This window comes from Bos indicus x Bos taurus, chromosome X (genome assembly GCF_003369695.1).
Source record: "Bos indicus x Bos taurus breed Angus x Brahman F1 hybrid chromosome X, Bos_hybrid_MaternalHap_v2.0, whole genome shotgun sequence".
Taxonomy (NCBI): domain Eukaryota; kingdom Metazoa; phylum Chordata; class Mammalia; order Artiodactyla; family Bovidae; genus Bos; species Bos indicus x Bos taurus.
In genome coordinates this window covers 109,990,295-110,126,104 of record NC_040105.1, presented here as the reverse complement: position 1 = coordinate 110,126,104, position 135,810 = coordinate 109,990,295, and the positions used below count along the sequence as shown (strand labels likewise).

The 135,810-nt window shown below is 43.7% G+C and overlaps 2 protein-coding genes, 2 long non-coding RNA genes and 1 pseudogene across 4 annotated transcripts; 3 read left to right on the top strand and 2 right to left on the bottom strand.

Annotated features, from left to right (window-relative positions):
- Window positions 1-4,258: 4,258 nt before the first annotated feature.
- On the top strand, window positions 4,259-5,244 carry LOC113887724. The gene is made up of 2 exons (XR_003509806.1): window positions 4,259-4,466; window positions 5,186-5,244. It is a non-coding gene; the product is annotated as an uncharacterized LOC113887724 (long non-coding RNA).
- Window positions 5,245-31,231: 25,987 nt separating this feature from the next.
- LOC113887299 lies at window positions 31,232-48,865 on the bottom strand. Its single transcript, XR_003509697.1, has 2 exons — window positions 48,823-48,865; window positions 31,232-32,741 (listed from the first exon to the last, which is right to left on the bottom strand). It is a non-coding gene; the product is annotated as an uncharacterized LOC113887299 (long non-coding RNA).
- A 12,426-nt stretch (window positions 48,866-61,291) lies between these two features.
- Window positions 61,292-66,156, top strand: LOC113888155 (annotated as a pseudogene).
- A 16,588-nt stretch (window positions 66,157-82,744) lies between these two features.
- On the top strand, window positions 82,745-132,381 carry LOC113888154. Its single transcript, XM_027535451.1, has 3 exons — window positions 82,745-83,101; window positions 128,337-128,460; window positions 131,684-132,381. The coding sequence occupies exons 1-3, from the start codon at window positions 82,745-82,747 to the stop codon at window positions 132,121-132,123; spliced, it is 921 nt and encodes a 306-aa protein (XP_027391252.1). The 3' UTR covers window positions 132,124-132,381.
- A 683-nt stretch (window positions 132,382-133,064) lies between these two features.
- Window positions 133,065-134,538, bottom strand: LOC113888152 (heat shock transcription factor, X-linked member 3-like). The gene is made up of 2 exons (XM_027535449.1): window positions 134,056-134,538; window positions 133,065-133,661 (listed from the first exon to the last, which is right to left on the bottom strand). The coding sequence occupies exons 1-2, from the start codon at window positions 134,536-134,538 to the stop codon at window positions 133,065-133,067; spliced, it is 1,080 nt and encodes a 359-aa protein (XP_027391250.1).
- Between the last annotated feature and the right edge of the window lie 1,272 nt (window positions 134,539-135,810).

Below are 135,810 nucleotides of genomic sequence, written 5' to 3'. Positions count from 1 at the left end.
AAAAGGATCCCAATTTTTTTTTTTTTTCCAATTTGTGTCATATCAGAAATTGAGAAAGGCACATAGAACCCAGGTAGGGCCCTCTGGTCTGCTACCTCTCTGAGAGGAAATGTGTTTGCTTCAGGTCCTGGCCGATGGAGGTGGGGTAGAAATCTTTTGTGGGGTTTTGGAGTCATCGCTTTCTGATTTGGAGGAGGAAGGGCTAGATGATGGGGTCTCATCTCCAGAATGGGGCAGTAGGGAGGAGGCTCATCTGTCTGGTCAAATTGGGGGCTAAGTTTTTTAAAATTGGATTCTTTTTTGTAATGGAGGGGGAGAGAGAGCCGAGGAGAATTTCATAGGTAGAACAGTCTTTGTAGAGAGAAGGACAGCTTTTAAGGTCTCAGAAGGCTCGAATTAGGGACCTTTGACCATTTGCCATTCTGTTTGAGGAGTTAGTGAGATCTGATAAAGTACTGAAATCAAAAGTCCCGAGCTCAGACCAGCAGTTTTTGGTTGTCTAATTGGTATTGAGGCCAGATCTGTATACAGAGTTGTTTGAAGTGGTAAACTTTGAGTTCAGTGAGGAAGAGTGGTCTGAGATTTTTGAGAATACTGTCAGAGAGGAATCCTTTGGGACAGACTGGCCAGACCCCCATAATTGAAAGGCAAGCAGAGGCTCCTTTTGGGAGCTCAGGTGATCAGCCATAGTCGCAATAGGAGTTATGAGAAGAGACCTCTGTGTTGAGGTGAAGCATCCCCCCACCATTGCCTACAGAGTGGCCCTAGGATGGGGGTCCCCAGGACCCAGAGAGGACTGGGTTCTAGAGCACCTCTAGAACACCATCTGGATCTTACCTTAATCTAGGGGCCAGCTCGAAGTGGAATGTTGCATGTAGGGTAGCTGAATGGCAAAGGTTCTCTGTATCACAGTAATCCAAGTCTATGCCCCCAACCAGTAATGCTGAAGAAGCTGAAGTTGAACAATTCCATGAAGACCGCTACAGAAAGACCTTTTTTAGAACAACACCCCAAAAGATGTCCTTTTCATTATAGGGGACTGGAATGCAAAAGTAGGAAGTCAAGAAACACCTGGATCCCACCACAAGTATACCCGCGTTCCCCATACCTGTGGTGGATTCATTTCGATATTTGGCAAAACTAATACAATATTGTAAAGTTTTAAAATAAAATAAACATTTAGAATTAAACAACAGGGAAAAAAAAGAACACCTGGAGTAACAGGCAAATTTGGCCTTGGAATACGGAATGAAGCAGGGCAAAGACTCATAGAGTTTTGCCAAGAAATGCACTGGTCATAGCAAACACCCCTCTTCCAACAACACAAGAGAAGACTCTACACATGGACATCACTAGATGGTCAACCACCAAATAATCAGATTGATTATATTCTTTGCAGCCAAAGGATGGAGAAGCTCTATACAGTCAACAAAAACAAGACCAGGAGCTGACTGTGGCTCAGATCATGAACTCCTTATCAAATTCAGACATTAAATTGAAGAAACTAGGGAAAACCACTAGACCATTCAGGTATGACCCTAAATCCAATCCCTTATGATTATACAGTGGAAGTGAGAAATGGATTTAAGGGCCTAGATCTGATAGATAGAGTGCCTGATGAATTATGGAATGAGGTTCATGACATTCTACAGGAGACAGGCATCAAGACCATTCCATGGAAAAGAAATGCAAAAAGCAAAATGACTGTCTGGGGAGGCCTTACAAATCGCTGTGAAAAGAAGGGAAGTGAAAAGCAAAGGAGAAAAGGAAAGATATATGCATCTGAATGCAGAGTTCCAAAGAATAGCAAGAAGAGATAAGAAAGCCTTCCTCAGCGATCAAATGCAAAGAAATAGAGGAAAACAACAGAATGGGAAAGACTAAAGATCTCTTCAAGAAAATTAGAGATACCAAGGGAACATTTCATTCAAAGATGGGCTCGATAAGGACAGAAATGGTATGGACCTAACAGAAGCAGAAGATATTAAGAAGAAGTGGCAAGAAAACACAGAAGAACTGTACAAAAAAGATCTTCATGACCCAGATAATCACAATGGTGTGATCACTCATCTAGAGCCAGACATCCTGGAATGTGAAGTCCAGTGGGCTTTAGAAAGCATCACTAGGAACAAAGCTAGTGGAGGTGATGGAATTCCAGTTGCACTATTTCAAATCCTGAAAGATGATGCTGTGAAAGCGCTGCACTCAATATGCCAGCAAATTTGGAAAACTCAGCAGTGGCCACAGGACTGGAATGGTCAGTTTTCATTCCAATCCCAAAGAAAGGCAATGCCAAAGAATGCTCAAACTACCACACAATTGCACTCATCTCACATGCTAGTAAAGTAATGCTCAAAATTCTCCAAGCCAGGCTTCAGCAATACGTGAACTGTGAACTTCCTGATGTTCAAGCTGGTTTTAGAAAAGGCAGAGGAACCAGAGATCAAATTGCCAACATCCACTGGATCATGAAAAAAGCAAGAGAGTTCCAGAAAAACATCTATTTCTGCTTTATTGACATGCCAAAGCCTTTGACTGTGTGTATCATAATAAACTGGAAAATTCTGAAAGAGATGGGAATACCAGACCACCTGACCTGACTCTTGAGAAATCTGTATGCAGGTCAGGAACAACAGTTAGAACTGGACATGGAACAACAGACTGGTTCCAAATAGGAAAAGGAGTACGTCAAGGCTGTATATTGTCACCCTGCTTATTTAACTTATATGCAGAGTACATCATGAGAAATGCAGGACTGGAAGAAACACAAGCTGGAATCAAGATTGCCGGGAGAAATATCAATCACCTCAGATATGCAGATGACACCACCCTTATGGCAGAAAGTGAAGAGGAACTAAAAAGCCTCTTGATGAAAGTGAAAGTGGAGAGTGAAAAAGTTGGCTTAAAACTCAACATTCAGGAAACGAAGATCATGGCATCTGGTCCCATCACTTCATGGGAAATAGATGGGAAACAGTGGAAACAGTGTCAGACTTTATTTTGGGGGGCTCCAAAATCACTGAAGATGGTGACTGCAGCCATGAAATTAAAAGATGCTTACTCCTTGGAAGGAAAGTTATGACCAACCTAGATAGCATCTTCAAAAGCAGAGACATTACTTTGTCAACAAAGGTCCGCCTAGTCAAGGGTATGGTTTTTTCCTGTGGTCATGTATGGATGTGAGAGTTGGACTGTGAAGAAGGCTGAGTGCCGAAGAATTGTCGCTTTTGAAGTGTGGTGTTGGAGAAGACTCTTGAGAATCCCTTGGACTGCAAGGAGATCCAACCAGTCCATTCTGAAGGAGATCAGCCCTGGGATCTCTTTGGAAGGAATGATGCTAAAGCTGAAACTCCAGTACTTTGGCCACCTCATGGGAAGAGTTGACTCATTGGAAAAGACTCTGATGCTGGGAGGGATTGGGGGCAGGAGGAGAAGGGGACAACAGAGAATGAGATGGCTGGATGGCATCACTGACTCGATGGACGTGAGTCTGAGTGAACTCTGGGAGTTGGTGATGTACAGGGAGGCCTGGCTTGCTGTGATTCATGGGGTCGCAAAGAGTCGGACACGAATGAGCAACTGAACTGAACTGAACGGAACTGAGAGAAAAGAGGAAGAGAGAGAGAAAGGCCAATATTTTTCGGGTTACATGGAAAACCCATAAAGCCCTTACACAGGACTTTTACCACTCACAAAGGCACAGGACTTCCTCTTGAGGAGGTCTTGAAAGCCTGGGCTGGAAAGTGAGCTTGGCAGGCTTCCACACCCTGAAGAGCTGGCTGTGGAGAAGAGAAGGAACCTCAACCTCCCAGGTTTCAGCACCAAAAATGTAACGTAAGGGAGTTAGAGAAGGCGAGGTTCAGAAAAAGAATGAGACTGGCACTTTACAGGAACAGATCACCTTTAATGAGGCAAGAAGGGGCAGCAGTCACATTAGCGAGCTGCTGCGCTTATCCAAGAAAAGAGTAAGTATATATAGGCATGTATGTGGAAAGTTACTGTCTTAAGGGGGCTTGTTCTTCTCCAAGGTTGTTCGGAGTAGTTATCTCTTAAATGGCTGGGGCAAGGAATTTTGGAGATAGACCAGAGGCTGGACCAGCTGGGAGCTGGGCGTAATAAACCTTAATGTCCATTTTTTCCTTCGGGTGAGAGAGTTCTTTGTTTTGCATAGAATGGTGGGGAGGACCTGGAGGAGAGTTTTAACTCCAGGCTATTTTGAGCCATGTAACTTTCCTTCAAAGGGAAAAAGGAAGTTTGCCCCATCCACTCATGCTATGGGCTTCCAAGTTACCTAATTTTCCTGCAACTGTCTTAGGCTGTCGATCTGTAAGCAAGTCTCCTTGTAGATCTGTATAACCACTGTTTCCTCCAGGACCTGTGGTGGAAAAATCTAGTACTGGCCAGCCTATGGGACTGTAATGAGAAGAGAGGGGACCCGGAATTAGCTGTCCAGACCTGCCAGATGAGTAAGTGCAACCTTATGTTATGTGGGGCCACAAATGCTGGGAGGAGGGTAGCACCCATTCCATCAGCTGTAAGATTATTTAACATGGTGTTTAAATGTCTTCCCTGAGTCTCTAAAGTAGGAACTTCCAACAATGTCAGGATCACTCCCTGAGCGCTGCTCAGACACTATGTTTATAATGGACGTCTTTAATTAGTCAGTGGCATCTTTTTCCAGTCCACCGTGAGTGCCATTATTACAGACACTGAATTTATTAGAAGGTCACATTTCCAAAAAGCCTGATATTGCCATTTTCACATCAGAGTTCTGATCTGTCTTTTTATCCTTTGGAAATCACTTGTAATACCAGACAGAAGCAAGCTGGACTGGATGGGACTGTGAAAAACAAACTTCAGGAATCCAGAGACTGTGGAGTGCTGTTTTTTTTGGTTTCGTTTTTTTTTTTTTTTTTTTTCAGGTAGGGGAACAAGGATTTGAATGTAATTTAAAGCCAGCTCTATTTAGGAAAGCAGAGCAAGATGAGGCCTGTACACCAAGTTAGTGGCAGAGAATGATAGTCTGCCAGTCTGTCCCCTCTATAAGTGGGTGGGCATTTACTTTGCAGGGGTCCTGGAGGTGTAGGCTCCATATTATTCAAATAATATGCTGGTCAATACTTCATTAAATATTTACCCTTCCACAGTTCGTCTTTTTTTTTTTTTTTTTTTTTTTGCTTTGCAGATGTTGCTGAGACAATACATCGTGTTTCATTAAAAATAAATTTTAGTATCTGAGTATGACTCTTTCTTACTGTCATCTTTGAGCCTCAATTTCCACATTTGCAAAATGGGAATCACACCTTGCTCTCAGGTGCCGGGAGCCAGAACGGGAGTTCCCACCCATGACAAAGGTCATGCGGAGAGGCCTGATATGCAAAGGCCAGTCAGGACTCGAGGGCCCACTCCCCCAGACCTGCCTGAGCATCTACCCCAAAACCAGAATCTGTTCGTTTTACTATTTCACGACTTTCACCAACTCTTCTGACATTAACGGGGGGCTATCCCCGACCACCTTTCTCTGAAGAAAATCAACTTAGAGCTCTAGTTAATAAGTCTCCTGGGCATAATAGGAGTGTTTCCATTCAAACCCCTCTGATGACTTTCTAGCTTGCCTGACAGGTTTGTTCGGACTTCTGCAGCTATGCATGTGATTGTTCACAGCCTCCCAACCAGAGAGGCACAGGAAGCTTATGATATTCTAATGCAGAGCTCCTCAGAGAGTTAAAATTGTTAGAATAGAACTAGTAGAGGATTTCTTTGTTGAGCTAATGCTTGCTGCCAAGTTTCCATATCCCTTACCTACTGTGTCCCTGGGAGTGTATTGATTAATATAGTTGGTGTATAGAAATGTAAGTAGTAGCTTTAAGGTTTGTAACCTTGGACCCCTTGAGTTAATTCTTTTCTTGTTATAAGCCCACCATACTTTTTCCCTATAGGAATGCAACTTTATCTAATGCTTTCGGAGGGTGGTGCCTGACTTTAGAATAGTCACCTTTAGAGAAAAATAAGTTTTCTGAAGAAAGGGTCATAAAATGTTAACAGGCCTCCTGGCCAGAAGATGATGTAAATCACCTAAAGCTTTTGTATATGATAAGTTTGCAGAAAGAAAGCCTGGCTTCGATAAGGATCAAGGACTGCTGACCTTGCATGACTCTACCTCCGCCCCCCACCATTATCCTCTATGCACAACTTAAGGTATAAAAACTACTTTGGAAAATAAAGTATGGGCCTTGCTCATCAGGCTTGGTCTCCCCGTGTCGTTCTTTCTTGTTTCCTTTTCTCTACTTTTCTTCTCTGTTCTTCCTTCAGGGTGACTGATCGGAGCGTGGGGGCTCTCTGAGACCACTTACCTGCCTGGGCTTCTAAGACCCAGAGAAGGTGCCTAAGGTGGGGCACCTTCAGCTATTCAAGAGGGCGCCTGCGGCCTCTGTGGTCAGAGCAAGTTCGGTGTCATGAACCTTATTAGTTTCCCATGTAAACCAGTCAGGTCAAGCCTCTGTCTCTTTCTCCTTTTATCTATCCTTTCGCCAATGCCGTCCTCCTGAGAGAATCCCTGGATCCAACCGGGGCTGGACCCCAGCACTCAGGGATATCTATTCTATGGTTTTTCTTGAGTGCTTACCACACAAGAGGTACTGAAGGAATTAGTACACCATTTCCAGAACCCATATATGGGAACAGAACATTGTGGCTTCATTTAGCTCATCTCCCTACCTGTCCAGACCCCATTTCAACCAAACGTTTGTTTCCTTTCACAGGGCCAGCAAATTTCCTCAGATATCACTGGACTTCTCTTTGAAAACCAGCCTCTTTAATCCTGCTATGATGCCAAGAGGCAGCCCAGCAACTCACACCTTGCCTTGCTCTGAGCCACTTTCTTTTCTGGCCATCTATGATGCCTTATGCCAAAGCTGATATGGCTCAGCACCAAGTTCAGGCACCAAGAGGGTGCTTGTTAACTGGCAGTGCAGAAAAGGTCCCCTCCCTTTCATTGTCTGTATCAAGTTACTTCTTTTCTGGGCAGTGGTTAATTTGTTGAAAATCTGTGGAAGAGTTTTCACAATTGGGGTGGGGGGAAAGCACTAAATAGAAATATGAACTCTTATAAGATGCATTCAAAGACACTTCTAACCTCTAGGTTCATAGAAACCTCGGGCTCCTCTGTTGCTTTATTAGCACAGGTTTTATCCATAAGGTGGCATCATAGAACCTGAATTTCATTCACCAAAGGTTAAATAAAATCCACATTTCTTTGTGATTGGAAACTAAAGTGTGAGTATAGTCTTTAGAGGGCATGTTGACATTTTAAAGACTTTTTGTTTATCCCTGTAATTGGTGAAATTACTTTAAAGCTGTGAAAGAGGGGGTCATGATAATTTCCTACCCAGTGAAAACCTGAGGCCTGAGATACTTAGAAAAACCTATCCTGAGCCCATATTCTTTCACCAAGTGACATGATGATGATCAAAGCTGGCTTATTTCCTAGTCAAAACAATTGTGAAACTTAAGAATAACCGTGATGCCTTCTTCCCCTTCCATACACACTTATTCCCACTGCCCATCATAGTCATCTTGGCTGACTTCTTTAGAGGCAGGGGTCAAGAAAACCTAAATGAATGGTTTAATAGGTAAATCTGCTATGTATTGGCACTTAAAAATAAGTCACAAGGTTGAGGATTCCAAAAAGATGACTCTCCAATTGGTGACAGTTTCACACATCAGGGCTCTCATGGAAAGCGAAGGTAATCCTCCACTGAATTTGAGATGGAATCTGGCTTGCTGGTTCTTTCCCAGAAATTCATTCCTAGGCCAGCCATGTCACTTAGGCTCATGAGACTATACTTCAATGAATGTCTACTCATTTGTGGGAATGTTAATGTTCTATAAATTCTTGGTGCAAAGTATTCCGTTGGATACATACCACAAGTGGGATTGCTGGACTAGATGATAGTTCTGTTTTTAATTTTTTGAGGCACTTTCATACTGTTTTCCATAGTAGCTGTACCAATTTAATCTTGAACTAAATGAGTTTCATGAGTGGTTCTCAGGCCACTTTTGATTGTCGGTTCTTTTCAGGAGAAGTACTGTAGAGATTAAAGGGTCAAAGCGGGAAGGACTTCCCTGATCAGGAAAGATGGAATGACTAACTATGTGTGGACCTTCGTTGGGGTGCCTAAAGCCTAGAGGTGGGGAAGGGGCTGGGAAGAGTGAGCCTCTATAGAGCTGTTCTCAGAGCACAAGGAGAAAGCTGGACAGGAGGACATAGGCCCTCAATGTGAAAGGTGTATTGGACTTTCTGTGGTCAAAAGTGTCTCCTACCTATTTCTCAATCCCTGGTATTGTCTGGGATCATTGTAGCAAGGGTACTGAAAATATAGTGCACATCACTGAGTATGACATGAGAGTGGATTACTTTCTGACAAAGGTGAGACTTTCATGATGAAGGCTTTACCCTATGCTACAGCATTCCCCAGAATTTTGGACTTCACTATTAGAGATGTTCTTGTGTTCCTGCTTCAGTCTGTGTACTGCCTTAGGCTGTGAAAAGCGACTCAAGAAATGTGGCCTTTCCCCTTCCTATACTGTGGCCTAGAACAGTAATCTGAGGGAGTCTCCTGGGAGGTGCCCACTGATGTTGACTACACTTGGTTGAGTGGTCTCACTCAACTCTTCTATTGAGACTGCCTGTGGCTGTAAAGAGGCAAATGAAACTGAGTTGCTGTTGCTGGTGCTTCACTCTTCCTTCAACACTCACACATCCCAGGTGCCTTAGTAAAGTCCTAAAGAAGGCGTATATTGGCCAATGAGCCTGGATGTGCAGGAACCTCCTGAGTCAGGTACTCCAGCTGGAGGATCAAACCCTTGTATTCCTCTTGCTGAAGAGGGCTACACACCCAGGCTGTAGCTGTCTCCCCCCTCTCCTCCCACCCCGTGTATCTGCTAGAAATCCTTTCTGCTTGATGGTGGCTCCTCTTCCATTTGGTCCTTCCTGTTTGTGGGGGTGACACTGCCTCAAGGGGACCTTCTATGCGCTCTCAAAGAATAAGGTGTTGTTGTTACAACAGTGGAGGGACAGTTATGCATTGTTTGTGATGGTGTGCTACTGGAGTGGTGGAGATGAAAGGGGAGCTCAATTTGGGGAGGGAAAACGTCCAATGGTTTCCCTATTTCAGGCTTTTGCTTGCTCTTGATTAGGGAAATTTGGGCCCAGCAGGGCTTTGAGGAGGAGGCTCTGAGAGTATAAGGAAAGACTGACAGTGGGGAGGACAAATGTCTTTGGTGTGATGATTGTGGTGGACATTGTGGGTTCATGGCTCTTTCTCCTGTCTCCTTCCTCCATTCTTGTGCCCTTCCTTTAGGCTAGCATAGCTGAGAGACAGAAGATAACAATGCACCCTGATGGATATAAGAAAATATGGCTTTCTTATAAACTAGGACATTTATTATGGGATCAGGACTGGTTTCCATTTTCCCAAGAGAATTGTGATTTTGTCTGCAAGTGAAGGCTTTGCTGTCTCTTCCTTGTTCTGTTGTCTAGACCTGTGAAAAATGGCTGTTGTGGAAGGGGAGCTCTTTTCCCTGCTGTACTGTTACACAGTATATAATCTAAGGGAGTTCTGAGAAGGAACTGCTATTGCTTACAGTTCTTTTTTTTTTTCTCCAGAGATATTTTTCATCTTTTTCCTGTAGCTTTATGGGCTCTTGGTCACTACTTTTGCTGCCAGATCCCTGAAGGAAAACACTTGGTTTATCAAATTACCAAGAGGCTTATTTAACTTATAGAAAAGATTTGCATACATTGCAGAGAGTCAGAAATGGCAACCCACTCCAGTATTCCTGCCTGGAGAATCCCAGGGACAAAGGAGCCTGGTGGGCTGCCATCTATGGGGTTGCAAGGAGTCAGACATGACTGAGGTGACTTACGAGCAGCAGAGTCAGACAAAGAACTGACACATATTCCAAAGTTTTTTAGGAAAGGCAAGAAAGAAGGCCTTATCCCTTTTCAATATGAGCAATTTAATTGTCCTTATTTTAGTTTCCCTTACAATATGCTCTGGTGAGATACCAGGTCCCCTGAGTATCTGCATCCTTCCTCCAAGTGCTAATTGTAAAGTCCTGGCCATAATCAGACCTGTGCAGAGAACTTCCTCATGAGGAACTTGTGAAAACAGCACCTGAAGGATAAGTACAAAGTGTGAGTGACTTCTTATCGTCTAGCTGCTTTTTAACCCATACATATGTCCTCAGTGGGGATTCTCTGTGATCAATAGGATCAATGGGGATGAGAATTAAAACTACAAACCTTTTTTGGAGATGGTTTAAATCACTCTGCTGATGTCAGCAGTCGGTTGGCAAGTGGAGCTGAACTTCATCTCTCACCGTCCCTTTCTCAAGTACTCTGAAGGAGCAGAGATTTGATCTCTGATTGGTGGAGGTCTGATTTCTGTGTCTTGTGGTGCACAGGACCTGCTAGAATACTTGGTAGGAGGCAAGGACTCAGATCCTGCAGAGTTTTAGTTATGGAATTTTAGTGTGCAGTTCTTTCAGAAAGAGTGGACAGAATGAGCAAAATATGTGCATTCCTATACAATTTGAATGGTCTCTTCATCCCTCTGGACTTGAATTTGCCCTCCCAGTCTACTATGCTGACTCCAGCACACACACAAAATGGGTTACTGAGCGTTGCCTGCCAGGCCACCTCACAGTTTAGATTTGGGTTGGCTTTCTGAGCTTCCTTCACCTCTCCTTATTCATGTGCAAGCCTACTGTACTACTTCTTATCAGTTTTGGAAAAGAACAGCAGTGAGCTCACTTCAGTGAATCCTAAGAAGATTCACTGGTTTACTCAGCTTCTCCCCATCAGTCAGACAGAGTACCTTCCAGAATGCTGAAAGGCCTGTTGTAGATTTTCCTCTAGTAGATTGTCAGAGTATTGAGCTACAGGATATAGGATATAGTCAAAGTCAGGAACCAAGCACCTGTGCATCTCCTCCAGACCCCAGGACTGACGTGTACTGAAAATGCTGAAGGTTGATCTTATTCCATCATGGGTTTTTTTTTTTTTTTTTTACCAAGTAATAATAATAAATTATGAAGGTGGAATTTAACTTCAGAGTGTATAGGTGTATTTATGGTATAGATTATGGAGATGCTTTATGGATGTATAATCTCCAGACTCATTAGATTGTATACATTAAATGTGTACATTTTTTTTGTATGTCAGTCATTCCTCATACCTCAATAAAGGGGTTTAAAAATAAAAAAAAAGACCCTTCCATGATCACAAATGAGTGCCCCCCCTCAAGTGTTTTTAGATTTTAGAACTGAGAGGGAAGAATGTTTCTCCTTGGGGAAATGGGTGGTGCCATTTACGGCTTCTGTATTATGGTTTTGCCTTGGTTTTTCTATGTAAACTTGGTGTTTGTATTGGTGGAATGTAAGGTTAACCTTTAGTCTGCAGGATTTTGAATTTCATAGAAAACAGCAGTTCTACAGAATTCGTTAACTTCACGCGGAGGACTTTGCCTCAAAGAGTGACCCTGTGACATCAGTGAGTTGTCATTTGACCAGAAATTGACTTTTGGGTATCGTGCCTTTGGGAATGGCTTGGACTTTGGGTTGTTTTCATTTTTTATAATATTTGCTTTTGTGCTTACTCAAGAAATATTTAAAAATATTGTACCCATGGGGACATGTCAAAGTGCATGTGTGCTGTATTTGTATTCCACAGGGTGGAATGCCCTGTCTCAGGCTCGTTGGTCTCTCTAGCAGGCCTCTTTTCTCTGAGACCTTCCCACAGCCTTCTATTTTCTGTGTCACTGAGTTTCCTGGCCATAGCTACTTCGTTTGGTACACTTTTCATCTTATCCTAGTGGAGCCAATAATATTTTTGTTATAGTTTGGGACTAGACCCACAAGAATGAGTGAGAGCCTATAAAGGTTCACTAGTAACTTTTTACTGCACAGAATATAAAAAGACATACTGTTTGGACTTCCCCAGCAGTCCAGTGGTTAAGACTCCGTGCTTCCAATATGGGGGGCGGGGGGGCGATTTCAATCCCTGGCAGGGGAACTAAGATCCCGCATGCTGCATGGCATGGCCAAAAAAAAAAAAAAAGACATACTGGTGAGTTTCCCTGAGCTAGCCTCATTTCTGTGTCTTTAAAAAGTATTTGTTGCCTAAGTTTCTTGTACTTTGTTAAATATTTGTGTTCTTCCAATAAAATTCATTTGCTTCAGAAGGCCTCACTTTCATGTTTTTCTTACTCTCAATGAGCACCAGCATGATCAAGAAAGCTGCAGCTCTGTTATGTGAATTGTCACCTGAACCGGGGCAGAGCTTTAAGCTCTGGAGTCTGATGGCTTAAGAACAGGAGCTGGTGGCAAGAGGATGGGGTCTCCAGGCCATGCTAAAAGTTCCCTCTTTGTTAAGCTCTCCCCTTTGTTTAGGGAAGTATTCCCCTTAATGTTACTCAGTCATGTCCAACTCTGTGTGACCCCATGGACTGTAGCCCGCCAGGCTCCTCTGTCCATGGAATTCTCCAGGCAAGAATACAGGAGTGGGTTGTCATTCCCTTCTCCAGGGGATCTTCCTAACCCAGGGATCGAACCCTGGTCTCCTGCATTGCAGGCAGATTCTTTACCATGCGAGCCACCTGGGAAGCTTGATCCCCTAAAGGTAGCAAGTAATCTAGTGCCTCCCTATGAGAAGCAATACTTTTAGCCACTTCATAAAGGCCATGAATGCATATTTGAAGATCGGGGAGAAATCTTCTGATACTCCCAAGCGCAAGTAAAGGTAGAGTGAACAGCATGACTTTATAGAAGATTAGTTCAGAAGTCAGTAGGACCAAACTAGAAGCAGCAAGTACACAATTAATTCCTGCTGAAGCCTGCATTAGAATCTCAGTCCGTTGAGCCTGAGACCTCTTTTATTACACCACACCACTAGGTCTTATAAAGACTTTGTAATAGTGGAATTAAATTAGCTAAGTGGGTAGAATTTTTTGGCATTTTTTATTCTTTAAACATATCAATACACTTTTCAGTTCTCACTGGAATTAGACATGCAATTAACTGAAATTGCATGTCCTACGCATAACTTCAGTTCAGTTTAGTCGCTCAGTCATGTCCAACTCTTTGTGATCCCATGAATCCCAGCATGCCAGGCCTCCCTGTCCATCACCAGCTCCAGGAGTTTACCCAAACCCATGTCCATCGAGTAGGTGATGCCATCTAACCATCTCATCCTCTGCTGCCCCCTTCTCCTACTGCCCTCAATCTTTCCCAGCATCAGGCTCTTCTCATGAGGTGGCCAAAGTATTGGAGTTCCATCTTCAACATCAGTCCCTCCAATGAACATCCAGGATTGATCTTTTTAGGATGGACTGGTTGGATCTCCTTGCAGTCCAAGGGACTCTCAAGAGTATTCTCCAACACCACAGTTCAAAAGCGACAATTCTTCGGCGCTCAGATTTCTTCACAGTCCAACTCTCACGTCCATACATGACCTCTGGAAAAGCCATAGCCTTGACTAGATGGACCTTTGTTGGCAAAGTAATGTCTCTGCCTTTGAATATGCTATCTAGGTTGGTCATAACTTTCCTTCCACGGAGTAAGCGTCTTTCAATTTCATGGCTGCAATCACTATCTGCAGTGATTTGGGAACCCCCAAAAATAAAGTCTGACATTGTTTCCACTGTTTTCCCATCTGTTTCCCATGAAGTGATGGGACAAGATGCCATGATCTTAGTTTTCTGAATGTTGAGATTCAAGCCAACTTTTTCACTCTCCTCTTTCACTTTCATCAAGAGGCTTTTTAGTTCCTCTTCACTTTATGCCTTATAACTTACCATGGTTTAAACATTTCAGCAGGGACTTCCCCGGTGGTTCAGTGGCTGAGACTCCATGCTTCCAAAGCAGGTACCCAAGTTCGATCTCTGCTTGGGAAACTAGATTCCACATGCTACAAGTAAGACCCAGCACAGCCAAATAAATAAATATTTTAAAAATTTTCCAAACAAATAGCCTTATTGGTCAGTAATCCCCTCTTCACCCCCACAGGAAAGGAGAGTGAGACTGGCAGTCTGTTCTGCCTGTAGATCTTCAGGGTGGCTGGGTGCCTTTCTCTTCCTGGGATTTCAAAAAGATCATGGGCTGAAGGAGGCAGCAATTCTGTTCTTGCCATTCAGTCTAGAGGGCCCCAAGCTTCAATCTCTCATTTCCTACCCAAGAGGTTCATCAAGATGCAGAGATCAGATCACTTCTCTTTTTCTCCAATTGCAGCTGGAATTTTATATCCTTTTTATTATCCTCTCATGCTACAGAATGAGTCTCACATAAGACTGCAAGCCATCTCCCATTGGCCCTATTTCAGGTCAGTGGGTATGATTTTACCTGAAGCATTTGTATTTAGACTGCCAAACACCATGAAACCCCACTACCATTCTGATCTTAATTTACACTCCCAAGCCTCACCAGAAGCGCTTTCCATGGAGGCGGGCCCAGGGCAGGGGTGGGCAGGCCCTGCCCTCAAGAGTAGATGGTTGCTAGTGTGCATATTCAAAAGCAGAGACATTACTTTGCCAATAAAGGTTCGTCTAGTCAAGGCTATGGTTTTTCCTGTGGTCATGTATGGATGTGAGAGTTGGACTGTGAAGAAGGCTGAGTGCCAAAGAATTGTCGCTTTTGAAGTGTGGTGTTGGAGAAGACTCTTGAGAGTCCCTTGGACTGCAAGGAGATCCAACCAGTCCATTCTGAAGGAGATCAGCCCTGGGATTTCTTTGGAAGGAATGATGCTAAAGCTGAAACTCCAGTACTTTGGCCACCTCATGGGAAGAGTTGACTCATTGGAAAAGACTCTGATGCTGGGAGGGATTGGGGGCAGGAGGAGAAGGGGACAACAGAGAATGAGATGGCTGGATGGCATCACTGACTCGATGGACGTGAGTCTGAGTGAACTCTGGGAGTTGGTGATGTACAGGGAGGCCTGGCTTGCTGTGATTCATGGGGTCTCAAAGAGTCGGACACGACTGAGCGACTGATCTGATCTGAGTGTGCAGGTGCAATATGGAGGCAGAGCTAGGGCTGGAGGGGGTGGGGGAAGAGGGTTGGGGAGGGGTGGAGCTAATGGCCATAAGGAGGTGGGGTCAGAAATGAGGGGCACAGCCTAGGTTGCCCCAGGTGGGTGGTGGGTGAGGGGAAGGGGCCAGGAGCCAGGTGAGGAACCCAGGACTCTGCATCTTACAGAATGGGGATAAGGCCCGCTAAACTTGGAGCAGAAGAGTCAGCCAGGTGCCCACCCTCCCTGCCCAGCCCACTACTCACTTGTCCTTCTGAGTTCCTTGGCTTGCATGAGGTTCTGTGAACACATTTTCCTGCTTATTCATGCATCTCTCAGACAGATTATTGGCCCCTATGCTGCAGATATTGCCTGCAATATTAATCATAAAGCCCCAAATACTAATCCAGAGCAGCATGTTCAAAGAGTGCACCATTACCAGGGAATGTAAGGAAGGTTGAATGCTAAGAAATCGCTCAATTTTCTATATTAAAAGACTGAAAGAAAATAATCATCTGGTCATCTGCATCAGCTTTGAAAAGATAAAAATCAAGGGTTATCTGATATTAGCAGAGGCATTTGCTTTTAGTCTATTACCAATACCAGAAAATCAAATTACCACTCAGATCATTAAGTTACTTTCTCTGATATCATCATCACATGTACGTACATAATTCACTGTTTACTTAGGGCAATGACACTCCAATTTCTTTCACAAATCATGTGTTTTTAAGAGACAGTGCTACAGGTCAACCTCTCTGGATAGCCACAACAGCTCAACCCAAAGAGGATGTGACTCTTGTTCCAGATGAAAATATGTAATTAACTAACCTGTTTGGAGTTGGGATTTTAGTTGAACTCTTACTTAATATATTGCATATATATCAGAACATTTAAGGGAATCTTAGTTTTATGGATTTTATAAGTTTACTTTTTAAAATAAATAGATTTAGTATCCATGAAGGTTTTACTCACTGACTGCTTTTTTCCCCCTCCCAAATCTGTTCTTCCTCTGCCTTCTTCCCCTTGATAGATGAAAGTTCTTTTCTTCCTATTGCTTAGGCCAAGTACCTTGGCATTCTCCTTGATGCCTCTGTTTCTTCCATGTCCCACACTAACTCCATCAGCAAATCCTCAGCTCTGCCTTCAACATATAACCAAAGGGCTGCACATCCAGGGACAGGAGGAATTGCTGTGGCTTTTTTTTCAGTCAATCTACCACAGTCTGTATGTGGAAATATGAGCCAATACCTAGAAGCAGAGTCCCATAAACAGAATATGGACTCATAAAAAGACATGAGCTAATATATAGATGCAAAGTCAGTATGTAAGGAATGTGCTTACTCAAGGTGTATGAATCCCTTCTAATCCCCTAGGGTGAGCACAGAATCAAAAATGGGTGTAAAGGAAACATCTGTGGATTTGCAAGGGGTTAGAAGTTCAGCTCAGTGTTCTCTCTCCATATCCTAAGAGGAGTAGAAAATAAAAGGAATCTCCTTTCTACCTCCAGGAGAGTGGGGGAGAAAATAAGCATATAGCCCACAACTTGAATGTTGTGCAAAATTCAGATGCAAGATTACAGTTTTAGACTACTGTTTGGGATCAATAAAACTTTGTGATTGATGCAAGAAATTTTCACAACTGAGCTATGGGGAAGTCATTCTGACTTACATGTGACTTAGCTTGAACTTTATATTAACCAGAACAACCTGTCTTATGACCTGTTTATCATGCAGTGTTCATCTGCTTTAGCCATTAAGAAAAGAATTCATTATCCAGAAGTAAAGTATGTCCACTTTGAAGGTAGGGATAAGTGCTATCCTCTCTTATGATGCTTGTGCTAGTATTCCTTTAAAGATAAATTTTCCTTCCCAGATACCAAGGTCCTGCTAATTCACTCTGTACATGCTAATCCCTTTTGAAATCTTGAAGGAATGTACCCCTGCATGTTTCTGTTTGATGGTTCTTTGTTCTGAAAAGATATAAAACTGTGATGAAAACCATGCTTCTCCAGCACAGCTTCTGAGCGTTACTGATAAGTTGTTCCCTAGGCTATAGCCCTCAGTTTGGTTCAAATAAAACTCTTTTCTATTTTTATTCCTGTTACAGATCATTTATTGGTTATTTGTATTGACATGATGATAAATAAGGCGTGGCTTTTCACCATCTGAGTTAGAAGTGGTAAGGTGATATAGACTAGTGTTCTGAGCAGGTTCAGAATATTGGTTCTTATTTTGGTTCCAGTATTAATAGAAAGGACAATCTCCCCTCCCCCACCCCCAAAGGATTTGTCATCATGGTAATACTTTGTTCTTTGGCAATATCTTTCATTGGAGGCACTAAGAACACTTATAAAATACACCTCTGTGAGGTTATCTATACTATTTTCCCACCAGAAATTCCTTCATATTGTGAACAATGATTCATCAAAACAAAATGGTTCACTGAGAATCTTAGGATATAGACTTGGAGTGGCCTTGGATATCTTCTAGTGCTGTTGCCTGACTTGTGTAACCACTCTTCGCCCCAAATTAGTCTTTTCAAGACTTAACTCTAATTTTATTATATTTGAAGATAGGAAGTTTTTAAGATAAATTTAAAAGAGGTCATGGGTGGGGAGTCTTAATCCAACAGGGCTTATAAGAAGAGGGAGAGAGAGAAAGATCTCTTTCTGCCCACACACACTGAGGAAAGGCCATGTGAGGACATAGGGAGAAGGCAATGGTATGCTGGCGCCTTAATCTTGGAGTTAACAGCCTCCAAATTTGTGAGAAATAGATTTCTGTAGTTTAAGCTACCTACTCTATGATACTTTGTTTTGACAATCTGAGCTAAGACACCTACTCTAGGATTTTCTTAACTGTGATCTGGAAAATGCTGTTGTGCCTGGACTGTTAGTAGGTGTTGGTTCTATGGTCAAATGCTTTTGAGAATGTTGCATAATGTTAACATCTATTGATAGTTCACAACTTACATTAGACTGTTAAAGGCTTTCAGAGCCCTAGAGTGAGGAAACCTGGTTACCATTGTAGGACGAGCACCTTTTAACATCTACATCCCAGATTTCCTACATGGGGCCTATGGAAGCCCTGATGGATTGTTTTTATTCTTGTTTCACACCTGTCCGGGCATTGACTTTGCTAACTCCACACCTACTGAACCAGAATACCTGAGGGAAGAGTTCCCCAAATTATGAATGACTAAAAGCATACAGATTTTTGTGGAGCTGAGTTTGAGAACTACTATTTAAGGACAACACTCTCATGTTATAGGCAAGGAAATTAAGATTCTTGTAGGGAAATTGCTTGCCCAAGTGTGAGCACAGAGCAAATATTTGGACCATCTTCTCCTCCACTATAAATAACCCCTGAGGTTTTTGATATTTCTCCCAGCAATCATGATGCCAGCTTGTGCTTCATCCAGCCCGGCATTTTGCATGATGTACTCTGCCTATAAGTTGAATAAGCAGAGTGATAATATACAGCCTTGACATACTCCATTCCCAATTTTGAACCAGTCTGTGTTCCATGTCTGTTGCTTCTTGATCTGCTGGGGACCAGCCCCAGCTGATCCAGGGTATTCGAAGGAGAGACGGCCTAGGCGACTATTTATATGCTAATTAGAGATATAGAGAACAATAGAATGAGGATAGCTCAGTAGGAAAATTCAGTGGAGAAAAGAAGCTGAGTAGCTTGGTTTACGCGGGAGACCAATAAAACTTCAAGACAAGAAGTTTGCACCACTGACGTAGGCCGCAGGCGCCCTCTCGAATAGCGGAAGGTGTCTCACCCTAGACACCTTCTCGAGTGGGTCTTAGAAGCCCAGGCATGATTAGTCAGCGTGGTGGGTTCCGCGCTCCAGATGGAGACTCAGCTGGAAGTTAAAGGAAAGAATGACATGGGGAGACCAAGCGTTGGTGAGCAAGGCCCGTAGCTTTATTTTTAACAGGGGCTTTTATACCCTAAGTTACACATAGAGGATAATAGGGGATGCAAAGTCAGCAGTCTTTGGTTCTTATCAAAAAACCAAGGTTTCTTTCCTGCAAATGTATCGTATACAAATGGTTTAGGTGATTTACATCATCTTCTGGCCAGAAGGCCTACTAACATTTTATGACTCTTGACAAGGACTTATCAACAAAGACTTACTTTCTCTAAGAGTAATTATTTCAAGGTTTGGCACCATCTTCCAAAGATAAAATTGCATTCCTATAGGGCGGATGTGTAATGGGTTTACAACAAAGAAAGAATTTATTACCTTAAGGGTCTAAAGTTACTAACACCAAGGCCACTACTTATTTTTTCTACATACCCACTATTAATTGATACATATTCAAGGATACAATTCAGGGGATGTGAAAACTTGGCAACAAGCATTGACTCATCAATGAAATCCTTTACTAGTTTATTCTGACAGTTTTTAACTCTCTGAGAGGCTCTAAGCTATTTGAATATCTTAAGCTTCCCATGCCTCTCGAGGCTAGGAGACTGTAAACAATCGTATGCATAGCTGCAGGAGTCCGGGTAAACTTGTCAGGCGAGTTAGAGAGCCATCAGAGGGGTTTGGATTTAAACACTCCTAATTGCCCAGGAACTTTATTAATTGGAGCTGTAAGTTAACTCTTTGACACAGAGAGAGAGAGATGGTGGTAGGGGACAGCCCCCAGTAAAGTCAGAGGTGAGAGCACAAAGCAATAAAGTAGGCAGACTCTGGTTTTTTGGGGGAAAATGCTCGAGAATATCCGGGGGGACTCCTGAGGCTCGATCCCGCCTTTGCGTATGCCGAGCCTCCTTCCTCATGACCTTTGTCACGAGTGGAATGCCTCACCGGCTCCCCGCATCTCCCCCTTTTTTATTTCTTAAAACAGCCAGATGTAGCTCAGTCGCGAGCCTCTGAATGCTCTGCCGAAGAATCCTGACAATACAAGGAAGAATGATTATTAGAAATAAAATTAAAACAGCCAAGGTAGCGTAGCCGAGGAAGGTAGACAGAATATTTTTTCCTGAAATGTAGTTAGAGAAAGTATGGAAGAAATCATTTGCTGTTCCAGCGGCAGTAAAATCTAATCGGGAGTGTTCCAGGGTTGCTATTTGATTGTGAAGTTTCCCTAAGTCTAAGCTAATGTCAGAGCTGTTCCAAATACCTGAAATATGGTTTTTAATCTTTTCCCATTCAAAATCTGTCTCATTTACTTTCAGGGGTGTTACACATATCCACCGGTAGTCAGCATGACAGGACAATGCCATTTTCACCTTTAAAGCCTGCAATTCAGTCCCAATATGTATTACTGCTTCCTCTAGGGCATCTACCCTCATTTCTAATTTCCTGTCTATAGCTTCCTGTGTTGCCAATGCTAAAGAAACATTTTTGGACATAGAATCAACATATTGAGCAGTATGTACTTGTTGAGTCAATGATATTGCTGCCACAGTAACAGAAGTAATTGCACTTATCAATGCTGCTATTCCCAAGATAAGTAAGCCCACAAACCGTCGTGTTCGCATTAAATCCTGCAGTTGTTGTAATACAGCAAGAGCATAATTCAATAAGTGGTTACATCATAAGATAAGGTGGACGTTGTAACATTACAAAGGAGCAAACATTATATTGAGGATTTAAACAAGATGAGAGCATACATTTGTTCACAACAACACCACAAAGGAGCAAACATTATATTGAGGATTTAAACAAGATGAAACAAGGAGCAGCTGTAGGCATCGGCTCGGCGGAGCAGTGCCCGCAGCATCAGGAGGCAGAACGCGAACGGCAGGCTGTGGGCCGCGGCGTCTACGGCGGGCGGAGGGGCGGGGTTCGCGGACTCGGGCTAGCCTCCGCCGCTTGGGCTCCGGGCGTTTTCCTGTCGCCGGCGGGAGCGCGCTGGTCTGGACTGCATTCCGCGGGCGCGCTTTCCTCTCTGGCCCTCACTCGCGCACAGACTTCCTTGCTCTAGGTCGCGGGGTGCAGCAAGGAGGGTGCGGGGCGCCGATGGCGGCGCGGAGGAGAGAGCTGGCTGGGGGAGGGGGAGCGAGCGAGTGCGCGCGCCGCGAACCTGGTCTTTGGGGAATGTGACATGACGAATTTTTCTGAGATCCAAATCGGAGAATCTGCATTCTGTAGAAATATATAAGCATACCCTCTCCCACAAGTTAGCAACACATCTGGCCTTTTACACTCTCCAGTAAGGAGGTCTTTTTACTTGACCAGGGGCCGAGTCGTAGCCTGTAATTCAGGCATCTAGTGTCTCATCATTGTAGTCTGCTCCTGTGTGTTTACCTTTAAGTGATTAATTACAATTTGGACATAACTTTACTATTTGTCCAGCTGTTTTCCTAGGGACATGTTAATTTAGGTCTAATGTTTAGTTTAGGTCTCTGTATAAATTTAAGTAATAAATGTATAACCTCCTTATCTCATTTTGGTATACAGACATACCTAAATGTAAAATGTATTTATATATGTATTTATATATGGCAACAAGTATAAACTTATTGACATATAATATATATAAATCAATATATTTGAATTAATCTTTATAATTAATATATTAATTAATATATATTACAGCAATACAACACGTACACAGCTAATACCAACCAACACAAACCAGTGTACTGTAATAATACATGTCACACACATACAATTATACAGTATATAGAACATATATCATCACAGCACATCAATCCATACCAATTAATATCAGCCACACACATTATATTACTGCAATATACATTTAATTATACAGTATATATATATGTATATATAGTATACATATTAATTTATATACAAATTAAGTATAGATCTATAAGTAGAATTAGGTATACCTTTATTATATTTTATTTATACCCATACCTAATTAGGCAAATTGTAATTAGGCAAATATATTTATATTATGTATTTATAACAATATATAAAGTATTGTTAAATGTACCACCTGTATAGCATCCCCACCTCACATACCACTTTCTCTAATCCCACCAACTCATTTTCAGTAGTATGTGTTGGCCAGGAGCTGGGCCAGTCTTTCCCAGCAATGCTAAGAGACGTCTGTTCCTGTGTCCAATAGCCCTGGCATTTTATTCTCTGGAATTAAAAGATCTTTTAAAGGCCTTGGAGCTGTAATTTCCTGCACCCAAAAGGCTAGATCACTAGATCCAAATGTTTTGTGGCTCTTAACTTGAGAAGTCAAGTTTTTTCTTGTCTGATAATAAGGTAAAAGCAAAGGCTGTGTTACTCTTTGACCTTTATTAATTTGTACAGTTTTGGTAGGCGGTGATATCAAGACTTTAATTTCTCAATATAATCAGAATCTACTACACCATGCACCACCGAATTTTTTTTTTTTTTTTGAAAAGAAAGCGAGCTATGCCCCAGGACAGATCTTACAATGTCCAAAGGTAGGGGGCCAGCCACTCCCGTTGGAATTGGAGTAAGCGGCACATCAGGGGTTAATATTGTTGCTAAATCCCCTTGCCCTTTCGCTTTTCTCCTAGCCTGGGTGAGACCCCCCGAGGGGGTTTTCTCTAAAAAGCATGCTCTGCATATTGTGCACGCAGTCTGTTTTAAAAGCTCCACTGTTCAAAAAACTTTTTATCTTCCTCAGGCTTAGGCAACGCTTTGAGAGGCTTTGGGGGCAAAGTGGGGAACTCCTGGGTCCTGGGAGGCACAAACGGAGGCGGTGGCGATCACCTTAAATCAGAAAGTGGTGGATAAGTTTTTTAAAGGTTTGCGCAGAGGGGGAGGGAGCTCGCCAGGGCGCTCGGCCGCAGCGTCCTGTAAGCCCTCTCCTTCCTCGGGAGGTAAAGCACTTTCTCCCTCCTTTTTTTTTTTTTCCAATAGCAGAAATTATGATCTATGCAGAAAGTGGAGACTCACCACTATCTACCGCTATAGCCTCCCTCAAAGGCTATTTAACAGCCTCATGACAGGGGTCCAGGACATTTTTAATCATATTTCACAGAGCCAATAAACATTTGTCTATTTTTAGATGTAGAGAAACCCATTTTTTTAATTTTTTTTTTTGAGAATATTATTATTTATTTTGTACCTTCTTTACCCTATCTAAACTGCAGAGGGGACTAGAAAAGAAGCCTCAAGGTGAGGATCAAATTTATCCTTGGGACTAGAGCAAACCCTTCTCGGGGAAACTCCTAGTGGAGGCCCTTTACCCCCACACGGAGGAGGAGGCATGGGGGGAAGGGAGCATCCCGTATTTCTCTTCTCCTGCTCCGGAGATCCTTTAACTGTTTGGTGACTAAATCTTACAAACTGTCTAATCGGGGATGTTTCCCTCAAGCTCCTAGGAGCGGATGGTCTGACAGGGGAAGTTTCTCTTAGGCCTTTTGGGGCATCTTTGTTTAAGAGATGCCAATCTCCATCAGAGTGATATTTAGCTGTTATCTCGCCTAAATTCTCTTTTTCTTTTGGGGAAGGCTGATTTTGTTTTTCATCCCTATCTTTAAGTTGTTCCTGAGTAGTCATGGCTGCTAACATTTTTCTAAGTTGCCGATAGTCAGGCGGGTCTTCATTTTTCTCATTTTCCTCAGGTTTAACTACAGTTTCGACCTCATTTTCCTCTTTAAAAGTTACTCTTTTAGATTCAGGGGCAGGTTTAGCTACAGCATTTTCTTCACTGTCACTTTTAAGATGTACTTTTTGTGAATCAGGGGCAGGGTCTAAGACATCTCTAATGATATTCCATAAGGAAAAGGCGTCATTAGGCACCTTTTCTGAGCCATGTTCGGCATGGTAAGTTTTTAGCTGTTTTCCTACTTTTTCCCAGACATCTAAGTTAACAGAGCCTTCGTCTGGAAACCAGGGACAGTGCTCTTGTACAAATGAAAGAAATGATTGAATGGCAGATTTTTTAACTTTGATTCCTCTTTTACCTAATAACTGTAAAATTACTCCTATAAAGAGCTGTCTTTCATTTGATTCAGTATTACCCATGTCAGAAAATTAAGTATAGTAAAAGATTTTGCTTTAAGCTATCAAAAGATCAGGCTTTTCTTTGGCCTTTTAACTTCAGAAACTGTTTTCTCTCTCTAAGTCTAACTCTTTAACACTTTCAACACTTCCCACTCCTCTCGCCCTGTCTATCCTACAGGGGGGTCCGCGGCACCCTTGAGTGGGGTCCTAGCCGTCCCGAACACTGGAAGAACAATAGGGCTGGTGACCCAGATTGTCCCGGGGGGAGGAACAGTAGGCTGATGGCTCAAACTGTTCCAAGGGAGGAGCAGTAGGGCTGGTCACCCAAACTGCTCCGTGGGGGAACAAGAGGGCTGATAACCCAGTTGTTCCGAGAACGGGGGGCAATAGGGCTGGTAACCCCAATTGCTGGGAGCTTACCTTCGAAAGTCCCTGTTCGGGCGCCACCTGCTGGGGACCAGCCCCAGCTGATCCAGGGTATTCGAAGGAGAGACGGCCTAGGCGACTATTTATATGCTAATTAGAGATATAGAGAACAATAGAATGAGGATAGCTCAGTAGGAAAATTCAGTGGAGAAAAGAAGCTGAGTAGCTTGGTTTACGCGGGAGACCAATAAAACTTCAAGACAAGAAGTTTGCACCACTGACGTAGGCCGCAGGCGCCCTCTCGAATAGCGGAAGGTGTCTCACCCTAGACACCTTCTCGAGTGGGTCTTAGAAGCCCAGGCATGATTAGTCAGCGTGGTGGGTTCCGCGCTCCAGATGGAGACTCAGCTGGAAGTTAAAGGAAAGAATGACATGGGGAGACCAAGCGTTGGTGAGCAAGGCCCGTAGCTTTATTTTTAACAGGGGCTTTTATACCCTAAGTTACACATAGAGGATAATAGGGGATGCAAAGTCAGCAGTCTTTGGTTCTTATCAAAAAACCAAGGTTTCTTTCCTGCAAATGTATCGTATACAAATGGTTTAGGTGATTTACATCATCTTCTGGCCAGAAGGCCTACTAACATTTTATGACTCTTGACAAGGACTTATCAACAAAGACTTACTTTCTCTAAGAGTAATTATTTCAAGGTTTGGCACCATCTTCCAAAGATAAAATTGCATTCCTATAGGGCGGATGTGTAATGGGTTTACAACAAAGAAAGAATTTATTACCTTAAGGGTCTAAAGTTACTAACACCAAGGCCACTACTTATTTTTTCTACATACCCACTATTAATTGATACATATTCAAGGATACAATTCAGGGGATGTGAAAACTTGGCAACAAGCATTGACTCATCAATGAAATCCTTTACTAGTTTATTCTGACAGTTTTTAACTCTCTGAGAGGCTCTAAGCTATTTGAATATCTTAAGCTTCCCATGCCTCTCGAGGCTAGGAGACTGTAAACAATCGTATGCATAGCTGCAGGAGTCCGGGTAAACTTGTCAGGCGAGTTAGAGAGCCATCAGAGGGGTTTGGATTTAAACACTCCTAATTGCCCAGGAACTTTATTAATTGGAGCTGTAAGTTAACTCTTTGACACAGAGAGAGAGAGATGGTGGTAGGGGACAGCCCCCAGTAAAGTCAGAGGTGAGAGCACAAAGCAATAAAGTAGGCAGACTCTGGTTTTTTGGGGGAAAATGCTCGAGAATATCCGGGGGGACTCCTGAGGCTCGATCCCGCCTTTGCGTATGCCGAGCCTCCTTCCTCATGACCTTTGTCACGAGTGGAATGCCTCACCGGCTCCCCGCATCGATCTGCATACAGATTTCTGTCTAACTGTTGCTTCTTGACCTGCATACAGATTTCTCAGGAGGCAGGTAAGGTGGTCTGGTATTCCCATCTCTTGAAGAATTTTCCACATTTTGTTGTGATCCACGCAGTGAAAGTCATTGGCATAGTCAATAAAGCAGAAGTAGATGTTTTTCTGGAACTCTCTTGCTTTTTTGATGATCTGACAGATGTTAGCAATTTAATCTCTAGTTCCTCTGCCTTTTCTAAATCCATCTTGAACTTCTGGAAGTTCATGGTTCATGTACTGTTCAAGCCTGTCTTGGAGAATCTTGAGCATTACTCTGCTAGTATGTGAGATGAGTACAATTGTGCAATAGTTTGAACATTCTTTGGCATTACCTTTCTTTGGGATGGGAATCAAACTGACCTTTTCCAGTCCTGTAGCCACTGCTGAGTTTTCCAAATTTGCTGGCATACTGAGTGCAGCACTTTCACACCATCATCTTTTAGGATTTGAAATAGCTCAGCTGGAATTCTATCACCTCCACTAGCTTTGTTCATAGTGATGCTTCCTAAGGTCCACTTGACTTCGCATTCCACCATGTCTGGCTCTAAATGAGTGATCACACAATCATAGTTATATGGGTCATTAAGCTCTCTTTGTATAGTTTTTCTGTGTATTCTTGCCACCTCTTTTTAATATCTTCTGCTTCTGTTAGGCCCCTACCATTTCTGTCCTTTATTGTGCCCATCTTTGCATGAAATGTTCCCTTGGTATCTCTAATTTTCTTGAATAGATCTCTAGTCTTTCCCGTTCAATTGTTATCTATTGTAACTGTGTGCCAATTCCTTATAATCAATCTCTTTCTGAATCTTTTTCAGTCTCTGTCTCTCTCTCTCTTTACACACACACACACACACACACACACACACACACCACATAGTACATCTTATTAGTTCTGTTGCTATGGAGGACTCTGACTAATACAAATGTTGTATTTTATATTTCTTTTAAAATAGATAAGTGCCTTTTATTTTTGTCTTCAATATTTAGCTGAATGTAATGCTGTATCAATTATCTGATTAAGTTCATTCCTAGTCTTCATTTATAAGATATTTAAGAATCTTTCTTCATGATATTTTTATTGTTCCTCATCCCCTCATGAATGATGTGCAAGTGACTGTTTTCCTGCATTCTGAATGTTAGATTTTTCAACCTTCAATCAGAAACCTTATCATGAAAAATAGTGTTTTAATTTATTTAATATGTTCTGCTTCTGTTAGGTCCATATCGTTTCTGTCCTTTATTGTGCCCACCTTTGGGTGAAATATTCCCTGGGTATCTCTAGGTTTCCTGAAAAGATCTCTAGTCTTTCCTATTCTATTCTTCTCCTCTGTTTCTTCACATTGATCACTTAAGAAGACTTTCTTATCTGTCCTTGCTATTCTTTGGAGCTCTGCATTCAAGTGGGTATATTTTTCCTTTTCTTCTTTGCCCTTAGTTTCTCTTCTTTGCTCAGCTATTTTTAAGGACTGCTCAGACAACTATTTTGCCTTTTTGTATTTCTTTTTCTTGGTGATGGTCTTGATCACTGCCTCCCATACAATGGCACAAACCTCCATCCCTAGTTCTTCAGGCACTCTATCAGATCTAATCCCTTGAAAATATTTGTCCCTTCCACTGTATAATCATAAGGGATTTTATTTCAGTTCAGTTCAGTTCAGTCGCTCAGTCATGTCTGACTATTTGGGACCCCATGAACTGCAGCACACCAGGCCTCCCTGTATAGCCCCAGCTCCCGGAGTTTACCCAAACTCATGTCCATTGATTCTGTGATGCCATCAAACCATCTCATCCTCTGTCATCCCCTTCTCCTCTTGCTCTCAATCTTCCCCAGCATCAGGGTCTTTTCAAATGAGTCAGCTCTTTGCATCAGGTGGCCAAAGTATTGGGGTTTCATCTTCCACATCAGTCCTTCCAATGAACACCCAGGTCTGATTGGCTTTAGGTTGGACTGGTTGGATCTCCTTGCAGTCCAAGGGATGCAAAAGAGTCTTCTCCAACACCATAGTTCAAAAGCATCAATTCTTCTGTGCTCAGCTTTCTTTATAGTCCAACTCTCACACCCATACGACTACTGGAAAAACCATAGCCTTGACTAGATGGACCATTGCTGGCAAAGTAATGTCTCTGCTTTCTAATACACTTTCTAGGTTGGTCAAAACTTTCCTTCCAAGGAGTAAGCGTCTTTTAATTTCATGGCTGCAATCACCATCTGCAGTGGTTTTGGAGCCAATAAATAAATAAATAAATAAATAAAATCAGCCACTGTTTCCCATCTATTTTCCATGAAGTGATTTAGGTCATAGCTGAATGGTCTAGTTGTTTTCCCTACTTTCTTCAATTTAAGTCTGAATTTGGCAATAAGGAGTTCATGATCTGAGCCACAGTCAGTTTCCATTCTTGTTTTTGCTGATGGTATAGAGCTTCTCCTGGAGAAGGCAATGGCACCCCACTCCAGTACTCTTGCCCAGAAAATCCCATGGATGAAGGAGCCTGGTAGGCTGCAGTCCATGGGGTCGCGAAGAGTCAGACACGACTGAACGACTTCACTTCCACTTTTCACTTTCATGCATTGGAGGAGGAAATGGCAACCCACTCCAGTATTCTTGCTTGGAGAATCCCAGGGATGGGGGATCCTGGTGGGCTGCCATCTTTGGGGTCACACAGAGTTGGACATTACTGAAGCGACTTAGCAGCAACAGCAGCAGCATAAAGCTTCTCCATCTTCAGCTGCAAAGAATATAATCAACCTGATTTCAGTATTGACCATCTGGTGATGTCCATGTGTAGAGTCGTCTCTTGTGTTGTTGGAAGAGTATGTTTGCTATGAGCAGTGCATTCTCTCAGCAAAGATTGCTGGGAGAAATATCGATAACCTCAGATATGAAAATGTCACCACCGTTATGGCAGAAAGCAAAAAGGAACTAAAGAGCCTCTTGATGAATGTGAAAGAGGAAAGTGAAAAAGCTGACCTAAAACACAACATTCAGAAAACTAAGATCATGGCATCCAGTGCCATCACTTCATGGAAAATACATGGGGAAACAATGGACACAGTGACAGACTTTATTTTCTTGGGCTCCAAAATCACTGCAGATGGTGACTGCAGCCATGAAATTAAAAGACATTTGCTCCTTAGAAGAAAAGCTATGACCAACCTAGACAGCATATTAAAAAGCAGAGACATTTTGCTGACAAAGGTACATCTATCAAAGCTATGGCTTTTCCCTGGTCATGTATGCACGTGAGAGTTGGCCCATAAAGAAAGCTGAGCAAAGAATTGATGTGTTTGAACTGTGGTGTTGGAGAAGACTGTTGAGAGTCCCTCGGACTGCAAGGAGATCCAACCAGTCAATCCAAAAGGTAATCAGTCCTGAATATTCATTGGAAGGACTGATGCTGAAGCTGAAACTCCAATCTTTTGGCCACCTGATGCGAAGAACAGAGTCATTGGAAAAGACCCTGATGCTGGGAAAGATTGAACCCAGGAGAAGAAGGGGATGACAGAGGATGAGGTGGTTGGATGGCATTACTGACTCAATGGACATGATTTGGATATGTCCCAGGAGTTGGTGATGGACAGGGAAGCCTGGTGTGCTGCAGTGCATGGGCTTTCACAGCATCAGACACTATTGAGAGACTGAACTGAACTGAACTAAACTGATAAATAACCCCTATGTGGCAGTCTATGTCTTCATTTTAGTCTGTGCCTGCACAGGTGGAGAAGTTGAATGACTTTGAATCTTGACATACAACAGTTCTGTCAAGTGAGTGTCATGAATTAGTGCCACGGATGAAGCATCTGCTGGGCTGCTTATGTGTCTTCCTCACAGGCCAGGTCTACGACCTGGGAAGAGGAGAACTTAAGCAAAGGGAAGTCTAGATTAGGAAAAGAGAGGTGAGGGGCACCTTTCCTGTAGAGCTCACTCTGCCCACAGTGCCATATCCTAAATCTTGAGATGGGCAGAGATATATGTCAGGCTGAGACAGCTAGTTTTCCCAAGCCATCCCTCTGTTGATATATTATTTTAAAATGCATATTTAAAAAATATATCTGATGACAGGTCATTTAGAGAGATGCCTCTTGAAAGTCTGTCATTTTGATATCTCTTTTTCTTGTCCCTGCTACTCTTCATTAGCATCCTAGAATATTTGGAGAGTTGCAGCCTCTCCAAGGCCAATACTAGGATTCTAGTCTTATATCTGCTACTAACTTTCAGAGTGACCTTAGGCAAATCTCCTCCCCTTCTTCAGCCTCCGTTTATTCATCTAATTTATTTGCATCAAACTCCTTCCATAAATCAGTACCAATTTGGATGATGGCTAATACTTGACTTCAGTGACTTTAATAATTTAGTTTTTAAATGACTTTTTTTTTTTTTTTTGGTTGTGCTGGGGCTTCATTGCTTCATGTGGGCTTTGTCTGGTTGTGGAGAGTGAGGACTACTCTTTGTTGTGGTGCATGGGCTTCTCACTGCAGTGGCTTCTTGTTGTGGAACACAGGTTCTAGGTGCACAGGCTTCAGTAGTTGCTGCATGTGGGCTTGGTAGTTGCGGCACATGGGCTTAGTTGTTCCACGCATGTGGTATCTTCCAAGACCAGGGATCAAACCTGTGTCCCCTACATTGGTAGGCAGATTCTTATCCACTGTACCACCAAGGAAGTCCTGCTACTGCTAAATCGCTTCAGTCGTGTCTGACTCTGTGCGACCCCAGAGACGGCAGCCCACCAGGCTCCTCTGTCCCTGGGATTCTCCAGGCAAGAACACTGGAGTGCGTTGTCATTTCCTTCTCCAATGCATGAAAGTGAAAAGTGAAAGTGAAGTCGCTCAGTCGCGTCTGACTCTTCATGACCCCATGGACTGCAGCCTACCAGGCTCCTCCATCCATTGGATTTTCCAGGCAAGAGTACTAGAGTGGGGTGCCATTGCCTTCTCCAAGGAAGTCCAGTGACTCTAATAATTTACATTGAGCAAGATACACACACAGAGGAAACCATATACATGTGTTTCCAATACCTGTTACATACTTAATAAGAGCTCCCCCCCCCCCACTTTTTTTTAGTGTCATCAGTGGAGAGGTCCAGAGGTATAGCAGGCTCTAGACACAGAGCTCCAGTTTCACTTTTTTGTGATTCCCTTGTATCTGTCATCCTCCATGATTTGGCTTCATTATCAGGCTCTTGGCAAGATGGCTACAGCAGTTCCCAGGAGTCACATCCAGATCTAACAATTTCCACAGGGAAAACAAAAGGACCACCCCTCTGTGCATTTAGTTCTTAGGAGAGGGGAAACATTCCTTAGAAGCACCCTAGTGCACTTTTCACCTCTCACTGGTCCTGACTGAATCATATTTCCATTTCTTTTTAATTCACTGACAAAGGGAATGATAGAATCCTGAATAGCTTGCACTAATCTTTTCCGGGGAAAAGGAGTACTGAAATCAACTGCTTATTAACCCTCCTTTGTCCCCAAGTTGGAAAGATAAAATGCTTATAGTGCAAAGATGAAGTCATTCCTACTGAGAAGGATTAAACTGTCATTTTCATGATATGATTCAATAATTGCTGTCCGTTTATTCCATCCCATGGGCCCTATGTATTTATGTGCAGAGGAAAAGGGGCCACTTCATGACAGAAGTGTCTAGCATTTTAGTCACCACACTAGCCTAACAAAGGAATAGCTCATGTTCAATTCCCAGGCATGATTTTTTCACACCCAGAGTCCTTAGAATAGAGGATGGTCAGATGAATCCATTGTAACACTTGTGAAACTTCCTCTAGGCCTCGCCCCAAAGTACCTGTACCAGTTGATGCTGGAAACTTACAGAGGGAATCAGGACAGATACACACCTTCCAGAGACTAACTGGAAACTGCCTTTAAGGCAAAACAACTGCCAAGGGATCAAGGACACCCCTGCAGTAATACCTAGCACAGAGTGGAGGGAGTGCTTATGGAGGTTAGGAAAAAAGGGTTCTTCTCAGAGGCTGAAACTCAGAAGGCTCAGGGAGATCCTGACCCCCTCCTCTGGGATTATTCTACCAGTTCCCAGGAACACTTACCATCAGGTAACATCTGCACACTGCTTAGCATATGCATTTTTGTAATTGTGGTTGATGTCAAGCCTGAAGGTATTCGAACTCCCCTGATAAAGCCAAGGACCCTCTCAAAAGGGACATTTAGGCCTCCATTTAGAATCCACCAAACCAAGCCTAACCCCTTCTTTTGTATGAGATTTGCACATATTATATAAACTTGAGAATATTAAGGACCTTTTATGTGTGTGTATGTGAGTGTGCACACACTGTTGGAGACTAGTTCAATGTGAACACTCAAGGCCTGGGCAGAGTGAGAGCATCCAGGAGTTGGGCAGTCAGGCAAGTTGGGTGGGTCACAGGCCCACACCTGCCAGGAGGTGGGGGTATGCCAGGGACACAAAGAGAAGTACCAGAAGGATGGTCCAGGCAGGAAGATCCCCTAGGACATCTGCAGGCCGCCCTAAGCCAGGTGGTGAGGGCTCAGGCTAGAGCCTGGCTCAGGCAGGCAGGGTTTAGGCCTGGCTCCTGAGCCCTTAGGGCTCCACTAGGGGCTGCCAATCGCTTGGGGCCTCTGAGCATGGCTGCTGGAACTCAAAATGTGTCTGCCAGTTAGATTCAAGCACTCCTGGAAGTGGCCAGGGAGGTGGACATTCCTCTCCTTCAGGTGGTCCAGGCAGGTGTTGACCTGGTTCAACATGGGGTTGATCGCTGCCTATTCTGCTTCTCGGGTGAAGCTGTCATCCTTTCCTTCTGTGCCAACATCCACAGTCACGCCCAGTTCCACATGGCCGTGAGACCTGGTGGGGGCTCATGCAGGCACAAGGCTCACGTGGCCTTGGAGGGAGGCAGCACAAGCTGGGCGCATGGAAGGCCGAGGCAAGGAGGTCGGAGGGCAGTCATTAAAAGCTTGTGCTCACTGAAATCGTCCTCCTAGGGAAAAGAAGCAAGACTGTCACAGTCTGTCCTGATTGAAGATGTGCCCGCTGAGTGGGTGGGCTCGGGTGTCTCCCCAGTTATTCATAAATATCTTATAGGCTGTGGGTGTCTGCAGCTCACATCTTGCCATCCCGGTCTAGGGGTCCCCAAAGCTGCAAAGTGTTACCTCCTGCTCGAGGGGTTCCTCAGGATGCAGATGTCAAAGAAAGTCCTCTGTTCTCTCACCAGAGCTGGGGTTTACCTGTTTATCTCAGTATTATGACCTACTCGTGTTAAAGAATGACTTATCCATTAAGATGTGAGCTACCAGACTTAGCTATGCAAGTCCAAGTCAGCAGCCAGGAGAGAAACAGGCTGAAATTTGGATGTGGGGGAGTGGGTCTTCTTCTCATCTGTACTCCTACTATAGTATCGGCAGGTATTAATTAAATAATTAATCAATTGACACATTTTGCATTTTATATGATAGCAAGGGATTTTGGACCTGGGTAGACTTGAGAGGACTGTGCATAATTTTTTTTCATTTATTGAGGGCTTTTTATGGGCCAGGCTATACATGCCTCCCTCACAATCATTGCTGTGAGGATAAATATGGTGATGAATGGTCATCTATTTCTATGTGTCTGGTAAGTGTCAGGGCTATCCTAACGTTCTGTTGCTTCCTATAATCTCTGTGCTCCAACTGGTTGTACCTCTGAAAACACTGAAATCATCTTCTGCCGCTTCTGAGGGATGCAGAGTTAAGACTGGGTGTGGAAGTTTGTCCCCATCCTTTTCTTCCATAATCCACCACATAATGGTCTCTGCTCACCCTGCTGGAATAGACTGCTCCAGGAAGCCTCCTGACTTCATAAATTTCTGGGCAGAGACAGACTCTCATCTCCTGTCTACTGCCCCATACTCCCTGGCCACTGGAGAAAGAGCTATGAGGTTCAGAAGGAGCAAATCACCTTTCTTATAAATAGAGGAAGTAAAATGGGGTAGCTTATCCTTATGGTAATTGCAGAGATTTTGGCCACCATCCAAGAATTCAAAAAGCACTTGTTATTCCTACCACACCCAGGCTAATGTGGATCCACAGCTAAAACAGACTCTCCATGCTAGTAGGTCAGCCTCTTGACTCTTATCATGTAGCAGATCCTGTGGTGCCCAAAACGTTTAGGGTGAATTGGTATGCTTTCTGTATGGAGCATGTGGCAAGGAGAATCACAGCTCAGGCTGCTAGGAGGTAATATCCACTATGAACCTGGAACCCATTTATGGTGCTGTTTCTCCCATTGCCAAGATTTGCAAGTTTCAGAAACATACTAGCTAGGATATACTCAAAATCCTTAAAGCTAGACCTTAGCAGTACATGAACTTTCAGATGTAAAAGTTGAGTTTAGAAAAGGCAAAGGAACCAGAGATCAAATTGCCAACATTTGTTCGATCATGGAGAAAGCACAGGAATTCCAGAAAAACATCTACTTCTGCTTCACTGACTACACTAAGGCCTTTAATTGTGTCAGTCAGTTCAGTTCAGTTCAGTCACTCAGTCGTGTCTGACTCTTTGCGACCCCATGAATCACAGCACGCCAGGCCTCCCTGTCCATCACCAACTCCCGGAGTTCACCCAAACTCATGTCCATTGAGTCGGTGATGCCATCCAGCCATCTCATCCTCTGTCGTCCCCTCTCCTCCTGCCCCTAATCTCTCCCAGCATCAGAGTCTTTTCCAATGAGTCAACTCTTCGCATGAGGTGGCCAAAATATTGGAGTTTCAGCTTCAGCATCAGTCCCTCCAATGAACACCTAGGACTGATCTCCTTTAGGATGGACTGGTTGGACCTCCTTGCAGTCCAAGGGACTCTCAAGAGTCTTCCCCAACACCACAGTTCAAAAGCATCAATTCTTCAGCGTTCAGCCTTCTTCACAGTCCAACTCTCACATCCATACATGACCACTGGAAAAAACATAGCCTTGAGTAGATGGACCTTTGTTGGCTAAGTAATATCTCTGGTTTTCAATATGCTATCTAGGGGTGGACCACAACAAACTGTTGAAGATTCTTAAAGAGATGGGAGTACTAGATCACCTTATCTATTCCTGAGAAACCTGTATGCAGGTCAAGAAGCAACAGTTAGAATGAAACAACTGACTGGTTCCAAATTGGGAAAGGAGTATGACAAGACTGTATATTGTCACCCTGCTTATTTAACTTATATGCAGAGTACATCATGTGAAATGCTGGGCTGGATGAAGCACAGGCTGGAATCAAGATTCCTGGGAGAAATATCAGTAACCTCAGATATGTAGATGATACCACTCCAATGGCAGAAAGTGAAAAGGAACAAAAAAGCCTCTTGATCAGAGTGAAAGAGGAGAGTGAAGAAGCTGACTTGAAACTCAACACTCAAAAAACTAAGATCATGGCATCCAGTCCTATAACTTCGTGGCAGATAGGAGGGGGTGGGGAAGTGGGAGTAGGGACATATTTTATTTTCTTGTGTTCGTTACTCTGTTGTGTCCAACTCTTTGTGACCCCATGGATTGTAGCCCACCAGGCTCCTCTGTCCATGAAATTTTCTAGGCAAGAATACTGGAGTGGGTCACCATTGCCTTCTCCAGGTGACTTTTCTGACCCAAGGATCGAACCTGGGTCTTCTGCATTGCAGGCAGCTTCCTTACCATCTGAGCCACCTTTATTTTCTTAGGCTCCAAAATCACTGTGGACAGTGACTGCAGCCATGTAATTAAAAGACGCTTGCTCCCTGGAAGGAAAGCTATGACAAACCTAGACAGTGCATTAAAAAGCAGAGATATCACTTTGCAGACAAAGGTCCATATAGTCAAAGCTATGGTACTTTTTCCAGTAGTCATGTACAAGTGTGAGACCATAAAGAAGGCTGAGCAGCAAAGGATTGATGCCTTCAAATTGTGGTGTAGGAGAAGACTCTTGAGAGTCCCTTGGACTGCAAGGAGATCAAACCAGTCAGTCATAAAGGAAATAAACCCTGAATATTCATTGAAAAGACTGTTGCTGAAACTGAAACCAAAGGCCACCTGATGCAAAGAGCCAGCTCATTGGAAAACACCCCGATGCTCGGAAAGATTGAAGGCAAAAGGAGAAGGGTGAAGCAGAAGATTAGATGGTTGGATAGCATCACTGACTCAGTGGACATGAATTTGAGCAAACTCTGGAGACAGTAGAGAACAAAAGAGCCTGGCATGCTGCAGTCCATTGGGTCGCAAAGACACAGATATGACTTAGGGACTGAAAAACAACAACAACATGATCTATAGCAGTTTCCCTCTTTCATTCCTGATATTGATGATTGGTGTACTTTCTCTTCTTTCTTCATTAATTTTGGTGATCATTATAAATTCCATGGTTTTTTAAAATGGATTCTTTTGCTAATTTTCTCCATGGTTTGTCTTCTATTTCATTGACTTAAGCTCTTAGTTCTATTATTTCATTGTTTCTACTTATTTTGGATTTACTTTGCTTTTCCTTTTCTAGCTTCTTTACATGGGAACTTAGGGCATTGCTTTCATACCTTTCTTTTATAATATATTCATTTAAAGCAATAAATTTTCTTCTTATCCCTCTTTTGTTGCCTCCCAGTAATTTTGATGTTTTATTTTCATTATTATACCATTTGAAAAATTTTCTAAATTCCTTTGTGTTTTCTTCTTTGATCCATGGGTTTTCCAAAAGTGTGATGTTGAACTTCTAAATATTTGGAGATATATTATTGTTATTAATTTGCAATGGGATGCAACTGTGGACTCAGATAACTTACTATACAAAATTTCTCTTTCTATTGAGACTTGTTTCATGGCCTGGCATTTGATCTACCCAGATGAACGTACAGTGTGCTCTTGCAAATAATCTATATTCTGCAATTGTTAGATATACTATTCTATAAGTGTCGGTGAAGTAAAGGTGATTGATAATGTCATACAGATCTTCCATCTATTTACTGATTTCTTGCCTAGTTGTTGTATCAATCACTGAAGCAGTGGTGTTAAAATTTCCAACTAAAATTGTGGAAATATCTCCTCCCTTTAGTCTATCAAATTTTCTTTCAGATATTTTAAGTTCTCTTATTGGGTGCAAATACACTTATGAATTGTATATACTCCTGATTAATTGATCCTTATATCATTATTACCATTTATTTCAGGTAATACTTACTGTATTTAACTCTACTTTGTTTAGTATTAATATCACCTTTCCCACTTTTCTATGCTAACCCTTTGCATGGTTGTATTGTTTTGAATCCTCTTACTATCAACCATCTATGTCTTTATATTATATATATATAAAAAATGGAAGTATACTTCACTTATAATATTGAGGTGCACAGCAATTTGATTCAGTTAAACATATGCACATATATTATTTTTAATTTGCTTTATTGCAAGATATTGATTATAGTTCCCTGTGCTATACAGTAAAACTTTGTTGCTTGTTGCAGTTCTATCTTGTAAATTAGAAATCTAGCATTCTACTCATACTGTCAAACATGTATAATCAAAATATCATAAAATTTTTAGTTAGCCAAAAACATGTTTTCTAAAATATATATATATTTATGCATACTATTTATATATATGTATACAAAAGCTTTTGTAGTATGCTTGATAAAGGCTTGGGAAAGAATATCAGGGAAAAAAAGAGATGGAGAAGTTGGAAAACAGAAACTAAGTAAAATGGGAGGACTTAATATAAAATAGAAAAAGTGAAACAGTAAAAGTAAAAGAGCTTTATATAGTCCAGGTTTCTTTAATTTAATTTTTTAGTTGAAGGATAATTGCTTTACATAACAGGTTTTTTAAAACATGACTGCTCATTAGAAACATATCTGAACCTTTGGAGAAAAAGAGCAATACTTGGGCATTTGCATTTTGCAAAAAAATTCCAACATAATTCTTATATGTACCTGGATTTTAAAAAGTGATTACAGGTTTTTCCAGTAAATGATAGTTTTGGTTATATAGAATTTTATTATCTTTCTGTTGACCAATCGTCCTACAGTGGTATGGAGTATTATTAGTTACATAATCACAATAGTAAAAGACGCTAATCAGTTTTCACAATCAAGAGCCAGAAAAAAAAAATAAAAGATAATTACAATTTCAAGCTCCAATGGGAACAATATTGCATAGGAACCTGGAATCTCAGGTCCATGAATCAAGGCAAATTGGAATTTGTCAAACAGGAGATGGCAAGAGTGAACGTCAATATTCTAAGAATCAGCAAACCAAAATGGACTGGAATGGGTTAATTAACTCAGATGCCCATTAGTATCTACTACTGTCGGCAGGAATCCCTTAGAAGAAATGGAGTAGCCATCATAGTCAACAAAAGAGTACAGAATGCAGTACTTGGATGCAATCTCAAAAACGACAGAATAATCTCTGTTCGTTTCCAAGGCAAACCATTCAATATCATGGTAATCCAAGTTCATGTCCAGACCAGTAACACTGAAGAAGCTGAAGCTGAATGGTTCTATGAAGACCTAAAAGACCTTTTAGAACTAACACCCCTCCCCCAAAAGATGTCCTTTTCATTACAGGGGACTGGAATGCCAAAGTAGGAAGTCAAGAAACACCTGGAATAACAGGCAAATTTGGACTTGGAGTACAGAATGAAGCAGCACAAAGGCTAATAGAGTTTGGCCAAGAGAACACACTTGTCATAGCAAACAACCTCTTCCAAAAGACAAGAGAAGACACTACACATGGACATCACCAGATGGCCAACACCAAAATCAGATTGATTATATTCTTTGCAGCCAAAGATGGAGAAGCTCTATACAGTAAACAAAAACAAGACTCAGAGTTGACTGTGGCTCAGATCATGAACTCCTTATTGCCAAATTCAGACTTAAATTGAAGAAAGTGAGGGAAACACTAGGCCATTCAGGTATGAACTAAATGAAATCCCTTATGATTAAAAAGTGGAAGTGACAAATAGATTTAAGGGGCTATATCTGATAGACAGAGTGCCTAAAGAACTATGGACAGAGATTCATGACATTGTACAGGAGACAAGGATCAAGACCATCCCCAAGAAAAAGAAATGTCAAAAAACAAAATGGCTGTCTGAGGAGGCCTTACAAATAGCTATGAAAAGCAGAAAAGTGAAAAGCAAAAGAGAAAAGGAAAGATATACCCATTTGATTGCAGAGTTCCAAAGACAAGCAAGGAGAGATAAGAAAGCCTTCCTCAGTGATCAGTGCAAAGAAATAGAGCGAAATAATAGAATGGGAAAGACTAGAGATCTCTTCAAGAAAATTAGAGATACAAAGGTAATATTTCATGCAAATAAAGGACAGAAATGGTATGCATCTAACGGAAGTAGAAGATATTAAGAAGAGGTGGCAAAAATATACAGAAGAACTGTACAGAAAAGATCTACATGACCCAGATAACCACGATGGTGTGATCACTCACCTAGAAAAAGACATCCTGGAATGTGAAGTCGAGTGAGCCTTAGGCAGCATCACTATGAACAAAGCTAGTGGATGTGATGGAATTCCAGTTGAGATATTTTAAATCTGAAAGATGATGCTGTGAAAGTGCTGCACTCAATAGGCCAGCAAATTTGGAAAACTCAGCAGTGGCCACAGGACTGGAAAAGGTCAGTTTTCATTCCAATCCCAAAGAAAGGCAATGCCAAAGAATGTTCTAGCTAATGCACAATTGCACTCATCTCACATGCTACTAAAGTAATGCTCAAAATTCTCCAAGCCAGGCTTCAGAAATATGTGAACCGTGAACTTCCTGATGTTCAAGCTGGTTTTAGAAAAGGCAGAAGAGTTCAGTTCAGCTTAGTCACTCAGTCGTGTCCGACTCTTTGCAACCCCATGAACTGCAGCACACCAGGCCTCCCTGTCCATCACCAATACCTGGAGTCCACCCAAACCCATGTTCATCGAGTCAGTGATGCCATCCAACCATCTCATCCTCTGCCGTCCCCTTCTCCTACTGCCCTCAATCTTTCCCACCATCAGGGTCTTTTCCAATGAGTTAGCTCATCACATCAGGTGGCCAAAGTATTGGAGTTTCAGCTTCAACATCAGTCCTTCCAATGAACACCCATGACTGATCTGCCTTAGGATGGATTGGTTGGATCTCCTTGCAGTCCAAGGGACTCTCAAGAGTCTTCTCCAACCCAACAGTTCAAAAGCATCAACTCTTCAGTGCTCAGCTTTCTTTATAGTCCAATTCTCACATCCACACATGACCTCTGGAAAAACCATAGCCTTGACTAGATGGACCTTTGTTGGCAAAGTAATATCTCTGCTTTTTAATATGCTATCTAGGTTGGTCATAACTTTCCTTCCAAGGGGTAACTTTTTTAATTTCATGGCTGCAATCACCATCTGCAGTGATTCTGGAGCCCCGAAAATAAAGTCTGACACTGTTTCCACTGTTTACCCATCTATTTCCCATGAAGTGATGGGACCGGGTGCCATGATCTTCGTTTTCTGAATGTTGAGCTTTAAACCAACTTTTTCACCCTCTTCTTTTACTTTCATCAAGAGGCTCTTTAGCTCTTCTTCACTTTCTGCCATAAGGATGGAGTCATCTGCATATCTGAGGTTACTGATATTTCTCCTGGCAAACTTGATTCCACCTTGTGCTTCCTCCAGCCCAGCATTTCTCATGATGTACTCTTCATATAAGTTAAATAAGCAGGGTGACCATATACAGCCTTGATGTACTCCTTTTCCTATTTGGAACCAGTCTGTTGTTCCATGTCCAGTTCTAATTGTTGCCTCCTGACCTGCATACAGATTTCTCAAGAGGCAGGTCAGGTGGTCTGATATTCCCATCTCTTTCAGAATTTCCCACAGTTTATTGTGATCCACACAGTCAAAGGCTTTGGCATAGAAAATAAAGCAGAAATAGATGTTTTTCTGGAACTCTCTTGCTTTTTCAATGATCCAGCCGAGGTTGGCAATTTGATCTGTGGTTCCTTGGCCTTTTCTAAAACCAGCTGGAACATCAGGAAGTTCACAGATCACGTATTGCTAAAGCCTAGTTTGGAGAATTTTAAGCATTACTTACTAGTGTGTGAGATGAGTGCAATTGTGCAGCACTTTGAGCATTCTTTGGCATTACCTTTCTTGGGATTGGAATGAAAACTGACCTTTTCAAGTCCTGTGGCCACTGCTGAGTTTTCCAAATCTGCTGGCATATTTAGTGCAACATTTTCAAAGCATCATCTTTCAGGATTTGAAATAGCTCAACTGGAATTCCATCACCTCCACTAGCTTTGTTCATAGTGATGCTGCCTAAGGCTCACTTGACTTCACATTCCAGGATGTCTGGCATTAAGTGAGTGATCACACCATCGAGATTATCTGGGTCATGAAGATATTTTTGTACAGTTCTTCTGTGTATTTTTGCCACCTGTTCTTAATATATTCTCGTTCTGTTAGGTCCGTACCATTTCTGTCCTTGATTGAGCCCTTCTTTGTATAAGTTCCCTTGGTATCTCTAATTTTCTTGAAGAGATCTCTAGTCTTTCCCATTCTGTTGTTTTCCTCTATGTATTTGCATTGATCCTGAGGAAGGCTTTCTTATCTCGCCTTGCTATTCTTTGGAACTCTGCATTCAAATGGGTATATCTTTCCTTTTCTCCTTTGCTTTTTGCCTCCCTTCTTTTCACAACTATTTGTAAGTCTCCTCAGACAGCCATTTTGATTTTTTTTTCATTTTCTTTTTTTATTATTATTATTTTTTTTTACTTTACAATATTATATTGGTTTTGCCATACATCAACATGCATCTGCCACAGGTGTACATGTGTTCCCAATCCTGAACCCCCCTCCCACCTCCCTCCCCATACCATCCCTCTGGGTCATCCCAGTGCACCAGCCCCAAGCTTCCTGTATCCTGCATTGAACCTGGACTAGCGATTCATTTCTTATATGATATTATATACATTTGAATCAGTTCTAATGAGGTGGATGAAACTGGAGCCTATTATACAGAGTGAAGTAAGCCAGAAATAAAAACGCCATTTTGATATTTTGCATTTCTTTTTCTTGGGGATGGTGTTGACTCCTGTCTCCTGTATAATGTCACAAATCTCCATCCATAGTTTATCAGGCACTCTATCAGATCTAGTCCCTTAAATCTATTTCTCACTTCCACTGTATAGTCATAAAGGATTTGATATAGGTCATACCTGAATCATCTAGTGGTTTCCTCCACTTTCTTCAATTTCAGTCTGATTTTGGCAATAAGGAGTTCATGATCTGAGCCACAGTCAGCTCCCAGTCTTGTTTTTGCTGACTGCATAGAGCTTCTCCATCTTTGGCTTCAAAGAATATAATCAATCTGATTTTGGTGTCGACCATCTGGTGATATCTACGTGTAGAGTCTTCTCTTTTGTTGTTGGAAGAGTGTGTTTGCTATGACCAGTCCATTCTTCTGGCAGAACTCTATTAGCCTTTGCCCTGCTTCATTCTGTACTCCAAGGCCAAATTTGCCTGTTACTCCAGGTGTTTCTTGAATTCCTACTTTTGCATTCCAACCCCCTATAATGAAAAGAACATCTTTTGGGGGTGTTAGTTCTAAAAAGGTCTTATAGATCATAGAACTGATCAACTTCAGCTTCTTCAGCGTTACTGGTTGGGGCATAGACTTGGATGACCGAGATATTGAATGGTTTGCCTTGGAAATGAACAGAGATCATTCTGTCATTTTTGAGATTGCATCCAAGTACTGCATTTTGGACTCTTTTGTTGACTATGATGGCTACTCCATTTCTTCTACGGGATTCCTGCCCACAGTAATGGTCATCTGAGTTAAATTCACCCATTCCAGTCCATCTTAGTTCGCTGATTCCTAGAATGTCGATGTTCACTCTTGCCATCTCCTATTTGACCATTTCTAGTTTGCCTTGACTCATGGACCTAACATTCCAAGTTCTTATGCAATATTGCTCTTTACAGCATCGAATCTTGCTTCTATCACCAGTCCCATCCACAACTTGGTGGTGTTGTTATTTTGGCTCCATCCATTCATTCTTTCTGGAGTTATTTCTCCAGAGCTATCAGTAGCTCTATTTCTCCTTTATTGACTATGCCAAAGCCTTTGGTCTATGTGGATCACAATAAACTGTGGAAAATTCTGAAAGAGATGGGAATACCAGACCACCTGACCTGCCTCTTGAGAAATCTGTATGCAGGTCAGGAAGCAACAGTTAGAAATGAACATGGAACAACAGACTGGTTCCCAGTTGGAAAAGGAGTATGTCAAGGCTGCATATTGTCTCCCTGCTTATTTAACTTATATGCAGAGTACATCATGAGAAACACTGGGCTGGATGAAGCACAAGCTGAAATCGAGATTTCTGAGAGAAATATAAAAAACCTCAGATATGCAGATTACACCACTCTTATGGCAGAAAGTGAAGAATAATTAAACAGACTCTTGATGAAAGTGAAAGAGGAGAGTGGAAAAGTTGGTTTAAAGCTCAACATTCAAAAAACTAAGACCATGGCTTCCAGTCCCATCACTTCATGGCAAATAGATGGGTAAACAGTGGAAACTGGCTGATTTTATTTTTGGGGGTCTAAAATCACTGCAGATGGTGACTGCAGCCATGAAATGAAAAGACACATACAATTGGAATGACAGTTATCATCAACCTGGACAGCATATTAAAAAGCAGAGACATTACTTTGCCAACAAAGGTCCATCTAGTCAAGGCTATGGTTTTTCCAGTGGTCATGTATGGATGTGAGAGTTGGACTATAAAGAAAGCTAAGTGCCGAAGAATTGATGCTTTTGAACTTTGATGTTGGAGAAGACACTTGAGAGTTCCTTGGACTGCAAGGAGGTCCAACCAGTCCATCCTAGAGGAGATCAGTCCTGAGTGTCCATTGGAAGGACTGATGCTGAAGCAGAAACTCCAACACTTTGGCCACCTGATGTGAAAAGCTGACTCATTTGAAAAGACACTGATGCTGGGAAAGATTGAGGGAAGGAAGAGAAGGGGACGACAAAGGATGAGATGGTTAGATGGCATCACCAACTCGATGAACATGAGTTTGGGTAAACTCTGGGAGTTGGTGATAGACAGTGAGGCCTGGCATGCTGTTGTCCATGGGGTTACAAAGAGTTGGACACAACTCAACGACTGAACTGAACTAAATGGGAACATGATTAACTTAACAACATAAAATTATTACATACAATTTGGGAGGTCAAGCAGAGTGATGTGGTACGTGGAAGTGCATATATGCACATATTTTCATCTGCTCAGCCAGTTTATGCCTTTTGATTAGTGCATTTAGTTCATTTAAATTTAAGGTAATCATTGAAGATGCCATCAGGCTCTTGGACTCTGTGCCTCCCACCATGATCGGTCACTTCAAGCAATCAGCTGAGAAGCTGATTGTGGAGAAGGGAGCTCTGGAAGCCCTGGCAGCAGCCCTGGCCCACATTTCCAGTGCCACATCAGTAGACTAGCGCTCCTTGATCAACTCTGAAGTGAGCTTTGTGACCATGATCTTGCAGTGCTCAATTAAAATGCCAAATATTATTTATGCTTGGGTAGAACTTAAAGAGCAGCTGGGTGAGGATATTGATTCCAAAGTGAAGGGAATTGTCTTTCTCAAAGGAAAGCAGGGTATTTGTTTTGATATCCCTAATGCATCAGTAACAGAAGTACAGGAAAAGTGGCATGATTTATGGCACTCGCAGCTTTATGTGGCCACGGAGCAACCAGAGCTAGAAGGTCCATGGGAAGGATATTACAACTTCTGAGGACAGCGGGAAGGCTTCAGGGGACAGCGCGAGGGCAACTGAGGTGTCAGGGGACAGCAGGAAAGAAGTAGAAGCTTCAGAGAACAGTGATTAGGAGGTGGCAACAAAAGTAACAGATTCCCAAACAAAGGCCAGAAGTGGAGATTTAATAAAGCATTTGGACAATAACTTGAAGTAGAGGATTTATTTGGCAAAAACAGAACTATGTTCAGCAATGTGGAACTGAACATCATTTTTCATACAAAGTTATAAGCACATTATATTTCCTTCCTGACCACTTGCCGAGTCCCCATCTCTTCGAGAGAGAAAAGCTTCATCTAAATTATTTCATCTGATTAATGACTGTCATTTATAACTTTATTGCTACTTCTGTCTTGGGTATTCCTTTGGAAAAGGTGTATGGATTCATTACATATTCTAATGTATTGTTTATAGATTATAAGCTAAAGTCAAGCATGTATCTGCTGATACTTTTTAAGTTGACCTATCTTTATACTTAGAAACGTCTTTTAATAGTAGGCTTCCCTGGTGGCTCAGATGTTAAAGACTCTCCTGCAATGCAGGATCCCTGGGTTGGGAAGATCCCCTGGAGAAGGAAATGGCAACCCACTCCAGTAATCTTGCCTGGAGAATTCCGTGAACAGAGGGGCCTGGCAACCTACAGTCCCTGGGGTTGCAAAGAGTCAGGCATAACTGAGCAACTATCACTCAACTATCACTCATGATCCTATTATTATTTTCTTAATTGTTTTTGGTTTATTTTCCCTAGATCTCTTCCTTCTCTTGTATTTCCTGCCTAAAGAAGTTCCTTTAGCATTTTTTGGAGACCTGGTTTGGTGGTGTTAAATTTTCTTAAATTTTGCTTGTCTGGAAGCAATATGACAGAATTGTTCTTTCAGAATTTTGATTTCTCCATCAAATCTGAATAAGAATCTTCCTGGGTAGAATATTCTTGGTTGTAGGTTCTTCCCTTTCATCATTTTTAACATATTGTTCCATTCCCTTCTGGCTTGTAGAGTTCCTATTGAGAAATCAGCTGATAACCTGGTGGGAGTTCCCTTGTATATTGTCATTTTTCCCTGTTGTTTTTAATAGTTTATCTCTCTCTTTAATTTTTGTCAGTCTGATTACTATGTGTCTTGGTGTGTTCCTCCTTGGTTTTATCCTGCCTGGGACTCTCTGGAACTTCTTCTCCTTCTGGAACCCCCAAAATGCAAATGTTGGCACATTTAATGTTGTTCCAGAGGTCTCTTATGTTGTCTTCTTTCTTTTTCATGCTTTTTTCCCTATATTCTGTTCTGTGGCAGTGATTTCCACCATTCTGTCCTCCAGGTCATTTATCCGTTCTTCTGCCTCAGTTATTCTGCTATTGATTCTTTCTAGTGTATTATTCATCTCTGTTTTCTCTTTAGTTCTTCTAGGTCTTTGGTAAGCATCTTGCATCTTCTCCATTGATTTCCTGAGATCCTGGATCATCTTCACTATCGTTATTCTGAATTCTTTTTCTGGAAGGTTGCCTATCCCCACTTCATTTAGTTGTTTTTCTGGGATTTTATCTTGTCCCTTTGTCTGGGAGATAATTTTCTGCTTTTTCATCCTGATTAACTTTCTGTAATATGGTTTTTGTTCTAGCTACTGTGGGATCATGGTTACTGTTGCTTCTTCTGTCTTCCCTCTGATGGAGGAGGCTAAAAGGCTTGTGTAAGATTCCTGATGGGAGGGACTGGCAGTGGGAAAATCTGGGTCTTTCTCTGGTGGGCAGGGCCTTGCTTAATAAAGCTTTAATTCAGGTATCTGGTGATAGGTGGGGTTGTGCTCCCTCCTTGTTAGTTTTTTGGCCTGGTATGACTCAGCCTTGGGGTCTATAGGCTCTATGGGAGGGTTTAAGAGGGCTTATTCCAAGGGGGACCTTCCAAGACTGCTGCTGCCAGTTGTCCCATCCTTATACTGAGCCGCTGCTGAGCCCACGCCTCCAGAGGAGGCCCTCCAACCCTAGCAGGTAGTTTTGGTTCAGTCTCCTGTGGGGTCACTGCTCCTTTCCTCTGGGTCTTGGTGTGCACAAGATTTTGTTTGTGCCTTCCAAGCCTGGAGTCTCTGTTCCCCCCAGTCTTGTGTAAGGCCTTCAAGGTCAGATTCCCTGGGGATTCTCAGGCCCTTTTGTCAGATCCCCATGCTGGGAAGCCTGATGTGGGGTTCAGAACTTTCACAACAGTGGGAGAACTTCTTCAGTATCATTGTTCTCCAGTTTCCGGGTCACCAACCTAACAGGTATGGGATTTGATTTTATTGTGATTACACACCTCCTACCCTCTCACTTCAGCTTCTTCTTTGTCTTTGGATGTGGAGTATCCTTTTTTGGTGGGTTCTAGCACTCTCCTGTCGATGGTTGTTCAACAGCTAGTAGTGATCTTGGTGCTCTTGCAGGAGGAGATGAGCACATGTCCTTCCACTCCACCATCTTCTATGTTTTTATTTTATTTATTTATTTTATTTTTTAATGTATTTTATTTTCTTGTTTACAGAAAAAGTCTTGCTTATTTTATTATATTGTTATAATCTCTGCCTTTCATTTAGAGTGTTTAATCCATTTACATTGAATGCAGTTTTTCAAATGGTTAGGACCTAGAACTATCCTTCTACCACCTATCCCATGTATTTTTGATGCTGTATTCTCTTTCTTATCTTGGGAAATCAAATTTTTTTTCATTTATCTGTTTTATTTTTGGCTATACCTCTTTGCATTGTTTTTTAGTGGTTGCTCTAGAGATTATGATATATATCCTTAACTTTTCACTGTCTACTTGGAATTAATACTGTACATAAATGTAAGAACTCTTCTACTACATCAACTCATTCCTCCTCAACCTCATCCTTTATGTTGTAGTTACCATATATATTTCTACTGCATATTTTATAAACCCTATAATATTATCAAATTTTTACTTTAAAAAGTCACAGGTTATTAAAAATTAAGAGAAAATATTAATATTTATCCATATATTTACCATTTCTAGTATTCTTCAAATCAAGGTTTCTTTCTACTACCATATTTTTTTTCAGATTGAAAGGCCTCTTTTAGCATTCTTTTAGTGCAGATCTGTTGATGAATTCTCTGAGCTTTCATCTATCTCAAAATATACTTATTTCACCTTCATTCTTGAAGGACATGTTCCCTGTGTATAGAATTCTGGGTTGAATTTTTTTTTTTCCCTTTCAGCATTTTAAAGATGCTGTCTCATGGATTCCACTGTTTCTAAAGAGAATTCAATGAAAATTCTTGTTAAAGTACTCCTGTGTGTAACCCTGACTGAATTCTTTTTCTTTGCTAAGATTTATTATTTTATAAATGTATTGTTCCCTTGGATCATGTTTTTCTATTTTTACATTTTACATGTTTACATCTTAACACTTTACATTTATACCTTTACATTAGACCATTGATTGTGTATTTAGGTCATAATAAACACAGCAACCAAAGTGTTTATTATAACACTCACAAATGTTTATTATAACAGCCATAGTGTTGCTGCATAACATTCATTCATGTATTCATCCATTCTACAAGCATCTACTATGTACGTACTGTATCAGACATTGTCCTATTTCCTAAGAACTCAGAAACAAACTAGAAATGGTCTCCAAAGTGATAAGGATGAGCAAGTATGTAATTAATGGAATGCTGTGATATGACTGAGGTGGTGATAGAGTGTATGCAGAGTATAGCAGGAACACCAGGTGAGCAGATCTCTTAGGAAGGGTCAGAAAAATCCTCACAGAGAAGATGACCACTGAATTGGTGTAGGGGAGGTTGAAGAATATCAGAGGAAGTTGTCCAGTCAGTAAATGGGCTTTGGGATTTGGAGAACAGAAGAGAATTCGATCCTGGATATCCAAGTTGTCTTTAGATCTGAGTTGGTTTGTGAACTTGAGGGAATGGCTCAAGTTCATCCCCCAGATGGTATTGCAGGTAGCCTAAGAAGATGAGGGTGAAAGAGAACTGATCTGAGCCTTAGTCACCAAAGGCGACCTGTGCAGGATGTGTTAGAACTGAGGGCCAATCTCCAAGCCTGAGACACCCAGAATAAGTTCTTAATACTTTAACAACACAGACTCTAGATCAAAAAAATCTGCTTTATAATGTCAGCTGTGTAGCCTTAAAGAGATTGCTAAAAATCTATTTGGCTCATTTTCTGTAACAACAGAATGGGAGTAATAATAGTACCTGCCTCAGGTCATTATAAGAATAAGATGAGACACTATTTATACTTCCCTGGTGGGTCAGTGATAAAGAAATCGCCTACCAAGCAGGAGAAGCAGGTTCCATCTCTGGGTCAGGAAGATCCCCTGGAGAGGGAATGGCAATCCACTCCAGTATTCTTGCCTGGGAAATCGCATGGACAGAGGAGCCTGGCAGGCTAGAGTCCATGGGCTCACAAGAGTCTGAGATAGTGAATAAACAACAAAAACAGAGAACATTATTTACACAGTAGTACCTGGCACATATCAAACTATCATCAAATAGTAACTTTTGTTATCAATTCATTATTAAGATTGGTGTGAGAGACTGGGGAAGAAATTTTAATCCCTTAACCAGTAGATTGGAGCACAGGTGTATTCATTTACTTAAGAAATATTTTGGAGCACCTACTATATGCTAGATACGATTTTTTTGTTTTACTGGAGAAAAACAGTATCTGTTTTCAGCTTTAAGACCTAAACTTGACATGAAGAACTCAAAGAATCTGTAAACTTGAATGGGGGAAATTCATATTTATTTTTACTTAACTAACTAAAATTTAGCATTTCCTTCAATTACAAATATAGACAGTAAACCACAATGCTATTAGCAGTACATGTTTCTTCATCAGCAACAGAAATTAGTATTTCTATAGCTCATAGTTATTATAGATATCTATACATATTTACTAAAAAAAGCATTATATAAAAATTAGAGAGCTGGTAGACATGCTTTAGACATTGCATTTTATGTGTTAATTAAGAAGCACATATATCACTGTAAAATATAATTATGACTATGCTTTATGTCCTTAAGCATACACATGATGGGTTGTATTCCTTCTTAAGATAAGCCCTGACTTTTCCCTGCCATGCTTATCCATTTGGAAAAAAAAGCCCTGAGAGATGAAGCCAGTTATGGAGATGTTTCTTGTATACTACCACTACCTCCCAATCGTTCTTGGAAAAGCAGTCTGAAATCCAAAGTTAATGGGTCATCTGCATGTGGTAATGTGAGGCTGAACGAAACCTTGGCGTGCAGTAAATGTTTTGTCAACCCCTGCAAGACTGTTCACCCTTTGCTTCCCTGAGATTTCATTTGTGGGAGTAGCTCTTCTTCAATGACTGAATGGTTTCCCCAAATAGACAGACTTCTAGCTGTCTTCCTATATGACAGTGACTGGATCCCCTACATGTTATCGTCTGTCTCCTTGTGGAACACGACTAGAGCCATCATAGACTCAGGCCGGCTTCTCTAGACCTGGGATTACAGGCTGACTGTTAGGCGCCCATCCAGTTGGCATAGATTGTAGCAAAGCAGGTGCGTTACCCTCATCGACCCATGTCCTCCCCAAAAAGGCAGTGATTTGTCCCAAACAAAGCAAGCATGATCCTTTGACTTCTACATCGACAAGCTCCGACAGGTTCCAGGAGTGTAAGTGCAGATGAGTAAGTCATTCCAGGCTGCCTGAGCAGTAGGTGGACCAGGGGGTTCTGGGAAATGGGTAACAGAAAAGTCTCCATTCAGCTAAACATGGCTGCTCTCAGAATACAGTGAAAGGTAGTGTAACAGGTAAATTCTGAAGCTCATGCATTGTTATGATAACTCAAAACAACATTTCCTTATAAATATTATTTTTTTGGAAAGGAAGAAAAGTGTTAGAAAAGCCAGTTTATTTTTTAAAACTCAATGTAAAAATAAACATTAAATATTTAGCATGAACCTGAGTGTGTTTTTCTTTGTAGGAAGAATCAACTGTTACAACCCCAGTTTATGTAGCTAAAATCACACGGCTACGTGATTTTTTTTTTTTTTTAATTTGCAAAAGTGAGCTGTTTTGATTCACAATAAAATCATTATATCTTTCACCTCAAACATTTCAGATTCTACAATGACATAGTTGGAGTGTCTAATAATACACTTACACACATATGTATGTATATACGTATATGTACATATCATTTTAGGATTTTGATGGATCAATTGTCATCTTTTAAATTTCACCATGAATTTTCTTCTCATCCTAAATAAATACTAACTCGATTCCATAACTTTAGAAGAGGGCCTTCCAAATCATTTACACATCAGGCCCAGCTGAACCTGTTTGGACTCTTCCTGACAGAGACCAAGACTCCTGGGGCATTTCTGCTTCCTGGGGCATTTCTTTAAAAAGCAGAGACATTACTTTGCCAACAAAGGTCCGTCTAGTCAAAACTATGGTTTTTCCAGTAGTCATGTATGGATGTGAGTGTTGGGCTATAAAGAAAGCTGAGTGCCAAAGAATTGATGCTTTTGAACTGTGGTGTTGGAGAAGACACTTGAGAGTCCCTTGGACTGCAAGGAGATCCAACCAGTCCATCCTAAAGGAAATCAGTCCTGAATATTCATTGGAAGGACTGATGTTGAAGCAGAAACTCCAATACTTTGGCCACCTGATGGGAAGAACTGACTCACTGGAAAAGACTCTGATGCTGGGAAAGATTGAAGGCAGGAGGAGAAGGAGACGACAGGATGAGATGGTTGGATGGCATCACCGACTCAATGGACATGAGTTTGAGTAAACTCTGGGAGTTGGTGATGGACAGGGAGGCCTGGTGTGCTACAATCCATGGGGTCACAAATAGTCGGACATGACTGAGCTACTGAACTAAACTGATTGGGGCATTTCTGCCTGGACCAATGCACATAACATACTAATGGTTCTGGAAAGTGCTTGGAAACACACCAAGTTCATGCTCTATGTGGACTTTACACACTGAAACTATACCCGTCACTTCTTTAACACTGTGTCTCTCTGAGTCAAATATATCTCCCAACTTTGGCTTTGTCAGGGAGACAGCTCTATCTCTATGTTCTAATATTTTCCTTATGACCTCATTCATTCACTCTTTCATTCATAGTGTTGTGAGTTGGTGGAACTTGTCAGGTGTTTAAGACTCTGCTCTGAGGATAAGTTCCAGGTGCCACAGGAAGGAGATCACCATTGTGTGACCTAGGTGACAGTCTAATTTCCAAGGTGTCTGGGATGCTCTACTTCACCTTCTCAGTGAGACATTTTTATTGGCATCATGGACTGATGTCTTGTGTTTGACACTGGAAACCCAGGGTTCCCCACAGCTGATGAGTTCGGGGATGCCTGTTGTTTTGGGCTGAAGAGAGAGTCCCTGATGCTATGGAGATGGCTTGCACAGCATTTACAGTTCTCCATATCCTGTATGGATCTGACAAAGGTAAAGTGGAACCCTGAAACATGGTAAGGTGTCAAACAGGACAATCTTGGATACTCAGGATCCCCTGGGCCCTCTCCTGGGCATTAACAAACCCCTACCCTGGCGGGCTACAATCCATGGGGTTGCAAAAGAGTCGGACATGACTTAGCGACTAAACAACAACAAGCCAAATTTCCATCAAATGAAGAATGGATAAGCAAATATGGTATATCCATACAATTGAATATTATTCAATCAGTTAAAATCAATGATGTCCTGCTAGATGCCACAACATTCACAAACCTTAAAAACATTATGCTGAGTCACAGACAAATGTCACAGACAGAAGATCCACATGTTTGATTCCATGAATATGAAATATCCAGAACAGGCAACTTCAAAAAGACACAAAACAGATTAGTGTTTGCCAGGACCTGGGGCGTACGGAGGTAGGAATGACTGCTTAATGGGTAATGACTGCTTTTGGTTTCCTTTTGTTTCAGTCATGTCTGACTCTTTGCAATCCCATGAACTATAGCCCTCCAGGCTCCTCTGTCTAGGCATTTCTCCAGGCAAGAATACTGGAGTGGGTAGCCATTTTCTTCTCCAGGGGATCTTCCTAACTCAGGGATCAAACCTGGGTCTCCCACACTGCAGGCAGATTCTTTACTATCTGAGCCACCAGGGAAGCCATGTAACATGGCTAGAAATGTGGAATTCTGACATCAAGTGAAACACGAGCAGAAGTATATGAAAAACTTTTAAATATGCAGTTTGTTGTGAAGATAAGTTTGCATCACGTTACTACCTAAGTTCTAATGTGCCCTAATGAAAAGTTCAGTTTTGCACCACATTTTGCCAAGGAGGTAGGAACTCCCTCTTCCTACATAAAAGTCTGAGGGCCACAGCTCCCAGTATTTACTGTCTATGCTGCTCCACTGTGACAACATTCAATTATGACAAGGCAATCACTAAAAGGCCTATGTGTGAAGTAAATCAAATGAGTAGCAGCTGTGATAACAGGTGCATCCAGTGATGGGGATGGGACCAACGAGCATTTGGAAGAGGCCCAGAAGTAGCTACAGTTGCAGGGAATATAGTATGATGTGACAGGGTGTGTGTGTGTGTGCGTGTGCGTGTGCATGTGCGTGTGCGTGTGTGTGTGTGTGTGTGTGTGTGTGTGTGTTTTAATCTGCACTGTCCAACGTCGCAAAGAGGCACAGGAGAACAAAGACAGGAGCCAGCCAACAAGGACCTACTTCAGAAACAGAGGTCACTTGCTGAGTACACATTGAAGGAATTTCTCAAATCCAGGAGACATACTTTATGTTAGAAGAAACAGAAGTGAGGCATAGTATACATGACTTCAGGAGAAAGAGATGAAGTTGACAGAAGGAGAGAAGACAATAATTATGGGAGCAAGAATGTGAGGAAGAATTAAGGATGGGCTCCAGAGTTCAAGTGGAAGGGTGTGCTTCAAAGAGGAAACCAGAAGGAGTGGGAAAGTCTTAATGTTCACGTTAAGGATCTATGGTCCTCCAGGGCCTCTGTCATTAAAAGGGGACCCCCATGTGGAGGGAATAAAACAAGGAATGGCAAAAAAAACACTTGGCAAAATTTCAAAATTACAACTATTTTCCCTTTTTCTAACTGGCAAGTATTTTAAAAAATAATAGTACATGCTGTTAGGGTATGGTGAAATGTTTTCTCATACATTGCTGCTAGAATGTAAACTTGATAGATTTTTGGTAAGAAATTCATACCATGGATCAAGCGCCTTGAGAATTCCTGTTCAAGTTACTCTAGAGGCAAAAAAAAAAAAAAAAAAAAAAACCCAAAAAACAAAAACCAAAAAAACACCTGTACAGAGAGATTTAAATGAAGGATCACAGTATTATGAGTAAACACTGTGAAAAGGGACACTGAAGATCATGATTTTGAAGTGTTTTCAATGATTTGTGTAATAGTTATGATACAAAATTTAATAAAAATCAGTATACAAAGTGATATCCAAGTACATGACCATAATCTGTTTATAGTTATATAACTATATAGACATATATAGGTGTGCAAGAAAAAGTAGTGGAAGAAAATACACCAAAATGTTAATAGTACTTTTCTCTAACAAGTGATTTTATTTCCTGTTTACACTTTTCTGCCTTTTACATTTTTTCTACAACCAACCTGTGATACTTTTATGATTAAAACAAACCCCTCCAACAAGAGGCATTATTTACAAATTAGGAGGGGCTTCCCTGGTGGCACAGATGGTAAAGAATCTGTCTGCAATACAGGAGACCTGGGTTTGATCCCTGAATTGGGAAGATACCCTGGAGAAGGAAATGGCAACCCACTCTAGTAATCTTGTTTGGAGATTTCCATGGACTGTATAGTCCATGGGGTCGCAAAGAGTCAGACACGACTCAAGCAAATTAGCCTGGAGCTGGTCAGTGAACTGTGAAAGGGACCTCCCTTATTATTACCTGCCAGGTGTTTGCTCTCAGACTACAGGAGGGGGAAATCCCAGTTTTCTCCAGTCCTGAAGCTTAGGACTACATGAAAGAATCCAGTTCCTATGCAAAAATTCCCACTCTTTGAATAAGAAATCAGAGGAGACCTTTGTTTCTAGAAAGAGTGAGGTTAACTCAACCTAGAACAGTGAGGAGAAGAAAGAAATGTGGAAACAGGAATCCTGTTACAGCCTTGGGATGGTTCATTCAGGCACTAGAGGAATATATCCTACCAAATGAATATAAGTAACTCCCACATCTTAATTCAGCTGAGAGGTAAGGGAGTAGGGCTGCTCACAGAAGCTAACTAGAACATGAAGCATCTGTGTCTATCACCTGTGTGAACTGGCAAAGGAAGATACATTGGCCTGGATGTACCTGTGAGCCTCTGAAGCCAGACTGTATGGGTTTGATTTCCGGCTTGTCCACATACTTGTTGTGTCAACTTGGACAAATTACTTGTTCTCTCGGGGCTTCATTTGTGGCAACTCACTCCAATCACCAGTTCTCAGCATGGGGACCATCGCAAGCCAGACACAAGGCAAAGAGAGGTCAACCACCTATCAGGCCATGGCCTGAGTCCCACATCTGTACTGAGCCCACTGCCACCCACCTCCTCCAGAGAGATGGCCATGACCACATTATGGAACATGCTATATAGGCAATCATGTCTGTGAAGGACAACTCAGAGACGTGCTGACACTTACCCAGAGCAGCAGGACCCTCGAGTCAGGGAAGCATGAGTGCCATGTTGGGGTGATGTTCAGAAGGACCATGCCAGCCTGAAAGGAGCCACTGGCACTTGTGAGGTTTCCATGGGCAGGTGGATGCAGAGGCTGCTGGAAGCCAGGAAGAAGTTATCCCCCAGGTAGTAGTGGCCAGTGAGGGAATGGCAAGTTCACAAAGGGGAGAAAGGAGCCTGCTTGGCTGCCCAAGAATCTGTGGAGAGTTTGAGGCAGGGCTGGGAGCGCCCAGGGGCTGGGAGCTGGAGCAGAGCGGGTGGTAGAGGAAGAGGTCTGTTGAGCAATCAAAGCAGGCTGCAGCTGGCAGGGAGCTGGTGAGCACTGCCTGGTAAGAAGTAAGAGAGAGCTCCAGGCTCTCCCTAGAGGAGGCAGGAGGGGCTCGTTGGGCTGCACGGAGCTTGGGCCCTCAGCAATTGTGGTACAGAGAATCCCTTCCCGGGTTGTGAGCCAATGACTCTCCCACTCAACCCTTAGAGCCTGAGGGCCACCTCTCAGGTCACACAGCTGAGAGTCAGCTGGTTGGTGGTGGTGGTTTAGTTGCTAAGTCATGTCTGACTCTTGTGACCCCATGGACTGTAGCCTGCCAGACTCCTCTGTCCATGGGATTTTCCAGGCAAGAATACTGGAGTAGGTTGCCATTTCCTTCTTCAGAAGATCTTCCTGATCCAGGAATCGAATCTCCTACATTGCAGGCAGATTCTTTACCTACTGAGCTATGAGGGAAGCCTGGGAGTCAGCTAAGTGGAGAGAAATGCTGAGACGCCCTCTGCTGGCAGTCTTGCTGGGCTTCTAGGCATTTAACTAGGCTGGCCGTCCTCTGGACTTTATTCCCAACAGCGAAGTGTGCTGTAGAGGGGTATATTATGGAAGCCTCCTGTCACTTAGAGGCCAAGAGTCTCTGAATCTGGACTGAGGTCTCTCCACAGCACATCAAACAAAGTGATTTTGTGTCTATTCCTCCCCTGGTCAACATCTGCTGGCTGCTGGCTCTGGGCAGGGACCAGTGCTAACACTCAGGGGAACCAAGCCAAAAGACAGAAGACCTTAGAGGATGAACTAAGCCAGCAGCACAATGACAATTTCTTTACCTGCACCAGGGATCCCAGTCACCTGCCCTCAGAGTCCTGAGTCGGGGGGTGAGGTGGTGGAGGGAAGAAGAGGAAGGAAGAGGGTAGAGTGTGTATTCACCTGGATGTCACAGGGGACTCTCAGATGCGAGTGTGGCCACAAAACCTCATCCCCAACCCTTTCATGGTGATGCCCATAGCAAAGACCCCAACCAACATCAATTACATGTGACACATAAGGCAATGCTGCTAATGTGAGTAGCAGTGGTACTCCAAGAGTTGGAGGAGGCAGTTCATCTGAGACTTGAATGAGGAGGAGGGGGCCACCATGGAAAGTTCTCCTCTATGTGGCGCAGCTTGTCCCACACAGAGGAGGAAGGAAAGCAAAGGCCACAGTTGGGAACAAGCTGGATGTGCTCTGGAGCCAGCCAAGAAGGCCATTGCAGCCAGAGGCTGGTGAGGAGACTGGGGGTGAAAGTGGTGTGGGAAGAAGAGCCTAAGAGGAGGCCAGCAGAGGTGCAGAGGAACTGCTGACCAGAGAGGGGACTTTGGAGTTTATTCCAAAGAGATGGGGCGACACTGGGAGAACCTGTCACCAGAGAGAAGTGGGGTCTTGTGGTATTGCAAAGACTCTGTCCCAGCTGCTGTGTGGATAGGAGTGAAGTAAACAAAGGGGCCAGAGCAGAAGCAGGGAGATGAGTAGACAGGGCCAGGGACCGTGGAGATGTGGGCAGAGGGAGCAGTCACCAACTAGAATCACCAAAATCTGATGAGAGGTTAGGTTGGAGAGGAAGAACAAAGGAGAGGGGAGGGCAAGGAGAATTCTGGCATCTTTACTTAAGCAACTGGATAGAAGGCAGAGCCCTTGGGGTAAGTGGTGGTGAGGGGGTGGAGAAACGAGTGTGTTGAGGGGGATGAAGCACTGCAGTCTGGACATCTTCATTCGGACGTGCCCTTTGGGCATCCAAGTAGGCAGTTACTTTGATGAACAAATGCAGAGTTCAAGGAAGAAGGCCTTCCCAGATACAGAAACTTTGGAGCCATCTGCAGGCAGATGATCCCTCTGATGAGAGTGGAGTCCAAAGTACCAAACTCTATTTCCAGCCCAGGCAGCATTGCTCTGGTACACCGTCTAGCCTGGGTGGCAAAGGAAAAAGGGAGGACCTAGGAAAGAAGGCTGACTCAGGACCAGAGAGCTGGTCATCTCTGGTGAGGTACAAAACCCACACTGCCCTCAGGGGCAAAGGGAGCAATGTCCCAGAGCCCACGAGGTTGGTGAGGGCACAGGAGGCAGGGAACAAACTAACAACACTGCTCCCAGCACTCCAACTCTCCTGTACACATCCTCTGCAAAGACCCCAGTTTCTCCTTCCATCTCGGTGGGAAATGGGGCAAGGACTTCCCCAAGGACACAGAGAAAGTTACAGGCCCTAGGAGTTGACTGTAACTAGCAGAAGCACACTCATTTTCTCCACCAACATTTCTTAGCTTCCCAATTTTTCTACTGTTTTTTGGTTTCCAAAATATTTTTTTAATATTTATTTATTTATTCTTGCCTCTGCTGGGTCTTTGTTGCTCTGCAGGGCCTTGACTGTTCTGCCATCTAACTAACTGTGAGATGGAACTGGTGGTGGTAAAATGCGAGGGAAGAGCAGAGCTGTGACGAGGGCAGGAGTCTTTAGCAACAGTGTCAAGAAACTGAGCCCTGAGCGAGAAGCAGGGCAGGCAGGGATGTTCAGCAAGTTCTATCTGAGGGGGAAAAGCAGGGGTGACTCCAGGAACAAAAGCAGAGATCCTGAAATTGGGAAGATATTCAATCTACAAGTTGGTATCTAGGACTTCAGTAGGAGGTCCCAGCAGGCTCCACAGCCACACTGACATTGTGATAGTCCTTGCTGTCCCTGTGATATTCCAGGCAGGACCCAGTGGTCCCAGGCATGAAGAGAAGGGCCATCAAGACAGGGAGCCGGAGCCAGATAGGGCATACAAGGACATGTCTCCTGTAGGAGAAGACATGGGTGTTCCCGTTCTAGAGCGGAACAGCCCACCATGCAGATATGTTTGGCAGGGGGACAGGGAGAAGCAAGCTGCCTGGAATAAGAATCACATTGCAGTGTCCACACGTATGATAGAGTAGGGTGAAGATATGTGACTGGTTTCTGGAAACAGTGTGAGGGTCTACAATGGGCTGAGGTCCAGCGTGGCCCAAGGCTATATATGGCCAGTTGCATACCACAGGTAAAGATGTCAGGCTGCCTGCATCAAAGCACAGAGTCTGGCTGACCATGGATTCTTGTCTTACTGCAACCTGGAGATCCAAGACTGTCCAAACATTACCCAAAAACATTTCGGCATTTGCTGCCATGACTATTGCTTTAAGGTAAGGAAGAGGGGTGGTGTTGCTGAGAACACCATCCAGAGCTGGGGATTCCTTTTGGATTCAGAGAGCATGGAGAAGGCTTGATTTCTGTATGCTCATGCTCCATCTCAGGGGCTTTGCAGAAGTGGGAGCTGAGTGAGCTCTCAAGTCTAAGGGAGTTAATGAGTACTGACAAGTCTATGTGCTTAATACTGTGAGGGAAACAAAAGCAGTCTTATGGGGAAAGACTATTCCCAACAGAAGGCCAACAAGTGCAAAAGCCTTCAGGCAGGAGCATGGAATATTTTAGCTCATGTGGCTGGAATAGCGTGAGTGAAAGATTAGTGGTAGGAGATAAAGTCACAAGGATGCCTAAGACCTGGATCATGTAGATGTTGGAGGACCCAGAGAGATTTTAGATTTCATTATAAATGAAGCTGGAACCTACTAGATGGTTTGACTGGAGAAAGACAAGGGCTGACTCAAGCTAAAGAAAACAGTCACTTGATTCAGGAATTGGCATGGCAGATGTCAAGATGGTGGCTGGATTGGGGATATTGTTTGAAAATAGTACTAGTAGTCTGTGGGTTGTGGAAAAATGAGAGGAGTCAAAGGACACTTCAAAGTTTGGGGCCCAACCATTACCTGAAGGGATGATGGTGCCGTTTACTGAGAAAGGAAATACTGGAGGGGAGCAGGTTTGAGTGAAGGGAAGGTGTTCAGCTCAGTTCAGTTCAGTCGCTCAGTCGTGTCCGAGTCTGTGACCCCATGAATCGCAGCATGCCAGGCCTCCCTGTCCATCACCAACTCCTGGAGTTCACTCAAATTCACGTCCATCGAGTCGGTGATGCCATCCAGCCATCTCATCCTCTGTTGTCCCCTTCTCCTCCTGCCCCCAATCCCTCCCAGCATCAGAGTCTTTTCCAATGAGTCAACTCTTCACATGAGGTGGCCAAAGTACTGGAGTTTCAGCTTTAGCATCATTCCTTCCAAAGAACACCTAGGACCGATCTCCTTTATAATGGACTTGTTGGATCTCCTTGCAGTCCAAGGGACTCTCAAGAATCTTCTCCAACACCACAGTTCAAAAGCATCAGTTCTTCAGTGCTCAGCTTTCTTCACAGTCAAACTCTCACATCCATACATGACCACTGGAAAAACCATAGCCTTGACTAGATGGACCTTTGTTGGCAAAGTAATGTCTCTGGTTTTTAATATGCTGTCTAGGTTGGTCATAACTTTCTTTCCAAGGAGTAAGCATCTTTTAATTTCATGGCTGCAATCACCATTGGCAGTGATTGTGGAGCCCAAAAAAATAAAGTCTGAAACTGTTTCCACTGTTTCCCCGTCTATTTCCCATGAAGTGATGGGACCAGATGCCATGATCTTAGTTTTCTGAATGTTGAGCTTTAAGCCAACTTTTTCACTCTCCTCTTTCATTTTCATCAAGAGGCTTTTTAGTTCCTCTTCACTTTCTGCCACCAAGGATGGTGTCATCTGCATATCTGAGGTTATTGATATTTCTCTTTGCAATCTTGATTCCAGCTTGTGCTTCTTCCAGCCCAGCGTTTCTCATGATGTACTCTGCATATAACTAAATAAGCAGGGTGACAATATACAGCCTTGATGTACTCCTTTTCCTATTTGGAACCAGTCTGTTGTTCCATGTCCAGTTCTAACTGTTGCTTCCTGACCTGCATATAGGTTTGTAGATGACTGAAATTCCAAGGAGAGCTACATGGGGAGCTTCTGTGATCGTATGGATATGTGCATTTGTGTTCCCGGGAAAGGCCAGGGCTGGTGAAATCATGTAGGGTGTGAGTAGGTGGGGATGGGGGCTGACACTGAGCCCTTGTGTCTTTCTAGCATTTACAGATTGGGAAGAGCAGGGAGTCTACAGAGAAGGATGAGAAGTCACACAGAATATAATGCCCCAAGTGACACAGTTTCTCCAGAGAGTCCAGTGGTCACAGTGTCAGTGGCACTGAAAGATTGAATGGGATGAAGCCTGAGGACTGCCCTTGAATTTTGCAGCATGGTGATCATTGATGACCTCAGTTGAAACAGTTTTGGTGGAGTTATGGGGATAGAAGCCTGACTGGAGTGGGTTCATGTGGGAATGGACAGAGTCACTCTGAAACACTCTCCTGATGGGTTGGCATTATAAGACAGCAGTGCAAGTGGATAGTGGGGCAGAGGTGCCAGGCATGGGTTTATGCTGATGGGAGTGGTAAGAGTCACAAGCAGAAACTGATGATGCAGGAGACATGGATGCTGATGGTGATCCTGATGTACATCTGGAGGAGAGAAAAATGGGTCCCAGTTAACACATGGCAGGGACAGAAAAGGCTGAATCTGTGGGTCATTATTATGGAGAGGTTCCCAGGTTGGTGGGTGGGAGAATGAGGAACTTCTTCACTAGTTGCCTCTGTTTTTCTCAGTGAATGATGAAAGGATCACCTTTGAGGGGTGGGGAGGAGTGCTGGACACTTGAGAAGAAAGGGGAGGATTTGAAAATTGTCTCGGAGACAAGGAGGGTGGATGGGCTCTGCAGAGCCTGCTTGAGGGGAGGACTTGTGCAATCCTTTAAGACCAGTTAGCACGTAGTGTGTTGTTCCCTAACCAGGTTCAGCCACAGACGTGAAATGGGGACACTGACATTTACTGGGGCAGAGGCTGTGCCAGGTGAGTCGGCACAGTTTATACTGTGCTCAAGGGAACAGTAATAGAGAGGTGATGGCAGAGACTATCCAACTGAGTTGGAGGTCATGGAAGTCAAGGAGAGGGGCAAATTGGTTGTGATGAGTTCTAGAGCAGCAGTTCTCATACTGGAGCATGTGACTCACACTTCACTATCCCCTGAAGGGCTCCTTAAGACAGAGTGCTGGGCCCCAGCAAGGTTTCTAACTTGGTACATCTGGGTGGGACCTGAGAATTGGCTTGTCTAAGAAGTCCAGACAATGCTGAGGCTGCTGGTCCACAGAGAGTCTGGCCAGAGCAGTGGCTGAGGTAGAGAGGGGCCCAGAACATTGAGGAAAGGAACAAAATGCTAGGTAGTTGGAAGCCCTTCCATCTGCACAGATGCAGAATTGACTCAGGAGTAGAGGTGCAGAGACTGTGACATGCGGTTTGGCAAAGAACAGTCTATTTTCCTGATTCCTGGGCTTACGTGAAAAGTTATTAGAAACCACTATCAACAATTAAATACCATTAAATTGGATAAGTGGGAAGAAATGGATGCATTCCTAGAAACATACAACATACTAATACAGAACCAAGAAGAAATTGAAAGCTTGGAAAGACCAATAATAAATAGATTAAATCAGTAACCAAACACCACTTAATAAAGAAAACCTCAGGGCCAGGTCTTCACAGGCAATTCTAACAAATATTTAAAGAAAAATTAATAACAATCCTCCTTAAACTCTTCCAAAAATAGAAGAAAGAACACTGCCAAACTTATTTTATGAAGCCAGCATTAATTACCCTGACAACAAAGTCAAGCATAATATTAGAAATAGGGCTATGCTATGATCCATCAATCCAACTTCTATGTATATACACAAAGGAATTGAAATCAGGCTCTCAAAGCAGTCTCTGCATTGCCTGTTCACTGCAGCATTGTCGACAATAGTCAAAACATGGAAACAATCTAAATGTGCAGTGATTGATGGATAAGAAAATGTAGTACATACATTAAAATTGGGTATTATCCAGCCTTTAAAGACAGAAGGAAATCCTGTCATTTGCAGCAACATGGATGAAACTGTAGGACATTATGCTAAGTGAGGTAAGCCAGGCAGAGAAAGGCAAACACTTCTTAGTACCACTTACACAAGGAATCTAAAATAGCAAAATCCTTAGAAGAGAGTAGAACGGTGGTTGCCAGGAGCTTGGGGAGGAGGTGAAATGGGGAGGTGATGGTCAAAGGATAGCCTTTATATTCAGGGGACCTGAGTCCTTGAATCCCTATTCCCTGTAACACTTTGAAGTCTTAGGTGGTACAGATGACGAACTTCCCCATGGACATTTGCAAGCTGCAGAAGCCACTGTCTCTTCCTCTCAAGAAGCACCTTCCATGTAGCACCTCACCTAAGCCCCCCTAGCTTCCCTGCTAGGTCATTGGCCCATTTGGGGACAAGGAAGTAAAGACCTAAAAAGGAAAAAGACATGGGGAAGCACCTAGCTTGTAGATGGCACAACCAGGACCTCAACCCAGGACTTCAGATTCAGGTTCTCTGCCATAGTCCCCCAAGCTGCCTCCACCATTGCTCAGATAGCATCAGATCAGGACTCAACAGCCAGATATTCAGTAAAACAAGATATATAGCTCGGGACCAGCAGCAGGTAAAGGCCAGGATAAGTGGGCATGTGTGGGAAGTGATGGTGCTATCCTGGTGCTTGGGAAGCCTCTGGGCCACATGGTCAACTCTGCTTGAACACAGGTTTGCATGCTAAAAACCAGTGGAATTGACCCCAGTGTCTGAGCTTCATGGGGCCTGGTGATCCTGGCAGCCCCTTAGCCTTAGCACCTGTTCAACTAGAAGCGCAGAACAGAGTATCTCCCTTGAAGGCAATGGGAATGGGTAGCAACCAGGCCCTCCACCACCGATGAGCCTGTTCTGCCTTTTCCCCAGAAGACACATTGATCTGGACTATTACTTCCCATGCCTGGAGCATTCGTCCTCCCCAAGAGCCTCTGACTGCTAACTGGATTGAGTGTGTGTTTCCAATCTCATGGATACTTTCTTTTACTTCCTTCAGGCTGAGAAGAAAATGATGACTCCAGGACAAGTTTGACTATCCCCAGTTACCCCAAGTTGCTGGCTCTTCTTCCCGCACTTCCTCCCTCATGCTTTTGATTTGTTCATGTTTGCCCTTCTTAAGTTGAACTTGCTTACATCCAGTAGTGTATCTTGATGATCTTATGATAATCCCTTGTGTGTGTACCTTTTTATAGCTGAAAAAGCACTTCCCATCCATGATCTTACTTCAGGCTCAAGCAAAAAGTGTTGAACAATAATTCCGTTTGACTTCCCCAAGACTGGTCAGCTTCCTGATGAGTTTAGGTGGCCTGAGTGTGACTTTGGGACTTGAAAGCAGAAGGAGACCCCCCTGAAGCTTCTTAGGGGCCAGGTTAAAGACTGTTGACTATCCCTAGTAGGTAAATTGTGGACACTGAATGCTGGGGATCGACATAGGCTAATGTTTAGCTTGTCTATTTGCCATATATATTTTTTGAACTTTCCATATCCTTTTACAACTAGTTTGTTGCTTTCAATTGAGTTACATAGCAGATTTTAGTTACCTCCTCCTACCTAGCTTTCAGTACAGCTGAGTTCTTCCCCGCAGGCATGTGGACATGTATTAGAAAGTTTACACATTAGGTCTAAATTATCTGTGATGTAATTCTTAAGAGGATACTGACCAAATGAACATCATGTCTGAATTTTGATAGCTGATTGATACCTTTGACCTCAATTTCCAACCCCTAAACTTCACAAGGATCCCCTAAAGTAGGTCTTAGAGTACATAGACTCCAGAAAGATTATGAAGGGATAAAATCAGTTAACATTCTTAAGGCCTTACTACATAGCAGGCATTATAACAGAGTGATGGCATTAATCCCCGTGCTAATCTTGTGCAGAGCATATTCTTCTCCCCAGTGTGCAAATGAGGACATTTGGGCTCAGACAAGAGGTCAGAACCATTGCTGTATCTCTCCAGTAACTGTAACCATAGTCCTGAGCCTTTGTGGAGGTTACCTGGTCCTCCCAGGGAAACTGCCCCCCTCAGACCTTCCCTAAGGCACACTTTCACAAAGAGAGGCAGGTGGGAAATTGCACTCCTCCTCTGGGCATCCTTGGTAAAATATAAGAAGAGCCAAACTGGCCCCCTCACCTCCTCTTTTCCATGAAAACACCTCTAAACTGAAATACTCTTAGCTGGGAAGAGATATGACTCACAGATCTTCCCAAAGAAGAGCTCATCCACCCAGGAGAAGATCCAGTTGTTTAGCTGATCTGAGTACAGGGACCTCAGTGACATCCCATTTTCCAGTTCAGACTCTGTCCCAAGCTAGCAGCAACTACCAAAATCCCAGGTACTTAGAACAGGGACTCCCTTTGGCCAGCTGGACAGATGTAGACCCATGCAACTGGGTTCCTCGACCTTTGGGGCCAGCGTTACTGTGTAAATTGGGCTTCCCTGATAGCTCCATTGGTAAAGAGTCTGCCTGCAATGCAGGAGACTCCGATTCCTGGGTCAGGAAGATCCACTGGAGAAGGGATAGGCTACACACTCCAGTATTCTTGGGCTTCCCCTGTGGCTCAGCTGGTAAAGAATCTGCCTGCAATGTAGAAGACCTGGGTTTGATCCCTGGGTTGGAAAGATCTCCTGGACGAGGCAAAGGCTACCCACTCCAGTATTCTGGCCTAGAGAATTTCATGGACTATGTAGTTCATGGGGTCACAAAGAGTCAGACGGGACTAAGCAACTTTCACTTTCACTGTGTAAGTTTTGCAAAGCGAAAGGACAAACTGACAGTTTTTCTGATTAAAAATGAGGGTCTTGGGAGCAGACAGGGAGGTTGAGCGTGGACCCGGGGGGCTGGCGAGGGGTGGGGGTGGGGGGCGCGGCGAGGAGGCCTTCACATCTCCGCGGCCACGGCGCGAGTGCCACTACTTGGATCCCTCTTCTGGCTTCGGAGCTGATCCAGAAGGCCAATCTGGCTAAGCAGGCCAAGCGCTACGATGACATGGCCACCTGCCTGAAGGCCATGATGGAGCAGGGTGCGGAGCTGTCTAACGAGGAGCACAACCTGCTGTCAGTGGCCTACAAGAACGTGGTCTGGGGCCGCTGGTCCGCCTGGAGGGTCATCTCCAGCATCGAGCAAAAAACCGACACCTGGACAAGAAGTTGCAGCTGATCAAGGACTCCCGGGCAAAAGTAGAGTCCGAGCTGAGGTCCATCTGCACCACGGTCCTGGAATTGTTGGATAAGTATTTAATAGCCAATGCAACTAATCCAGAGAGTAAGGTCTTCTATCTGAAAATGAAGGGAGATTACTTCCGGTACCTTGCTGAAGTTGCTTGTGGTGATGATCGGAAGCAAACGATAGATAATTCCCAAGGAGCTTACCAAGAGGCTTTCGATATAAGCAAGAAAGAGATGCAACCCACACACCCCATCCAGCTGGGGCTGGCTCTTAACTTTTCTGTATTCTACTATGAGATCCTCAATAACGCAGAACTGGCCTGCACACTGGCTAAAACGGCTTTTGATGAGGCTATTGCAGAACTCGACACACTGAATGAAGACTCGTACAAAGACAGCACCCTCATCATGCAGCTGCTGAGAGACAACCTCACATTATGGACATCAGACAGTGCAGGAGAAGAATGTGATGCGGCAGAAGGGGCAGAAAACTAAGTGCATACAGGGTGTCATCTTTCTTCCCCTTGAAACCTTTTTACTCATCTCCATTCCTTATTCCATTTGGATTTCCTATAGCAAAGAAACCCATTCCTGTGTATGGAATCAACTGTTTATAGTCTTTTCACACTGAAGCTTTGGGAAAACTCCATTCCTTGATTTGTGTTTGTCTTAGCCTTGCTGGTGGGCAGTTACTGCTGTAGAAAATTATTAATAGCTTCGTTTCATACAAACATAAGTAACTTCCAAACACTTATGTAGAAGACTAAAAATGTATCTGGTATTTAAGTAATCTGAACCAGTTCTGCAAGTGACTGTGTTTTGTATTACTGTGAAGATATGAAAATGTAGCTAATTACAATTTAAAGAGTGTTCTACATAACTTCTTAATTTCTACATTCCCTCCCTTACTCTTAGTCAGAGATTTCCTTTCAGGATTTTCCATCCTCTTAAAGTATTCCTTTTTAGTAGGAATCCAGAAGTATTAGATTGAATGGAAAAGCATTTGACATTTTGGGGCTGGGGGAATCACAGATTAAATGCCTCCTGTATCATATGTGATGGAGGTCTTGTGTATCTGTGACAACAGGGAGTTTCCTTATTCACTCTTCATTTGCTGCTGTTTAAGTTGACAACTTCCCTTCCCAATAAAAACTCACACCTCCAAAAAAATAAAATGAGGGCCTTTTCTCCTAATTTTGAAGAGATTGGGCTGCCTTTCTGAGTGTCTGGTGTCCTCCGCCAGCATTCAGAAGTTGTTTTGTGGAAGTTGCTCCACATTCAAATAATCTTTTTTTTTTTTTTTTCGATGAGTCTGTGAGGAAGAAAGTGGTCTCCCCATCCTATTCTTCCACCATTTTGGGACCGCCCCTTCTCTTGATTTAATTAGAAAATGTCTCTCCATCTCTGTCCAGTTTCTGAGCCCTGTGCACATTGGATGGTGGACTTGTCCAAATGATCAGAGAATAACATTCAATTTATTTGCCTTGATGTGCATAAGATTTGCTCTGGAGGGGAAAATTGGCACAGCATGCCATGTACTGACACAAAATATGAGCTGGTTTTCCTCAAGACTAGCTCTCAGCCAGGGACTTGGCACATGGTAGGGACTGACACATAGGTGCTGAATGAATTAGTGAAAGGGAAAGGGGTCCAAGATAGGCTGGCTTCCCCACCTTCAAGATACACTATGCCTTTAAGGGAGTTTTAGAACCAATGTGCAAGATACTGATTTCAATCTGAAAAAATCTCTTTCATGGTTGAAATGGCTCAAAATTCTGCAGACTTAAGGAAAAAAGTGGTTGCATTACACTTGCCTTGTTTTTAGTTGCCTAGAATTTTTAATCATACTTGCTTGACTCACGGTAATGTACACAAACATAATAAATGGTAAGATACTTCATGTGTAAATGTTAAGGTTTCCTTTTTTAAGTGTAATAACTTGGTGCATTTGGCTGTGTCATTAATTTTCTCCTATTATTTGAAGCCATTCTCCTTACAAAGGCAAATAAATACTTTTAAGAAGTATCAAATATAAAGAGAAAAGACAGAAGTATCTAGAAACTATACATGCACAGGAGGTGTGCAATTCTAGGCCTGTCAAATCTTTTTTAAAAAAATTATTTTTATTGGAGTGTAGTTGCTTTTCAGTGTTGTGTTAGTTTGTGCTGTACAGCAAAGTGAATCAGCTATACATATACAAATATTTCCCCTCCCTTTTGGAGTTCCTTCCTATTCAGTAGACCAATCAGATTTTCTTTTTTTTTAGACCTATCAGATCTTAATGAGTAATGTTTTATTCTTTTGGGCCCATCCTTTCATTGCTGATAGGTGGCTCCTTCGTCCTTACTGAACACTTGCAATGACCAGGAGCACAGTCCCTTACAAGCCCATTCTGTCTCTGGAAATGCATTCCTCAGTTGAGTTACAACTTGTTCCCTTTAACTATCATCCACTGATAATCTATAATCCCTCTCTTATATGCTAACCCCTAAAATATGTAAATGTGCTTATTGGATTCTTCCTCTGTCAACTCTTCCCATTTAAACACCCCTGTTCCCATCAACTCTGGCAGTAATTCTGAATAGACATCTCTCAAACACCCTTCTCAAAGATGCACCCTAAACCACACATCGCAACCCATCCCTCCAGATGTGTACCAACAGGAAAGACTTCTCATCTTATTTATTAGGGCCAGTGGCCCAGGCTGTTAGAATCCTGTTTCTGCATATCAGTTGATCCATGCTTCCAAGATTTTTACCCGAAAAAATCTATGGAATCTATGGAATTCCAAGACGTGGAATCCATGTCTTGATCCCACCTGGGGCCAAAAAGAATTGATCAGGAAATCATTCCAAAGATAGAAGACATGACAGAGAAATCCTTCCACTACTGAGCAGGGACGTTGGGACCCAGTAATCAGTAGATATTGAACTAGTATCCCTGTGGCTACATTCTCACCGCAACCTCAGCCACCATCTTGGCTACATGAGTACCATTAGGAAATGAAGAAGATGCTTTATCAATTCAAAGGACAAGAACTATAACAATAGCTCCTAACCAGATATTTCTAGGACTCTCTGTTGGTAATAGTATGTGACACAAACACCCCACCACCCGCCCAAATAGATTAGTACTATTTTGAAAAATGACTTAGCAGAGCAGTTTCCCAGTGAGCCACTTGATCCCCATACTCAGCCTTTGCTATTCCTCCTTCCTCTTTACAGATCCATACCTATGAGGGCCCCCAACCCATACACCCCATGTGGGGTCCTCTGGGGGACTCTGCTTATTAATGCATTCCACCTGTGAATTTCCACACAACACATTTCTCTTGTCCTGTTTGTCTGCACAGTATCTTTTCCCCATGAATTTCCCAGTGGAAGAAATCTTCCACCAAGGGACCCAAGAGTGGTTATATTGAATTTGAAGTTGAGATTGCTACCTGGTCATTTGGGGCCCCTCTTGGCACTGAATCAACAAGACAGGTACTATTTTACCTGCTGGCTGACTGCTCCTGATTATTGAGGTGGAATGGAGTTACTACTATACCGTGGAAGCAAGAAGGATCATATCTGTAACCTAGGAGAAAAATATGAAAGTGTCTCCTAGTGTTCCCATATCCAATAATACAAGGTAATGGAATGCTATAATGATTCATGCAGGCAGGACCAGTAAGGGATCAGATTGGTTCAGAATAAAGATTTGTATCTTATGGCCACATAAACAACCAGATACAACTAGATGAGGTTATAGGGAACTGAAATGCTAGTGGAAGAAGGAAGTTATAAATACTGAGTATGACCTCATGGCCAGTTGCCAAAATAACAACTATAGAAGCTACGCATACTTGGTCTTGCTTTGTTATTATATGGTTGACTCAAATGCCCATTATTTTTTATTTCTCCCATTCCCAAATGCTGTGTTTGAATTGTGTGGGTGTTACTTAATAATATAATTTAACCTATAGAGTACCGTATATCAAAGTGTAATTATGACAGAACTAGAGAAGGAGTAAGACATCCCCCAGAGAATGGAGTGTATCTAATTGGACTTTTGCCATCCCACCTTGCTGAAGAAGGCAGAGGTGCATTCACCGATATGAGGAATAGCTGCATCATGCTAAGCAGAAGCATGATGTTGCTACTGTTATCATTTGGAAAAAAACCATGGAGAGAAGAGGTGGACTGTGCTGGATTGGCTGTTAGCAGCTAGGCTGCATCTCTGACCCTTTGTACATTTTCTACTCAATATATTGGATAGTCCTTGGAACTACATGTCCCAGAATCCCTCATCAGAGCACCTCCAGGTTTGATTATCAAGCTACTATAGTACTTTGAGGAATGAAGAAGCCCTTATTCCCTGGCAGTAGCACTGGGCAATAAGGAGTGTCAAAAAGAGGTTATACCTAAGTTATACCTGGTTTCTTTCCCAATGACTTCTGGGGAACCTCCTGAAAATCATCCATGACAGTCCTGCCTGCAGCTGGAATCACTGGGGGCTTTTTCCTAGTGTATCAGCAGCAGCCTCCCTGACCTTCACTACTCCAACCTTTCACTGGTTGTGAAAGCCACTGATTTCCTGGTCTCAACCCTTCCTGCTTAGAAAAGAGTGGCACTATTCTGACAGGCTACACTGTTAATGCTGTCTCCACCCAGCCTTCTTCTGCACCATATACCCTGCCTGTGAGTGGCTTCTGCACCATGCCATCTGTCCCATGAAAAATCCCCATGTGAGGCCTTCCTCACTGTACACACTGAACAACTTCTGCACAGTGCTGTAGCCCAAGAAGCACCTTGTGTGCCAGACTCAATATCTAATGACATCTGCAGGATTCTCTTTCCTCTGAACATCCTCTGAACACAGCCCCACTCATGAATGCTCCCTGTGTTCCCTCCTCATCCCATCCCCCTCTGCTCAGGAACTCCTGTCTGCTGACCTCCTCCTCTGGGTGCCTATCATATTGTTATGAGCTGTGGATAGCTTAACATAAATGAGAAAGGGTTTCTTATGTCCAGCATATAGAGCATGAAAGCATCAGCAATGTTCCAAACAAAACCTATAATCGTCCTTCATCAGTTTGTTAAGTCCTATGTAAGAAATTCTCGTCCTTCTCAGTCTTGAGTTAGCAGCCTCATGAATCTATCAGCTCATTCCCTAGAGTTCTGGAAACTCTGGCTCACTGCAGTGATAGGATTTCAAAGTTATTTAAGTAATGGCATCAGAAACTTGTGCCTCAGAACATTTGGCAAAGTCCTTTTCCTGAGGGTCTGAGACAGTTCCTTTTTCTTGAAGATACAGCACTATAGCAAGCACTTTCAGGGAAGCATAAGTGCAAGAGAAAAGATTTAACATGCCCATAGTTAAAGATCTGGTGAGAGTTCAACACAAAAATACTGCAACTGACAAGGAAATTTGGTTGTTTGTGTGGCATGCAAAATTTAAAAAGATAACTAGAATTATGATTGGTCTGGTCCCATCACTTCATGGGAAATAGATGGGGAAACAGTGGAAACAGTGCCAGACTTTATTTTTCTGGGCTCCAAAATCACTGCAGATGGTGACTGCAGCCATGAAATTAAAAGATGCTTACTCCTTGGAAGCAAAGTTATGACCAACCTAGATAGCATATTCAAAAGCAGAGACATTACTTTTGCCAACAAAACTTCGTCTAGTCAAGGCTATGGTTTTTCCTGTGGTCATGTATGGATGTGAGAGTTGGACTGTGAAGAAGGCTGAGCACCGAAGAATTGATGCTTTTGAACTGTGGTGTTGGAGAAGACTCTTGGGAGTCCCTTGGACTGCAAGGAGATCCAACCAGTCCATTCTGAAGGAGATCAGCCCTGGGATTTCTTTGGAAGGAATGATGCTAAAGCTGAAACTCCAGTACTTTGGCCACCTCATGCAAAGAGTTGACTCATTGGAAAAGACTCTGATGCTGGAAGGGGTTGGGGGCAGGAGGGGAAAGGGATGACAGAGGATGAGATGGTTGGATGGCATCACTGACTCGATGGACGTGAGTCTCAGTGAACTCCGGGAGTTGTTGATGGACAGGGAGGCCTGGCGTGCTATGATTCATGGGGTCGCAAAGAGTCGGACACAGCTGAGCAACTGATCTGATCTGATCTGATCTGAAGGCATGATTTATGGTCCAAGATGTGATCTATCCTGGAGAATGTTCGGTGTGCCATTGAGAAAAAGATCAAGGCCATTGTTTTGGCGTGAAATGTCCTATAGATATCGATTAGGTCTAACTGGTCCATTGTATCATTTAAAGATTGTGTTTCCTTGCTAATTTTCTTTTTGGTTGATCTATCCATAGGTGTGAGTAGGGTATTAAGGTCTCCCAGTATTATGTGTTACTGTCAATTTCCCCTTTCCTACTTGTTAACATTTGCCTTACGTATTGAGGTGCTCCTATGTTGGGTGCATATATGTTTATTATTGTTATATCTTCTTGGATTGATCCTTTGATCATTATGCAATGTCCTTCTTTGTCTCATTTCATGTTCTTTATTTCAATGTCTATTTTATCTGCTATGAGTACTGTTATTCCTGCTTTCTTTTGGTATCCATTTACATAAAATACCTTTTCCAACACTTCACTTTCACTCTGTATGTGTCCCTTTATTTGAGGTGGGTCTCTTGTAGACAGCATATATAGGGGTTTATATTTGTAACCATTTTATGATACATCTTTTGTCACCTATGACTCCATTTATCCATCCCTCTATCCAATCATCAATCGATCATTTTCCTTGGTGCATTGTGGTAAATTATAGACATCAGTATGTGTCTCCTTAAGTATTTCAGCAAGCATGCCATTAAGTAGTGAGCCGTATTTGTTTACAGCAATTTTCTTTGGATATAAACTTTACATACAATGAAATATACCAATCTTTTTTTTCCCCAATCATGTTACTTTTTAATTGAAGTATAGTTGATTTACAGTGTTGTGTTAATGTCTGTTTTAAAGCAAAGTGTTTCAGCTATACACATATATGTGTATATATACATTGTGTGTGTGTGCACATTCTTTTATTTAATCTTTTTTTTTTTTTTTTGCTACACTGTGCAGCATGTGGGATTAGTTCCCTGACCAGGGATTGAAACTGCATCCCCTGCAGTGGAAGTGTGGAGTCTTAACCACTGAACTGCTACGGAAGTCCCATATATATGTTTTTCCATTATGATTTGTCATAGGATATTGAATACCATTCCCTGTGCTCTATAGTAGGAACTTGTCTATCCATTCCATGTACTCAAATTTATATCTCTTAACCGCAATCTCTTCTTCCATCCCTCCCCCAATTCTCTCTTCCTTGGAAGCCAAAAGTCTATTCTCTATGTCCATGAATGTGTTTCTGTTACATACATATGTTTGTGTGTGTGTGTCATATCTTAGAGTCCACATTTAAGTAATATTGTTTGGTATTTGTCTTTCTCTGTGTGCTTCATTTCACTTAGTATGATCATCTCTCAGTCCATACATGTTGACTGAAATGGCCTTATTGTTTTTGCTGTACAGATTCTTGGATCCTTTTAACCACACTTAGAGGTATCCATCTGTGATTTGTTTCCCTGATATACTATTAAAACGTGTGTAATACATCACTCTTGGGATAGTATGTCCATTTTGAGGCTATATTAGGATTTTTCTATGTATATGTCAGTCAGTTCAGTTCAGTTCAGTCATTCAGTCGTGTCTGACTCTTTGAGGCCCCATGGACTGCAGTTCCTGATGCCAGGCTTCCCTGTCCATCACCAACTCCCAGAGTCTACTCAACCTCAGGTACATCAAGTGGGAGATGCAGTCCAACAATCTCATCCTCTGTTATCCCCTTCTTCTCCCACCTTCAATCTTTTTCAGCATCAGGAACTTTTCCAATGAGTCAATTCTTCACATCAGGTGGCCAAAGTATTGGAGTTTCAGCTTCAACATCAGTCCTTATGAATATTCAGGCTGATTTCCTTTAGGATTGACTGGTTTGCTCTCCTTGCAGTCCAAGGACTCTCAAGAGTTTATATGAATATGAATAAATATTTATTGTTTTTATGCTGCCCTCTCATGGAGAAATAGAAGAAGGCTTATGAATGTGGTTTATAAAATGCAAATTTATTCTTTACATGTTGAAAAAGATAAGGTATAATTATTAAAAATTAATACATGCTCTCATTCCTTGGTGCATTTTGTGGTAAATTGCAGACATCAGTATGCAACTCCATAAGTATTTCAGCAAGTGTGCCATTATCTAGTGAGCTATGTTTGTTTAGAGGAATTTTCTTTGAGATATAAGCTTTACATACAATGAAACATACCAAACTTTTTTTTCCAGTCATGTTATTTTTCACTTGAAGTATAGTTGATCTACAGTGTTGTGTTAATTTCTGCAAAAAGATTTCGTTTTACACATATATGTGTGTATATACATTGTTTCTGTGTGTGTGATTTATATATATATATATATATATATATATATATATATATAGCACCAGGTAAGTCCCATAGATGGGATAAGGCAATGGCAGCCCACTCCAGTACTCTTGCCTGGAAAATCCCATGGACGAAGGAGCCTAGTAGGCTGCAGTCTATGGGGTTGCCAGGAGTTGGACACAACTGAGCGGCTTCACCTTCAATTTTCACTTTCATGCATTGAAGAAGGAAATGGCAACCCGCTCCAGTATTCTTGCTTGGAGAATCCCAGGGACAGGGAAGCCTGGTAGACTGCCGTCTATGGGGTCGCACAGAGTCGGACACGACTGAAGTGACTTAGCAGCAGCAGCAGCAAGTCCCACAGATATTCTTTTTTATATTATTTTCCAGTATGGTTTATCATAGGATACTGAATGTAGTCCTCTGTGCTCTACAGTAGGAAATGGTTGTTTATACCTTCCTTATGTAATAGTTTACATTTGCTAACCCCAACTTCCTATTCTTCCCTCCCTGAACCCCCTCCTTCTTGGAAACCATAGGTCTGTTCTCTATTTCCATGAGTCTGTTTCTGTTGCACAGACATGTTCGTTTGTGTCATAATTAGATTCCACATATAAGTGGTATCATTTGCTATTTGTCTTTCTCACTCTGACTTATTTCACTTTGTATGATAATCTCTCAGTCCCTCCATGTTGCTACAAATGGCATCATTTCAATTTTTATGGCTGAGTACTATTCCGTTTTATATATGTACCGCTTCTTTATCCATTCATCTGTCAATTAACATTTAGGATGTTTTTATATTTTGGCTATTGTGAATAGTGCTGCTATGAACATTGGAGTGCCTGTATCTTATGAGATTACAGTTTCGTCTGGGTTTATGTCCAGGTATGGAGAAGGAAATGGCAACCCACTCCAGTATTCTTGCTTGGAGAATCCCAGGGTTGGAGGATCCTGGTTGGCTGCCATCTATGGGGTCGCACAGAGTCAGACACGACTGAAGCGACTTAGCAGCAGCAGCAGCAGCGTGCCCAGGAATGGAATTTCTAAATCAGATGATAATTCTAGTTTTACTCTTCTGAGGAACTTCCATAGTTGTCTATAGTGGCTTCACCAACTTACATCCCCACTTACAGTGTAGGAGTGTTCCCTTTTCTACACATCCTCTCCAGCTTTGTTATTTGTAAACTTTTTGATGGTGACCATTATGACTGGTATGACATGATACCTCATTGTAGTTTTGATTTGCATTTCTCTATTAGGGATATCAAGCATCTTTTCATGTACCTCTTGGCCATCTGTATGTCTTCTTTGGATAAATGTCTATTTAGATCTTCTGCTCATTTTAAAAATATTTATTTATTTTTGGCTGGACTGTGTCTTCCTTTCTGTGCTTGCACTTTTCTCTAGTTGTGGTGAGTGGGGGCTACTCTCTAGTTGCAGTATGAGGAGTTCTCATTGTGGTGGCTTCTCTTGTTGCAGAGCAGGGGCTCTAGGGCATGCAGGTTTGAGTTGTTGTAGTGTGTGGGCTCAGTAGTTGTGGTACATGGGCTTAGTTGCCCCTTGGCATGTGGAATCTTCGCAGAGGAGGGATCAAACTCATGTCCCCTGCATTGGCAGTGGGATTCTTAACCAGTGGACCACCGGGCATGTCTTTGGCCATTTTTTCATTCAGTTGATTGTTTTTTTGATATTGGGCTCCATGAGCTTTTTTGTACTTTGAAGATGAATCCTTTGTTACTTTATTTGCAAATAATTTCTCTCATTCTGAGAGGTGTATTTTAATTTTGTTTACAGTTTCTTTTTTTTGTTGTTTTTGCAAAAGTCTTGAAGTTTAATTATGTCCCATTTGTTTGTTTTTATTTCCATTAGTCTATGAGATGGCTCAAAAAAGATCTGTGATTTATGTCAAAGAGTGTTTTTCCTGTTTTCCTCTAAGAGTTTTATAGTGCCTGGTCTTACATTAAATCTTTGATTCATTTTGAGTTTATTTTTGTACATAATGTCAGGTAGTATTCTTTTTGCATGTAGGTGTCCAGTTTTCCTGGAACAACTTATTGAAGACACTGTCTTTACTCCATTGTGTATGTTCTAGCCTTCTTTGTTATAGATTAGGTGACCATAGGCATATAGATTTATCTCTGAGCTTTCCTTCTCACACCATTGATCTATATTGGTGTTTTTGTGCCATATCATACTCTATTGATTACAGTAGTTATAGATTATAGTCCGACATCAGGGAGCCTGATTCCTCCAGCCTTGTTTCTATTTCTCAAGATTGCTTTGACTAATTGGGATCTTTTGTGTTTCTATACAAATTGTAAAAAAAAAAAAAAAAAAAAAGTTCTAATTCTGTGAAAAATGGTATTGTATTTCCATAAGAATTGTACTGAATCTGCGGATTGCTTTGGGTAGTATAGTAATTTTCACAATATTGATTCTTCCCATCCGAGAACATGGTTTGTCTCTCCATCTGTTTGTGTGATCTTTCGTTTTTTTCATTATAGACTTCTGAGTACAGGTCATTGTCAAGGCAAAGGCACACAATGTACTTTTATTTATGTCTAAATTAGTGAAACAAAATATGCGCTGCAAAGTACAAACTTTCTTAGCTTGAAAAGTACAAAGTCTTCTTATATTGGAACATAAAACATCTTAATTGTCAGTTATTTTGATACTATCAACCAAAGAAAATAAAATAACATTATTTTGGGCTACTTAAACTGTATCTTTCACAGATATTTCTTCTTATGCTTTTACAACCATTATTATTCTCTTTCATTTATGAATGTAACTAGAAATTTGTTCTATTGAGTGGGTGTTAAAAATTACTCCTCTCTCGAGTGTGAAACAGATGGTTTACAGTACTGTTGAGAGACTTTTACTGCCATAAACCTCTTACAATTCAGCTCTACTCTCTAGGTTTTTATTATAATTTAGGTCTACTGTCTAAGCTTTTTGTGTCACTTTGTTTAGGCTGAGGGTTTTCTCATATATTTCTAGTAGCTTCAGAGTTTCTGTTAGGAAATGTGTTGTTATTTAGTTGCTCAGTCGTGTTCAACCCATGGACTGTAAGTGCACCAGGTAAGCGCACCAGGCTCCTTTCTCCACAGGGATTCTCCAGGCAAGAATACTGGAGTGGGTTGCTAAGCTCTTCTCCAGGGGATCTTCCTGACCCAGAGATGGAATTCACATCTGCCAAGACTCCTGCATTGCAGGTGGATTCTTTACCACTGAGCCAAAATATATGTTGTCTACAAGAAACCCACTTTAATTATGAAGATTTATAATCAGTGTAAAGATGGAAAAGCCCAAACAAGCATTTATCTTTTAACAATTAATAATAAGAAAAATCCTTCATTTTATTTTGCCTTCATTTATTTTTTATAACACTCTTTCTTTCTTAACTCATAGTTTCTCCTTAATATCATCTTATTCTGTGTAAATAACTGCTTTTCACATATCTTACATACCAGATATCTGCTGAGAATGAAATCCCCAATTTTTTGTTCCTATGAGAATATCTACTTCTCCTTTATTTTTGAAGGATGATTTTCCTGGACATAGAAGCTAAGTTCAGTAGTTTTTTTTTTTTTTTTTTTTTAAGAAAAATATTTATTGGCATGTTGTTCATGTACCATGAATTTACCAGTTAAATTGTATGATTCATTGATTTGTAATTTCTTCATAGGTTGCATAACCATAGCCATTCCCTCATTCGAGAATATTTTCATCACTCCAAAGGGAAATACCGCCCAGTTGTCAGACATTTTCCATTTCCTTTTTCATCTGGACCCTGACATCCACTCCTCTCTGTTCTGTCTAGAGAATTACATAATCTGGGACATATTCATTCACATGAACAGAATAATGCAACAAGCAGGCTTTTGTGCCTGGCTTGTTTTAATTAACATAATCACTTCAGAGCTATAGCATGTTATAGCATGTATCAGAACTCCATTCATTTGATGGCTGAGTAATATTGCATCATGTTTTAATTATTTGATCAACAGTTGATGGACATCTGAGTCATTTTGGCTGTTTTTTTTTTTAATTTTTTAAATTTATTTCTTTTAAAACTTAATTTTTAATTTGATAATTTTAATTTTTTTAATTTAATGGCTTTTAACTAAAATGTAATTACATTTTTAATATAATGGCTTTAAAGAATTTTGTTGTTTACTCTCAAACCTCAACTTGAATCAGCAATAGGTGTATATATATACATATATATATATATATATATATATATATATATATATATATCCTTCCCTCTTGAACCTCCCTCACATCTCCCTCCCCATTCCACCCCTGTAGGTTGATTCAGAGCCCCTGTTTGAGTTTTCTCAGACTTTCAGCAAATTCCTGTTGGCTCTCTGTTTTACATATGGTAATGTAAGTTTCCATGTTACTCTCTCCATACATCTCACCCTCTCCTTCCTTCTCCCCATGTCCATTTTTCTGTGCTCTATGTCTTTTTCTCATTTGCAGCCCTGCAAGTAAAATCTTCGGTACCATCCTTCTAGATTCCGTATATATACGTTAGTATACAACATTTATCTTATGCCTTGTGACTTACTTCACTCTGTATAATAGGCTCTAAATTCATCCACCCCATTAGAACTGACTCAATGTGTTCCTTTTATGACTGAGTAATAATCCATTGAAAACTGACATTTCCCAGTCCTGTGGTCAGTTTACCTCCCAATCCTAAAGAAGGGGAATTCCAAAGAATGCTCAAACTACTGTACAACTGCACTAAATTCACACCAAGAAAATTAATGGTCAAAATTCTCCAAGTGAGGCTTAAAATCTTTATTGATACTAAGGGAACATTTCATGCAAAGATGGGTTCAATAAAGGACGGGAATGGTATGGACCTAACAGAAGCAGAAGATATCAAGAAGAGGTGGCAAGAATACACAGAAGAACTGTACAAAAAAGATCTTCACGACCCAGATAATCACGATGGTGTGATCACTCACCTAGAACCAGACATCCTGGGATGTGAAGTCAAGTGGGCCTTAGAAAGCATCACTACAAACAAAGCTAGTGGAGGTGATGGAATTCCAGTTGACCTATTTCAAATCCTGAAACATGATGCTGTGAAAGTGCTGCACTCAATATGCCAGCAAATTTGGAAAACTCAGCAGTGGCCACAGGACTGGAAAAGGTCAGTTTTCATTCCAATCCCAAAGAAAGGCAATGACAAAGAATACTCAAACTACCGCACAATTGCACTCATCTCACATGCTTGTAAAGTAATGCTCAAAATTCTCCAAGCCAGGCTTCAGCAATACCTGAACCATGAACTTCCATATGTTCAAGCTGGTTTTAGAAAAGGTAGATGAACCAGAGATCAAATTGCCAACATCCGCTGGATCATGGAAAAAGGAAGAGAGTTCCAGAAAAGCACATTCATCACATGCATCAGGCTTTCAGGTAAAGTCAGATTTCAACTTGTTTACAGAGAATCACCTCCAGGTCACCAGATTTGCATCTACTTTGCCCAGCACCTATCATAATGAACAAAAGTTTTAGACTTTAATTATGAATGTGGTACTGTTGATGGGAATGCAAACTAGTACAGCCACTATGGAGAACAGTGTGGAGATTCCTTAAAAAACTGGAAATAGAACTGCCATATGCCCCAGCAATCACACTGCTGGGCATACACACCGAGGAAATGAGAATTGAAAGAGACACATGTACCCTAATGTTCATCACAGCACTGTTTATAATAGCCAGGACATGGAAATAACCTAGATGTCCATCAGCAGATGAATGGATAAGAAAGCTGTGGTTCAGTTCAGTTCAGTCGTTCAGTCGTGTCCAACTCTTTGGGACCCCATGAATCACAGCACGCCAGGCCTCCCTGTCCATCAACAACTCCCGGAGTTCACTGAGACTCACGTCCATCGAGTCCATGATGCCATCCAGCCATCTCATCCTCTGTTGTCCCCTTCTCCTCCTGCCCCCAACTCCTCCCAGCATCAGAATTTTCCAATGAGTCAACTCTTTGCATGAGGTGGCCAAAGTACTGGAGTTTCAGCTTTAGCATCATTCCTTCCAAAGAAATCCCAGGGCTGATCTCCTTCAGAATGGACTGGTTGGATCTCCTTGCAGTCCAAGGGACTCTCAAGAGTCTTCTCCAACACCACAGTTCAAAAGCATCAATTCTTCGGTGCTCAGCCTTCTTCACAGTCCAACTCTCACATCCATACATGACCACAGGAAAAACCATACCCTTGACTAGGCGGACCTTTGTTGGCAAAGTAATGTCTCTGCTTTTTAATATGCTATCTAGGGTGGACATAACTTTGCTTCCAAGGAGTAAGCATCTTTTAATTTCATGGCTGCAGTCACCATCTGCAGTGATTTTGGAGCCCAAAATAATAAAGTCTGACACTGTTTCCACTGTTTCCCCATCTATTTCCCATGAAGTGATGGGGCCAGATGCCATGATCTTCGTTTTCTGAATGTTGAGCTTTAAGCCAACTTTTTCACTCTCCACTTTCACTTTCAAGAGGCTTTTTAGTTCCTCTTCACTTTCTGCCATAAGGGTGGTGTCATTTGCATATCTGAGGTTATTGATATTTCTCCCGGCAATCTTGATTCCAGCTTGTGTTTCTTCCAGTCCTGCATTTCTCATGATGTACTCTGCATACAAGTTAAAGAAGCAGGGTGACAATATACAGCCTTGATGTACTCCTTTTCCTATTTGGAACCAGTCTGTTGTTCCATGTGCAGTTCGAACTGTTGCTTCCTGACCTGCATACAAATTTCTCAAGAGGCAGATCAGGTGGTCTGGTATTCCCATCTCTTTCAGAATTTCCCACAGTCTATTGTGATCCACACAGTCAAAGGCTTTGGCATAGTCAATAAAGCAAAAATAGATGTTTTTCTGGAACTCTCTTGCTTTTTCGATGATCCAGCAGATGTTGGCAATTTGATCTCTGGTTCTTCTGCCTTTTCTAAAACCAGCTTGAACATCAGGAAGTTCACGGTTCACGTATTGCTGAAGCCTGGCTTAGAGAATTTTGAGCATTACTTTACAAGCATGTGAGATGAGTGCAATTGTGCGGTAGTTTGAACATTCTTTGTCATTGCCTTTCTTTGGGATTGGAATGAAAACTGACCTTTTCCAGTCCTGTGGCCACTGCTGAGTTTTCCAAATTTGCTGGCATATTGAGTGCAGCACTTTCACAGCATCATGTTTCAGGATTTGAAATAGGTCAACTGGAATTCCATCACCTCCACTAGCTTTGTTTGTAGTGATGCTTTCTAAGGCCCACTTGACTTCACATCCCAGGATGTCTGGTTCTAGGTGAGTGATCACACCATCGTGATTATCTGGGTCATGAAGATCTTTTTTGTACAGTTCTTCTGTGTATTCTTGCCACCTCTTTTGTTATCTTCTGCTTCTGTTAGGTCCATACCATTCCTGTCCTTTATCGAGCCCATCTTTGAATGAAATGTTCCCTTGGTATCTCTAATTTTCTTGAAGAGATCTCTAGTCTTTCCCATTCTGTTGTTTTCCTCTATTTTTTTGCATTGATCACTGAGGAAGGCTTTCTTATCTCTTCTTGCTATTCTTTGGAACTCTGCATTCAGATGCTTATATCTTTCCTTTTCTCTTTTGCTTTTGGCTTCTCTTCTTTTCACAGCTATTTGTAAGGCCTCCCCAGACAGCCATTTTGCTTTTTTGCATTTCTTTTCCATGGGGATGGTCTTGATCCCTGTCTCCTGTACAATGTCACAAACCTCATTCCATAGTTCATCAGTGGTACATATACACAATGGAGTATTACTCAGCCATTAAAAAGAATACATTTGAATCAGTTCTAATGAGATGGATGAAACTGGAGCCAATTATACAGTGTGAAGTAAGCCAGAAAGAAAAACACCAATACAGTATACTAACGCATATATATGGAATTTAGAAAGATGGTAATGAAAACCCTGTATGCGAGACAGCAAAAGAGACACAGGTGTATATAACAGTCTTTTGGACTCTGTAGGAGAGGGAGGGGGGATGATTTGGGAGAATGGCATTGAAACATGTATAATATCATATAAGAAACGAATCGCCAGTCCAGGTTCAATGCAGGATACAGGAAGCTTGAGGCTGGTGCACTGGGATGACCCAGAGGGATGGTATGGGGAGGGAGGTGGGAGGGGGGTTCAGGATGGGGAACACGTGTACACCCGTGGCAGATTCATGTATGTATGGCAAAACCAATACAACATTGTAAAGTAATTAGCCTCTAATTAAAGTAAATAAATTTAAATATCAAAAAAATTATGCATGTGCTGAAGAGAGGACAGAGTGGGGTCAATTCTAGTTTAGTGATGTTTGACTTGTAGCAGAATATAGAGCCTATTTTGAAGTTTTTCCGGGAAACCCATTTCTGGGAATAGTGATTTGGGACGAGGCTGTGAAGGGAAGAAAAAAAAAAAAAAAAAACGCCTTGTGCTCCCAGGCAGGGTGGTGTTCCCCACTTCCTATCTCACTCTGTCGAAGTTCAGGTCAAGCCTGGCATACAGGAAAAGGAGGGTGAAGCGAAACGTTTTTGCCTACAAGGGAGTAGGGAATGGGCCCAGTCAACAAGCAGAGGAGTGCTGCAGCGAGGGCGGGGCGGGGCGGGGCCGGGGCTGAGCAGGGCGTGGTGTGGCGGAGGCGGGGCCAGGCGCACTTTCGCGGGGCGGGGCGGGGCAGAGGCGCGCGCCAATGGGCAGTGGCTGGCTTCGCGCCCCGCGCCAGATCCGGGATCGCGTACTCTTGCTACCTGGTGAAGGCGCCGACAGCGCCCAGGCGAGCCTGGGGAAGAGTCGCCAGCGCCACAGACGCTTTCAGGGCATGAGGACGGCAGTGGGCTTTGTCAAGATGCAGCCGCCGTGCGAGAGCCCGGCCCTGGCCGGCGTGGCGGCCGTGGCTGCGGCGGACGGCGCCCTGCGCCGCAGCCCCAGCCCGTGTGAGCTGGGGCGCGAGCAGATGGTGCCTCCGCGGCCATGGATGTGGGACCTGCAGGCGCTGCTCACCCTGCGGAGGAAGCGCCGCGCCGCTGGGGGCCGGGGGAGTGGCCGGGTGAGTGGCCGGGTACTGCGCGGCCCGAGTGGCCGTGGGAGGCGCGCGTGGAGCCCGCGCTCACCCTCCGGGGAGGCCGAGGTGGTCATCTGGAAGTTGGGAAGGTGTCGGGGGCCAAGCCCTTGTGCAGGCCTAGGCAGAAGAGGGACCCGGGAAGGCGGGGTCCTAGGGTGACCCCCCGCGGAGCAGCGTTTTTTTTTTTTTTTTTTTCCTCTCCCCTAGATGCATCTGACTTAGCGCACCTGGACTCTCGCTGCAGGACAGTGAGCATCGCCCAAAGAAGGGCAGTTTGCCTGTCCCCAGAGGAGGAGCTGCAGGTGTCCGGTGCCTAAAGACCGGCCCTGTTGGGACAGGGAGCCCAATGCCCCACGCGTGAGACCTTAGTTTGCAGGAGGCAGGAGACGTGTGCACTGCTGTCGGACGCCTCGTTGCAACTTTGGGCATCGACACTGGCTTAGAACCCAACTAGGGACACTCCTCCACCAGGAAATCCTAGGGAACACATCAGCAGGAAGTCAGTATTTAAGATTCTGGGAGCATCGCCGAGCACTAAGCTTTGTCACCAACACTGGCTCTGGCGACTGCCACGGCCTAAGGACAGACGCGAGTTGAAGGTCTGGGGCGAGCTCTAGCTCCTGGGCTCCCCAGTCATCAGCACTTAGTTCTTGGCGACGCCACCAGAGTCTTACGTATTGACTTCCTGCTGGTGTGTTCCGCAGGATTTCCTGGTGGACGAGTGTCCCTAGTTGGGTTCTAAGTTTATCTAATGGCCCAAGCAGGTCAGGCATGCTTTGTGATGAAGAAAAGCAGGACAGCCTGGGATCTCTCATAAGTCACTCAGCAGGCCTTGCTGACTTGTCGGGTGTCCCTGCTCACTGGGGCCTTGGGCACCTTTGGGGGTGTTTTACTTAGCTTTTAAAAATCTTAAGGAGACTTTAAGGAGAAGGTATCACAAGGTAGATATTTTGGTCTGTAATGTAAGAAGAAGTCTTAGTCGTATGCCTTAAAAGATCTCACTGGGGGACTTTCAGCTCTTGAAAGATTGGTTTGTGAAACTTGAGAGTTAGGGAGAAACACTGGGTTTGGTATGGCTTCCTTTGGGCAAGAAAGCATCTGAACTGACATGGAGTCTTTGCCTTTCTAGGCTGTGTTCCTCCACCCCTGAGAATTCTTCCCACATAGAGATGACTGTACATGATCGACCTAAGAAGGATGTTTTGAGGATTAGCTGAGCAGTAATAGGACATCTTTAGGTCAAATGACCAGGGAAGTTTAGGAATTACCCAAAAATGACCTTAATGTGTGGAATACAGGGTTACCTGCAAAGAAAGCGAGGAAATGTGTCCCAAAAATGTGATAGCCAAATAAACACAAAAATCAGAATTAGAGACTTTGCAGGAGTCTAGGGGAAGGTAGGTCAAATTGTATTCCTGTTATCCTTGGACAGTTACTTTTTCACTGCACAGGATACTGACACCATGAGGGCAGCCAGGCAGTCTGTGAGGAGGATTACCCAGGGTTTCTGTGTAAATAGATCTGGAGTGTTCATCTGCGTAGAGGCTTGTGTTTCCCCATGCCTCGGATGATGTTGTGGTGTACCTTGCCAAAATACATATTTACTCTAATTATTCTGAATGTGGTTACTTCAAATAAGGTATACTTTATTAGCCCTTCTTTGGTTCTAATACTGCATTAGCTCTCCTTGTGACATTCCAAACACATTTCATAAGTGCGTGGCCAGTTTTTTGTTTTTTTAATTGGGGTAAGATTGTCAAATTTTCCAACATTGAAAACCCATAATTTTCAACTGTTTTCCCTCCTTTGGCTCTGGAAGCACCTTTGTGGTTGTTGAACCTTCCCATCAAAGGGGTTGGAAAGGGTTTGAAAGTATGAGAAAAACAGGTGAAAAATGTATTAGTTTGTTCAGGCTACCATAAAAAAAAATACCATAGACCTGGTGGCTTACATAATAGAAATGTATCATCTCACGGTTTTGGAGGCTGAGAAGTGCAAGATCAAGGTGCCAGCATATTTAGTTTCTGGGGAGAGCTCTATTCCTGGCCGGTAGACAGCCACCTTCCCTCTATGTCCTGACATGACCATTCCTTGGTGCCTGTGGAGGAAAAGATATCCCCTCTATCTCTTTTTTTAAACTGAAATATAGTTGACATAAACAGGATATTAGTTTCAGGTGTACCACCTACTGATTGGTATTTGCATACATTGGAAAATGATGACTGTAAGTCTGCTGCTACTGCTAAGTTACTTCAGTCGTGTCTGACTCTGTGCAACCCCATAGACAGCAGCCAACCAGGCTTCCCCATCCCTGGGATTCTCCAGGCAAGAACACTGGAGTGGGTTGCCATTTCCTTCTCCAATGCGTGAAAGTGAAAAGTGAAAGTGAAGTCGCTCAGTTATGTCCGACTCTTAGCAACCCTATGGACTGCAGCCTTCCAGGCTCCTCCGTCCATGGGATTTTCCAGGCAAGAGTACTGGAGTGGGTTGCTATTGCCTTCTCCAGACTGTAAGTCTAGTTACCATCTGTTCCCATATGAAGTTATTACAGTGTTATTGACCACATGCCTTATGCTGTATATGACATCCTCGTGGCTTATTTATTTTATAACTGGAGGCTATACCTCTTAAGCTTGTTCACATGTTTTGTGCCACCCCCCATCCCTTGTTTATTCTCTGTATCTTTGTCTACTTTCATTTTGTCTTGGTTTTTAGATTCCACATGTAAGTTAGATCATTCAGTATGTCTTTCTCTAACTTATTTCACTTAGCATAATACCCTCTAGATCCATCCATGTTGTCGCCAATGGTAAGAATTCATTTTTTTGGATGGCTGAGTAATCTTTCATTAAATGTATATACCCCATCTTCTTGATCCAGTCATCCTTCAGTGAACATTTCACATACTTCCATATCTTGGCTATTATAAATAGTGTGGCAGTGAACATAGGGGTGCCTATCTTTTCCAGTTAGGGCTTTTGTTTACTTTGGGTAAATAACCACATGTGAAATTCCTGGATAATATGGTAGTTCTATTTTTAATTTTTTGAGGACCTCCATACTCTTTTCCATAGTGGCTGTGGTTATTATAACTTTAACCAAGGGTACTGGAGGATTCCCTTTTCTCTGAATCCTCACCAGCACTTGTTGTTTGTTGTCCTTTTGATGATAGGTACTCTGACAGATGTGAGGTGATATCTCATTGTGTTTTTGAATTGCATTTCCCTGATGATTAGTGATGTTGAGCATCTTTTCATATGCCTGTTGGCCATCTGCATGTCTTCTTTGGAAAAATGTCCCTTCAGGTCCTCTGCTCATTTTTTTTTTTTTTAATGGGGTTATTTTTGTTTTTGATCTCTAATATTCTTGAAGAGATCTCTAGTCTTTCCTATTCTGTTGTTTTCCTCTATTTCTTTGCATTGATTGCTGAGGAAGGCTTTCTTATCTCTCCTTGCTATTCTTTGGAACTCTGCATTCAAATGGGTATATCTTTCCTTTTTTTCCTTTGCTTTTCACTTCTCTTCTTTTCACAGCTATTTGTAAGGCCTCCCCAGACAGCAATTTTGATTTTTTGCATTTCTTTTCCATGGGGATGTTCTTGATCCCTGTCTCCTGTACAATGTCACGAACCTCCATCCATAGTTCATCAGGCACTCTATCTATCAGATCTAGTCCCTTAAATCTATTTCTCACTTCCACTGTATAAGCATTAGGGATTTGATTTAGGTCATACCTGAATGGTCTAGTGGTTTTCCCTATTTTCTTCAATTTAAGTCTGAATTTGGCAATAAGGAGTTCATGATCAGAGCTACAGTCAGCTCCCAGTCTTGTTTTTGCTTACTGTGTAGAGCTTCTCCATCTTTGGCTGCAAAGAATATCAATCTGATTTCGGTGTTGACCATCTGGTGATGTCCATGTGTAGAGTCTTCTCTTGTTTTATTGGAAGAGGGTGTTTGCTATGACCAGTGCGTTCTCTTGGCAAACTCTATTAGCCTTTGCCCTGCTTCATTCCGTATTCCAAGGGCAAATTTTCCCATTACCCCAGGTGTTTCTTGACTTCCTACTTTTGCATTCCTGTCCCCTATAATGAAAAGGACATATTTTTGGGGTGTTAGTTCTAAAAGTTCTTGTAGTTCTTCATAGAACCGTTCAACTTCAGCTTCTTCAGCATTACTGGTTGGGGCATAGACTTGGATTACTGTGACATTGAATGGTTTGCCTTGGAAATGAACAGAGATCATTCTGTCGTTTTTGAGATTGCATCCAATTACTGCATTTCAGACTCTTGTTGACCATGATGGCTACTCCATTTCTTTAAGGGATTCTTGCCCACAGTAGTAGATATAATGGTCATCTGAGTTAAATTCACCCAGTCCAGTCCATTTTAGTTCGCTGATTCCTAGAATGTCAACGTTCACTCTTGCCATCTCCTGTTTGACCACTTCCAATTTGCCTTGATTCATGAACCTGACATTCCAGGTTCCTATACAATATTGATCTTTACAGCATCGGACCTTGCTTCTATCACCAGTCACACCCACAACTGGGTATTGTTTTTGCTTTGGCTCCATCCCTTCATTCTTTCTGGCGTTATTTCTCCACTAATCTCCAGTAGCATATTGGGCACCTACCAACCTGGGGAGTTCCTCTTTGTCATTTTGCCTTTTCATACTTTTCATGGGGTTCTCAAGGCAAGAATACTGAAGTGGCTTGCCATTCCCTTCTCCAGTGGACCACATTCTGTCAGACCTCTCCACCATGACCCACCTGTCTTGGGTGGCCCCACACGGCATGGCTTAGTTTCGTTGAGTTAGACAAGGCTGTGGTCCATGTGATTAGATTGACTAGTTTTCTGTGATTATGGTTTCAGTGTGTCTGCCCTCTGATGCCTCTCGCAACACCTACCATCTTACTTGGGTTTCTCTTACCTTGGACGAGGGGTATCTCCTCACGGCCGCCCCTCTTGACATTGAACGTGGAGTAGCTCCTCTCGGCATTCCTGCACCCATGCAACCACTGCTCCTTGGACATGGGGTTGCTCCTCTCGGCCGCCATTCCTGACCTCGGACGTGGGGTAGCTCCTCTCGGCTGCTCCTGCACCATCACAACCTGGGACTCTCGGCCGCCGCCCCTGAAAAGGAAATTCTGTGTATGCTAACTGCACAGGTCAAACAAAACCACTGAGGAAATCAGATCTGATTTTTACTTAGGAGAATTAAATCATTAAAGCTAAAGTTTATGTAAACACAAATGTTAAGAAAGCTTCATTGCCTATTTGCAGTGAGGGAAAGTGGGATACCAGAAAGGTAACTCTGGCATTTCAGTTCAGTTCAGTTCAGTTGCTCAGTTGTCTCTGACTCTTTGCAACCCCATGAACTGCAGCACCCCAGGTCTCCCTGTCCATCACCAACTCCTGCAATTTACTCAAACTCATGTCCATTGAGTTGGTGATGCCATCCAACCACCTCATCACCTCATCCTCTGTCATCTCCTTCTCCTCCTGCCCTCAATCAGGTGGCCAAAGTATTGGAGTTTCAGCTTCAACATCAGCAATTCCAGTGAACACCCAGGACTGATCTCTTTTAGGATGGACTGGTTCGATCTCCTTGCAGTCCAAGGGACTCTCAAGAATCTTCTCCAACACCACAGTTCAAAAGCATCAATTCTTCGGCACTCAACTTTCTTTATAGTCCAACTCTCACATCCATACATGACTACTGGAAAAACCATAGCCTTGACTAGATGGACCTTTGTTGGCAAAGTAATGGCTCTGCTTTTTAATATGCTGTCTAGCTTGGTCATAACTTTTCTTCCATGGAGCCAGTGTCTTTTAATTTCATGGCAGCAGTCACCATCTGCAGCAATTTTAGAGCCCCCAAAAATAAAGTCAGCCACTGTTTCCACTGTTTCCCCATCTATTTGCCATGAAGTGATGGGACCAGATGCCATGGTCTTAGTTTTCTGAATGTTGAGCTTTAAGTCAACTCTCCTCTTTCACTTTCATCAAGAGGCTCTTTAGTTCCATGAATCAGTCTTGTCCCATCTCCCCATTCTGCTTATGGAATCTACTTGTCCTGGCACAGATTCAACAGTACCCCTCCTGCAGGTCTTGCATGCTTTGCCCATTGGGATTAATTCTTCCTCAGGTAAACCTCAGAGTTTACCTACCACTATGAGTCTATTTTCACCACCTTTCTTATCACAGTTAGTCTTGTATTTGAAATGCCTGTGTGTGTGCGTGCTAAATTGCTACAGTCATATCCAACTCTTTGCGACCCCATGGACTGTAGCCACCAGGCTTCTCTGTCCATGTGATTCTCTAGGCAAGGATACTGGAGTGTGTTGCCATGCCCTTCTCCAGGGGACCGTCCCAGCCCAGGGATTGAACCCATGTCTCTCACATCTCCTGCAATGTCATGCAGGTACTTTACCACTAGAACCACTTGTGCATATAAGACCTAGATGAGGTTGTAAAATCTTGTAGGGCAGAGATAACTTATATTTGTATTCCCCTATACTGTCCATTGCAGTGCCTAGCACATCATAGATGCTATGTTACAAAATGCATACATGAATGAATGCTGGATGGATGAACAAATGGATAAACAAAACTCTGCCTAGCCAAACACAGTCATCCTAGGTTGAGGAAAGTCAGTCAGAGGTCTTAGCAGATGCAGTCTCAAAGGTTTCAGGGAAATACATTACCCCAAGAGTGTTGGAGGCTATAAATGGACTCCAGCTTGTGCCATGTTCAGATAAGCAGGGAAGAAAGATGATTTTAGCATCAGTATGTGAGTGCTTTATAATAAGGAGACCCTGAAAGCTGGGCAGCCAGCAAAACAGGTTACAGAATCCCAGGCATGAAGTATTAGCATGGTAATCCATAAAATCACGTTAACAGAAACTTCTGTGTTTTCCTTATACTATTCACATCTGTGCATTCTGTGCATAGATGGTGTATTAAAAAGCAGAGACATCACTTTGCTGACAAAGGTCCATCTAGTCAAAGTTGTGGTTTTTCCATTAGTCATATACGAATGTGAGAGTTGGACCATAAAGAAGGCTGAGTTCCAAAGAACTGATGCTTTTCAACTGTGATGTTGGGGAAGACTCTTGAGAGTCCCTTTGGACTGCAAGAAGATCAAACCAGTCAATCCTAAAGAAAATCAACCTTGAATATTCATTAGAAGGACTGATGCTGAAGTTGAATTCAAACACTTTGGCCACCTGATGTGAAGAGCCTATTCATTAGAGAAGACCCTGATGCTGGGAAAGACTGGAGGTAAAAGAAGAAGCAGGCAGCAGAGGATAAGATGGTTAGATAGTATCACTGACTCAATGGACATGAGTTTGAGCAAACTCTGGGAGATGGTGAAGGACAGGGAAGCCTGGCATGCTGCAGGCCATGGGTTTGCAAAGAGTCAGACACAACTTAGTGACTGAACAACAACAACATTCTGTGCAGAGTTTCCATGCTAATTAAATGAGATGATATTTATAAAGCTGTTTGCAAACTTCAAAGCACTATACCTAGAGCACTGCCTTTCTGTAGGGGTGAAAGAGAAGGGACAGATGAGATGATGCCTTGGAGAAAGCAGAGCCTGGACCAGAATGGCAGAAGGAGTGGGAAAGTAAATAGGGTGTCAGAGATCATGCCCAACCAGAAGACAGAGACCTTTGACAATATGTTTCTTCCCGTCACTGGATGTGAAGCATTTGTAGCCCTGATCTAAGCCAAACACAGAGTAAACCATGAGAAAATCTGCCTGAGTGTATTTTGGCAACATCATATGAGTTCATATTGGCATTTGAAGATCTGGATGAGAATACAGAGATGTGGGGCTAGAGAACACTCAGAGCAGGAAGGTCTCTTAAGTCCTTAAACATAAAGTAGGTCTTCTGAAGAAAATGACAGCAAGGGACCAGGCTGTTGTTTTCATGTATGTACCTGGAATATACAGAGGAGAAATTGAATTCATTCTAAACAGAGATAAACCTGAACATAGAAACTGCAGAGTAAAATTTCTTCTCAACATAATAAAGACTTTTCTATCCATTTAAATCCATGTTGAACTTCAATAGTCCATGTGTGTGTGTGTGTGTGTGTGTGTGTGTGTGTGTGTGTGTGAGTCACTCAGTCATGTCTGACACTTTGTGACCTCATGAACTGCAGCCCACCAGGCTCCTTTCTCTATAGGGATTCTCCATGCAAGAATACTGGAGTGGAGCGCCATTTCCTTCTCTAGCATTCTTACCCTTGCAAAATGAGTAGACTTCATGGAACTTTATTTTATCAGATGCATGGTTGGATTCAGTGACCTGGAATGCTTCATCTGACCAAACACTGGGATTTTTCACCGTCCCTAGTGAATAGTGAGGTGGTTATATAGAGCAGCAGTTCTCAAAGTGTGGCCTGGGGAACTCTGGGAATCCTCAATACCCTTCAGGGACTGTCATAAGGTCAAAACTATTCTCTTAATAATTCCAAAATGTTATTTGTCTCTTGTGTTGTCATTTTCTCAAGAGGATACACTGGTGTTTTCCAGAGGCTACAGCCACATGATACTGCAACAGACAGAATGCAAGAACAGAGAAGAGATTCCAGCAGCTTCTACTAAGCTACATCAAGGAAACTGACAAAAATATAAATAAGGCCATTCTTTTCACTATACATTGCTTTGTTTTGGAAAACCATTATTTTTCAGAAAGCATATTTCTATTAACAAATATGAAAAAAGTGAAGTTGCTCAGTCGTGTCTGACTCTTTGTGACCCCAAGGACTGTAGCCTACCAGGCACCTCTGTCCATTTAATTTTCCAGGCAAGAGTACTGGAGTAGGTTGTCATTTCCTTCTCCAGGGGATCTTCCCGACCCAGGGATCAAACCTGGGTTTCCAGCATTGCAGGCAGACACTTTACCTGAGCCACCAGGGAAGCCCATTAACATATAATCAGCTTATTAAATATATATATATATATATATATATTAAAAATTTGCTCTTTTCAATTTTGAATCAGATAGCCAGCCCAGGTTCAATGCAAGAGACAGGGTGCTCAGGGCTTGTGCACTGGGACGACCCAGAGGGATGGGATGGGGAGGGAGGAGGGAGGGGAGGTTCAGGATGGGGAACACATGTAAACCCATGGCTGATTCATGTCAATGTATGGCAAATACCACTACAGTATTGTATAGTAATTAGACTCCAATTAAAATAAATAAATTAAAAAATAAATAAAATTGTAAGTATCTACAGGCATGACCCACAGGAAAAGAAAATCTCTTCAAGACCTTCAATAATTTAAAGGTGTAAAGGGGTCCCAAGACCAAAACTCAGTCAGAAAAAAATAAGTCTCTGATAATAAGAAAGGAGGGAGGGACTTCACTGGTGGTCCTGGAGTTAGGGATCCGAGCTCCCAGCAAAGGGGGCAAAGGTTCCATTCCTACTCAACGAACCAAGATCTCAGAAGCTGTGCAGCATGACTGGAGAAAAAGAAAAGAAAAAAAAAAGAGAGAGAGAGAGAGAAAGGAAAGAAGGAAGGAAGGAGAAAGAAAGGAAAAAAGAAAGAAAGTAGGGAGATGGGAACAGGGTAAAGAAAGTGTTCTGCCCTCCCACTTTCCAGCTACCTTTGCTAAATTAACACCACTTTCAGCCTGACACAGAACTGGGGTTTTCCACAAAGGTGGCTACTAGAGGTATCTGGATGGTGGAACAGAGGATCTATACTTTGGAATCAGATGAGCCTGAGTTTGAACTCAGATTTTTCCACCTTCTAGAGGCCTTAAATTACTTGGCCTCTCTGAGCCTCCATGATCTGTTCTGTGAATTTTTAAGACTACCAGGTTGTTGAGAATATTAGACAAGATCTTCATGTAAAATCTAACCCAGTGAGATACCTCTTAAAGTACAGCTCTCCACGTGACTGTTGATCAATCCCAGGTGAGATATTAACATATAATAATATGGGAAGCCTCATGACCTGGTAAACAGATGGTGGTCTACATGTGATTTTCACCAACTCTCCCCACATAATCCCCTTTCTAGACAAACCCCAAATCTTTAGACATGTTATTCCTGAAGCACCTACTTTACTGCCAACCACTGAAACATAACTTCCTCATAACTTCTCTATTCTGAATACAGCTGTGGGGGAGGAGAACAAACATTGAACGTGGAATCAAAAACCCAGGCCATGTCCCACATTTATTGATTTATTAGCTCTGTGACATTCAACAAGCACTTCACCTCTTTGAGCCTGTTTCCTTATCCATAAAAGAGGGAATAATAAAACCTGGTCTGTGGGGTGGTTATGAAGGCTAAAGTAAATAATGCCTATGAAAACACTGAGCAAACAGTTATATATGTTTTTGTCATTAATAAATTTCATCTATTTTATATTTAAAACTGATCTAACTTAAAAAATTCCACAAAGACCACTCAATCAAAATTATCTCCAGGTAACTCCCTGAAGTCCTAACCAGGACACCATGCTTTCCCTGCCAAGTGCCCAGGTTTGATCCCTGGTCAGGGAACTTACACTGTTAAAACTTAGACTGACTGCAAGCCATGCAGTCAAAAAAAAAAAAAAAAAAGAAAGAAAGAAAGAAAAAACAATCTCCACACATACATACATGCAAGTGTGTGTGATTGACTGTAATATGAAATTTGCACACATTTTTACAAGGCCACAAACTTTGTGAATGTCTTCTGGCCAATCCCCCCAGTTAATTTTTCTAAAGTCTGAAGTCAAGCCCTAATAAAGAGGAACACTATGACATATCAATCTTTATTTCTAAATACATTTACTTAAAAGTGGTAGTAATCTTGATAAGAACAGCAATGAAGAACTTTCTTAGAAAATGAAAATGTGACACTCATCTGGTTCTCTCCCTATGACTTGGTCTCTTAGGAGGGAAAAAGAGAGCTTGAGGAGGAGATGCTTGCAGGGGTAAGAATTTATAAGCAGAGCTGCTAACAAAATCTTTTATCTGCAGGTGCTGTTTTATGTCTATTGATTTAGAAGTAGGAAAAGCTGTTAGTCATAAAGTTCTTGTTTATTCCTGATGAAATATCAAAACCTCCACTGTCAAGGCTGAAAGAACATGACTCCATTCTCCACTCAATTCAGGATGAGCCAGTTTTGGTTACGGTCCACTGAGTTACATGCATATTTGTTATCCTTGGCTCCTCTTTGGCTGATGTCATTCTTTCTAAATACCATGTAAATTCCCCCTCACTTACAGTGTTGTTCTCTGTGTGGTGGGCATTACAGGCAACTGTAGCCTTATGATTTCAGATCAAAACTGATACCGTTTCACTTTTCGAATATGTTGATTTGAAATATGTTTGCAGATACCATTCACAATGGTAACAATGGAATGTCGTATTTATTTTCAAGGGAGACTCAGAGGATCAACAGGCCTTAATGTTTATAAAGTCTTAATAGCTCTTCTCAAGCTGTATGGACAAGATAGTTTTAGACCTCTGTTTATGGTATAGACATCAGAAGAGAAGATGAACTCAAGAGTCCATGAAATCATTGGAAAGACTTGGAAGCACTGGCAGAAGCTGAACAAGCTACATCTTTGGTCTCAGTTCCTTCATTTGCAAAATGAGGAACAACCTGCCTCATTAGATCCCTGTGGAGAAAACATGAGAGAGTAAGGGTAAAGTACATAGAATAATGAAGGCACAGTCAGGAGCATAGGCTTGTGAGAGGATATCTTTATTACTCTTCAATCTGAGCTACAGAGATTTAAAAAGGGCTGGGAACTTCTTGAAGTCATATGAAAAATGCCTGTGTACTTCTCTGATGAAAGAGACATAGGTGTCATCAGATCTTCAAAATAGGTGCATGTGTGCCTGCCAAGTTGTTTTTGTCGTGTCTGACTCTGTGCGACCCTTTGGACTGTAGCCCGCCAGGCTCCTCTGTCCACAGGAGTTTCCAGGAAACAATACTGGAGTGGGTTGCTGTGACCCCTCTTCAAAATAGGTAACCTAATCACAAAATTTCTAAGACCCGTGGTACTTGGGTTGAGCCTAAATTTCTAAATGTGAGTGTGTATATACAGACCACAGATGAAGACAGATGCAAGCTGCCCCATTTACACCTGTGGCATTAATTACGATGCCCACCAGAATATAAAGCGTTTCTCCTTCATTAGTGGACCCATATCTGGTACAAATGGATCTCCCTCCAACACCCAGCACCACTACCACAAGATATAAACCTGAAAATGAACACAAGTTCACAATCCACACTGGTGGTCATCAGGTAGCCCAGTATCTGCTAGCCAAGAGGTTTTGGGAAGGGTCAAAGGCAGTCTGGGAAGGGGCAAAACAAGTGGAAACCCAACATTTCTGTTGATGCTTACATCCTAAAAATACCACAAAGAAGCGACAACCATCACAGGGCCAGGTATGAGAGGGAAAATGCTAGAAGAGGAGACAGCAAAGAAGACATTTGCAGGCATAATGCTTTACTTTCTGCTTCAATTTTGCATTTTTCTTTCAAAGGCAGCACAGATCCTCTGTAAGAAGAAAAAGACAAATGGTATGACGGAATTTTGTGCCTGTTTTCTGGAGCATTTACTAGAGAATTTATGACTCTTTGTAGTTACTATTGGATATGTATTTAGAATAATTTTCTGCCATGACAATAGGTAGTCCTCATAAACTTTCAGTCTCTAACAAGAGGACAGAGATATTGCTTTTCTAGTGTTTCTGTCTGTTAGTTTGTTTATTAATAACCCTGGATAACCTACCTCAACATAATAAAGGCCATGTATGATAAGCCAACAGCAAACATTATTCTCAATGGTGAAAAAGTGAAAGCATTCCCCCTAAGATCAGAAACAAAACAAGGGTGTCCACTTTCACCACTATTATTCAACATAGTTCAGGAAGTCCTAGCTACAGCAATCAGAGAAGAAAAAGTAATAAAGGAATCCAGATCAGAGAAAAAGAAGTAAAGTTCTCATTGTTTGCAGATGACATAATACTGTCCATAGAAAACCCTGAAGATAGTATCAGAACATTACTAGAGCTAATCAGTGAATTTAGCAAAGTTGCAAGATACGGAATCAATACACAGAAATCATTTGCATTTCTATATACTAACAATGAAAAATCAGAAAGAGCAATTAAGGAATCAATCCCATTCACCATTGCAACAAAAATAATTAAATACCTAGAAATAAACTTACCTAAGGAGACAAAACAACTGTACACAGAAAATTATAAGACACTAATGAAAGAAGTCAAAAATAACACAAACAGATGGAGAGATATGCCATGTTCCTGTGTAGAAAGAATCAATACTGTGAAAATGACTATCCTACCAAATGCAATCTACAGGTTTAATGCAAGCCCTATCAAATTACCAATGGCATTTTTCACAGAATTAAAAAAAAATTCACAATTCATATGGAAACACAAAAGACTCTGAATAGCCAAAGGAATCTTGAGAAAGAAGAATGAAGCTAGAGGAATCAACCTCCCTGACTTCAGGTTATACTACAAAGCTACAGTCATCGAGACAGTGTGATACTGGCACAAAAACAGAAATATAGACCAATGGAACAAGACAGAAAGCCCAGAAATAAACCCATGCACCTATGGGTACCTTATTTTTGACAAAGGAGGCAAAAATACACAATGGGGCAAAGACAGCCTCTTCAATAAATGGTGCTGGGAAAACTGGACATGTAAAAGAATGAAATTAAAACACTTCCTAACACCATACACAAAGATAAACTCAAAATGGATTAAAGGCCAAATGTAAGACCAAAAACTATAAAACTCTTTGAGGAAAACATGGGCAGCACACTCAATGACATAAATCAAAGCAAGATCCTCTATGACCCACCTCCTAGAGAAATGGAAATAAAAACAAAAGTAAACAAGTTTTTTAAACCTTATTAAACTTAAAAGCTTTTGCACAACAAAGGAAAGTATAAGCAAGGTGAAAAGACAACCCTCAGAATGGGAGAAAATAATAGCAAATGAAACAACTGACCAAGGATTAATTTCCAAAATATACAAGCAGCTCATACAACTCAATACCAGAAAAACAAACAACCCAATCAAAAAGTTGGAAAAACACCTATACAGACATTTCTCCAAAGAAGACATACAGATGGCTAACAAACACATGAAAAGATGCTCAACATCCCTCATTATTAGAGAAATGCAAATCAAAACCACAATGAGGTATCACCTTACACCAGTCAGAATGGCCCTCATCAAAAAGTCTACAAACAATAAATGCTGGAAAAGGTGTGGAGAAAAGGGAACACTCTTGCACTATTGGTGAGAATGTAAGTTGATATAGCCACTATGGAAGATGGTATGGAGATTCCTTTAAAAACTAGGAATAAAACCACCATATGATCCAGCAATCCCACTCCTAGGCATATACCCTGAGGAAACCAAAATTGAAAGAGACACATGTATCCCATTGTTCATTGCAGCACTATTTACAATACTTAGAATATGGAAGCAACCTAGATGTCCTTTGACTGACGAATGGATAAAGAAGTTGTTGTATATATACACAATGGAATATTACTCAGCCATAAAAAAGAACACATTTGAGTCAGTTCTAATGAGGTGAGTGAACCTAGAAGCTATTATACAGAGTGAAGTGAGTCAGAAAGAGAAAGATAAAGGCCATATTCTATATAGGATCTAGAAAAAAGGTACTGAAGAATTTATTTACAGGGTAACAATGGAGAAAGAGACATAGAGAATAGACTTATAGACGTGGGGAGAGGGGAGGAGAGGGTGAGATCTATGGAAAGAGTAACACGGAAACTTACATTGCTGCTGCTGCTAAGTCGCTTCAGTCGTGTCTGACTCTGTGCGACCCCATAGATGGCAGCCCACCAGGCTCTGCCATCCCTGGGATTCTCCAGGCAAGAACACTGAAGTGGGTTGCCATTGCCTTCTCCAATCTTACATTACCATATTTAAAATAGATAGCCAACAGGAATTTGCTGTCTGTCTCATGAAACTCAAACTGGGGCTCTGTATCAACCTAGAGGGGTGGGATGGGAAGGGAGATGGGAATGAGTTTCAAAAGGGAGGGGATATATGTATACCTATGGCTGATTCATGTTGAGGTTTGAGAGAAAACAGCAAAATTCTGTAAAGCAATTATCCTTCAATAAAAAATAAATTAGTTTTTAAAATAACCCTGAATAGCTACTCAGTATCCTAAGTAATTGAAGATACTTTGCTTGAAATCAACTATTGTTTGTGCTGAAAAATAATTAATTCTTTTTTCTATCTGGGCAATGTGAACAACTTCCTGGAACAGGCCTTATTACTTGAAAATCACACTCCTTTGGCTCACATTACATATCTCTGGGCTCAAACTAAGAATGATGCTGATTTTTCCTTAACAAGCATATCAACATTTGATGTTCTTCCATCTTTCTGCCTTATTTATAGATCATTCTCAGGAATCACGGAGCCAATAGTTATAAAACACTATTCCTGTGCTCAGCACTGTGTGAGCTACAGATGTGGATGGTAGCCTTCATTACCTCCAGGAACTCAGAAAGTAGTTGGAAGAGTAAAAATAATCACATTTGAAAAGAGAGGAAACTATTCAATAGTCACTAAGCCCTACTGTGTTCTGTTGTTGGGGTGGGAAGATAAGTGGGAGTACATGCCCTCCGGGAATCAGCCTGCAGTGCAGGAGATGCGGCAGCCACGAGTTCCATCCCTGGGTCAGGAAGATCTCCTAGAGAAGGAGATGGCAACCCACTCCAGTATTTTTGCCTGGGAAATTCCATGGACAGAGGATCCTGATGGGCTACAGTCCATGAGGTCGCAAAAAAGCTGGACACAAATTAGAAACTAAATAACAACAACAACGTTCCTTCCATAGCAGGAGGGTTTTCTTATTAGGAACTGTTTTAGGGAGAAGAGGTTCTAAGACTTGTAGAACTTCAAAGGAAGAGGAGACTATTGAAGCTTGGCACAGTTAGGAAGACATTGTGGCTAAGGGATGTTTTGAAGGATGAGAAGAATTCAGACAAGCAATGGGGAAAAAAGAAGATCATGGAAGTAAAAATGACCAGATTTGCATGACGTCCAGGGCCAGGGGCAGTACACAAGCTGGACAACTATATCCACTGGCCCTGGAAATGGCCCTGACTTGCTCATGATAAGAGGAAAAAGCAAAGCACATTGAGTAATGGAGAATGAGAGCATGCTGGGCTGTGTGGGACAGGCTAGATTGTGGAGGGCCTCAAAAGTCCAGCAGAGAACATTAGAAGGTGCATGGTAATCCATAGGGAGCATGGTATGTTTCTTAGTTGGGGATGGATGCAGTGGAAGCATGTTTGGGGATAATTAGCAGAGAAACAGGAAGCAAAGTTGCCAGGAATATCTAGAATTAAGATCAACAAGGCAGACTTGGAGGTAACCACAGGGACCCCAAATTGAGGTGATGATACCTGAGGCTATTAAACAGCGTAAGTGGGAGTGGAGAAGCAAAGACAAAATGAGCATCTGGAAGGAAAACCTGACCAGATAGGAATGGAAAATGAGAGAGGATTCAGGCAGGGACAGTCCCTTTAACACACAGGCCCACACACTTTTGGTGCTCAGTGCCTTTGACTATGGTAAGATAATGTCGAATCTTCAGTCCAGTAAACTCTCTTGCTGTTATTCAAACAAAAGAAAAACTGGGAAATATTATTAAATTTTATGAAACAAATTCTGGGAACCAAACAAGGGGTTTTGTGCTTTACAGTTCAATGCTAACTCGGTTTGCATCAGGGCTGAACTAATACCCCAACAGGTTGTTAGGAGAAATTATCTTGAAAAATATGTTTAAATGAAACACAGGATTAAGGCCCTCATCATTTTCAGAGTGACTTGGTTCAAAGGAAGTCCATTTAGATATAATGGGTGGATCTACACGAGCTCGTAGATTTATCCAGAATCGATCTGAAATATTCGCTCAGTGTAATACCTTAATCAATTCACAGAGAAGGCTTTTCTAAATAATTAGATGAAAAATAATAGAGTAACAAGCACCTTTCAGTTCAGTTAAGTTCAGTCGCTCAGTCGTGTCTGACTCTTTATGACCTCATGGACTGCAGCAGGCCAGGACTCCCTGTCCATCACCAACACGTGGAGTTTACTCAAACGCATGTCCATTGAGTCAGTGATGCCATCAAACCATCTCATCCTCTGTCTTCCCCTTCTCCTCCCACCTTCAATCTTTCCCAGCATCAGGGATTTTCAAATGAGTAGGTTCTTCACATCAGAGGGCAAAAGTATTGGAGTTTCACCTTCAGCATCATTCCATCCAATGAATTATTCAGGACTCGTTTCCTTTAGGATGGACTGCTTGGATTTCCTTGCAGTCCAAGGGACTCTGAGGAGTCTTCTCCAACACCACAGTTCAAAAGCATCAATTCTTCAGCGCTCCACTTTCTTTATAGTCCAACTCTCACATCCATACATGACTACTGGAAAAAGCCATAGCTTTGACAAAATGGACTTTTTTGACAAAGGAAAGTCTCTGCTTTTTAATATACTGTCTAGGTTGGTCGTAACTTTTCTTCCATGGAGTAAGCGTCTTTTAATTTCATGGCTGCATTCACCATCTGCAGTGACTCTAAAGCCCAAGAAAATAAAGTCTCTCACTCTTTTCCCACTGTTTGCTCTCTATTTGCCATGAAGTGATGGGACCAGATGCCATGACCTTAGTTTTCTGAATCTTGAGCTTTAGCCAACGTTTTCACTCTCCTCTTTCAATTTCATCAAGACGCTCTTTAGTTCTTCTTCACCTTCTGCCATAAGAGTGGTATCATATCCATGTGTGGGGTAACTGATATTTCTTCTGGCAATCTTGATTCCACATTGTGCTTCATCCAGCCCAGCATTTCTTATGATGTGCTCTGCATATAAGTTAATTAATAGTGTGACAATATACAGCCCTTCCCCCATTTGGAACCACTCTGTTGTCCCATGTCCAGTTCTAACTATATGCTTCCTGACCTGCATACAGATTTCTGAAGAGGCAGGTCAGGTGGTCTGGGATTCCCACCTCTTTCAGAATTTTCCACAGTTTGTGGTGATAGTCAAAGGTTTTGACATAGTCAGTAAAGCAGAAATAGATCTTTTTTTTTTTTTTTTTTTAATGGAACTCTCTTGCTTTTTCAATAATCCAACGAATGTTGTCAACTTGATCTCTGGTTCCTTTGCCTTTTTAAAAATCAGCTTGAACAACTGGAATTTCATGGTTCATGTACTATCGAAGTCTGGCTTGGAAAATTTTGAACATTGATTTACTAGCATGTGAGATGGGTGCAATTGTGCGTTAGTTTGAGCATTCTTTGCACTGACTTTCTTTGGGATTGGAATGAAAACTGACCTTTTCCAGTCCAGTGGCCACTGCTTAGTTTTCCAAATTTGCTGGCATATTGAATGTAGCACTATCACAACATCATCTTTTAGGATTTGAAATAGCTCAACTGGAATACCATCACCTCCACTAGCTTTGTTCATAGTGAAGCTTCCTAAGGTCCACTTGATTTCACATTCCAGGATGTCTGGCTCTAGGTGAGTGATCATACCATCTTGATTATCTGGGTCCTGAAGATATTTTTGTATAGTTCTTCTGTGTATTCTTGCCACCTTTTCTTATTATCTTCTGCTTCTGTTAGGTCCATACCATGTATGTCCTTTATCGAGCCCATCTTTGCATGAAATTTTCCCTTGATATCTCTAATTTTCTTGAAGAGATCTCTAGTCTTTCCCATTCTCTTGTTTTCCTCTATTTCTTTGCACTGATCACTGAGGAATGCTTTTTTATCTCTCCTTGCTATTCTTCGGAACTCTGCATTCAAATGGGTATATCTTCCTTTTCTCCTTTAATTTTTGCTTCTATTCTTTTTACAGCTATTTGTAAAGCCACCTCAGACAGCCTTTTTGCTTTTTTGCATTTCTTTTTCTTGGGAATGGTATTGATCCCTGTCTCCTGTACACTGTCATAAACCTCTGTCCATAGTTCATCAGGCACTCTGTCTATGAGATCCAATCCCTTGAATCTACTCCCCACTTCCAATGTATAATTGTAAGGGATTTAATTTAGGTCATACCTGAATGGCCTAGTAGTTTTCCCTAGTTTCTTCAATTTAAATCTGAATTTGGCAATAAGGAGTTCACGATCTGAGCCACAGCCAGCTCCTGGTCTTGTTTTTGTTGACTGTATAGAGCTTCTCCATCTTTGGCTGAAAAGAATAAAATAAATCTTATTTCAGTGTTGACCATCTGGTGATGTCCATGCATAGAGTCTTCTCTTGTTTTGTTGGAAGAGGGTGTTTGCTATGACCAGTGTGTTCTCTTGGCAAAACACGATTAGCCTTTTCCCAGCTTCATTCTGTACTCTAAGGCCAAATTTGCCTGTTACTCCAGGTGTTTCTTGACTTCCTACTTTTGCATTCCAGTCTCCTTTTAATGAAAAAGACATCTCTTTTGGGTGTTAGTTCTAGAAGGTCTTGTAGGTCTTCATAGAACCATTCAACTTCAGCTTTTACAGCATTACTGGTTGGGGCATAGACTTGGATTACAGTGATATTAAATGGTTTGCCTTGGAAATGAACAGATATCATTCTATTGTTTTTGAAATTGCATGCAAGTACTGTATTTTGGACTCTTTTGTTGACTATGGTGGCTACTCCATTTCTTCTAAAGGAATCTTGTCCACCATAGTAGATATGATGGTAATCTGTGTTAAATTTACCCATTCCAGTCCGTTTGCATTCACTGGTTCCTAAAATGTTGATGTTCACATGCACCTTTACTATTTCCTTTTTACCAATGAGCAGAAGGTAAATAATTTGGCAAGGATGCATGGAGTGAGACCCATTGCCCTTTAAACCTGTGGTTTTGGACTTCAGCTACAAGCTGAAGATCATGTGGCAATGAAGGTGGTTAAACAATGTTGTGGTAGACTCCTGGCTGACTCACATAAATTCTCTTAGAATTCATGCACTACTAGAAAAAGATTCAGAAAAGATACGACAGAGAAATAGCTTCTGTGACAAAACCTTTCCTGTTGGGGCAAAGACAAGTGATCATCTCAGCAAACAAGCTGCAGAGGTTACATGCACGGTCAGGTGAGGCCTGGCTAACATATTCATCCACAGCCTTGTCCCAGGGCTCCTCATTCCAGAACTGTGGTCCTGGATGTAAACAATTTTCAGGGGGGTAAGGGAGCCTAGAAGGTTGAAAGTTAGTCAATGTGGAACGTCCTTAGCATTGTTCTGAGTAGTCACTGAGAAGACCTCAGGCTCTGACATGCTCAAGAGTAATGAGAACGGGCTTAGACTCAGCGGGCTTAGCAGAAGCTTTACTGCACACCCAGGGCAGCTTGCATTGTTCCTCAGAAGTCTGTTTCACTCATAGTCACTTGGACTCCTATTCAGAAGCAACCCCCCCAACTGCACCCCATGGATCATGGAAACTTCACAGTAGGTATTAGAACAGCCCCATAAGGAAACATGCAGCTCAGGACCAGACAATTTATTAAAACCACACCACCCTGATACAAACACACTTACCCATTATGGAGATGTGATGCAAGAGCACAGGCTAAGCAAAGCCAATAAGGACACGGTGGGAGAAGAGGAGGGAGAGGGTGAGATGCATGGAGAGAATAACAGAGAAATTTACAGGACCATATGTAAAATATATAGCCAATGGGAATTTGCTCTATGACTCAGAAAACTCAAACAGCGTCTCTGCAACAGACTGAAGGGTGGGATGATGAGGGAGATGGGAGGGAGGTCGGGAGGGAGGGGACATGTGTGTACCTATGGCTGATTCTTGTTGATGTATGACAGAAAACCACAAAATTCTGCAAATAAATTATCCTTCAATTAAAAAAAAAATTTAAAGCCCACAAGTACTGAAAAGATTGAACTTTAGTGTTTATAGGAGAAAAATGTGCAGCATAGTTGATTTGATACAAAGACATTTCCACAAGGCAGGACTCTAGAACACCCTTTCCTGCAAGAAGAGACCCCAGGGTTCACCAGTCGATGAACCACTACCTTACCACAGAAAGAATTGGATGCAATGTTGTTGTTTAGTCACTAAGTCATGTCTAACTCTTTCACGACCCCATGGACTGTAGCCCACTAGGCTCCTCTGTCCATAGAATTCTCCAGGCAAGAATACTGGAATGGGTTGCTGTTTGCTTTTCCAGGGGATCTTCCTGACCTAGGGACTGAACCCAAGTCTCCTGCAATGGCAGTCAGATTCTTTACCATTGTGCCACCAGAAAAGCCCTAATGCAGTATCTCATCTTGTTAAATTAGAAACCACAGCAACATTTTTAAGTATGGATGTTTCATATGCACACACAGGTAGCTAGAAAGCAAGTGGCCCTAGTTTTGTGTCCCCCGGAATCACAGCCTGAAATAAGATTCTAGAGCAAGTAGTTTCCTTTGGAGATGTGCTTTGCAGAGGAAGGATGGAGAGTTTCCATACAGATAGGAAGGGAGCCAAGAAAAGGTGCATTTCAAAAAAAGTTAAGGGAGTTTAATCCTGCTGAAGAAGTCCACAAGCCTATGGAGAGTTATCTGAGTTATCATATTCGAGGATGAGGGAGCTGGGGTATTTATACTCCAGTTCTTATGAGTCGTGAAGCGTCAATTCTCTGACATTTTCAGTCTGACTTGAGCACTGACAAAGTAGGTTTCAGGCATGAGGAATAAACCTCCAAGCCACTGATGAGATGCTGGCAGTTTAGAGTCTGGCTGGTATGTGCCATAGCCATGAGGCAGAGGGGACATGGGCAGGATCTGCCACACAGGTCTTCCTCAGAAAATCTCCCAAACATTAGGCCAGGAGACAAAGTTTTTAGACAAACATGTTGTTTCTCCCAAAGTATATTTTTCTCCCATTTCCTTCAAGCAGATCCCCATTTTCTGGAGTTACATAACTAGGAAGAGGCAAAGGTCCAAAAGAAGAAGCAGATATAGTTTGCTAGGGCTGTCAGAAAAAAGTGTCACAGACTGGGTAGCATGCACAACAGAAATTCATTGTCTTTCCTTAAAAAATAATGTTATTTATTTATTTATATTTTGGCTGTACTGGGTCTTTGTTGCTGCACAGGCTTTTCTCTAGATGCAGCAAGTGGTGGTTACTCTCTGGTTGTGGTGTGCAAGCTTCTCATTGTGATGGCTTCTCTTGTTGCAGAGCATGGGTTCTAGGGCACATAGCCTACAACAGTTTCGGTCCATGGGTTCTAGAGCACAGGCTCAACAGTTGTGGTGCATGGGGTAGTTGCTTTGTGGCATGTGGGATCTTCTCAGATCAGGGGTTGAACCTGTGTCTTCTGCATTGGCAGGCAGGTTCTGTACTGCTGAGCTACCAGGAAATCCCCAGAAATTAATTTTCTAACAGTTCTGAAGGCTGGAAGTCCATGATTATGGTGTTAGCAGCTCAGGTATCTCCTGAAGCCTCTCTCCTTGGCTTGTAGATGGTGGTCTCCATCCTGAATCTTCAGTTGGCACCTTCCCTGTGCATGTCCAACCTTGTGTCCCTTTATGTCTCCAAGCCTCCTCTTCTTATAAAAACCACAGTCAGAATGAATTAGGGCCGACTCATATGACCTCATTTAACCTTAATTACCCTTTTAAAGTCCCTATCTTCAAGCAGAAGCACATTCTGAACTGCTGGGGTTAGGGCCTCAACATGTGAATTTGTAGGGGAGCACACAATTCAGCCTATGACAGAGAATAATGAGCATATTCAACACTTAGATTTGTAAAATTTCTGTTAAGAAAGAAAGCAGTGTTTATACCAGTCTCAAGCAAACAATGGAGAAGGCAATGGCACCCCACTCCAGTACTCTTGCCTGGAAAATCCCATGGATGGAGGAGTCTGGTAGGCTGCGGTCCATGGGTTCGCTAAGAGTCGGACACAACTGAGCGACTTCACTTTCACTTTTCACTTTCATGCATTGGAGAAGGAAATGGCAACCTACTCCAGTGTTCTTCCCTGGAGAATCCCAGGGGCAGGGAAACCTGGTGGGCTGCCGTCTATGGGGTCACACAGAGTCAGACACGACTGAAGTGACTTAGCAGCAGCAGCAGCAGCAAGCAAACAATTACAGGCCAAAAAAAAAAAAAAAAAAACCCGAATATGTGGAACTTTAACTGTTGTCTTAATTTGGAAGAGGGCTTTCATGAGTTCCTTGGGATCTCAGTTCAGGATGTGTGTATCACCTGCAATAAGGTCAGCCTTGCCTTTCAGTAAATTTTAGCTCTATTGTATTAAATCCTGAAATGTAGAAATGGTAAGGACCCAACAGAGCAGAAGAGAATAAGAAAAGGTTGCAAGAATATACAGAAGAACTATACAAAAAAGGTCTTAATGACCCAGATAACCACAGTGGTGTGATCACTCACCTGGAGCCAGACATCCTGGAATTCAAAGTCAAGTGGGCCTTAGGAAGTATCACTACAAACAAAGCTAGTGGAGGTGATGGAATTCCAGCTGAGTTACTTCAGTCTTAAAAGATGATTCTGTTAAAGTGTTGCACTCAATATGCTAGCCAATTTGGAAAACTCAGCAGTGGCTACAGGATTGGAAAAGGACAGTTTTCTTTCCAATCCCAAAGGAGGGCAATGCCAATGAATGTTCAAACTACTGCATAATTGTGCTCATTTCACATGCTAGCAAGGTAATCTTCAAAATGCTCAAAATCCTTCAAGCTAGGCTTCAACAGTATGTGAACCAAGAACTTCCAGTTATACAAGCTGGATTCAGAAAAGGAAGAACAAGATATCAAATGGACATCATCTGTTGGATCATAGAAAAAGCAAGAGAATTCCAGAAAAAAACATTTACTTCTGCTTCACTGACCACGTTATAAAGCCTTTGACTGTCTGGATCACAACAAACTGTGGAAAATGCTTAAAGAGATGGGAAAACGAGACCACCTTGTTTGTCTCCTGAGAAACCTGCAGTCAGGCCAGGAAGGAAGAGTTAGAACTCAACATGGAACAACAGACTAGTTCAAAATTGGGAAAGGAGTATATCAAGTCTGTATATTGTCACACTGCTCATTTAACTTCTATGCAGAGTACATCGTGTGAAATGCGTGTACTGAAATGAAGCCTGAGCTGTAATCAAGATTGCCAGGAGAAATATCAATAACCTCAGATATGCAGATGACACCACACTTATGGTAGAGGAAAGAGAAACTAAAGAGCCTCTTGATAAAAGTGAAAGAGGAGAGTGAAAAAGCAGGCTTGAAACTCAACATTTAAAAAATGAAGATCATGGCATCCAGTCTAATAATTTCATGGCAAATAGATGGGGAAACAGTGGAAACAGTGACAGACTTTATTTTCTTGGGCTCCAAAATCACTACAGATGGTGAGTGCAGCCATGAAACTAAAAGACACTTCCTCCTTGGAATAAAAGCTATGATCAACCTAGACAGCATAGTAAAAAGCAGAGACATTATTTGACTGACAAAGGTCCATCTAGTCAAAGCTGTGGTTTTTCCAGTAGTGATGTATGGATGTGACAGTTCGACCAGAATAAAGGCTAGGTACCAAAGAATTGGTGCTTTTGAACTGTGATGTTGGAGAAGACTCTCTTGAGAGACCCTTGGACTGCAAGGAGATCAATCCGCTCAATCCTAAAGGAAATCAACCTTGAATATTCATAGGAAGGACTAATGCTGAAGCTGAAGTTCTAATACTCTGGCCACCTGATGCCAAGAGTTGACTCATTGGAAAAGACCCTGATGCTGGGAAAGACTGAGGGTAAGAGGAAAGGGAAACAGAGGATGAGACAGTTGGATGGCAACATCAACTCAATGGACATGAGTTTGAGCAAGCTCTGGTAGATGGTGAAGGACAGGGAATCCTGGAGTGCTACAGTTCATGGGATCGAAAAGAGTCTAAACAACGATTGTATTAAGTCATAAAAGCTGTGGCAACAAGATGACCTGACCTCTCTTGAGTGCTTTCTATGCATCAGGTGCTGTGCTATGCAATCTACACCTATTAAGTGATTTCTATAGGTTTGATAACACTTAATGGATTAGAAAGCAGGTTTAAAGAGGCAACATTTTTCAATTTGTTAATGTGGTGTATTACATTGATTGATTTGCGGATATTGAAGCATCCTAGCATCCCTGGGATAAAGCCCACTTGGTCATGATGTATGATCTTTTTAATGTGTTGTTGGATTCTGATTGCTAGAATTTTGTTAAGGATTTTTGCATCTATGTTCATCAGTGATATTGGCCTGTAGTTTTCTTTTTTTGTGGCATCTTTGTCAGGTTTTGGTATTAGGGTGATGGTGGCCTCATAGAATGAGTTTGGAAGTTTACCTTTCTCTGCAATTTTCTGGAGGAGTTTGAGTAGGATAGGTGTTAGCTCTTCTCTAAATTTTTGGTAGAATTCAGCTGAGAAGCCGTCTGGACCTCAACTTCTGTTTGCTGGAAGATTTCTGATTACAGTTTCAATTTCCATGCTTGTGATGGGTCTGTTAAGATTTTCTATTTCTTCCTGGTTCAGTTTTGGAAAGTTATACTTTTCTAAGAATTTGTCCATTTCTTTCAAGTTGTCCATTTTATTGGCATATAATTGCTGATAGTAGTCTCAGGATCCTTTGTATTTCTGTGTTGTCTGTTGTGATCTCTCCATTTTCATTTCTAATTTTGTTGATTTGGTTTTTCTCCCTTTGTTTCTTGATGAGTCTGGCTAATGGTTTGTCAATTTTATTTATCCTCTCAAAGAACCAGCTTTTGGCTTTGTTGATTTTTGCTAAAGTCTCTTTTGTTTCTTTTGCATTTATTTCTGCCCTAATTTTTAAGATTTCTTTCCTTCTACTAACCCTGGGGTTCTTCATTTCTTCCTTTTCTAGTTGCTTTAGGTGTAGAGTTAGGTTATTTATTTGAGTTTTTTCTTGTTTCTTGAGGTATGTCTGTATTGCTATGAACCTTCCCCTTAGCACTGCTTTTACAGTGTCCCACAGGTTTTGGGTTGTTGTGTTTTCATTTTCATTCGTTTCTATGCATATTTTTATTTCTTTTTTGATTTCTTCTGTGATTTGTTGGTTATTCAGTAGCGTGTTGTTCAGCCTCCATATGTTGAAATTTTTAATAGTTTTTCTCCTGTAATTGAGATCTAATGTTACTTCATTGTGGTCAGAAAAGATGCTTGGAATGATTTCAATTTTTTTGAATTTACCAAGGCTAGATTTATGGCCCAGGATGAGCTCTAACCTGGAGAAGGTTCTGTGTGCACTTGAGAAAAAGGTGAAATTCATTGTTTGGGGGTGAAATGTCCTATAGATATCAATTAGGTCTAACTGGTCTATTGTGTCATTTAAAGTTTGTGTTTTCTTGTTAGTTTTCTGTTTAGCTGATCTATCCATAGGTTTGAATGGGGTACTAAAGTCTCCCACAACTATTATTGTGTTATTGTTAATTTCTCCTTTCATACTTCTTAGCTTTTGTCTTACATACTGCCATGTTCCTATGTTGAGTGCATATATATTTATAATTATTATATCTTCTTCTTGGATTGATCCTTTGATCATTATGTAGTGTCCTTCTTTGTCTCTTTTCACAGCCTTTGTTTTAAAGTCTACTTTATCTGATATGAGTATTGCTACTCCTGCTTTCCTTTGGTCTCTATTTGCGTGGAATACCTTTTTCCAGCTTTTCACTTTCAGTCTGTATGTGTCCCTTGTTTTGAGGTGGGTCTCTTGTAGACAACATATATAGGGGTCTTGTTTTTGTATCTATTCAGCCAGTCTTCGTCTTTTGGTTGGGGCATTCAATCCATTTATGTTTAAGGTAATTATTGATAAGTATGATCCCATTGCCATTTACTTTATTGTTTTGGGTTCAAGTTTATACACCCTTTTTGTGTTTCCTGTCTAGAGAAGATCCTTTAGCATTTGTTGGAGAGCTGGTTTGGTGGTGCTGAATTCTCTCAGCTTTTGCTTGTCTGTAAAGCTTTTGATTGCTCCTACATATTTGAATGAGATCTTTGCTGGGTACAGTAATCTTGGATGTAGTTCATTTTCTTTCATTACTTTGAGTATGTCCTGCCATTCCCTTCTGGCCTGAAGAGTTTCTATTGAAAGATCAGCTGTTATCCCTATTGGGGTCATGTTGTGTGTTATTTGTTGTTTTTCCCTTGCTGCAAATTGGAAAAAATAAAAGCCATATGATTATCTCAATAGATGCAGAGAAAGCCTTTGACAAAATTCAACATCCATTTATGATAAAAACTCTCCAGAAGGCAGGAATAGAAGGAACATGCCTCAACATAATAAAAGCTATATATGACAAACCCACAGCAAACATTATCCTCAGTGGTGAAAAATTCAAAGCATTTCCCCTAAAGTCAGGAACAAGACAAGGGTGCCCACTCTCACCACTATTATTCAACATAGTTTTAGCCACAGGAATCAAAGCAGAAAAAGAAATAAAAAGAATCCGAATTGGAAAAGAAGACGTAAAGCTCTCACTGTTTGCAGATGACATGATCCTCTACATAGAAAACCCTAAAGACTCCACCAGAAAATTACTAGAGCTAATTAATGAATATAATAAAGTTGCAGGAAATAAAATCAACACACAGAATTCCTTTGCATTCCTATACACTAATAATAAGAAAATAGAAAGAGACATTAAGGAAACAATTCCATTTACCATTGCAATGAAAAGAATAAACACTGGTGAAAGAAATCAAAGAGGACACTAATAGATGGAGAAATATACCATGTTCATGGATTGGAAGAATCAATATAGTGAAAATGAGTATACTACCCAAAGCAATCTATAGATTCATTGCAATCCCTATCAAACTACCAACGGTAATTTTCACAGAGCTAGAACAAATAATTTCACAATTTGTATGGAAATACAAAAAACCTAGAATAGCCAAAACAATATTGAGTAAGAAGAATGCAACTGGAGGAATCAACCAGCCTGACTTTAGGCTCTACTACAAAGCTGCAGTCACCAAGACAGTATGGTACTGGCACAAAAACAGAAATATAGATCAGTGGAACAAAATAGAAAACCCAGAGATAAACCCATGCACCTATGGACACCTTATCTTTGACAAAGGAGGCAAGAATATACAATGGAGAAAAGACAATCTCTCTAACAAGTGGTGCTGCGAAAACTGGTCAACCACTCGTAAAAGAATGAAACTAGAACACTTTCTAACACCATACACAAAAATAAACTCAAAATGGATTAAAGATCTAAATGTAAGACCAGAAACTATGAAACTCCTAGAGGAAAACATAGGCAAAACATTCTCTGATATAAATAATAGCAGGATCCTCTATGACCCACCTCCAAGAATATTGGAAATAAAATCAAAAATAAACAAATAAGACCTTATTAAAATTAAAAGCTTCTGCACAACAAAAGAAACTATAAGCAAGCTGAAAATACAGCCTTAAGAATGGGAGAAAATAATAGCAAATGGAACCACTGACAAAGAGTTAATCTCAAAAATATACAAGCAACTCCTGCAGCTCAATTCCAGAAAAATAAACAACCCAAACAAAAAATGGGCCAAAGAACTAAACAGACATTTCTCCAAAGAAGACATACAGATGGCTAACAAACACATGAAAAGATGCTCAACATCACTCATTATCAGAGAAATGCAAATCAAAACCACTATGAGGTACCATTTCACGCCAGTCAGAATGGCTGCTCTCCAAAAGTCTACAAGCAATAAATGCTGGAGAGGGTGTGGAGAAAAGGGAATCCTCTTACACTGTTGGTGGAAATGCAAACTAGTACAACCACTATGGAGAACAGTGTGGAGATTCATTAAAAAACTGGAAATAGAATTGCCATATGACCCAGCAATCCCACTGCTGGGCATACACACAGAGGAAGCCAGAATTGAAAGAGACACATGTACCCCAATGTTCATCACAGCACTGTTTATAGCAGCCAGGACATGGCAGCAACCTAGATGTCCATCAGCAGATGAATGGATAAGAAAGCTGTGGTACATATACACAATGGAATATTACTCAGGCATTAAAAAGAATACATTTGAATCAGTTCTAATAAGGTGGATGAAACTGGAGCCTATTATACAGACTGAAGTAAGCCAGAAAGAAAAACACTAATACAGTGTACTAATGCATATATATATGGAATTTAGAGAGATGGTAATAATAACCCTGTATGCGAGAAAGCAAAAGAGACACAGATGTATAGAACAGTCTTTTGGACTCTGTGGGAGAGGGCGAGGGTGGGATGATTTGGGAGAATGGCATTGAAACATGTATAATATCATATGTCAAACGAATCGCCAGGCCAGGCTCGATGCATGATACAGGATGCTCCGGGCTGATGCACTGAGATGACCCAGAGGGATGGTATGGGGAGGGAGGTGGGAGGGGTGTTCAGGATGGGGAACACGTGTACACCCATGGCAGATTCATATTGATGTATGGCAAAACCAAAACAATATTGTAAAGTTATTAGCCTCCAATTAAAATAAATAAATTTGTATTAAAAAAATAAAAATAAAGAGGCAACACAACTGTATTTTTAATTCTTTATTAAAACAACTGAACCTGCCTTGTCGTTAATAAGAATATGAATACAAGCCTCATCTGTACTGCAATTTTTATGTTTAATTCAGCAAATATTAGAAAGGTAAACCTATTAAGCACTGAGATCAGACTTGGGAGAAGATGGGAAGAGTGAGGTAATTAGCAAGACGTTGGACTTGTCCCAAAATGCAAATGCCAAAGAATGCTCAAACTCCCGCTCAATTGCACTCATTTCACACGCTATTAAAGTAATGCCCCAAAGCCTCTGAGCCAGGCTTCAGCTGTACGTGAACTGTGAACTTCCAGATGTTCAAGCTGGTTTCAGAAAAGAGAGAGGAACCAGAGACCAAATTGCCAACATCCGCTGGATCATCAAAAAAGCAAGAGAGTTCCAGAAAAACATCTACTTCTGCTTTATTGACTATGCCAAAGCCTTTGACTGTGTGGATCACAATAAACTGTGGAAAATTCTGAAAGAGATGGGAATAACAGGCCACCTGACCTGCCTCTTGAGAAACCTGTATGCAAGTCAGGAAGCAACAGTTAGAACTGGACATGGAACAACAGACTGGTTCCAAATAGGAAAAGCGTATGTCAAGGCTGCATATTGTCACCCTGCTTATTTAACTTATATACAGAGTGCATCATGAGAAACGCTGGGCTGGAAGAAGCACAAGCTGGAATCAAGATTGCCAGGAGAAATATCAATAACCTCAGATATGCAGATGACACCAACCTTATGGCAGAAAGTGAAGAAGTACTAAAGAGCCTCTTGATGAAAGTGAAAGAGGAGAGTGGAAAAGTTGGCTTAAAGCTCAACATTCAGAAAACTAAGATCATGGCATCCGGTCCTATCACTTCATGGCAAATAGATGGGTAAACAGTGGAAACAGTGGCTGACTTTATTTTTTGGGACTCCATAATCACTGCAGATGGTGACTCCAGCCATGAAATTAAAAAACACTTACTCGCTGGAAGAAAAGTTATGACAAACCTAGACAGCATATTAAAAAGCAGAGACATTACTTCACCAACAAAGGTCCGTCTATTTAATGCTATGGTTTTCCCAGTAGTCATGTATGGATGTGAGAGTTGGACTATAAAGAAAGTGGAGCACCAAAGAATTGATGTTTTTGAACTGTGGTGTTGGATAAGATTCTTGAGAGTCCCTTGAACTGCAAGGAGGTCCAACCAGTCCATCCTAAAGGAGATCAGTCCTGAATGTTCATTGAAAGGACTGATGTTGAAGCTGAAACTCCAATCCTTTGGCCACGTGATGCAAAGGGTTGATTCATTTGAAAAGACCCTGATGATGGGAAAGATTGAAGGCAGAAGGAGAAAGGGAAGACAGAGAATGAGATGGTTGGATGGCATCACCGACTCAGTGGACATGATTTTGGGTAAACTGTGGGAGTTGGTGGTGGACAGGGAAGCCTGGCATTCTGCAGTCCATGGGGTCACAAAAATTCGGGCACAACTGAACTGAACTGGATTTGTGACTGAACTGAACTGAACTGGATTTGTCCCAAGAGGCTGACTGTGTAACTGGGAGAGAGGAAAAATGGACCAGGTGAAAGGAAGAAAGGATACAGCCAGACACAGTGCAATGCCTCAGGAGAACTTTGGCCAAGAGGACACTGATTGCTACAGAGAGGATGTGGGAAAGCTCGGAGATGCAGTCCAAACTGAGCTGAGTAAACCACAAGAGGAGACGTGGAAGCAGGCGTGTTCCCTGAGTCTGTCTCCATTCTTTAACAGCATGAGTTCATGAAGCTGAGCAGACACATTGAGCCCAGGCGGGAGCACTGGCAGACAGAAGATCAACGTCTGAGAGCAAACCCCTGGCAAGGGGCACACTGTGTGCAGCCAGTGCTGTGGAGAAAGGAGAGGGCCACCTGTAGGCTCTGAGTGAGTGGCAAGGGTAGTCGGTTGGCATAGAGAGTGCCTTTATAAAATAAGGAGCTAACATTCAAAAACCAGGAGATCTCTTACTGAACTTCAGCTTTTTTGGCCATTCTGGACAAATCAAAAGGCCTGGCACCTGGCCTGCACACCCTCCTATTGTGAGTGGCAGCTCCTCCTGGGCTAGATCATGCCCTCTCCGTGTGTTCTAGCCCCCTCACTCCCCGTGGTTTGCACCCGCTGACCTCACTTCTTCAAGTTGCCTGCCAGGGCCCTGGAGCAGCAGGGACACTGTCACTTGGCTGAGTCTCATGGTCAGTCAGAGGACTAAAAAGGTCAACAGGTTCTGTGCATAAATCTTCTCACTACGATTTTACTACCTGTTACCTTAGCTTCCTCATCTGTTAAGTGGGTGTAATAGTATACTCAAATATATAGCAACCACTCTATGTGTAATTTGCTTAGCATAGCATCTGGACCCATCAGTTGAGTTAAGTTGCTCAGTCCTGTCCAACTCTTTGCGACCCCATAGACTGCAGAACACCAGGCTTCCCTGTCCATCACCAACTCCCAGGGCTTGGTCAAACTCATGTCCATCGAGTCAGTGATGCCATTCAAGCATCTCATCCTCTGTCACCCCCTTCTCCTGCCTTCAGTGTTTCCTATCATCAGGGTTTTGTTTTTGTTTTCCAAAGAATCAGTTCTTTGTATCAGGTGCCAAAGTATTGGAGTTTCAGCTTCAACATCAGTCCTTACAATGAATTTAGGACTGATTTCCTTTAGGATTGATTGGTTGGATCTCCTTGCAGTCTAAGGGACTCTCAAGAGTCTTCTCCAACACCACAGTTCAAAAGTATCAGTTCTTCAGCCTTCAGCCTTCTTTATGATCCAATTCTTACATCCATACATGACTACTGGCAAAATCATAACTTTGACTAGACAGACCTATGTCAGCAAAAAATGTCTCTGCTTTTTACTATGTGGTTTAGATTGGTCATAGCTTTTCTTCTGAGGAGCAAGTGTCTTTTAATTTCATGGCTGCAGTCACCATCTGCAGTGATTTTTGGAGTCCAAGAAAATAAAATCTCTCACTGGTTCCATTGTTTCCCCATCTATTTGCCATGAAGTGATGGGACCGGATGCCATGATCTTACTTTTTTGAATGTTGAGATTTAGCCAGCTTTTTTACCCTTCTCTTTTACTTTCACCAAGATGCTCCTCAGCTCCTCTTTGTTTTCTGTCATAAGGTTTGTGTCATTTGCCTATCTGAGGTAATTGATATTTCTCCCAGCAATGTTGCTATGCCAATAGCAAACTGCTTAAAAACAGTCCCCAGAACCCCAGAGGGACATGGTAGCAGGCTGGTGACAATGAAGCACTTTCTTCTGCCCTTGTCAGCCAAGGGTAGGTCCCAAAAGTAGATGAAAGACCCCAGCATAATTTTCCTGGTCGCCTTCCCCATAACATTTTTGTGCACCAAGTTTATCCCAGCCTTTCAACTCATGGAACCCTCCCTGCTGTCCTAGTGACTGTGCACTGTTACTACACTCAACATACAGATGTGAAACCTGAGGCTGAAAAGGGTCAGCCTGATGAAAAGGGTCATCACTGGTTTAAGATCTAAAACCCTGGCTTCTGAGTCACGATGCCACAATGCTAAAGACAAACTCAGGCAAGGACACTTATCTGGACTGCTCAGACCTGCACTGTGAGGCTTATGGCCATATATCCTCATGGATAACCGGGGTACCTCAAGGGTCACTGGAGCACAGAAGCCGGCTGGGGTGGGCAAGCAAGAGACAGCTTCCAGATCATGGGCTGACCAGAAACCACAATTTTGCTCAAGGAAAACCTGGCCTTTGTAATTTAGGGTCCAGGTTAATCCTAAGAAAATGATTAGCTACCAAGCATGGAGCAAGTGAGCCCCCACTGCCACTTCCTAAAGGCAGCTTTCCGTCCTGTCCAAAGTTAATGCACAGGTTTCTCAGAGACAGAGGAGGCTGCCCAGCAGGGCAAGCAGCACCAGCAGCAGCACAAAGCCCTTTCCACTCATCTCCTCTACCTGCATTTCCTATTGGTCCTTGAGAAGTGTGCTATGAAAGCAAGTCAACCAGGTGAGCCTAATGCTGCTGAGCTTCTGGTGTCATCGCCTGTATCTCAAAACCAGAGACTCCTGAATCACGTTAATACCCCAGAATTATGTGGGTCGACCAAGGTTTTCTGGGGCTGTACTGGGAGACTGCACAGGGCTCCAGATGTCCTGAAACAAGATGGCAGACAGGTTTCCAGAATTACAAACTGGTGAATACACGTGCTTGCCAAGGGTCCTTCTTTTTAGCTCTAGGTTCCACCCATTTCTACCACAGAAGACCATGGTTGGTACCAAAAGACACCACATCCTGAGGCTGTTTGGCAGACGGTGGGGTGTGTAGTTATCCAGGTTGACCTGGGGCTGGCCCTCGGTCCTGCCTGTCCCAGGAAGGGCATCCCTCTAGGCTGAAGGCTGGAGGAAGGTAACACATCCTCTACCCCCGGGCCTCTGGCCGTCCTCTGAAAGTGTTCGCTCTTAAGGGACTAGGATCACTTGTTCCTAATGTTTTGTCCAAAAGCCTTGGGGGCCACAAGAGTTTACAGATTTAGAAATCATTGACAGGGACACAATGATCATCAACACCCCGGCAGGGGCTGACAAACACTGACATGGCAGCAGTGAACCATGTGACTGTTAATACCAAGTGGGCTCAGTTCAGTTCAGTCACTCAGTCATGTCCGACTCTGCGACCCCATGAATCGCAGCACACCAGGCCTCCCTGTCCATTACCAACTCCTGGAGTTTACCCAAACTCATGTCCATCGAGTCAGTGATGCCATCCAACCATCTCATCCTCTGTTGTCCCTTTCTCCTCCTTCCCCCAATCCCTCCTAGCATCAGGGTCTTTTCCAATGAGTCAACTCTTCACATGAGGTGACCAAAGTATTGAAGTTTTAGTTTAAGCATCAATCCTTCCAATGAACACCCAGGACTGATCTCCTTTAGGATGGACTGGTTGGATCTCCTTTCAGTCCAAGGGACTCTCAAGAGTCTTCTCCAACACCACAGTTCAGAACACGTGTATACCTGTGGCGGATTCATGTTGATGTATGGCAAAACCAATACAATACTGTAAAGTAATTAGCCTCCAATTAAAACAAATAAATTTATAATTTAAAAAAAAGCATCAATTCTTCGGTGCTCAGCTTTCTTCACAGTCCACCTCTCACATCCATACATGACCACTGGAAAAACCATAGCCTTGACTAGACCGACCTTTGTTGGCAAAGTAATGTCTCTGCTTTTTAATATGCTATCTAGGTTGGCCATAAATTTCCTTCCAAGGAGTAAGTGTCTTTTAATTTTATGGCTGTAATCACCATCTGCTGTGATTTTGGAGCCCCCCCAAATAACATCTGACACTGTTTCCACTGTTTCCCCATCTATTTCCCATGAAGTGATGGGACCAGATGCCATGATCTTAGTTTTCTCAATGTTGAGCTTTAAGCCAACTTTTTCACTCTCCTCTTTCACTTTCATTAAGAAGCTTTTTAGTTCCTCTTCACTTTCTGCCATCAGGGTGGTGTCATCTGCATATCTGAGGTTATTGATATTTCCCCCGGCAATCTTGATTCCAGCTTGTGCTTATTCCAGCCCAGTGTTTCTCATGATATACTCTGCATATAAGTTAAATAAGCAGGGTGACAATATACAGCCTTGATGTACTCACTCCTTTTCATATTTGGAACCAGTCTGTCGTTCCATGTCCAGTTCTAACTGTTGCTCCCTGACCTGCATACAGATTTCTCAAGAGGCAGGTCAGGTGGTCTGGTATGCCCATCTCTTTCAGAATTTTCCACAATTTATTGTGATCCACACAGTCAAAGGCTTTGGCATAGTCAATAAATTTGGCCATGGAGTACAGAATGAAGCAGGGCAAAGGCTAATAGAGTTTTGCCAAGAGAACTCACTGGTCATAGCAAACACCCTCTTCCAACAAGACAAGAGAAGACTCTACACATGAACATCACCAGATGGTCAACACCGAAATCAGATTGATTATATTCTTTGCAGCCAAAGACGGAGAAGTGCCAGGGTCCAGCCCCGGTGGATCCAGGGAAATTTGAAGGGGAGACGGCTTTGGCGAACTGGATACAATAGCTTTAATTAAATATTAATTAGAGGTATAAAGAGTAATAGAATAAGGATAGCTCAGTAGGAAAATTCAGCGGAGAAAAGAGGCTGAATAACTTGGTTTACGTGGAAAGCTAATAAAATTCCAAAATAAGGAATTTACGTCACCTACATAGGCCACAGGCGTCCTCCCATTCTCCCAAAGGAGAGGAGACACTAAGGCCTCCCCAGTCAGATCTTGGAAGCCCAGGCATAATTAGTAGGCTTGACAAGCCTCCACGTTCCAGATGGGGATTCAGCCAGAAGGTGAGAGAAAGAACGACATGGGGAGACAAGTCTTTCGAGGAACTGATCCCATTTTTTATTTTTCCAGGGTCTGTTTTTATACACTGAGATGTTATACAAAAGTCACGCGGGGTCAGCAGTCCTGACTTTTATTAAAGTCAGGTTCTTCATACAGATATATACAGAGGTCTTAGGGGTGTTACATCATCTTCTGGCCAGGGAGCCTGCTGACAATTTATGACCCTCTCCTTGTGACAGCAGTCAGTCAACCAGAACACTTATTTCTCCAGGGGTGATTATTCTTAAAACAGACGCCACCTTCTGAAGGTACCAGATAAAGTTACATTCCTATAGGGTGAGGGTGTAGTGGGTTTTAATTAAGGAAAGAATTTGCTTAGCCTAAGGTCTAACGTGATTAATATCAAAGGTTAATACTTATTTCTTCTATATATTCATTAATGTGTATAAGGGCAGGGGATGTGGAGACTTAGCAGCAAACATTGGCTCAACAAATGAAAAACCCTTCACCGATACAATTTCTAATCAGCCCACTATACTATACTAGTAGTTTTCTAACTTCTCTAAAGAACCTGTTTTTAGAAGGTTTAAAGCATCTCGTGCCTCTCATGGTTGAGAGGCTGTGAACAATCACATGTGGCCGGACAAGCCTGTCAGGCAGGCTAGAGAACCTTCAGAGGAGTTTGTAGGTTGAAACACTCCTATCACGTCCAGGAATTATTATTAACTGGAGCTCTTAAGTTAACTCCTTCTCCAAAGAGGTGGTGGGGGACAGCCCCCCATAAAGTCAGAGGTGTAGGTGAGAGCACAAGGTAGTAAAATAGGCAGACTCTAGTTTTGGGGGTAGATGCTCGAGAATTTCCAGGGGGGACTCCTGAGGCTTGATCCCACCTTTGCATATGTCGATCCTCCTTCCTCATGACCTTTGCCACAGGCGGAGTTCCTCACGCTGGCTACCGGCAGAGAAGCTCTATACAGTCAGCAAAAACAAGACTGGGAGCTGACTGTGGCTCAGATCATGAACTCCTTATTGCCAAATCCAGATTTAAATTGAAGAAAGTAGGGAAGACCACTAGACCATTCAGTTATGACCTAAATCACATCCCTTATGATTATACAGTGGAAGTGAGAAATAGATTTAAGGGACTAGATCTGATAGACAGAGTGCCTGATGAACTATGGACAGAGGCTCGTGACATTGTACAGGAGACAGGGATCAAGAACATCCCCAAGAAAAAGATGTGCAAGAAAGCAAAATGGCTGTCTGAGGAGGCCTTACAAATAGCCATGAAAAGAAGAGAAGTGAAAAGCAAAGGAGAAAAGGAAAGATATAAGCATCTGAATGCAGGGTTCCAAAGAATAGCAAGGAGAGATAAGAAAGCCTTCCTCGGTGATCAATGCAAAGAAATAGAGGAAATCAACAGAATGGGAAAGACTAGAGATCTCTTCAAGAAAATGAGAGATACAAAGGGAACATTTCATGAAAAGATGGGCTCAATAAAGGACATACATGGTATGGACCTAAGAGAAGCAGAAGGTACTAAGAAGAGGTGGAAAGAATACACAGAAGAACCAAGTGGGCTACATAGGGAAAATAAGGGATACTATAATAAATAGCTTCTTGGTATCATCCATTTTTGGTTTTACTACCAAAAGTGTTTATGTCAAGATGGTGAAAACACTTGGGTGCTGAAGTGTTCTGGGTGATGGAATGGTGGAAAGCAGGTCATGGACCTGAGGTAGCAGGCAGATGTTGTCTCCTGCACAGTTCAGGGAAGAGGCTCCCATCTTCATGGATTCCTGGTCCTGCTACAGCCCCCAGTTCACAAAGCCTGGCAGTTTGACTCAGCTCACAGTGCCTTCTGTCTCAGGGGCCACTATATACATCTTTGCTCAAAATCCACCGATGGCCCTTAAGTCCCAACCCAGGCCACATCCTATAGAACCTTTGGCACTGGGGGCCGATGGTGTCCATGTTATCCTCCTTTCCTAATTGGAGGCTCTTCACTTTCTCCCTGTCTCCCAGCTGCAGACTTGAAGGTACACACCTGCATTCCCACTCATTCTGGGGAAAGCTCTCTTTGCAAGAGATGCCTCTTCAACCACTACTCAGAGTAGCTGCTTTCTGGTTTACAGATTGCTTTTGTGTGAATCATCCCATGACTGCCTCACTCCCATCAGATACACCCACAAATAGGATTACTCCTAATGGGGACATTTCACACTGTGCTCATCCTTCAGATAAAGAAATGGAGACTCAGAGAGGGAGTGATTTGCTGAGACTCACGCTCCAGCAATGGTGGTGCTAGGGACCAATCCAGGTTTGAGATGGCAGGGCAGAGTGTCTGCTTCCTCCTACACTGCCTCTGTGGAGGACCAGAGCCTGCCCAGCCTATCAGGCACGCAGCCTTGCCTCTGCAGGCAATGGATGAAACTTCACAGCACATCAAAGTCTCTAGAAATCCTTTGCCAAAAACCCCTCAGGGAACCTATACATATAGTGTCAGGCTGGGGGCCCTCTACAAGCTCACCTGCTCCAGCTACACACCTGGGCTCAGTTCCCTCCATGGGTCTGACACTTCTGGGGGCCCTTCCCCCATTTCCCAGCCAAGGAGACCCTCTTCACTATAAGCCCCAGGGCAGACAGCCCTCCCGTCTGAAAAGCCCTCCATGGTCCCTCGATGTGAGTCAAGGCTTGGTTCCCCACGCTTCATGTTCCCCAAACTCTGCCTCGTTTCAGGCTCTGTGCTTTACAGGTCTGTCTGGAAGATGTGCTCCAGCCTTTCCAGCCCTCAGCCCTGAGTGATGCAGGTGTGAGTGGACATGTGACGCTTTGCACGGTGGAGGAGCCTCTTGCAGGATGGGTGTCCTTGGACTTGAATGCGCTTTGTCTTGTGAGGTCTGGCACCCAGATCTGCCCTCTCCCATTAGGCTGTGCTTACATGAGGGCTAGCAGGTGGCCGGGTGGCCAGTGCACTGGAAGCAGTTCTGCCCAACCCAGCAGCTGTCTGATGCAAAAGACGCCAAGAGCTCCTCCCACTGGACTGCGTGCAGGGCAGAGCATGGTGCCACACAGGCAAAGGCAGTTGGTGTCCTGTGTGTACACACAGCCACTGCCTGGGCAACAATTCCTGATTTCAGTTTTCCTGCTTGGTCAATAGCAATCATGAGGTCTCAGGCACTGTGAGGGCCCGACCACCAAGTCCCACTGTGGACATCTCCAATGTCTGTCTGTGCTCTGCACCTCCCGATAGGCTGGCAGGAACTGTCAGGTCAACATCGCAGGTGATGGGATGCCCTGCCCAACCATGTCTGCTCCCTGTCCCCTTGGTGGTAAGTCCCCAGCCAGCCTCCAGCACCAACTCCCTGCCCTCCCCGCCCCTGGGGAACAGCCTCACAAAGGACCTATCCTGAGAAGGCTGGCCCTGGAGTGGTCTGAGGAGAGGTGGCAAGATGGGGCCTTGGTACAGGGTTGACATCCCCTGCCCCATGGGTTATGAGGACCCATCCTGGGAGTAGTCTGTGTGCACTCAGCCCTGGGCTCAAGGCCACAGCCCAGCTGCTAGAACTTGTGCTGGGCTGGCAGGGGGAGAGGAATTCCCTGGCAAGTGAGAAGATCCAGGTGTGTGGAACATGGTGGGGGCAGAATAGAGGGGAGTGACTTCTTTGCTTTGCTGTCTGTAGGGTGATGACCAACCTAGGATGAAAAACAGTGAGGACCAATGTTGGGGGGGAGCAGAGTCTTCCCAGTAGCTGACAAAGCTTTAGGCAGTGGAAAAACATCAGCCCAGGATTCAACAGGTGTGGCTGAACCTCAAAGACACTGAATGTTCCACCAAGGCAGGATTGACCCACTGGCATTGGATGTCCTCTTGGGAAAACATGCATCACTGACATGAAGGCCAGAGAGACCGGGAGGCAGGCCCCAGAAGACTGGGACATCCAAGATGTCTCTGAACTTCTGAGCCTGCAACAGCAGCCCACTTCTCCCACCCCATAAAGAGCTGGTGCCCCCACCCTCAAGGGAGCAAACTGGACCAGAGGCCTCCCTCACAGGTGCCCTCCATCCCAGGAAGCAGGGGAGCTGGCTGCCCTGATCTGTGGCAGGACACACAGCACTACCATGATGAGAACCAAGGAAGCATGGGAAGAGCTGGTCACCTACTGCCCGGCCACCAAGCAGAGTGAAGTCACTGTACAACACAGGTCAGGCTTACCAGGCCTGGTGATGGAGGAGATGGACGACACACCCCTCCATCCATCCCTGCTGCCCAGGGACTGCAGCAGAGGTCGTGGGGTTGCACTGAGCTGCCAGGAGCCAGGGACCATGATGAGGGCTGCCACCTCCCAGGAGGCGGGACCCACAGAGGAGGGAAGGTGGTCCATACGATGCAGCCTCCCAGAGCTTTGATAGGTGGGCAACCAACCAAGGTACAGTCCAAAATGACACTGAGGCCAAAGGCAGCCACCCCAGTAAACAGGTCAAGATCCCTCGCCCAGGTTGGGCCCCTGAGCCAGTTCTCAGGTCTGCAACTGAGGAACAGGGATGGGGAAGGTCCCTGGGAGAAGGACGCTGCAGCACCACAGCAAACAGACATGGGAACAACCCTAGCCCCTCCCAAAGGGACCTCGGGCACTGAGATGGTGAACCCACACAGGCAGGTGGGACCACCAGAGGAGTGGAGGTTGCCAGACACAGGGTCAACTTGACACCAAATTGAGAGACACAGTTAACTCTGACTCTGTGGCCCCTTCGGGATGACCCCCTGGGCTGGGATTTCTGGGCACAGGGGCTCAATGGTCAAGGGACACAGGGCCAGTCCCCAGGATTCATCAGTCGGTCTTGAGCTGCGAGGGCCTGGAGGCCTGGAATGCAATATCCCCCAAAGCCAGGTCCAGGGCTTAGTGAGACGTCTGTTGAGGACTCCTTCAGAACCTGGGGGAACATGTGATGTAAGGAAAAGATGGTAAGGCTGAACGGAAACCCTGCATGAACTCCAGTGAGTAAAAGAGAAATGCACAGAAAAAGAGAGGGGATACACGCCCCGCTCATGAACTGAAGAACCTGCTCACCTCTGGGGGCAACTCATGGGCATCCTCTGCTCCTGACCCCTCACACCCACTCTGTGCTTGGCCAAGTCACCATGGTGGGCACACTAGTACTCAAAGGATAGCTGGACAGGTCTCCCACCCAGAGCGCCAGAGTCCCCTCACTGAAGTCCTCTCACCATGGGTATGGGATGACAATGCACATTCCACTCCGCCCTCCCTGCTCCTTGTCCTTGCAAACTAAACAGCTGGATCCATTCTGTGAGCCGCAGCCTAGTGTCTGGAAGTCCCCTCCTGTGCTGGTGGGCATGGCACCTGGGTCATGGCCATCCTGCCCAGATGGAGGACAGTGAAGAGCACATAGACCCCAGAGCTTGGAAGTGATGGACACATACAAACCAGCATCTCCCACTTCCGTGTCAAATGTGATGTAAAGGCCTGTGATGTGAATGAGAGCAGGGCAGCAACAGAGGCTCACAGAAGCTTCCCCGGTCCCCCTGGGTGGTGCCCCATCCCCTAGGCAATCAGTACCCTGAGCAGCGGCAGCAGAGTGGCCATCCGTGTCCACAGGTCATATGTGTGCCATGTCCTATCAAAGAACTGCAGCAGAACTGAGATGAAATCAGAAACTTGTCCGGTTCTCAGGCTGGCCCCTCCATCTGGGCTGTATGCAAAGGGGTGTGGTCAATGGGAGCTGCCCTGGGGACAGAGGGGAAGTAGGTCTGGTTGACCTCCTGGAGCTACACGGCTGCCCCTGGGTTTGTCCTGCGTGTGGGAGTCCGAGGCCCAGAACCAAAGCTAGGCAGGGACCGAGGAACTGACATGGAGGTGAAAGAGCCCTCTCTCATGGGCAGAGTGCTGGACACCAGGGCAGCATCTCCTTGAGGACTGCTTGCCCCAGGTGCCAAGCCTGGGGGTGGATGGCAATCCCCAGTGGAAGGACCTGACAGACACATGCTGACCTGTGGGGCACTTACAGCTCCGAGACACAAGGCGAATACTGAGTCCATTGCTAGCCTGAAAACAGAAGAGAACGAATCTGCAATACAAACACCAGGGTGGGATGAGTGCCCAGACCCCAAAAGAAGTGCCCACAACTCAGCACAGAAAGGACACACAGCTAAGTGGATATATGGGCAACAGGCATTTCAGAGAGGAAACCACATTGGCCAAAGAGGACATGAGGGAAACCAAGAATCTGTGTCAAGCCCTCCCAGGTCAGTGCTGTCTGCAAACACACAACAGGAGCAAAGTAGAACCCTCACCAAGCCTCAGAGACCCAGGTGGGGTGGGAGGCAGCACCCTCTGTGGATCGGTCTACACATCTGGGCATGTGAGGAGAACTGGTGCCAGCAGCAGGGATGGGACAGGTGTGGAGAAATGCCATGGAGCAGGGCCTCACAGCTGCCCCCATCAGCAGCCACACATCATAGGTGTCCAGTTCACTGGGCAAGGTCTAGTTCATAACCAGGATGCAGAAAGAACAGCAGCAGCCTACCTACCATTCACAGGACCCTCTCTCATGATCTGAGACCACTACCAGGAGGTTCTGGGGTATATGGAGGTAGCTGATAACCACTCTTGGGGCAAGGATCCGGGCACCAGCATGAGGGAGTTGGGTGTGGTGTTCGCTCGGGTCCCTGCAGCACTGAGGCCTCAAATCCAGGAGGCAGCCTCTGCCCCTCAATTCACAGCCGGGAGAGTTCTGCAAGGAGAGAGCATGCTAGAAGGGAAAGTACTGCTCAGAATAACATTCCCACGGCAGCAGTTGCATGGGTGCCTGGCTAATGGGAACCAGTGAGACATCGACCCTGCCTTCCTGGGACTTGGTGACCCTTGGCAGTCCAGACTTGTGCACAGCAGCCACAGCCTGGATGGAAGAACAGGGCAAAGGCTTCAACAGGAAGATGCAGGGTGCCCCAGAACTGCCAGATGAAAGCACGTGACACTCGGGCAGACAGAAAAGGGATGTTACAGCTGTGCTTGGAAGGACAGTAGGTTGTCAGGACAAGAGGAGCCAGCAGTCCAGGGGCAGGAACCGCACGATCTGAAGTGTGGGGTCCCAGATGTACTCTGCACAGAGCCCAGGGCCAGCACAGCCCTCCAGAGTGCTGGGAAATGAGGAAGGAGACCTGGGACCACAGGAAGCCCCCCAGGGCACCATGGATGGGTTGGGGCTTGGGCTCAGCTGTACTTCCCATCCAGGGTTGAGGACAGATGTGTGTGCGGTGTGACACACATCGACAGAATCGATAGTGTGCGCAACACTGGGTGGAAGAGGAGAGACAAGAGGGGTCCAAGCTGGTGGGGGAGCCTAGGCTGACAGCCCTGGCCCCAGGCCATGAGGCCTGAGCTCAACTAGTAGCAGTGGGGACAGGAAGAGGAGCATTTACTGTGATCAGGCACTTGGGAGGCAGGGACACAGCAGCCAGGGCAGCGGTCAGGAGCAGAGTCAGGTGGTTGCCCTGGGTGGGCTGAGCCCCCAGACAAGAGGAAGAGTTCAGGAAACAGTTTTGAAGGCAAAGCTGCCTTTCTCTGAGACATCTCAGGTCCCAGGGGCAGCAGGTAACACAGGGAGGATTTTCTTCCACATCTGCAAAAGAACAGATAGACTGTTGCTCAGCACTGGGCCAGCAGTCCCAGGGTGGCTTGGAGGGGAGACAGCCTGGGTTTTCAGCCCAGAGATGGGGAACTCTGCCCAGAGGTCGTGCCTCTCTCTGCTTCCCTGGCCCCTGAGGTCCACTCTGAAGCTCAGATGCAGTCACTGAAGACACTGGGTCACGGTCACTTTGACTCTCGCCGTTTCTCACGGACTGGACGCCTATGGCAAGGACTCAAAAGGGCACAGTCTGGCCTCTGCCATGAAGCTGGACAGGCCCACTCTCCGTGGGTTTCCTGGGCCCACAGCTCCATCCTTGTCAGTCACGCCCTGCCTCTGGTGGCTCCACCCCACCCAGAGCCACGCCCAAACCCCGCCCCAGCCCCACCCAAGCCCCTTTCTGTCCCAGTCCCGCCCTGCCCCAGCCCTGAGTTGAGTCCTTCTCCAGAATCTCCACCTCAGCTCCGTCTTTCCCACACTCTTCCTCCCACACTGCTCCTCCCACCTCCTCCCCCTCTCTTCCACCAGGCCGCTCACCTCCTGGTCCTCCTCTGGGTCCTGCTTCAGGCTGCTGGTCTCGAGGCTCCTCCCGGCCTGACCTTCCAGGTGCCTCAGAGCGTGACGGATCTTAGTTTGTCTCCTAGCGGACAGGGCCGGTGAGGGAATGCACCTTTGTTCGTACTTGTGTGTCTATGTAACTGCGTGCCTACGTGAGTAAGGGAAGCCATACACACCGGAAATGACAGGTGTCAGTGTTTGTGGGCACGATGCGACTGAAGCCAGCCAGTGCTGTCAGCTGTCTTGGTCCTAGTGGCGGACCACTGTCCTGCCTGGTGGCCGCAGCCCAACCATCCCAAAGTGCCCACGACTCGCTCTGCTTGCAGGAAGGCAGGACCTGCCTCATGCGTAGATGGTACCTCCAGGCAGGGGTTTCCAGGCTCTGGGACTAGGAGCGCCTGCCAGGAGGCCAAGCTGGACCTTCTGGCCCCCTCCACAGCCACAGTAACCCCACCACCACCACTGCTTTCTTTCCACATGTGCATCCAAGCAATGCCCTGGGACACATGGGAAGATGCCCCAGACCTGCCATCCAACCTCTTACCCCGCCCCTGGACTATGACCTAACGCTAGCCCCACCCTCCCGCTGGGAGTCGCCCCCACCCGACCCTGCAGGGCTCAGCTGCTTGTCCCCAGTTCCCCTCCTGGTGGGGCCCAACCAGGAGTCCATGGAGGGCGGCCCACTGACTGTTGCGGCTCCCGGATCCTTCCAGAGTGGCAGTGTGAGGGGAGGAGTCATTTTCTCTTGTTCTTTGCAGGGTCTCCTGGGCTGTAAGTCACAATCACTCCTGGGGTATGGGTTTATGTGCTGCAAACTGAGGCATCGTGGGGTCCCTGTCCCAGCCCGGTGAGGACAGGCCAGCTGCTGTGATGAGCAGAACCCACCCTGAGGGAACCTGCACGTGTGTTTCTCATCAGTTGGGCCCTCCTGGGACCCCGTTGTCTGAGGCCCCTGGTGAGGAGAAGACGGTGGTGGCTTGTTGTCCAAGATTGCTGTATTGTCACTGGTGACTTTCTCCCTGTTCCTCTGGTCCTCGTGCAGGTGAAGATGCCCAGTCAAGCAAGCAGAAGAGTGTTTTCTCCTCTGGCCACCAAGCAGGCACCTTCTGCTTCAGGCCATAGGAGTGCTTGCAGCCACTTCTTGCTCAGGGATTCCACCCACACAGGTGAGATTCAGAGGCTCTCAGGAGGAAGGGGTTGGGTTGGCTGAGATACTGAATGGCACAAACTGGGCAAGCATGGAATCTAGTCACATACCCTAGTAGAAGACATAGCAGTGGCAAAGTCCCAAGGGCCAGCCTTGTAACCAAGCCAGACCCAATGAACAGTGTAACCCTTTGTCACCCAGCACATGGGCAAACGTTGAACCGAATGATGATGCTCGGGACCAGGCAGTGCATGAGGACATGACACCCTTGCCTGTGGTTAGTGGAGTGGAAACGGGAAGCCTTTGTGGAAGGCCGTTTGTTGGCATGTGTCAGCACCTCGGGTGTGTGCCATGTGCACTGGGCCGCCTCCTGCATGGCTCTTCAGTGAGTGTGTGGTCACATCGAGTGGCTATATTGGCAGAATGAGTTTTCCCTTCCCTTCCATCAGGAGGGAAGCATCAGTAAATTGTGGGACCCCCGACAATGGGAGGTGTAAACAGACACCGTGTAAGGGTGAAAACAGACACATGAATTTTGCAGACGTGGAGGAGTGTGCTCGAGGTGCTGGGAGTGGAGAAGCCATCCCCCACTCCCCCCTTACCCCTGTGGAGAGATGTCCCAACAGAGCTGACCCTTTGGCTTCATTTGCCAGCAGTCACTTCAGGATTGCACCGGGTGGCTCATACTAGGAACTGTGTTGGTTCAGGAGGCCCAGCAGCCGAGATAGAGATGTCAGCTGACGTTGGCTCTCATGAGGGCTGTGGAGTCTGTCCTATCTCTCCCCCCTCACTTCCAGGGCATTGCTGGCCTTGGTGTGTGTGTCTGGGCTTGGAGAGCTCCGCCTTCCTCTTCACCCCAGTTTCCCCATGTTCCTGTCTGTCTCTAAATGTGTCCTTTGTATGGGGACAGCCATCCTGTTAGAGGAGGGTCCATCCTAATGAGCTCACTTGACCCCCATCAGCTCTGTGAAGACCTTTCCTTTGTCTGTAAGGTCACACTGAGGTGCGATGTGAGTCCTCACACCCAGCAAAGGGTCTGAGGTAGGAACACACTGGAATGTTCCAAGGATGGAAGGATGGCCTTCATGGCTACCAGAGGTGAATCCAGGGACGAGGAGAGAAGGCCAGTAGGGTAGGAGCCAGATCATGTGGGGTCTTGTGGGCCTGTGAGAACTGTGGCTCTGCTGTGCCAAATGAAGGAAAGGCCCAAAAGGCCCTGGGTTGGGTGCCCCTGGGACCTTGTTCCTGTCCTCATAGCCATGTGGAAATGGAGGCCCCTTGCGAGGTGCTGAGACCCTGCTGACGTTCAGGCTCATGGCTCTGCTCCTCTGCCTCCAGCTCCCTCCAGTGAACGGGGACCCCCCTCCAGGTACAGGGAAAGAAGTGCGAATGGAGATGTGTGTGTTAAGGTTCCCTGCAGTCTATGCCTCAGTGCCACCTCAGCCATTGAATGAGGTGATGGTAACCTAATGTATTATTTGAGGTCTGAATTCTGTGATACCTGAATGGTGCTGTCCCAGGCCCTGGTAATGACATGGAGTGCACCCATCCCATTAGTTCCTGTTCTCCTTTGTTCTTTCTCGAGGCTCTGGGCAGGGGCCGGGGCATCTGCTGACAGTGGAGGCAGTGGTATGGGAAGGGCTAGGAGGAAGGTGGCTCCCAAAGGCATGGGGAAGACACCTGGCAGGGCCATCTGAGGTCCAGGGTGCCCCAGGGCCGAGTCCAGATTGGTTAGCATGGATATGCCCTTAGCATCCCTGGGCTAAGATGGGGGATCTGCAGAGCATGGGCAGTGATGGGGTTGTGGAACTGAAGGGTGGGGTGGTGGCAGGGAGTGGGGGAAGCCAAGCCCAGGACAATGCCTGTCTGTGCTGGGAGAGGACCAGAGCCCAGCCTCTGGGCTTTGAAACCAGGGGGCTTGCCCTCCCTCTTCAGTGCTCGCAGGATTTCAGGGCTTTCTGTCTTGGAACTCACCTTGTGCCTCTCTCCCACTGTCCCACCCTCCTTGCTGACCTCCCCACAGACCGCATGTAATGGATGGGTCCTCTGGGTCACCCCCCTCTATCGGTGGACTGTGTGAAGACGAATGGAATGAGCCAGCTCTCTCTGACCCCTGCGTTCTGTGTCAGCAGATTTGGAGGATGCTCGGGCTCGTGGGGCTGAGGTCCAGCCCAGGGCTGTGAGCTTGCAGGCCACTGAATCACACTCCTGACCTTTGTGGTTTTGTGTTTCTGCAGCCACATGAGGCCCTGGGAGCCCTAGGAGCCCTGGGAGATGAAGTTCGGCTATCTGTTCTTCCGAAACCTTATGCGGGTTTCGTTTTAAACAGTGTCAAGAACCTGGAGATGCCATGGTGGCCCATGCTACACGGTCACCGGCACTGTACCCTGGCCATCCACATGGTGTACCAGGACTGGAAAGACTCGGTCTAGTGGGAGCTGCTGGAGCGGAGGCTCAGAATGAGCCCACCCAGATCCAGGCCTTGCTGGGGAAAAGTTCGGCCATGGAGTGATCGTGGGTTAAGTGACACCCTGCCCCCTGATGCCCACATGGGCCCTGGCACTGCCCTGAATCTCAGCTGGGTTGTACTTGTTTGTTTTCTGTTGAACTAGTTGGTGGGGTTGGGCGTGGGGGCTGAGGTTTCTTCAGAGGGACAGCAAGGGTCCATGGGCTGGGAACTGGTGGCACAAGGTGCCTGATCACCACTCTGGGCCTCAGTCCCCTTTTGTGCTTGAGGCAGAGGCGCGTCTAGGACTGCACATGGCACTTGTCTGTGTGTATGTGTGTGTCCCCACATGTGTGTCTGTGTGCCTGGAAGAGACCATGAGAAGCAGTAAAGCACCCAGCCTGGGTTCCATACCCACATTGCCTGAAGCTGGGCCTGAGCAAGTCCCCTGACTCCCCAGGGGTGAGGCCCCACAGCAACACCTGTCTGCTGGTAAATCCCTTGGAGACCTGATGTCTGCTGGCCCCCGCTGGGGCCCTCATGCTCTGTCCCTGTGGCCTGCAGTGGGCAGACTGAAAGCTGCCCATGTCCTGGTGGGTTCCTGGAGCACCAGGCCTCTCCCTTTCATTTCACTCCCTCCCTCGCTTGGTCTCGCCCCAAGTTCCCTTTGCCGAGGTGAGCCCTCAGCCAGAGGACCCAGTTCACCTCAGGTTCCCTCCATGATACAGTCTTAGTCTCAAGAAGGTGCAACTTTGAATGACCTTGTTCTCATTCTGTGTCCTGTCTTTGCACACAGGTCTTGTGGTCATTGGGGGCACTTTGCTGTGCCTAGAAAACCCAGGTCCCAACCAGGTGCAGGAGCTGGAGAATCAAGCCCTGCTACCCGACCTGCAACAGAAGTACATGACTGCGCTGGCCAACCCCCGCTGGCTGCTGCAGCCCATCCCTGGAAGAGGCAGGAAGGACATCTTCCAGGTGGACATCCCCCAGCACCTGATCCTCTTTGGGCAGGAGGCCTGTCCAGACTGGGCTTTCGAGAGGAAAGTGACCAAGATACCAGCACATGGTGATACCATGCAGTCACCACCATGCTCTGGACTTGCCCATCTGGTTGTGTCTGAATCGGCCCTGCACTGCAGTGCCCAGTTGGTGCGGGGCTGGGGACAGGGACTCCCCTTGCATGATGCTGCTCTGGACTCAGCGAGAGACTCCGGAACTCTGAGCTCTACGAATTGATGGTGTTGCCACTCATTTTGGCCCTGCTGAGTCTGGGTGGTTGAGAGAAATGTGTTGTTAGGAAACTAGTAGGTGTTTTTCCCTCTCTGTTCTGGTCCAAATTCCTAATGTTGGAACAGTGTCCACGGGGTGATAGGGGAAAGCCAGGGGTGGGGCTGAGCATAAGCAGGCAGAGAGGCCTGCAGGCCCAGAAACAGGCCGTGGTTTGTCCTTGCACGTGACACTTGTCCTACTGTAAAGTGTTCCTTGGCTCTCAAATTATGTGTGTTGGACTCAGTGCCTGGCCGCCTCACATCCAAAGATAGGCTTCTAAATACAGCCGTGAGGGCAGAGTGACAAGGGCTGGTGTTCACCTTGTGGAAACCTTGTACTTGTCTTTGGCTTTGGGGTAATGTGTTTGCAAGGCACTTAGTGGCTGGGGTGACCCTGCTTTCCAGTGAGCCTCTTGAGGAAGCCCCTGGATAGGGAGCTGGGATGCTCAGCTGCTGATCAGAAACTTGTGGCATCACTGGGGGATCCTTGAGGAGCCCCTTCTGCTGCAGGGTGTATGACTCATGGGAGGTGAAACACCCAAGGTCAGGAGCCCAGCTGAGCCATCTGCTGAGCAGCAGGCAAGGCCCAGGGACCAGTCCATCCTGGGTTTGCCTCAGCACTCGGCTCATGGATCAGACCATTGGATGAGCCTGTGAAATGCTGCTGTTTCAGATGAAAATGGACCATGGGGACAAGACTGAAGATTGCCTGGGGCATGGGCTTCCAGCCTCTTCTAGCTCACCCTGTGCCATGTGTGAATACAATGGACAGATAGAAAGAACACAGACTCGTAGTTCTCGTTTGATTGTTTATTTACTCCAATGGAGTTTTGCTTGACTTTATTAGAGCCAGAAATCTATTTTTAATTATAAGAGAGTGCTTTTGAGTGTCCCTAGGTATCTGGCAGCTCAGGGATTGGGCTTGTTCTTGAGCTGCTCACAGAGGGCACACTTATAATCTGAGGACTCTCCCTGCTCATCCTCCGCCTCAGGGGCCTCATCTGGTGCCATGACTAAAAGGCCCGCCATCAGGATGGAGTAACAGGTGTTGTACAAAGCCATCACCGATTCATAATCTGGGTACACCGGGGGGCTCTCGGGCAGTTTCCCTGGGCTGTCCCTTTCAGCAGTAGCCGAGGGCACAGATATGGCATTGCTGGATGTGCCCTCTCCAGCCGCCCTGCTGGGGCTGCCCTGCTCACTGGGGAGATGGTTTTCCCCAGCCCGCCTGGCTACACTGCCCACAGACAGGTCAGAGAACACAAATGAGCACTGGCTGGGGGTTCTGCGAGCAGTTGGCATCCCCTTCTGGACTTTGTTGCCAGCCTTTTGGGTGAACTCGTTGTGGTGGAATTGAGGAGAGTGTCTGGTTGCCACCACTCGCTTCTTTCTCTTTGGAGTTGTTGTGCCAGTGGCAGGCTGAGAAGTTGTTCTGGGGTTGCCTTTCCTCTGGATGTTATGCAGAAGGAGAGGCTTGTCTCTCTGAAAATTGGAGTTTCGATAGATCTGAAAGCAAATGAATCACTTTAGGCATGAGAGGGGAGAAGAGCCCTTCCTCACCACCCTCCTCCCCACAACAGTCCGGGCCGTGCCTAAGTATAAAGACAAGGTCTCTTCATTCCTGGCAGGTTATGAGGCCCTAGCATGTCACTCCCTAGAGCTCCCCCAGGGCCATCTTCACTTGAGGTGTTACTGGCCCTCCCTGACATCAAGTGGCCCCTCAGTGTCTGGAGTCACCCCCATGGATCCTGTCTAATAGGGGTGGTGGAACACAACAGATCCTGCTTTCTCTTCTTTCCTTAACCACCCTCTCATGAGAACAACATTCTCCTGGGAAATGAAACCCGTCCAGCACTCAGCTCATCTAGTCTAGTCTCCCCAAAAGGGCTTTTTACATTACCATGAGCTTCTTCTCTGTAGAGTGACTCGAAGGGCGGACTTTCCTGAACCCGTACAGGTTCAGTTCACGGATGAAGCTCTTGATGCTGTCTGTCTCGAAGATCTGGTCCATGCCTCTGCGCTGGAGTACCTCTATCTGGAAGAGATCTGCCTCGATGACCACTGTATCTCCCTCATCGTTCCAGTGCACAGAGGTGAAGGCTGCATCCTCCACAATCCTCCAGAGCTTCCTGGGGAAGGACAGCCCAAGGATGGCGTTATTCTCTTCCTCTTTGGCCATTTCTGGGTTTGGGCCCTGTTGGAGTGGATTGTCATAGAGGCCTGGATCTGGGCTCTTGGGCTGGTCACCCTGCTTCTCCAAAGCCTCCCCTAAATCCAGGTTTGGATCTGGGGAGGAATCACGGGTGTCCCCTGCTGCAGGCTCCCCATCAGTTGATAGGATCAGCAGGGCTGCCCGTGCCTCATGGGAACTCTGACTAGCCATGGAGCCAGTCTAGCTAAGGAGCATTATCTATCCAAGCAGTGAGTGCTCAGGGAAAACGGGCCTCAGACCATGGTCGGGGTGCCCCATAAATACTCTCTGGAGATTCTAGAATCTGGGTCTTGGGACAGGCAGCCAATTAAGTGGTCAGCTTCCTTAACTGTTTCATGATGTCACAGAGGTGATGTGGAGAGGCAGCCCTGGACCTGTGTGGGGGAGGGAGTCTGGGGATGGAGATGGGATCCCCAGCTTGTCTCTTGTCTGAAAGTACAGAAAAGTATTTTTCAGGTTGCCTACAAGGGCTCCCTTCTGCTGCCAGGCACATTGTTTCAGGGGCCAGGCCCTGGCTGGGTTGATAAATGTGTCCCTAACTTCACTCCCCTCACTAACAACATACAGGCCTGTGGCTGGCTTCTGCTGAAGAGCCAGGCCCTAGAGAGTCCTAGGTCTGCTACCACCAAGAGAGATCCCAGGAGTCAGATGGGCCCCTAGTGACTGTCCCTCCCAGAAGATGGGGTCCGTAGCAGGCTGATTTGCCTTACCTGAGTTGGTGGCTCCCCCATCCTTCCCCCTCTTCTAGCTTTGTTATCTTCTGGCTGGTGCTGCTGGTTGGTTGGTCCCGCTCAGTTGGCCCCAAAGTCAGAGTCCTGTTGTCTTGCCCCCACCGCCCCCCAGGTCGAGCTCTCCCCATAGTAGGGCTGTGCTCGAGCACAGTGGAGCGACCTCATATTCCACTTGACTGTTCCCAAGCACCTGAGACACAGATTCCCCAGGATGTCGTATGGGAGGGCAAAGCTAGGTGCTCCGCTGAGCTCACACCCTCCCGAGCTCTGCCCACCCACAGGTGTCATCCCACTGCAGATGATAGACTGTTGTCTTCAGTTTCCAATTTTTCCCATAAACACCACTCTGGTGGCCCTAGAGTATTCACTTTGGGAACACCTGCGTGTGCTTTTCCCATCCCCTTCCCAGAGCCTCAGATTCAGCCTCCCTGCAGGCTGTTTCAAAAGCCCTGTTTCCTTTCCTCAGTGGGGTGGTTGGGCTTCTGCTACCCCTGGTCCTGGCAATCCATGTCCAATTTGGGTCACTTTGGGTACCTTCCCTTTGAAGGACTTGATTGGGGGCTCAAGGTACAGCCAGTTCTGTTGAAAACAGCCACTTCACTGGTCCTCTCCAAGGCCAGCTCTGATCTTCCCCACCCCTGCCCCTGTCCCCACCACCACTGTGGACCTGTTCTCTGTTACCCAGATGGCAGGCCCATCAAATGATTTTATG

Coding starts and splice junctions, on each gene's coding strand:
- LOC113888154 (XM_027535451.1), top strand. CDS start 82,745: ATGGGCAGTGGCTGGCTTCGCGCCCCGCGCCAGATCCGGGATCGCGTA. Junction 83,102..128,336: donor GGGGCCGGGGGAGTGGCCGG/GTGAGTGGCCGG, acceptor GTCCTCGTGCAG/GTGAAGATGCCCAGTCAAGC. Junction 128,461..131,683: donor CAGGGATTCCACCCACACAG/GTGAGATTCAGA, acceptor CTTTGCACACAG/GTCTTGTGGTCATTGGGGGC.
- LOC113888152 (XM_027535449.1), bottom strand. CDS start 134,538: ATGGCTAGTCAGAGTTCCCATGAGGCACGGGCAGCCCTGCTGATCCTA. Junction 133,662..134,055: donor CTACAGAGAAGAAGCTCATG/GTAATGTAAAAA, acceptor ATTTGCTTTCAG/ATCTATCGAAACTCCAATTT.